At 44.5% G+C, this 144,179-nt stretch overlaps 1 protein-coding gene across 2 annotated transcripts; it reads right to left on the minus strand.

Moving 5' to 3' along the window:
- Positions 1–460: 460 nt before the first annotated feature.
- FAM177B (family with sequence similarity 177 member B) lies at positions 461–102,740 on the minus strand. Of its 2 annotated transcripts, none has more exons than XM_069233847.1 (5): positions 102,527–102,740; positions 61,547–61,687; positions 14,025–14,091; positions 1,841–1,938; positions 461–1,265 (listed from the first exon to the last, which is right to left on the minus strand). In XM_069233847.1, the coding sequence occupies exons 1-5, from the start codon at positions 102,551–102,553 to the stop codon at positions 1,050–1,052; spliced, it is 549 nt and encodes a 182-aa protein (XP_069089948.1). In that variant the 5' UTR covers positions 102,554–102,740; the 3' UTR covers positions 461–1,049. The 2 variants fall into 2 exon arrangements, with proteins under 2 accessions (XP_069089948.1, XP_069089947.1); XM_069233846.1 differs by having other exon boundaries at positions 61,547–61,690; positions 102,527–102,737.
- Between the last annotated feature and the right edge of the window lie 41,439 nt (positions 102,741–144,179).

The following is a 144,179-nucleotide window of genomic DNA, read 5'->3' on the forward strand; positions in this document are numbered from 1 at the left end:
AAGACCTAGAATATGATTTATAAGATACTGGGGTATTTTCTGGGGGGGAGGGGGTAGCAGAATGAAAAAGCTGAGTATGGCAGGATTCTTATTTCTAGGGATATGAAAAAAGATTTGATTTCCTTAATGGTAAGATAATTCATAAGGCTATTCAGCGAGTGCTATTCATTATTTGTTAATGTAAAGTAACAATGGCAACACTGGCAGATCATAAATGAAGTGGAATGCACTCAGGCTTTCTGATTTATCCAGATGCCTCTCTCTGGATAGGAAACTGGAGGGAGAACCTAATCCACCAGCTGCTGCATGCAGATTCAAAACACCGTGAGGAGGCTACATCAGGAGTCCTCACTTTGGGGAAATACATGGACTGAATGTAATGCTACTTAATTTAGCAAGCTTTGAAGGATGGAAGGTTGAGTTTGCCTTGCTACCACTGTAATGAAGGCAGAGAGAGGTCTCATGCAAGCAGACATTTATTGAGGACGTTTGTACATAAAACGGGCTCATTCCCATTCTGAGATTTGCCCTCAAAGATGCCAACAATGCTGCTGAAATGTTAATAGATCACGTTCTGACAATAACCTTGCAGTGCACCAGTAACAGTTGCTCCTATTATCAAAATAAACAGTGCTCATTTTGTCAACTTCAGAAGAACCAGAGGCTGAGTTTAGCAGCTTGGAATGAACTCCGAAACCTTCAGGTTACTCTCCAGTGAATGCAGAAATCCACTGAATTATTTTACTAGCTGTGAGCCAAGTTTTCAAATTCACACTTAAAGTTTTCCAAAGAACATTCCTTTACAAAAGGTGGTTGACTATGACCTGTACATGTACTTCACCTGTTTAGACACTGAGAAAGTCTTCCTCAGATAAGAATTTCAAAAAACATCCTCATTGTGCTTTAAATGTTTGCCAGACCACAGACCTCAATGTTAATTGAAAAGATATCAGGCTTTTAAAGTCAAGGAATGGGATGCGTAAACTCAAGTTTTCGCTGGCCAGACTTTTTCCAAACCTGAATCATGAACAAACAGAAATGCATTTTTTTCAATTTGCATCGATGCCTGAGATGTTTTGATATCCGAAACCTTCTCGCTTGGTTTCATCAATGTTCAACACAGTGCTTGCGAGAGGCACCGCCGCTCTGTCTGTCAGAGGAATTGCCCCGTACTCCATGCCATGTGCCTCGAGGCGCTGCTGCTCTGCCAGACTTTGTGACACTTGGGACTGTGCAGTGACTTGGCCGTCTTCATCGTCGCTGTCCTGGGGAAAGAAAATTGTACAAAAGAAAACAAATTTTAAAAAATCAAGACTTTTCCCTTCTTTATCTTTTATTTGTTGTATTGGCCTCACCTGTTAGGCGTGGAGACACACAAGCAGCATTTACCAACAACCGATTCGTGCCACGCGATGGGTCAAATACCCTTTGTGTACAGAACAGTGGCATGAAAATGAACTCTTCGGTGTCTTTGAATGAATGATCTGGAAAAGTGTGTCCCGTACTCTTAGATATGAGTTTTAAGAGCAGTACAGTTTCTAATCATATGTTTTTTAAGTACTCAGGGAATTCCAGCCTCTGCAGCAGACTGTTAGAGTTACAAGCCTCAAAAAGCTTTCAGCCAATGGCAGAGGAGAGCAGGAGAGGAGGCGTGGTCAGGGAAGGGACCAGGCTGATTTGACCATAGCTAACAAAAGTGGTGCAATAGGCTTTTGTTTTACGTGCAGCAAAGTAATGGGCCCACCACTTGAGCGGCTGTCACAGTTACACCAGTGCGTGGATATCTTTAAATGCTAGAGAGATAAATTCCATTTAGAAAGTCTTTGATAACCCACTGTACCTCGGCTTGTCTCCTGCTGTATTCATCCACTGCATACTGATATTTGGGCACATTCAGTCCAAAGAGCGTGGCCAGCTTCCCTCCAAGGAATTCACAGGCTAATTTCAAAATATAGGACACAAAAGAACATGCAATGATTACAAAGAGTGTGACTTCACTACTGTATTTTCTATCAGCAAGTTAAGCATTCACAAGAAATTTATATTTCAGTTATTAACGGAGTAAGAGAAAGAGCTTGATAGCAGACTTCTGCAAAGCACCTCCATTCATCAACTACAAAATCTCTGTAAATAAACAAGTGTTACATGTGTTTGCAAAACACTTCAAGTGGCTCTGTTTCAGCACTGAAAGGGGTAATTGTTGGGCATATTTAAGAGCCTCTAGCACAACCTTAGTGCCGCAATCTTTTTGTACACTAAGGTGCGCTAAAGTGTCTTTCTCCACGCGCCATATTTACAAAGTGCACCAGGCATAATGTATGAAAGAGGGGCGTTCCGGCGCTAGAAGACCTGCAAAAATTGCACATTAAAATTTAACAGATTTCACTACGCCATTTTTGGAGTCATTTTTAATGTCTGCTCAGACCAGGCGTTAAAATGACGCTCCCATAGAAACCTATGGGCCTCCTTGCACTTTGCAACATTAGCGTAAAAATGTATGAGGCTAGTGAAGCAAAGCACCAAAATAGTGTAAAAAATGTTGACGTCCTTTTGTTCTAATGACTACCATGGTTGCGCTGTATTATAAATACTGCCCAACCATGGTGTCTTTAGGTTCCAGTAGGGGAGGGGTGCTGAAAAAGTGCTGCATCAAATCAGAAGCACCACTTTTTCTTAAATGTGGGCCTCAGCTTCCATTCCTGGATTATGTAAAATGAGCTGGGGGTTGGGTGGGGGGAGCGAGGGTCTCTCAGCTCAATATATGTTGAGCGAGTGTTCACTTACTGAAGCAATATTGGCATAATGTCCCATACTGATTCCCACTCAACAGTTTTGCATCCTCCAGTCTACACAGAAACAGCTAATGAAACAAATTTATTAATTTACATATTAATAAATGTATATATAGTTTGTTTTGCGCTAGTAAGACCCAATGGGTGGCAAAACACTTTGCAGATGAACGATTTCATACAATCCAATGTAAAAAATATAATTAAACATCTAGTATAAGGAATAGTAATATAATACAACAGAATATAAATTGAAGAGACTATATAGGTTGGGTATCATGAAAAGAGAACAAAAGCAACACCAAAAATACAGTAACTGTTCAGAGAAATTGTTTCACAGATACATGCTTTAATTGATGGACTGTTTCTGCAAAAGCAGAATTTTCATCTCTTAGTGATTGGGATTGAAGGGCTTGTTCTGGTGTCAAGTGGGTGAGATAAAGTACCACACGCTGGTGCACTTCCCAAAAATAATTGTTTCAGAGTTTTGTCTAATTAAATCCTGGGGTCTCAAGGAAGAGGGTGACCCTGCTCTGATGGATTTGCTAGGTTTGTGGGCAAGGAAATAGGGTGCTTCCAAAAATATGGCTTTATGTGTGATGCTGGCAAATTTAAATACTATTAGGGGGTGCCAGTTCAGACAGACATGTACTAGTGAGATGTCAAGGCTTCTTGAGCCTGAGACCAGCCTATTCTCTGCATCAGGGGCTGCCCCCACAATGGATAAGATGTATTTTGGAGATTAGTAAAAAAATAAAAAGTTAACATGGAACAGCCTGGTCAATACAAGGGATTGTATAGCTAGCTTACTATCTAGATTCAGAAAAGAGGGTGTCAATTCCACAGAGGAGTCAGATTCGTAGTTACACCCTTTTCCCCTTGTACTGGTTTGTGCTCCAAGGTTAAAGTATTTGTAAAAGTAACAAGCATTTACAATGCAACGGGTCTCGCGTTTGCTCATGTTAGAGCTGATCGCGTTGTAAACTCCTAACCCGACTTTTCACCTATTGGGTAAAAGTGCATTTATGTACATAACCCGAAAAAGTTAAATTAACTATGTAAAGCGCTCAACTTCTGCCAAGCGAGATCGCGCTCGTAAATTAGAGAAAAAGAAGTCCACGAGCCCGATGGAAAACAGCGAGCCTCGCATGTTTTCTGTACTTGGTCGCTGCGCTCGGGGAGGGCTAGCTACCGGAAAAGGCATGACGTATGCGTGCCTTCGACTAATGAAAGCAAGCAGATTTTATTAGGCAAGCCCACGAACCAATAAAAAACACTGACGTGAAGTTGACAGGGCTCCGAGCCCTTTTCTAAATACTAAAGCGTCTCGCTGTGATACGCATGCGCGAGCACATGCAACGCAGGCTCGACCCTAAAAAACCGAGTGATTAGGAAGGTTTCATGATTTAGGATTTACAGTTTAACACCACAAGTGAGTTAAGCCATGTCTGTATTTACAGGGAGCATTGCAGTGCAGATAACCAGATAAACTATTTTATGTGGGTTAGACTTTAGATGGCGTTACGCTCTCCAGCTCGCAGATCCTCAAGACTTTGGCCAGGAGTTCAACATTTCTAGGAGAGGAAATATTTCAGACAGAGATGAGTTATCTGTATAGATGTGGCATGAGATGTGAGAACAGCTGAGTGCGGAGGCTAGAGCTTCTATCTAAAGGTTAAAATGGGAAGGTCAAAGGATAGACCCTTCTAAGGCCCTTGCTGAATTGTGGAATTATTACAAAGGAAGTTGCCTGTGTTTATATACTGAATCTGGTTTTCTGAGTATGAAGGGAACCAGCTGAGGACTCTCCCATTGAGTATTTTCAGGAGAGGGGCATTGTTCACAGTGCCAAAGATAGCTAATTGATGAAGGAGGGCAATGAGTCAGAAGTCACCTTTATCATGGATGGCGGGGGGTGTTGTCAACTATTTTCAGAATTGCAGTCTCCGTGGTGCATCTTGACATGAAAACTAACTAAGGCTGAGAGAGCAAATGTTTGAGCTAGTCCTTCACTCAACTCTCTAGGAAGCTGGATAGGAACGGAAGATTAGGCACCGCTCAAAGATTATTGAGATCTGCATCTTTATCTGTTCCTTCTGACAAAGAAGAGTTGCTCATGTTGATCAACTAAGATGTCACCAACGAGCTTATTTCCTTTACAAGTGCAGCAGGACAGATTCAGTGAAGTGGCAAGAGTGTTTAGTTTGCCCACTGTCTTCAGCAGTGCTATCAGGGTGACCAGTCTGAAGGGGGATTAAGTGACTTTGACAGCTTGCGGGATGCCATTGTAGGCTTCAGTTTTCATAGGTCGAGTAAGAGAGAATTCTATCTTCTTTGCCATCTCTATAAAGAATGTTGAGAACTCAGCACTCAAACCAGAGGTTAACAATGACTATCAATCTTTGGTTAGCTCATTGGTAACCTCTGGTTTGAGGAGAGTGAACTCCTTCACATATTGAAGAGCTTTTTAGGCCATTTTGGGCTTGGTCTATCTCTCTTCTTATGATGGTAGATTCAGCTTTGAAGGCAAGATTTTATATGCATTCAATTCAAAGTTGTGCCGGATCCTCCACTGGGGTTTTGAGAGTATCTTTGGATGTTCTGAGGGGTTTCCTATTATAATTCAGCACTTTATAAAAACAAGTGCTCTAATCTCTTTGCCTTATAAGTATGCTGGGCAAACATGACTATAATCCCTATCATGTTTTCATGATGGCAGCTTTTCCCAAGGGCACAAAGGAAGCCCAAAACACAAAGGAGCACACACCTGCGTGCAGCATTACCCAGATCTCTTGAGTCTCTCCACTTATTCTTTGTTCAAGACTCCACGTTCAACTGATGAGACAATCTAGCACAGTTTTCCAAAATGACTACTTAACATTACACATCTATGACATTAATACATAAAAAAAGTTATGAACCATCATGTTGGTACTTTTGTAGGTAGTGTTCAGAAGGTACAATTAGAATCAGATAGATTAGTTAGTTTACCCAGTAAAAACACGGAAACACAGTGCACCGGCAGTCAGGGAAACAAAGAGATAATAGATATCTATTTGCAAGAAGCTGTGTGCACAAGCACAGAAAAGAGCTGAAAATCAGCACTGAAATCTAGCAGGCTATGCCTGGTATTTAACCTATTATGAACTCAGATAACTTATTCTGAGAGGAAGGCAGCACAGGCTGAGAAAACAAATGTTTTTTCTTAAACAGAGTAAAAGCAAGCAGAGAGTTTTATAGTCAACATATGTAGAATAACAGACATAGAATGTCAACAGGGAAATAAAGATGTTCCCACCCCTTTTGACTTTAGAGAAGAAGAAGGAAGGTGCATAGATTGCAAAACTTTTTGCATAATAGTCAGAACTGGAAGACAGGTTTTGAGAAAGTACAGCTAGGGCATAGGAGGTTGTTAAAGGAACGAATGCTAGTTTTTAGATAATCAAGCCTGTTTTTGACAGTAAATTGAGATTCACATTTGGATGTGGGCCAAAGCACTGTAGTGCAGCTGAGCTGCTCTTCAAGGATGAGCACCTCCCACTCTGTGGTCCTCTCATATCTAATGCAAAACAGAAGTCTTGGGATTGCTTTCTTATGAGATTTTCTCTATATGTATTCCTATAGCGAGTACTTAGAGGATGTGCTTCATATAAACACTTGCTACAAACTCTATTTGGGTGGCTTCTTGCTAGGTTCAAATAGATGCCTTGGTTGATGGGACAATAGTTGCTGATACCTAACTTGCACGGACCAGATAATAGTCATACCCGTACTGATTTGCAATCTCATGGCAAGTGGGTAGTAGTGGTTCATTACATTGGGAATCCTGCCTGGCACTTTACGTGCCATTTATCCCAGATATTAATCTTTCTAGACTAGATTCCGATCATCCAATTTTCTACATATCTTGTGGGTCAAGTTACCTTCTTTTGAATTTGTCTGCTATTTATTTTGATCAGGGTGGTGTTATTTCTGAACACAACTGTAAACTACTATATTATTTATTTTATTCCATCATCTTAAACCCATTGATTTATACATATATTTTTACAGCATCCCTTTGTATGTGTGAACATTGTTCTAATAATCTTTACTGTCTCTACAACTAATCCCATATGTGGATGTGGGATTAGAGCACAACCATTTGACTGCTCCGTGCTCATCCATCAATGGCTTCAGCTTTCTGCACATTAGTTTTTCATCTTAAAATGGCGATTGAAGTTGGTCTCCTTTGCCTAGCCTTGGTTTTTCACACTTTCTCAATGGATATCTTTGTGAGAGGATAAAGCAGTCTGCTATTCTATGCCTGATCTGTGAGACATGTGAACAATCCTCTATCTATTACAAATAGAACTTCCAATGAAGGTTTAAAATATTTTCAGGGGAACTTGCATTGTCATGTCTCATGTTCTACCAGATCCAACGAGAGGGAAATTTACTTTCTAGCAATAATAGCTTAATTAAGCTTCTAACAGAGTTGCCAATCCATAGGTTTCTGTACATGAAGAAGGCTTTTCATCCAATTAGCATCAGGTTTGGCACAGCATGATTGTGGCACTCAGTCTTTGAGGCATATTGAATAATTGGCCAATCATCTGAACCCAAATAAGGAACTCAGGAGCTACGCAATAAAGGAAGTGAAGTCTTTTGATAAAATATTTTATTGACATTTAATTAAGGTAACATCAACTCACATCAAATGAAGTGCAACAGTTACATTTCTAATCAAGGCAAAGCTGTAATTATTAAACAGTTTTTACAAGTACTTAGGCAGTGATGCTATCTTATAAATAAGTATAACCTATTCATATCAAGTCCCAGATCAACCTGGAAGTCGAAGCACAAGTAGCCCCAGATCTTTTGATTTTGTTTGTCTGAGGCAGTCCCTACCCCAACATGTGGCTTGTAACCAAGGAACCCTTTCTGCACTGCAACTCCTGTGTGGGTGGGGGGTATGAGGATAAAGGCTACAATATAGCTATGTCGCACTTTGCAAGGAGGAAACCCAAGCCTATAAAGGGAACGTGCCCTATGCACATAACCATCATCCTTCATAATGCAATGAAGTAATAGCTAGAGTGAGACCCGACCAACACCTAAGTATGCTGACAATTTGTGGACTTTCTCTTGTCAGTACCCATATACAGACAGTCATCTCCATCCCACATATATGAAACCCCCATTTCGTGACAAGCACCTCCCACATAATGTGGCTGTGGACCTGCCAGTCCTCTAAAGACAGGACTGGAGAATAGACTGGAGAATAGTATACCCCAGGCAGATACTTTACCAGGTTCAAATGTAGCCTTATTGAAAAAGCCAGCTCCCAAAGAGCAATTTTCGCCTTAATCCTACTCAGCATGAAGTAAATCAACATAATTTTCTCAGCTAGGTTTAGGGGTGGCAGACCTGTTTGTGAGTTTCATGACTAGCATATGGTAAACATGTGAGATTTTGTTATTTCTGAGCCAATCAACAGCCAGCTTGGCTACAATGGAGGTAAACAGTGTCAGCTCTGATTTAGAGGCCTCTAACACATGCCACATTTGGAAGTATTTATAAAATTGCAAATTATGTATCTGGAATTCTTCACTAATACGATTAAATGATTTGGTATGGTCATGGGACCAAATGTCCCCGAGTTCAGAAAGTCCAAGTAGATTTCATTGATCAAAGTTTTCAGGATTCAGAGTCTGCTTGAGCCGTGCACCCACCTATAGAGGAGTTTCCCGAGTTAATTTGTGATTGCAGCCTGTCGATTTTAGCTGTAGTGATGGGGCTAAAAGAAGATGACAGCCAGGCCTCATACCACAGTATCTACAATCCCACTTTCATAAAGAATTGAATTCCATGTTAATCGTTGGGTCATCCAGTTGTCCTAAGATCTATTCATTAATTAGTCTGAGCTGGGTCACCCAATAGCACAGTTTGATGTCTGCCATAGAGAGGCCACTCTCATATACAGACTGGATACATTTCTCACATTTCAGCAGCACATTTAGAGGGATTAGATTCAACTGACATCCGCGATCTTTTACTGTCATAGATGAACCAGTTGATGACTTCAATGTATTTAGTTAGGTTGTCACAAAAAACACAATTGTCTTACTCACTGATGATTTTAGACTAGTCAGTCTGGGGTTTGGCACAAAATTTAAGAAACTCTTCACCTAGAAGTCGAAGTTCCACAGATGGTGGTGTATGTTGAGGAAACAGTCACCTACCATAGTATCGCTCTGAAGGGACTCCAGCAACAAGTACTGGTGTACCTAACATCTGGCCAGTAGTAGTTCCACCTCTTCAGGCTTGAGAGTTAAACTTCGAAGTTAACAATAACATAGAGCACCATATAGCCTAAAACCTCATTTGAAAGTGTCTGACATGCACTTATGTAGGGTGGCAGGTTTCTTGTGAAGGAACATTTGTTACAATCATCTCAACTAATTAACCCATGCCAAGGAAATGAATGGTAATGAGTCCATTCAAATGTATTCTAGGAGCAACGTTGACTTTAAATTGTTTTGTTTGAATTATGTTTTTCAAGAGGGAAGATTAAAGAGATAACCCACAGTGCGATTTTCCAAAATGTGGATGATATTAAGTGGAAGGTTATCATATAGGACTTAAATTGTGATTGACTGTGAGATGCGTGGTAACTCCAATTTATGCGCACTTCACAATTCCAATTTGTCTGATAAGCACCACACCTTCAGGTAAAACCTAATAACATGTACTGGGGGGAAGGGGGATTATCCAGTACATGATAGGGCTTGAGGGGCATGTTAGGCCATAATTCTCAGGCAATAATCATAATTGGTTGCTGTCATCATCACAAAGTTACCCTGTTAAACTGATTTTTGGGCCTTGGAAAGTGTTAGGCGTTTTCACGACAGAAATCCAAAATCAAGATGATCAGAGTAAAATAGGGATGGAGACTTGCAGTTAGCTGAAATAATTGTAATATTTCAACCAGATGAACCACTAGAATTGTGCTCATCATAATGTCCAATCTCACTCATAAATATAAAAAAAAAGTGATAGCAACGGCACTAGCTATGCCCCTTATCGGAGTGACTGGGCCTGTGGTGCGTCTGCATCAGTGTCGTTTAATGGGAAGCAAATAAGAAAAATTACCCTGGGACCAAAATTACAAATCTCCATAGGTTTAAAAGGTGCAAAAACTTCTTATGCAATAAACAAATATGCAAAAATATATCATTTAATATATATTAACACATAGGTAATATTATAAACATTTGTAAAAAACATATCATAACATATAAATTAACTCCAAAACAATCCATCAATTAAAAAATATATAAAACCTAATTTAGTTAACATCCTCTATTACACGTTATAGGATATTGAATCTATCTATATATCTAAAACTTTCTGGATTCCATAGTGGCTAGAAGTATGCCTCTCGCAATTGTAAAAATGTAGTTTTATGCCTAAGTGACCTACTAGGCATAATATCAGGTGTCTTCATAAGGCTTTAGCCTTGAATAACCTCATAAGCGTCCTCTGGCTCTGCTGATGGCAGACTTTCAGAAAGTTTTGAATCAGTAGTATGGGATTACTTGTTTGCCGTCCTAGAAATAAATTTAACATCTGACACATCTTTCTAGGCTATGCACGCTTACCGTATACCAATTGGATGAGTCTAGAGATGGGAAACAGTGCCACAAATATTCACAATACTTACGGGCACTGAGCTGGGTTGTCCGCTATTGCCACTGCTCTTTTCCTTTGCAACTGAACCACTGTGAGGTGGATAAGAATAGATAGATGCCTTATTGAAGAAATATGAGTAGTCACCTAGGCTAGCTGGCAGAGTATCTCTGTATTTTTATAATCTTCTCGTTTACTTGCAGGAACCTAGGTGATCCTGGCCCAGAGTTCTACAGATACATATCTTTGTATTCTCGCCTAAAGGTAAATCTTTATAAATCAGTGGCATAGCTGACTGGGGCACTAGAATTTGACCTACAATGGGCCTCAGACCTGATGTCATCCAAAGAGGGATTCTGATATCTTGACATATATGTCACAAAGGATGAAATGCTTTCATGGGTGCAAAATATATGATCTCAGATAGATAGATTGCAAACTGCCCAGACTTTCTGATCTACCCTCTCCTGTCTCTAGGCAGAGCAACGATTTTAAAATGGTGTCCTCTGGATTATGCAACCTCATGTGGGACCACATGCGAGCTGCCAACTCACACCCTTCGAGTGATGGCTCCTCACCCGGGATACAGATCAAAGTATCTTTTCTGACATTTACACATTCCTCAACAAACCACTACATAAGGCTGCCTCCTCGGCGCAGAAGCACTGTGAGCTAGAGTGGGGCCGTCCCTTTACCCCAAGAGCATGGGCCGACTTGTACACTGGGCACGTAGATCGGCCTGTAGTGCTGGTGGCAAAGAAATGTTATTGAGGGTGGTGCATTATTGGAACTATACACCTGCTAGGCTGATTAAGTGGAAGCCAGTTTGCTTCTGTGACTGAACATAAACTGCCCCAATTTGACAAGATGGGGACCGTGTGTACATTTCCTTTCCGGGGAATTTCAAGAGCTTTCCTATCCCAGATATTTGCAAATTCTACTTCTCACACAGGCAGCTCCTTCTCATGCTGGGGGACCTACTACCGCTCCCTGATAACCACACTCTGCCTGCAACAGGTTCTGTATTGTAATCTAAGTATTAAGTGATAACAAACTTCTTCCTCATATGATAACCATTTCTCTACCGCGCTCCTCTCCCCCTTTCCCTACCCTCCCACCCATTTTCCACAGACACCCGCTTCCTTTGCTCCACCGGCCTGTGGATGTAGGTGAGGACATATTTTTAAGGTTTGTTCCTTTTAAAAACCTAATAAAATAGATTTAAACCATAAAATGGTGTCCCTTCCTTGCCTTTTGTACCAGTTCTAAAACCACTCTATGTAATCGCAAAGCACTTCTTTTCAGTGGTAAGAGAAAGTTTATGGGGAGGGAAAACAATCAAAGGATTGCTAAGAAAAAAATGCTTTCAATCTCCTTACAATGGAGAGTAGGAGCAGCAGACATTGTATCATCCTCCAAATAGTTGAATGGCTCAACAACATACAAGCTGAACCCAGGTTTGAAACTGAGAAGCTATGGGGCAGATGCAGATATTACACTTTCTCTATGGAGGGAACCTCACTCCCTGATTTGACCCCCACCCACAAAAACCATGGTGGGTAAACTGTGGAAAAGAAGCCTCCCTAGTACAGGATGGCACAACAAGCTGAGCAAAATAAGCATACCCTGGCTGGGAAACATTCTAGAACAGGTACATAACCTCCAGGGCTTTCACAGGAAGGATGCTATCAGCATATCCAATTTTGGTAACAATATGATGCAACAATATGTACATTTGGGTTTCACCAAACAGATTATTGCATGCACAAACACCAATTCTTTAAGTATTTACAGCTAAGTGAAGCCCTAAACATGTATATTGAACAACTGACCTACATTCTTGATTTCAATCCCTCAGAAGCAAAGTTGTTGATGGGAGATGCGAGGCAGTGCAACAACTCTACACTATGTACCTATCATTAGCAATAAACACCACTGACACTTTGATATTCTATGGGAGGTGTGGGAATGGGACTTTGGTCAGTGCTTAATTTGTGCTTGTTGTTTCTGGTGCTGAGCACCAGCACTTATTATTGCGGGCCGGGGCTTATTCTTCTGCCTCAAGCATTTGCTGCAAGAAAAAGACACATGGGAAAGACGGAGGAAGGGGAAAACGAAAAAGCGTCACAGTGGGAGAAAGCAGAAAGCTGCTAGAATGAGCTGAAGGGGCGGGCATTGGCTTTAAATGGATGGAAACAGCCCGAGATGGCTTCAGGATTACACTGCAGTAGTATTCTGTGTTCCCACATTTAATTGCAGCAGCCGCGGGATTTAAGAGGAGGGCTTTGGGCACTGGCATGATTCTATTTACAAATTAAGCACTGATTTTGGTACACTTACATCTGATTCTGAAGATTTGTTAGTGTGACAGTTTTGTGAGTAGTTCTTAATAGTTTCAGATGTTTTGGATATGCTACAAAGACTCACCCTTAGCATGACGTACATACTGCTTCTCGTTACAATATTTTCCTTTTGTAGTTACTCTATATCAATTGTACAATTTCAAGTATTCCCCTGTGACATGACCACGTGTTATATTATTACTTATGCTGTTACTGTTGAATTTGGCTCCGAGTTCACTTTTCTTTCCATTCAGCATCTATATTCTTTTGTGCTCAGAAAAATTCTCCCTGGTCCTGATAACGCCTCACTCATTTGCATCAGAGTCAAAAAGTTGTTAACAGCCATCTAGCACCAAAGGACATTAATGATTCATACTTCCATTTATTGTATTATTATAGTGTTTCTTGCCTATGAAATTATTAACAGTATGTTTTGCCATCTCTTGAATATTTTGTATGTGATCACATTTTCCGCACCCCTACTCACTTTGTAGCACTGTGTGTTCATTATGTACATTGACAACATGTGTAAAGCTGAAGATGGATGTATTTTATTGACCTCACTAATATTTTTGTTAACCTTACATTTCATGCAAATATTAACCTTAAAAACTTCTTAGTAGGTTTTGAATGGTTCATGTTTCTTATTTTCTATTGTTCCCTGCGTCTGCTGTGCATGCACTACATTGCCATGGGTACTGACTAAGTAACTATTTTTCTTATTGATACCAACTTGACACTGTTGTCCATTTCTACTAACAACCCTGGCCATTTGGGTCTGCAGGTTGCTTCTGTAGCATACATAGAACTGAGTACTATGTCACAATTGTAAACCCCATGGAAGGTCTTGGTAGTGGGTGCTATAAGGCGTGGTTAGCCTTATGAGTTTGGGAATATCCAAAAGCATGCCAATTTGTGAGTATCTACAAAATTCTCTCTGACCCTTTCCTACTCTAGAAATGTTCAGAGATTTACTTTAGTCAGTGGCTAGAGTAACTCTCATTCCAACATGACGAGGGCAAACAAACAACCCCTAACATATGTAGGGATTGGGTAAAAGTTTCAGAAACGTCCAGAAAACACACAATGTTAAAAAAAAAATCCAGAGGTGAAATGTGTGGTTCCCAGTAACATAGAGAAAGTGGAAAGTCCACTGTCGGTATGGTGCAGCAGCTGATGAATTGGCAAGTCCTTTTAGAACAAACCTCATTTCTGTACTTACTGAAAAAGGAGGCGGTTGCAATTCTCAGAGCCCAGAATTGAAGATATGGTCCCCAGGACATACTGGACTGTCAAATGAGAAGAAAAAGTGAAGAAAAAATGTAATTCTGGCAAAATAATGTAACAGTCTGACATGGCAGAAATGTGTTCATAGCTTTAAATATCAGGGTCAATTCTCAAGAAGGATATAAGCAGAAGCTTGCAAACCCTCAGTTAAATAAGTCTTCATTAGAACCAAACTTGTCAACAAGTCCCATGGCATGAAGGAGACGATCAGCCAGTCCTGTGGGAATTCTAGGTCCATACTTACAATGGGAAGAGTGAAATCACAAGCCACAGCACGGTCAGTGATACCAGATGCAACAACAGGACTAGCTTACAACTTCTCGTTTGACTTAGGGACAGTAAACAGCCAAGGATGACTTCTCAAATTGAATAAAACCAGTTATATAACATACAGAAGGGTCTTTACTTGTCCTCTATACACAAGCCGGATAGCAGTGTTACCTTTGTAGTGGGATCACTGACAGAATATCAGAAACAATATTATTGTGTGGACAGAATATCCTGTCAAAATATCGAGGACCTAAATATTGATAGGGTGAGTGCAAATTGGTAAGTATAGATTTACTATCCGTAATTCCACATCAACGCACCATGAAGATATATATCTTCAAGGTACAAATATTTGGAATTATACATAGTAAAATGTTGCTTACCCATAGAAACTTACCTTCGTGATATTTTTGTCCTCGATATTCTTAACACAATTTTTGTCCCATGATGCATCGGTTTCCGATATTCTGTCTAAACACCTTTGTGACCATGGTTATCTCATGCTTTAATTAATAACTTTGCCCACATTTGACGAATCCGTATGAAACTAGTCAACCAAATAAGTCACTTTTGATGAATCATTTTCTTCTATAGATATGTTTTATTGAGCTTTGTAGGGTACATTGCCATGCAACGAGGAAAGTAAACTGTAAACATTGAAAAAGAAAAACCAAGGCACAAAACTGATAGTCCTTCCCTTCAACAGTTTCACCCTTCCCACGTCAACATATGCAGCAAAACTTAGAGTAAGCCTTGTCCCCCGCAACCTCCAAGCCTTACTCTGTGTATTTGCAAATACACTTTTGCTCAATGATTTTAAGTTATGTGCAAATTGTTCAGGCTGAGGTTTGGCTTGGGGTGGAGTTTTAATGGTAGTTTTCTAAAACACATGACTTTTAAATTTTTATTTCCATAGAGAAAAGTATTTGTTATAGCGAAAGGGAAAGGGCAACATTCCAAGCTCTAATTAAGAATTCTGAACTACCAATATCCACAGGATCTATAGAATCTAGGCACTTTCTCACTCGCATACCTTTACATTGATTTACCATCCTTTTTTACCACCTGCCTCGGTAACCACTAAACTGACAGTAACTTAGTAGTGAGCTACACAAATTACTAAATGGAGGACATGATAATTGGATATTAGGGATAAAAATAATCTTAATTTTTATAACAACGATTCGCTTTCATTCACTCTGGGCTTTATAGGTAGCACAATCCTACTAAAAGTAGCAAGCAAGCCCAAAAAAATAAACTACACTGCAGATGTAAAGTTTCAAAATTACTACATGAACAACTAAAAGACACATTTATGGTCACATAATTATACAAACCAATAAGCAAACACAAAACAAATACAATAAATTAAAAGAAAGAAATCACATTACATCTGATTGCCATTCTGTAGTGATAGATAGTTTTCCCAGAGATAGGAATTTCTTGGATATTAGCTCCCTAATAACATTTGACCTACTTGACTAATCACCACAAAACTTTCCAGACTTATAGGATTTTCTACATTTTGAGATGATGTATATTTTTGTGGTGATTCCTCAAGGAAGTGGAAAAGTAAAAGGGGGTCCCAAAATGCATTTTTCCACCAATGCATTTTCCATAGACTATTGTCTTTGATATAGCACGAAAATGACTGAATGGATTTCCATGAACGTTGGCAGGATCACACATAATGGTGTAGAGACGATGCTTTTTGGGTCACTTCATTCTATGCTATTCAATCGGACCCCTCTCCAATGTATCCCACTCCACTGTATGCTACTATACTCTACCCCACGCCACTGTACGTCACTCCAGTCTACACCACTTAATTATAAACCATTCCACTGTACACTACTCCACTGTGCACTATTACACTCTATGCCATTCCACTGTACATCACTCCGCTCTATGCTACATAACTCTATGCTATTACACTGTACACAACTCCACTCTACATCAGTCCACTCTACACTATGACACTGTATGCAACTCCACTCTACCCCTCTTCAGTTTAAGCCACTCCACTGTATGCCACTCCGCTGTATGCTACTCCAGTATATGGTATTCTAACCTACCCATTTCACCTTATGCAGCTCTACGGTGTGATTTTTCACTGTATGCCACTCCACTGTATGCTACTCCAGTCCACACCACTCCAGTGTATGCCATCTACTCTACCCACTCCATTCTATGCTATTCCACTGGACACCACTCCAGTGTACACCACTCCACTGTATGCTTTTACACTCTACCCCTTTCCAGTGTACGCCACGCTAGTCTACACCACTTCACTATGGGCCACTGCACTGTACACTATTTCACTATACGCTATTCTAGTCTACATCACTCTACTATACACCACTCAATTCTACTGTATTCCACAATATGCCGCTCCACTATACGCTACTTCACCACACCACTCCATGTCACTCCATTCTGTGCTAGTCCATTGGATGCTACTCCACTCTACACAATCCCACAATATGCAACTTCACTCTACCCAACTCCACTGTACATTACTGTAGTCTACACCACTTCACTGTAAGCCACTCCTCTCTATTCTATTCCACGCTAAGCATTTCTACTCTATGCCACTCCTCTGTTCTCCACTCTGTGCTATTCCATTGTATGCCACTCCATTGTAAGTCATTACACTGTACGCAACTTCAATCTTTGAACACTGTATGACACAGCACTCCACTCTACTGCATGAGACGCCATTCCAATTTATAACAATTCATCGAGTCTACGCTATGCCACTATGGTGTATGCCACCCCAATCCATGCTAATTTACTCTACCCTACGTGACTCTACGCCACTCCACTGTACACCACTCTACTGTATGCTATTCTATTCCATGCCACAACACTCTTCTACACTCCACTGTACAGTATTCCACTGCACGCTATTGCACTGTATGCTGCTCCACTTTACAGTAATCAACTGTGTGCCACTACAGTGTACGCCATTCCACTCTACGCAGCTTCATTGTTTGACACTCACCTCCACTCTATATAACTCCACTGTATAAAAGTCTACCACACTTCATGGCACTCTACAACATTCTACTCCACTCGATTCCCATACACTTCAAAGTACAACACTCTATTCCATTATACAACACTGTTCTTCATGAAATACCACTCCACTCTACTGTACCAGACCCCACTCAAACAGTTACTACATATACTACGCCAGTACACTCCATGCCACTCTACTCAATGACAGAGAATACAGTTTATTGTACTTTACTCCACACTATGTTACACAACTCCACTTGACTCTACTCCACTGTACAAGACTTTACCTCACTCTATGCTACCATACAACAGTCCACTCTGCGCAGCTCCACTGTTTCACACACTACTGTACTCTATGCAACTCCGCTCTGCAACACTCTACTACACTGTATGACACTCTCTAACAAGTTACTCCTGTCTATACCTCTTCACTCCACTGTATAACATTGTACTATACTGTATGCCACTGTTCAACACTACTCCATTCTAAGATACTCTAGTCCACTGTACAACACTTTACGCAACTCTTTGTATGCCACTGCATCCCACTTTACTCCCCTCTACCCCGACAAAATACTCCACTCTATTTCATTACTCCACTGTACGGCGCTCAATGCCATTGTACTCTAAAACACTGTATGCCAATCCACTGTATCAAACTCTACAACACTGTACTGTACGCCACTCCATTCTACAAAAAACAACAAGGATGTATGCCACTCTGCTCTTATGTAGTCAACATCACTTTCCAATAATTCTGTACAACACCCCACTACACTCTACTGTACAACACAGTATTCCAATGTATGACACTTGACTCGAATGTATGCCAAGCCACCCCATCCACTGCACTCCATGCCACTATATAGACTACAAAACGCCACTCCACTCTGACACATTACTCCACTCTACACTACCCCACGCCAGTGTATTCCACTAACCTCCACTTTACTGTACTTTATCCCACTCTACCTCACTGTACTATACTCTGCTCTATGCTGCTCCACTGTCCGAAGCTCTACTCCATTGTATGCAACCCCACTCTACAACACTGTACTACACTCTATGCGACTGTACTTCACTGTATGACGCTAAACGGCACGCCACCCAACTACTCTCTACAATACGCCACTCCACTATATGACAGAGCACGCCACTCTATGATACTCTCTTCCACTGTACTCTATGACACTCCACTTGATGATACTCCACTCTACTCTAATCTATGACAGTCTGCAACACCCTACTCTACTGTTCGACATGCCATTCCACTGTACAACTAGCTGCTCCAGTCCACTATACTTGACTCCACTAAAGGAGACACCATGACACTATACTATATACCACTATATATCTATTATATAACACTTTAAAAAAAATATTGGTATGTTCAGCAATAACAATCAGAATCACTGTAAAGATACACAAGTGAGTGAGGCACAGGATCAATAATGGATATACAGAATGTTCGAAAGAATCACCAGTGTAACGCTCATCTATCGATTGTAGGCCTGTGCCAATTGTAGCAGAATCCCGAAAGTAATGCGCAAACACCCCCAACATATGCTAACTCCCTCTCACCACCCACACCTCCCCCCAAAGGCTTCACAAAAAACGAGTAAGAAGTAATGCAAAGGGACCATAGGTGTAAATTACTAAACTGTACGGGGCAGGACCTACGTAGCGAAGTTTATTACAACAGGACAAACAAAACAGGGAACTAATCGAGGGGGGCCTCAAAAGATGAATCTCTCCATGTGGGGCCTGCCTAGTTATCTGACATTGTCGTGAGGGTACTATATAACACCTTACTATACTGTACAATACACTACTACACTCTACTCCACCTGATTCCAATCTACAATACTCCAGCCTATGACATTAGATTTTACAATACTCTATTCCACTGTACTGTATGAAACTCCACATAAAAACTTTTGACACTGGACTATATGTTTTGAAACACATTTTTATTAAAAAATTAAAAAAACTTTGACATTCAATTTAAAAAACAAAGGTTAAAGGTTAGTTATAGTTCGGAAAACGTATTTTCTCTATAAAAAACAAGTTTAATCTATGCAAAACTAAAAATTCTAAAGTCATATTTATAACTTTCATTTACAGTGTATCCATCACCTTCAAATTATAATAAGAGATTACACTCTCTCTTCAGCTCGCTAACAGACAACACTAACTATAAGTCTCCACTCTACCATGCACTTCGTTGTAACAAATAATGTTATTTGAGAAGGTATAAATGTTATTATGAATGCTATGGCTTCACATGTTATAAGTTATGTAGTATGCAAGGGTATGAACAGTGCGTGGAAAAAGCATGAGTTATAGTTATCGTAGTGAGGTGATAAGTCTGTGTTCGGTGGTGCACGATTTACAGTAATTTGAAGGTGGTGCATAAATTATACATTTAAATCATAATTACAACTTTACAATTTTTAATATTTGTGTATTTTAAGTTGGGTTTGTATTGAAGAATACATAAGGTATTTCTAAACATAAATTATTCTCAACCTTGTTTTTTTAATTGCATGTTAATGTTTTTTAAAATAAAAATGTGTTTGAAATTGAAGTGTGGAGTGTCATCGATTGGAATCTTGTAAAGTGGAATGTAGTACAGTACAGTGGAAGGAGATTGTTGTAGAGCCTAGTGTTGTAGATTATTGTAGAGTGAAGTCAAGTAGAGTGGAGTGACGTAGGGTACAGTGGAGTTAAGTGTTATAAAGTGGAGTGGCATGGTGTTTCATATTGTGCAGTGGAGTATTGAAGAGTGAAGCGGCGTGTTGTACAATGTATTGGCGTGTAAACTAGACCTGAGTGTTGAGCAGTGTGAAGTGTCATGAAATGGGAGTGTCACTGAGTAGAGTGGCATAGAGCGTTTTAGAGTGTGGTCGCATATGGTGGAATTCAGTGGAGTAGAGTGTTGTATAGTCAAGTGTTGTTGAGTGTAGTGTCATGCAGTACACTGGAAGAGCATCTCTTACAGTGAATAGTTGTACAGTGGTGTCATTATTTGTGAGAACACAGTCCATGGCAGATTGGTGAGTTATACAATGGAGCGACGTAGAGTGGAGTGGCATACATTGAAAGGGTGTAGAGTGGATTATCCTAAAGTGGAGTAGCATACATTGGAATAGCGTACAGTGGAATACTTTAAAGTGGAGCTTAGAAGAGTGCAATGGCATAGAGTGGAACAGCATAGAGTGGAGTGGTGTACAGTGGAGTGGCGTATAGTAGAGTAGGGTATAGCTGATTAGTATGCAGTGGTGTGGCATACACTGAAGTGGAATAGTGTAGAGTCGAGGAAACTTATAAATTGAAGTGGAGTCTCATAAAGTAGAGTGGAGTGCTGTGTCGTAAAGTTTTGGAAGTTGTCATAGAGTGGAGTAGAGTGTTGTACAATAGAGTGTACGGACATAGAGTTGAATGCAAATTCGGGGATAGAGTGGAGTGGAGTAGAGTTTTGTAGAGTGGGGTTATATAGAGTGGAGGACAGTACCCTGGAATGGCATATATTGGATTAGCGTACATTGGAGTGGCATAAAGTGAATAGCGTAGAGTGGAGTAGAGTAGAATAGACTGGTGTACAGTGGAGTGGCGCAGAGTGTAATAGCATATAGTGTAGTAGCGCACAGTGGAGTCGCTTACAGTGAAGTGGCTCAGACTGGAATGGTGTATTTTGTGGTGGGGTAGAATGGCAAAGATTGAAATTGCGTAGAGTGTAATAGCGCAGAATGGAGTGGCATACACTGAAATAGCATAGAGTGGAATACAGAGGAGTGGCGTAGAGTAGAATAGCATAGAGTGGGACAGCGTAGAGTAGAATAGTCTAGCGTGGAGTGGCATACAGTTGAGTGGTGTAGATTGGAGTAGTGTACGGTGAAGTGGGGTATAGTATATTAGCATATAGTGGAGTGGCATAGAGTGGAGTGGTGTAGAGTGGTGTCCAATGGACCAGCATAGAATGGAGTGGCGTAAAATGGAGTGATGTACACTTGAGTGGCATATTTGGAGTAGCATACAGTGGGATAGCATAGAGTGGGGTAATGAACAGCGGAATGGAGTACACTGGAAGTGCTAATGCTGGAGTAGCATACCATGAAATGGTGAACACTGGAGTGGCGTACATTGGAATGAGTAGAGTGTAATAGCATACAGTGGAGTGGCGCACAGTTGACTGGTGTCCAATGGAATATAAATGGAATGGATGGATAGAATCGAGTGGCACACACTGGAGTGGGGTAGACTGTAGTGTAGTAGGGCATTCAGTGGAGTGACATACTGTGGAATTGGGTGGAGTGGAATAGCATATACTGGAGTACTGTATAGCAGAGTGGCGTAGCGTACACTGAAGAGGCATAGAGTGGAGCTATACAGTGTAATAGTAGAGAGTGGACTGGCGTACAGTGGAGTTGTTTACAGTGCAATAGCGTAGAGTGGAATGGCGTAAAGTGGAGTGTTGTACAGTGGAGTGGCATACAGTGTAATAGTGCATAGTAGAGTAGCGTACAGAGGAGTGGCATATAATGGAAGGATGTAGACTGGAGGGGCATACAGTGGTGTGGGGTAGACTGTAATAATAAAGTGGAGTGGCGTCCATTGTTATGTTGTCCAATCGAATAGTGTAGAATGAAGTGGTATAGAGTGAATATTGTAGTGGAATAGAGTGGAGTAGCATACAGTGGAATAGCACAGAGTAGTATGGCAGACAGCGGAATGGCATAGAGGTGAACAGCACATAGTGCATTAGCATATAGCAGAATGGAATACAGTGGAATGGCGTACATTGAAGAGGCATAGAGTGGAGTTACATACAGTGTACTAAATTAAAAAGAAATAAAAGCACAAAACAATACTTACCCCACTTAACTACAGTACCCAAAAAGAATTGTTACCTGCACCATAATATATATTCCTTCCAAATTTCATGTAAATCCATTCAGCTATCTTCGTGCTTCATCAAACACAATAGTCTATGGAAAATGTATTGGTGGGAAAATGCACTTTGGGACCTCTTTTATCTTTGCACTCCCTCAGAGATTCACCACAAAAAATTACATCATCTCTAAGTGTAGAACATGCCATAAGTCTGGAACGTTTTGTGGTGATTTGTCAAATGGGTAGAAGTTATTAAGGAGCTACTATCCAATGAATTCCTATCTTTGGGAATACTAATTCTAACTACAATCACATTTAATGTTATCTCTTTCTTTTTGTCCATTGTATTTATTTATTTGCTTACTGATTTGCATAATTATGTGACCATAAATGTGTCTTTTAGTTGTTCATGTAGTAATTCTGAAACCTTACATATGGATTCTAGTTTATCTTTTGGACTTCTAGTTTGTGTAGCTCACTGCTAGGTCACTTTATCATTTTGTTGCACAGGAGTAAATAAGGAAGATGTTTTTTTGTTTGGCTTGTTGGGCAAAGTTTTATTTTGTGAGCCAGAGAGCATGTAGAGTAAGGTGTATTTTATTTGTTATGTGTTTGCTTATGAATTTCCATTAGCATGTAACCATAAATGGGTCTTTCAGTTGTTCCTGTAGTAAATCTGAAACTTTAAATATGTAGTCTAGTTTATTTTTGGGTCTTCCTTGGAACTTTTAGTTGGATTGTGCTACATACGGAGCTCAAAGTGGATGAAAGCTAATCATTGTTGTTGTAAAAAATAAGAGTATTATTTTCTTCCTAGTGACCAATTATCATGTCCTCCAAACAGTAGTTTGTGTGACTTCCTGTTAAGGCAAATTTTAATTTTGTTGCAAAGGGGAGCATAAGAAAGATGGTTGTTGTTTGGCTTGTTGAGCCACTTTTATTTTATGAGCTAGAGAACATGCACAGAAAACTTAACTAGATTAAGATATATTCTATTCCTTAATCCACATATCTTTTCTTTGCATGCAGTACATAACATATATAGCTATAAGTCCATACTGCATAAACAGAAGCTACTAGGTGAAGATGCAACCAGTAGTAAAATCAAAGCAGAAAAAAGAGCCTTATTTGTTTTTATTGCAAGAGCCTTGTACATCTGTGGATGTAGCTTTGGTAATCATTGCAGCCCATAAGAGCATCAGCTTGGGTTGAGTTGTATGAACATCTACTCCTGGTAGAACGGTAAGAGTTGTGCACTTTCTCCAGCTCTAAATAATCTTTGACACTGTGGAATGCTGGAATTCATACTGTTTGGAAAAAACATTATAAGCCTTCCCACAATGACAAGCATACTTCCCAGTATAATGAGCATCAATGCTTCTTTCTTTAAGGCCTTTATAAATATCCTTTGGCTTAGGCATGCTGTGTTACCAGAAGCCTGAAGGCTCTAGACTAACCACTCAAAGGTTCCAGATTGTATATACAAGTGGTAGCATTTTCTGATGATCAATTAAACATGTTGGTTTGCTTAGCTGCCCCTCATTCTTGTCACCTTTTTCAGTGGGATGGAAAGAGTATGGCTGCACTTACAGGTGACATACGGTAAATAAGCAACTGTTAATTATGCTTTGTTATGTAAAGGCAATATATGAGTGCTACACAAGAGCACACAATTAACAATGCATTACATTAATACATGGGAGGTCAAAGTAACTTAAGTTATGTAAACCTTAATTTACACCATCTAAGTGGGCACCCCTATACAGATAGACTTAACATGTTGACAAAAGAACATTGTACAATCCTTAATTGGCAATATTACAATTTCATTAGCACAACATTGTCTACAAATATTATGTAAACAGGTGTGAGGAATAAGAGCAAAGAGTGAGCTAAGCACAGCAAGGACAGACTATTAAAAAATGCTTATGAGAAGGCAAGATTTGAGATTTTGATATTTACAATCACAGGTTGCATGGCTGCAGCACTTACTACTGCTGCTACCCACATGCCCCTTGCAAGATGGAGTGTAGCACAAACTTATATTGAGTTGTAAAAGTCAATTCTGCTTTAATTGCAAATCACCAAACTCATTAAAGGACCGAGCAGTGAAATTTATTGACATATTCATTTATTTATTAATACATCACTCATTAAGCCCAAAAGCATCATGGTGCTAGAACAAGTAACAAAGAAACATACAGGAGGACAAAAGGAAGGAACAGAACTATCATGAACAGAAAAGTCAAATTTTAGTTTTCTGCAAAACGAAGGGATGTTGCATGCCTATTGCAATTCAGTGGGGTGTTTGTTCACAGGACATGGAAAGCTCTTTCTCAGCTACTTTCATTCACATGGCTATGGATAGTAATTAGCCAGTAACAGTCACATCTAAGCTGATCCAGCAGTAACCCACACAGTCACAAGTTGAGAGAGATTTGTGGGCCCTTCTAGTAGAAAGTGCAGAGAAAAAACCCCACAAAGTCTTGATATGAACGCTTTGCATGGCTGGAAGCCAATGTAATGGGAATGTGGTCAAATTTGTTTAGACCTGTAACAAGCCAGACTGCCATGTCTTGAATACTCTATATCCCTTCCAACTCAATAAACCCACACTGGTTAGATCAAAACAGTTCTGAAATAATTTCTGCTCAACTCCTGGTAGAAACCGCAGGCGATTCACATAACACTGTGTGCTAAGTTCAAGCAGGACCAACATATTTTGTAGTAAGGAGGACAATACAATTTTCATGCCAATATAGAAAAATATCAGAAAATGTAATGAGCAAAAAGATGGCAAAATCATACAAATAGGTGAAGGGGTGGCACAGTTAAGATTTTTCTTTAAGTTTTCATGTACAAAGCACCCAGAAAAAGTTAAGCACTAAGAAAGTTTGCTGAGCACCTGCCGTGGCAGTTTGGGCTGGACTGTTGCCATCGGAGCAGGGTCACGACTGATTTGCATATGACTGGATCCAAACTGGGATGGCATGGTGTGCAAAATAACGATGGACTGGGATGTGGCCTAGAGGCTTAAGTTAATTCAAGCATTCCATCCATCACTTTTTAGTATACATTATTGTGATACCCTAATTGGGAAGGACATACCTAGATGTAGGTACCAACCACATTGTGCCACTGGACACAGCTATACCTGGCTGATGAGTCTTAATAAGAGTGAAACAGGTCCTTGGCTGCTTGTGTTGCAGTTTAGGGAGGATCTGGCCTGACTGTTTGGGCTGGATGGTTACCAATGGAGCAGGTGTAAAACTGATTTGCATATGGCTGGATCCAAAATGAGATGGCATGATGTGCAATATTCGATGGACTGGGGTACAGCCCTGCGTAATTACCAGAGGATGAGTTTAATTCAAGCATTCAATCCATCACTTTTTTGCATCGTTCAATGGAATGTTCCCTTGGCATAATTTAAGGCAGACTGCAAAGGAGTGGATGTCACATACACCCGTAGGTTGTCCTTGTCAAAGTTGTGACATTCAGATTTATTCTCTAACTGCTGGGAAAGCCTTTTCTGGTCACTCCTACAGACCCCAAGTCCTCACGCTTCTGGGCACCAGGGGCCAGATGTACGAAGGTTTTTGTAGTCGCAAACGGTCCAAGTCGCAGATTTGGGCCGTTTGCGACTGCAAAAAACATTTTGGGATGTACAAATGCTATTTTGTGATTTGGTAATCTCATACCGAATCCCAAAATAGGATTGTGTTTTGGTATTAAGAAGGGGCATGTCAAGGGCGTCCCTTCCTACTAGTAACTCACAGGGGGATGTATGAATGTTTTGCAACTGGATTGCAGTCGTAAAACAATCGCAGTTTACCACCAACTTCAAGTTGGTGGCAACCCATTTGTAAATGGGTACGGGGTCCCTAAGGGACCCCTTGCCCGTTGTGAATGTGTGTGCAAACATTTTTTAAGAGCTGGCAGTGGTCCCACGGACCTTTATGAAAACAGGCTGTATTTTCAAAAAAATGCTTTATTTAAAAAGCAGTCAGACATGGTGGTCTGCTGACCCTAGCAGGGCACCATCACTGCGATTTTGGCCGTTCTCAATGGGTTGCACATTGCAACCTGCCTCATGAATATTAATGAGGCAGGTCAATTTGCGAACCACTGGGAATTGCAAACAGTGTCAAACACACTGTAGTACATCATTGCTTGCTATTTCCTAAAAGCGAATTGCAAAACTTCGCTATTAGGATATTGCTAACCCGCGATATTATACATCTGGTCCCAGGTCTCTTGCCAGCCATGTCTCCTGTGTGGTCTCATCCTCTCTGGCTATCTGGCACCTTCTTGGAGTCAGAAGTCCACCTGCTTTTTGTGTCCCTGAAGCAGGTGAACAGGAAGCTAACCGCATGGCCCTTGGAGAGCAGTTACATTCCCCCGTAGACAGCAGAATTCAGAGGTCCTTGAGTCCTTGTGTAACTCCTCTTCTTCCAGCAGGAACCAGAAGTCAGGAACCCAAAATCAGGATTTTTCTGCCCACAGGGACTTCCTCTTCAGATAGTTTTCAAAGGTGCAGGGATGTTCTGGAGAGGTGATGGTGGAGATAGCAGGTTTATCCTGTGCAGCAGGCAGTGATAGCATGAATTCTACCACCCAAACTTAAAAAGGTTTCAGTTTACCCACCTACATTTGCAGCACTTCCTCTTTGCTATTAAACTTTGACCAGTTAGAAGCTATCTAGCCTTGAAGGGCAATATGGTAATCCTTAAAATGAGGGATCTCAATGCCCAGACTCAAGCTTCAGGAGCAGCTGGGTTTTTAACAGCACTACTGTAAACTGTAAGTTCCCACACTTGAAGTGTAATGTTAACGATAACATTTTGAATAAAGAAGGAACAAGCTAAGTCTCTTAAGTCCAATTCAGTGCACTTTAATCAGTAAGATGGTGATATGTTCCCATATTTAGGTGTGAGAGTTCAGCATAGAGTCAGCTTACAAATTGGCGCACTTAAATTTGAGGAAAAAGTAATATAATCCAAGGAGAAAGTTACAAGTTCAAAGGAAGTTGCTGCCAAGGTTCAGTAGAGTATCAGCCAACACGTGTTTCACCACACATTGCAAATGCGCCAGGGCTTTCTCAAGGCTGTAAAAAAGATTTGATGATTTGAGACTCAAAGAAGAACTCTAAGGCAAGTAAGATTGACACCCAGTAAGTGAATACCCTAAGTGCATAAAAAAGAAACATGCACTAAATTTGTTGTGCTCCTATTTACGAAGAAAAAGTGGAAGAACAAAATGGAAGAAAAAAGAGAACTACAGTTTTATGTGTCCCCTCTATGAGAATCATCAGGAGAAAATATAAACACCCTTGTGTTTGTAAATGTAGAGAACATGCATTGTCTTAGCTATGCCCTCTATAAGAGAACGAGAAGGTAGGAAGAACAAAAGTGAAAATCCCCCCAGTTGGGGTCACTGAGAGGAGAAATTAACATCCTCAAAGCGCACAATATAGACAGACAACCATCTCACTGGTGGTTAAAGAAGAAATAGATAAAAGAAGGACTATATCAAATATATGCTGGCACTCAGCAGTGAGGAGTAAGTAATCTATTATTATATCAAAAAGGTAATAGGTTAAAAGAGAAAAGAGAATAGCAATGCATCATTTGTAGCTTGACCAAAAGTCAGTTACATACCATGATGAAATAAGAGCAGAATTTCTTCAGGCACAAATGCCACAGTGAGTATAACAGTGCTGTACGTGAAAATACATATCATGTGCTAAGTAACAAATCCAAAAAACATAGTACTATCCAAATGACAATAAATAAATAAATGCCTATTGCAGTAATCAATAAATTCCCCATTCAGTTATGTATGACAAGAGAACAGTCCCCGTCTGATGGGCAATATAATGAATGAAAAGAATCAATATCTTAATCATGTGCGAGTTTGCCCCCGGTTATTTAAGTGAAACAAAAAGTGAAATGTATCAGTTAATGAGAAATACTAACGGACGGTATCTGGTAATACTAAGAAGTGAAAACTCTGAAGGACCCCCTTGGGATATAAACGGAAAATGTTCAAGGCACAAATTCTAACCTGGTTCTAAGAAACGGGCAAAAATTCAGAGGTCCGACGCGTCCATCGTCTAATGTTCGACGACGCGCCGGTAAGCGCTCCCGTATTTGGTTATTAACAGCATAGGCAAGTCGCAAACCAAAACGCACTGATCTGCTCCACTAACTTGTGGACATAAATTCTGAATAGGATAGGGAGAGGGCAAGGCTCTGTGGGACACTGATATGATAGTAATTTATTTGGAAAGGAATTAGATAGTGAAAGCAGTAGAGACTGTGAGAAAAGATCAAAACCACTTCAGTATGCAGCCGGTCAGGCCAAGGTTCACTAAATGTTGCAGGAGAACGTCATGGTCTATGGTATAGCATATTACGGACAAGTACAAGACCAGAAAGCCAACCGTCCTGCTTTGGTCTCTCATGATCCAGAGGTTATCTTAGGCAGCAACTAGTACTGCCTCAGTACTGTACCCTGGCCAGAAACCCTGTGACCAATCAAGTGACTCTGTGGTTTTAAGTGTGGCAGCTCACCACTTAGGTAGATATCACTATATAATTTTAGCCAATCCTCAGAAAGGAGTAATGGGTCTATAGAAAGACAGGCCAGTTGGGTCCAAATCCACGTTTTTAAAAGGGGTTGCCCACTGGTATCTGCTACAAGGTGCTAAAGTATGGGTGCAAGAAATTTCAAGATGGCCACCAGCCATGGATCCAGTGGCCAGCATCACTAGAGGCAGCAAAGTGAATCAGTCACCTCATCTGGAGAGACTGCTGCTAAACTAGAAATCTACCCATGTCATAATTCATTAAAGATGTCCTGAATCTCACAATCAAGCAAGCTGAGCAGAAAAGCACATTTTCAGAGTAGTGCCTCGATTTAAATAAGAGAGGGTCACAAATCAAAGTAGTCAGAAAAAAGTCCGAAACAGTCACACTGTGGTCAGGCTAAAACATCAAGCAGTATTATCAACAGATGTGCCTTTAGAATATGAGAGTGATGTTGCTCTTTTCTACATCTCCCTTTGCAGTCTGGAATTCACTTGTGCATTTAGCGACTGGCTATCTAGAAGAGTGCAGAACGTACAACTAACCTCCCTTCAGCATATTTTATCTCTTTACTTGCCCTTCCTGTCTTTGACAACCCCATCCATCACTCCCTATTATACTTTTTTCCCCAACACTCTTTCTCTTTCGCTAGGTAGTTTAGAATTTAAATGCAGACAAATAAACTTGTTTAACAGCCTCAAATGTGTCACCTTCAATTGTGACATTCCTCAGGAAAACCCACAGATTTTACAGGGAAGAGGACTGCACCCGCAGGGGGCTAGAGTGTCAGAGGAGAAACCCCACTGAGGCTTGAGAAAAGAGCGCACCTGGGAGTAAAAAGCGCACAAAGCCAACAATGAGCCCAGGAAATGGCACACCCGGCCGAGAGGAAAGCAGGGGGGCAAGAAGCACCAAATGGGGACGAAAGGGCTTGAAACACCAGCGGCCAATGGAAGGCCTGGTGTACATTTGAAATTCTCCCTGAGGAGGTTTTCAAAGGTGTAAAAAGGCCTGCCATGCCCAGGGACCCCCACATCCAAAAGGGGGGCCAGCAGAATGGAACTCAAGGGTGATGGGGAGGCCACACCTGACACGGCGAGGTGGCAAGACTGCTTACCTTGGGATGCCTTATGGCAGGGTAAGACACTCAGGGCCTCATTCTGACCCTGGCGGACGGCGGAGGCCGTCCGCCAGGGTACCGCCGCTGAATGACCGCACTGCGGTCAAAAGACCGCGGCGGCACTTCAGACATTTCCTCTGGGCCGGCGGGCGCTCTCCAAAAGAGCGCCCGCCGGCCCAGAGGAAATGCCCCTGCAACGAGGACGCCGGCTCAGAATTGAACCGGCGTAGTTGCAGGGGTGCGACGGGTGCAGTTGCACCCGTCGCGTATTTCAGTGTCTGCTTAGCAGACACTGAAATACTTTTCGGGGCCCTCTTACGGGGGCCCCGCGGCACCCCCTACCGCCATCCTGTTCCTGGCGGGCGAACCGCCAGGAACAGGATGGCGGTAGGGGGTGTCAGAATCCCCCATGGCGGCGCAGCAAGCTGCGCCGCCATGGGGGATTCTAAGGGCAGCGTTTGCCTCTTCTGACCGCGGCCGAACCGCCGCGGTCAGAATGCCCTGCGAGGCACCGCCGGCCTGTCGGCGGTGCTCCCGCCGACCCTGGCCCCGGCGGTCTTAGACCGCCGGGGTCAGAATGACCCCCTCAATAGCGGGAGTACACAAAACACAGCGATCGCAGCCCAGGTCAGGTCCGCAGGAGTGCAGGTCGCAACTAACCATCAAAGGTAGCGAGTTAAGCCTACAAGTGTTGAAAGGAGTACTTTCCACAAACAAAAGGCATCTCACGCAAAAGAAGAAAGCCAGACCAAAGACTATAGTTCTTCACAAAATGTTAGGTTAATTTTGGCAAGTTGATTTATGATTGACAGATGCTGACAAGGCAATGATGATTTATGGTTTTTCTAATTCAGTGCTTCATAAAAATGGTAAATTCATTTATGAAAGGCAGTCACAAATAATTTATGACCCCTGATGGGTCATAAAAATGTCAAAATGTTTTAAAATAAGCCTGTCAAGAATGATTTATGACCACTAATAAAATATTGGGAAGATGCACATGCTGTAAATCAATGTTAAATAAACTGCGGCCAATATTTCCCACCTACCAATAAGATCTATGTGTATTATTGTTTGGGAGTAGGCACATGCAGGGGTTAATGAGTTGTAGAACAGTCTTGCAATTTATGTGCTCTGGGCACCATGAGATTGTGGCATGCAGGTTTCATGTACTGGCAATGATCTACTCTTCATGGCTGGAGCTGAGCCTCAGGGATATTAGTCGGGGGTCCCACAATGCTCCTGTTTCTTCAACTAGAGCTCTATTTGGAGAGCTACTGCCTGGTACCAACACCGGTTGGCCTCCCAAAGGGAGGCAGGAAGGGGGCTGCAAGACAGGAGGCACAGAAACTGCTGCTGTCAGGGAGGCGGGCACCTGCACATGCTGACCATGGGATGCAGTCAGTGGGTTGGTCCTGGAATGGAGGAGACCCCACCCCCACGGGCTTTGCCTGCACGATGACAGTGGTTGTGGCACTGCTCATCAGTACCAAAGCACAACTGCAGCGCAGTCTCTCCGGCACTAGCCGAAGTTGTGTTGTAGATCAGGGGCCCATGACACATGCCCCGCCCTTCCACCCTCCCTTTACTCAACACACTTATTGCGGTCAGGATTCCAGAGGGCCAGGACTCAACTTTTAAACAGCACAGAAAAAATGGAGAGGACATGGTGGCTGTAGACTTAGGTTGCCCAGACAAAAATAGAAGGCGGGCGGGCCCCTGTAGGCCCCACTGTGTCAAAGGCCAGGGGGATATGCATGCACAGTGCACTCCTACACGCAGACCAAGCCAGTGAGCTTGAGCGAAAGGCATTCAGCCACCCCAAAGATTCAAATGATTGTTCAAATGGTCTGGGTTTGGATTTGTTCCCCATCACAGGACTATGCAGTCCGAAGAAATCACTGCCCTTGGCCCTCCACTTTTGGGAGTGTAATGGTCGGAATGGTTTCAGTCTTTAGGTGTCTTTGTTAAATTGTTTCTGCTTGCTGTACCAATTGTGAAGATTCCACAACTACATCAGATTTGTTTTTCCAGAGACCTCAAAACTATAATAAACAGCCGAATATGTTGCAAGAATTTGAACAAAAAGTACAAGTGAAAAAAATACAAAAATACAAATTCACCTCTGATACTGCTGTCGTTTGTACAAATGACAGACAAATGTGCACATTTCGGACTCTGTAAGTAGAAAATGGAAAGGGAGAAGTGGATAACGGAGAGCAATATTACACAAAAAATGAAAAGAGTGAAAAAAAGGAGGGATATTTAGAATATAGTACACTACTATAATACCATACAAATTAAGCAGCTGAAAACGGGAAAACGAAACAAACTGATAGATCGGATTCCATGAACCTGGCTAATTGGAAAGTAAGACAAGGAAGATAAAAATACTTTTCCCTCTTCGTCACCCAAATTTCAACATTTTTAATTCTAACTGAAAACATTAGTATTTTTATATCAATTCGTACAGTAATTTTTACACTGATCCTCACTATATTCTTCTGATTTTTGCCTGCCATTATTTACTAAAAGTAGATTTATGTTTTGGGATGGGGTTTCTAGACAGTGTGGGAGACAGTGTTTTTTCTGAAACTGGTGAAGCCTGGTTCAGCCGTCAAGTCTTCAGGCTGAAAAGTAGGAGAGACTTAGCGCCTTTGGTGGGTCTTTGAACTCTGGGACTGCAAGGGCCATGTTGGTTAAAAACTTGAGGTCTTCAACCAACGTGTCTTTAGGTCTTCATCTGTTTTTGTAGACGACTTATTAAGTTTCTCTCAAATAACTTCTGCACTTTTTTCACTAGTCCTAATGCAATGCTGGCTGCGACGGGACCGAGTGGAATTACTTCTGGGTTTGGTGTTGTGAGAGTCTCCCCGCTTGCTTTCAGTCCTAGATAGCTGTACTGTTCAGGATCTCTGCAGGAGACTCTGCTCTGCTCCTCCAGGATGTTCTGTAGTCTTCAGTTAGTTGCTAGTTATTACTTTATCATTCTTTAGTATTTGTTCCACTTCCAGGCCTCCTGATAGCATCTGATTGCTTATTCTGTGTAGTTGTTATTGTCAGAGACCGGGTCTTTAAAGAGTCCCTCTTCCGAAGGAGCGTCCTTTCTTCTTCAGGCTGCCCATCAGCTTCTTGGGCATGTTTGCGCTCTGCCTCGCCACCAGTACCATCTTCTTCGGTTTTATGGAATGCAGCAGCTGTAACAACATATGCATGATACATTTAGGCTGACATGCATTGCTCTCTGCACAGACTCACAAAATATACATGATACTGTATATTATCTGAGTACCTAATCATGACGTCCCTCCTATACTGATGCAGTATCTCCCGGCTATATAGCGCCTATTGGGTGTAGCTTTTCAGGGTCTCCTGCAGTGGGACGTTAGCTTTAGGTACCTTCCAGAGATTAATATTTTACAACTTTACTTATTTTTTTTGGATCAGCCCAGAGGTTTGTTCCTGATTCACCAGCATCTAGCTCATTTCATTAGTGCGGGAAATGTGCGCGTTTGCCTATGGAAACTTTACAAAGCAAAGCATCAACTATGCAAACTTCCTCTTCTGCTGTTGCTCCCCTCACCTCCTCGGTCGAGATAAGACCCTAGTGAAGCAAGCATGACTGGTGCGGGCCAGTACCACTCTTCCTGACCACCGAGCAGGAGTCTTTGCACTTCTGAAGAGTACAGAAGAACAAAACACTGGTGTCAAGGTATAGCATCAATGGCTGCGCTTCAACATTCAAGCAACCACAAGGAGCAGTGTGTGTAATGGACTGCCCTGAACTGCATTTATCATGATGCCCTGGGGAGGACTCGGACAGACCTGTGACCAGTGATTGACTCCACTCCTTAGCAATGTCTTTACAGCCCCTTCCCTCTGGGGGAGCTGGGTATTGGTTTCCGGAGCCAGGAGTCAGCACCTATAAGCTGTTTGGCACTTAATCACAGACACTAACCTGTGGTCATGTTTCCCAAAGGATTCCTTGAACTCCTGAAGAGTTCAGAAGAGTAAAACACTGGTGTCAAGAGCACCACCTGCCGTTCAGCATTCAAGTAACCACAAGAAACGTTCTGGGCTGATTTCAACAGTGTTTACCACGATGCACTGGGGAGGACTTGAAAAAGACCTACGACCAGCGCTCAACTCCAACCCTAAGCAGACAAATTTTGCTGCATGAGGAAAGTTATGCTTCTGGTGTCCATCAATGGGAGGGTGTGACTGACATGCGTTCAACTTTGGGACCTGCATCCCACAAGATTACCTTTTCTTCCCTTCACCCTGCCAATCTTCTTTCAGTGAACGGTGGTAAGGATCTGTTCTGTATCCTCTGTATGCAATACATCAGGCTAACTTTGTAAAGGATATTGATGTGCCTCAATATTCATTAAGGAATATCAAAACGCAGGTTCAGTGGGGAAACAACAGGAGGAAGGGGAGGGCTTGGAATTTGATAATTAATTAAACAGGGATGTCACTTATCTGTTTTGTAAATTCATACTATAATATAGAAGTTCTGATAGGAAGTGTGTTGTTGCTGCTTACATTAAATCTGTGGGAGCCTAATTAGTTTCACCGTATTGGCGTAAACTGTTAATTCATTTATTTGAATTAGTAAATCACTTTTATCCGAAGTGCTAATACAAAAATACATCAGTATAAATATTACTAGAACAAATTAACTACATGATTCCAAGTTAAACAATGCAAATAAAAGAGTAGCAGTAAAAATATAAACATTTGCTTAAAAATGGAATGTCAGTGCAAGAAAGTGATTTTTAAGACTTTATTTTAAACAATAGAGGTGTAGGTGATAGACCGATATTAGCAGGTTCCTCATTCAAAGCCAAGGAACAAGTGAGGCACAAGGCCTAAATGGAGAAGGCGCACGGAGCAGACGGAGGAACGAAAAAGGCATTGATCAGAGACATAAGGAGCTGATCCATGGGGAGTTTTTGAGTCAGATTAAGGGTCTGATGTACAAACCAATTTTGAGGTTGCAAAGTCTGCAATTTGCAAAATCACAGAGTGTATGAACGAAAAATGCAGGTTGCCAATTTCCAAAGTGGGTTTAGAAACCCTAATGAAACACTATGTGGAAGGGACATGTTTTAGACATCCCTTCCAAATTGTGTTTCGTTAAGGGTTGTATCAATGTTTTGCGACTGCAATCTGGTAGCACAACAATGAAATGTGACCCATTCTTAAGTTGGGCTGGTAACACATTCGTAAATGTAAAAAAAAAGGTTTGTTGGGGAGTAGATAGTGGTCCAGGGGATAACTGCCAACAATCCAACAAAGCATAAAAAATAATAAAATGTTCTTTCTAAATGCCGTTCATTTTCCTTCAAGGAAAGAGGCTGCATTAAAAAAAATCTTTATGAAAATGCTATCACAGTCATGGCAGTCTGCTGACCTCAGCAGGCCACCATTTCTGCAATGGCGTCTAATCATAGTGAGTCACAATTCACAATCTACCTCATGAATGATGATGAGATAGGTCAAATTGCGTCCCACTGTGATTCCGTATTTTGTCAACTGACCTAATTGTACATAGATCGGTTTGCACTATTCTATTTGCATAAAGTCACTGCACAATTTGCAACACTTTTTTGTGAATGGATATTATGTACATCAGGCCAATAGTTTAGTGCAAGAGACTTTCACCTAAAAAATGGATAGATAATGGATTTTTCGAATGGAAACTGGTAGCCTGGGTAAACGAGAAAGAAAGGAATGATTAAGACCAACTACAGCTGAAGTAGTGAGTACTGTGGTTAATATTTGATGTTGCTTGTTTTGTTATGGGTAAACTATATAAAGGAAATTAAGAGCAGCAACTTTGGAAGATTTACAAATCAGAAATGCTACCTTTTTTTTTACAACCAACTTTGTTACTTTAACTGAAAACTCACGAGGTGGTACAAAGCACATTAATCATGTTGAGCAAATTGCAAAAGTCCCAAACAGACACATATTTACATACGTTGTGATACATTTTGTGGACGGCCAAGAGCCCATTACAGTCCCAATTAACCATACTTTTACACATGATAGAAACAGTACAGTAGTGTTTCCCGTCTCCCAGATTCATGCAGTCCCCAACCACTGAGACCACATTTTATCCAATTTCCTAGCACAGCTCCTGGCCAGGTAGACTGGTCGTTTCATTTTGGTGCACCAATCCAGTCCCCGCCTCCACTGTGTTAGGGAGGAGGAGTGCTCAGTGCCCATCGTGTAGCAATGTCTCTTTTAGCTACAGACAGCACTATGCCCCCAACATTTTTTTGTGCACGTGTGCCATCAACTCCTTCTATCACCCCTAGAAGAACCGTCAACAGTGAGGGCTCAAGGGTGAGCTCCAGCACCGCCGAGAGCTCCCCTAGGATTTGCGACCAGTAATGTCTGATTACAGGGCAGGAGCAGGCCATATGAAAGAAATTGGCAGGTGAATGGGTGCATCTATTGCTTTCCGAGTTAGCCCGCAGCCCTTCTCGGTGGAGCCTGTTAGGGGTAAGGTATGCACTGTGTAGATAATATGTTTGTATTAAGCGAAGCCTAGCAGTTATGGTGAGAGTATGTGGTGCCATTAAAGTGTCTCTCCAGTCATCGTCTTCCACTGGCCCAATCCATGTCTCCCATCGAGAGCGCAAAGGCTGAAGAAATGCAGAGGGATTCAACACTAGGGATTGATAGATTTGCGACCCCCCTTCCCCCCCAGGGCCCCCATCATTACCTTGGCTTCCATAGGGTTGAATTCAGGTACAGAAGTGTCCCTGGGAATATGGACCGCCAGTCCATGTTTGACTTGTAGAAATTTGTGAAATTGTGTCTTAACCAGAGCATAGGTTTGTTGGAGTTTCTGAAAGGACATCATGTGATTGCAGTCCTAGACATCGCCAACTACAGTAAGGCCGATATTATCCCATCTGGAGAATCCTTCTAGGGCTACCATTTCCTGCAGCAGTGCCCCTTGCCACTACAGTGTGCACTGGGTGATTCGGTTCCACAATCCTGTGTGTTTTTGGGCAGAGTGCCACCCATTAAAGACCTGGAGCGCTATCTAAGTGATGGGGTTCCCATACATCATACCCATGATTACACAAAACCGGATCATAGAGATTTCTATGTGGTAGGCCGGGTCATCCCACCCCCCAATAAGCCATTCATTAATAATCAGCGTTTGCATGGCTAAGTGGTACAAATACAGTTTTGTCATGCCTAAGCCACCCTCATATGTATCACACTGACATACATCCCAAGAGATGCATCGCCTGCCATAGTGCCAAATAAATGTGCGGGTGACCGCACCCATCTCACAGAAACACTGTCAGGGGAGGTGAATGGGGAGATTCTGGAGGATGTACAAGAAGCGCAGTCAAACTAGCATCCTGTATAAGGCTATGTGCCCCATTATATTCAGATGCAATACTTACCATCACCCGCGATCGGCTTTCACTCTTTTGGCAATGGGGGTGACGTTTAGGGACCACGTCATGAATGGCTCTAGAGTGACTTTGATTCCCAGGTAAGTGAAGCTAAGGCGTTGTATCGGAATGTGGGATTGCCAGTCTATGGTGTCAGGGGAGCTCGTAAGTGGGATCAAGTTGGATTTCTGATGGTGTACTCGGAGACCGGAGGCCCCTTCAAAAACCTGCAGCAAGTACAGGCATCTGGGACAAGTCACTGTCAGGTGCGATAAATATAAAAGTACATCATCAGCATAAAGAGCGATGCGGTTCCCCCCCCCCCCCCAACCCCCAGTCCATCTCCAACCAGGAAGAAAGGCACCCTGGCGAATAAGATGTGCTAGGGGTTTTATGGCGAGGGCAAAGATGAGGAGGGACAGCGGACAACCCTGTTGCATCCCTCTACCCACTGGGAAGGATTCTGCCAACACTCCATTAACAAGAACCCGGGCAGTTGGCTTCTGGTAGAGAAATTGCACCATACAACGGAAGGGGCTTCCCAGGCCCATTTTCCAGAGAACTGAGACTAGGTATCCCCAGTCTACAGAATCAAACGCCTTTTTGAAATCTATTAATAGCAAGGCCAGGGGAGAAGAAATTATCTACCGGTGTACCAAAGCAACATGTAGCCTCCGTAGACAGTGTCGAGACCCCCGGATGGGTATGAAGCCACATTGATCGGGATTAACCAACTGATGCAAGACTGTCTTGAGGCGGGTAGCTAAGATAGTAGCATATATTTTTATCTCTCCATTTATTAAGGAAATGGGCTGATATCCAGTGCACGACATGGGAGGGGTTGGGAGTTTGGCAGTACTACTATTGTGGCCTGATCTAGTTCCCTGGGTAGAGAGCCCCTACGCAGTGCCTCATTATAGAGGTCGTGGAGGTGGGATATCAATATATCTCAAAATTTAGAGTAATATTCAGTGGGGTAGCCATCTGGGCCAGGGGTCTTACCGGGTTTCAGAGTTGTGATAACCTCGCTGATGTCCTCAGGTGATATAGGCTCACCCAAAGCTCGACTGATCACTGTTGGGAGGCAGGGCAGGGAGATATCATGTAAGAATGGGTCATCCCCTTCAATGGTCAGTCTGGATACGGATGTATATGGGAGGGCGTAATTGTGCGCAAAAGTGGAGGCAAAACCATTGGGAGTGTTATAAATCTGTCCCAGCTGCATCCCTTACTTCAGGGAACACTCACCCCCGCCAACGGTCCATGGACCAGCTGGTACAATAGTTTGCCATTTTTATCCCCCCAGCCATGTATGCGTGTCTGGGAGGCACGCCAAAGCAGCCTCGCCTCTTTGAGAGAGTGGGTCTTGAGTTCCTCCCACTAGCTCTAGGGCCCGCTCTCAGTCCTCCCCACCTCCCCAGTCCAGCTCTTGTTCCAAAAGCAGCGCCCGGGCGTCAAGCCCTGTTATGTGTGCTTGCTTCTCTTTTTCTATCCGGCGCAGGAGAACTTTAGTATAACCCTCGGATAGCCGCCTTGCCCGCCGCCTATAATGTTATAGTGGACTGGACACTGCCTGCATTTTCCCGGAAGTAGTGTTCTATTTCCACACAGAGAACGGCGGAGTAGGCTGCATCCTGCAGAACCCAGGCGCTGAGGTGCCTAATTGTCCTCTGAGTGGAATCTGGGGAGCCAGTAGTTAGGAGCAGTGGTGCATGGTCACAAATGCCACGCTCAAGTATCTGTGCTTGGATGAGCAAAGGGAGATCAGTGGCTGGCATAAGGAATATATCTATGCGGTCATGTGTGTGATGGGCCGCCGAGGTAGGAGTATATTGCCGGGAATGAGGGTGTCAAGTGCGCCACACGTCACACAAACCCATACTCAGTAGTCAGTTGTTAAGAAGAGTAGACTGCCTGTGCCAGGTTTGCGAGGGAGAGTCTGTGATATCTAGAGCTAAATCAAGGACAGCATTCATGTTGCTCCCTATGATGGCGGGGCCCAGATGCATCTGGAGGATTATATCTGTTAGTGTAGTGAGGAATGCTTTGAATGCTGTAGGAGGGGCATCTACATACTAAGAAGGTTGATGAGGTGCCACTCTATCATGCCTGCCAGGGCAATAAACCTCCCATGACGGTGAGGTCACCCTCGGTGCACCACCATGGGGCAACTGCGGTGCTTGAGTATCGTGACTCCCCTAGCTCCACGTGTGAAGCCCGCATGGAAACACCCAATTCTAGCCATATCGGGCCAGAAACGGGCAAGCAGTTCCCATTAGATGTGTTTCTTGAAGGAACACGATAGAAGGACAAAAATGTTGTGTGTCGCAGGACAGCAGCCCTTTTGATTTTATTGAGGAGCCCATTCACATTCCATGATATTATGGTGCATGGGGCCATGGGACTTGGGAAAACAAGAGTACGTCCCAAGAGAACCCCTGGATGAAGGGTCCCCAAAGCCCAGTGAAGGAACCTAGGATGTGGGTATGAGCTTGCACATGGGTCCTGTTTGTGTATAAGTGTTTGGTACCACGTGACAGCAACATAATGAACAAAGGATAATAACAATACTTAAATAATGACAAGATTAAGTATACATCACCCAAAAGCCCTCCTCCCCCATACTTCCCTCCCAAACTGGAGAAGCATCTGCACCCTTTAATAAAGTTTAAAGTAACTCAGAAGAAAATCAAAGACCTAGATGGTATGGAGTGGTGGACCCCTCCAGAAAATAGGATCTTTATGGCTGTTTTGCCTGACGACTCAAGCAGCCACTACCCCGTGGCCCCAAGGCGTTCAGATTAATGGTGAATGACTCAGTCTCTCCCCCTCGGGCGGGGGGTCCGAGCTGGCTGGATCGAACTGGGAGATGCGCCGGCCTGATGCAGCGTCACCAGGACTGGACAATCTTGACAATTGTGGAGTTTTACGCCTCCCACAGCGGGATCAGGTGCAGGAGCATTTGGAACAGACAACTTCTCTCTTGATCGCCCTAGGACCACGGGCCAAGGGATGGCTGGAAGAACTCGACGCCCGGGGACATGACTGGAGCAGCCGCTCCTCAGTTGCCCATTCCCATACTGATTCAGGCGTGTCAAAGAAGTGGGCCTTCCTGGCATGCAAGACCTTAAGGCAGCCAGGAAGAAGGAGCATGTATTGCAGGTGTAAGGCTTTCAATTTCTGCTTCACTTGGTCATAGGAGCGCCTCTTGGTCTGGACTACACGGGAGTAGTCCAGAAAAATTAGGATCTTTGAATTACTGACTTATATGTCCCCCAGCCTGCCTCCTCCAGCTGCGGGATCCGGCCGGCCAGCATCTCCGGTCGATCGCCAGCACCTCACTCGTCTGTGTCCCGGCCCGCGTCCTCCACCATGCGGGATCGCGTCCCAAAAGCAGAGCCACCCACCGGAGCCAGTGCAGCCTCAGGGCAGTGGGAGAGGCCCCTCCACCGTCGGTGCAGTCGAGACGGCTGTCCACTGCGAGGCACCGGTGCAGAACACACCTTGGCCCTCGCCAGGCTCCGCAGGACCCGCTCCCACTGCTCCTAACATCCGAGGGACCACCCCCGAGCCTCTTGCATCCCCAAGAAGGGAGTGGGGGGCGGCAGCCGATGTGTCCTTACTGGCTTATATGTTCCCCAGCCTGCCTCCTCCAGCGGTGTGATCCGGCAGCCCAGCGACTTGGGTCGATTGCTGACACCTCACTGGTCTGTGTCCCAGCCCATGTCCACCACCATGCGGGACTGCGCCCCAAAGGCAGAGCTGCCCACCGGAGTCAGTGCGACCTCAAGGCAGTGGGAGAGGCCCCTCCACCCCCAGTGTAGGGCCTGCTTCCACTGCTCCTAACCTCAGGAGAATCATGAACAGTCACAGAGGCCTGGGGAGGCCTCAGAGCCTTCACCCCCAGGGACTGCTGGCGAACAAGAGAGCGAGGGGCAGCCTGCAGACAGTCTGCTCAGCAGGCCGCAAACCACATCAACTTGGTTGCATCCTCTCCATTGCCCCTGCGGGACCCCCAACCCCTCCAGATGCAGCAAGGTGGGGGTCACAGCAGAAGAGGGACTCCGTCTTCGGGGCCCGGCTAGCAATCAAAATAGCATGGTACGTGGCAGATGACAGAGGGGTCCAGAGCACTCTTAGAGTGCGACCACCATCTTGACGCCCCAAGCCGCGCCCCAAATGCTACCTTTTTAATACTTAAGGTTAGATTACTTGTTTGACATTTTTACACGCCATTTATCATCTGCAGGAGGCAGACTGAAGGATTTAGATTTATGGGTAGCATCATTTTCAAATACAAGAATGTAGACTTTTATTTTCACCATCAAAGTAAGAGCATTACATTGGTGTTTAAAAAGCTGTACGAAACTGGGTTATTAGTTGTGCAGGATGTGAGGCCTTCAAAGGTAACAAGTCCATAATTGTCCCCTTACTGGGAACCAAGGGCCAGATGTAGGAAACGTTTAGCGACTCACAAACGGCAAAAATTGCCGTTTGCGAGTCGCTAAACGCGTTTCCCAATGCAGAAATGCCTATTGTGAGTCGGTACTCGCAATATGCATTTCGGAATCGCAAATAGGAAGGGGTGTTCCCTTCCTATTTGCGAGTCTGAGTGGTGTGCAATACCATGTGCGACCGCGTACGCGGTCGCAATTGGTGTAGCAGTTACCATCCACTTCAAGTGGATGGTAACCCACTTGCAAATTGGAAGGGGTCCCCATGGGACCCCTTCCACTCTGTGAATGGACCCAAAAATATTTTTTCAGGGCAGGGAGTGGTCCCAGGGACCACTCCCTGCCCTGAAAAAATACCGAAACTAAAGGTTTCGTTTTTTTTTTTTTAAGTGCAGCTCGTTTTCCTTAAAAAAAAAAAAAAAACCTGCTTTATTGAAAGCAGTCACGAACATGGAGGTCTGCTGACGGCAGCAGGCCTCCATGTTTGCGAGTGCCTATACTCGCTATGGGGCCGCAATTTGCGACCCACCTCATGAATATTCATGAGGTGGGTCATTGCGACCCCATAGCGAGTTGCAGTCGGTGTCTGAGACACCGTACTGCATACCAATTTGCGAGGTGCAAATTGCGAGTCGCATGGACTCACACTTTGCACCTCGCAAATTTTTAAGTTGCTACATCTGGCCCCAAGTTCCCCATTGTAGCACTTGACTTTCTCACGGTACCAAAGCACAACTACAAAACACGGTACTAGAGCATGCCTACTCAGGGGAGGTGGTGGTGGCGAGCAATCTCCATTTGCTGACAATAACAACACTCAAGAAATGATTGACTAGTCAGTGCATTAAAATATAAGGAAAGCCTACTGGCTTTGTCACGAGGATCATCACAGCAATATATAAAACAAGCATATTGACTTTAGCAAAGGGACACCACCAATACCAATGGATTGTGTAATTACATTTAAAAATATGCATTGTCAAGAAGCACTGCACAGTTCATCAACAAAATTGTCAAGAAAGCATTTGTATTAAACCCAGCATTAAACATGTTAGAGTCTTTCTTTCACCACTTCAGGATGCATAATGAGTCACAGTACTAAGCACTAGCAGTCCCTGCACTCCTGAGTCTTTATCCAAACTTATCGACTTCAAGAAGGCTTGAATAGTATAAAAAAGTCGACTTGTTGTGCATTCTAAGACCTAGGAGATATAGGGATTGTTTAGCAATAGTTGTTCCCCTGTCCCTTCCTGAGCACCACAAGAAAGTATTATATATAATTATATATAATGACACTATAGGGCACTCCTCACCTTGAGCATGAATATTCAGTGATCGGCTTCGCTCAGCTATTTTTCTCTCTGTTGCCTCAGCGCCATGTTTTTTCCCTGTTGGTTTTTCCTTTTTAGATGGGAGGAAACTGGCACGCTTCTCTCCCAGCCCACAGGCTTTCACTGGTGCTGGCCTCCCAGCTCCTCTTAGTCACTGGCACAGGGAGCGAGAGGCAGCACCTCCTCATGTTGGCCCCAGATGATGGGGTACAAGGGAAAACATGGAATAAGCTGGGAACGGGGAATGGGGTTGCTGGACAGAGAATGAATCTGGGGAAGAGGCCGTGCGACCACCCCCTCAAGAGGAAAATGAAATAATTAAACCTGTACTGACCCCTGGACAATGGCCCACCACAAGTGTACCTTTAGAAATTGCAGGCAGAGCCCCACTTCCTATAATTCTCAAGCAGGGGCATCAAGGATCAAATTCTTTAGCAGTGAATATCTCAGTCATGTTGGCCTATTTCTTGATATTGGGCTCATTTTATCCCCAGTGGAGAGAAGTTTTGGCAGGCTTTCGGGTCTCAAAAGAGGCACACCTTGCGTGGAGCTGGTTTCACTGCTCCTCTGAGGTAGTCTTCTCCTCTGCTTTGCCTTCTACAACACCCATGGCTTCCTCGCCATCTTGAAGGGTGTTAGACTTGACAGGCTTAGGGTGGTCTTCCCTCCAACATTTTGCCTGTCTACCTCCATTTTCTGACCTCGTTTTTGCCGGCTTTAGACCTCTGTGCACCATACCACTGCTAACCAGTGCAAAGGTGCCTGTGCGCTCTCCCCTAAATCATATATCATTGGCCTAACTCCCATTTGGCATATTTATTTTACTGATAAATCCCTAGTAATGTGCACTACACATACCCAGGGCCTGTAAATTAAATGCTACTAGTGGGCCTGCAGCACTGATTGTGCAACCCACCTAAGTAGCTCCATAACCATGGCTCAGTTCTGCCAGTGCAGAGCCTGTAGGTGCAGTTTTTGACTGCCTGGCAAGGTACACCTCCTGCTAGGCCTAAACCTTCCCATTTTATACATATATATCACCACTAATGTAGGCTCTATATCACTCACGGGGCAGGGTGCCATGTATGTATAAGGTAGGGCATGTACCTTTAAGTTTTAAATGTCCTGGCAGTGAAAAAACCCCAAATTCGTTTTGCAATACTGCAAGGTCGATCTCGCCCATAGGATAATATTGAGATTAACTAATAACACCTTATAAATGTACTCCCCAATCTGGAAGAGATAAGTTTGTCAAGTGTGGTGTCTCTGAACTCACAATTTAAAATCACAGCTTACGGGGAAGTCAAATTTTAAATTGCAGTTATGAAAATGCCACTTTAAGAATGTTGGCATTTTCTTACTTTAGTCATTTGGTGCAGAGTGCCGGTCTCCAATACATGTATGGGGTGTGGTGATAGCTGGGCTTGCTTATGCATTCACTCTAGACAGCCACACATAAAGGGAGCGTAGGTGTGACTGATAGGCCATCCTGGGCAGGACTGGAGGGAGGGGGTGACACACCTGAAAGTGCAGTGACCTGCCAGACACAAAGGGCTGCATACCCCCCTGTTTTGCCGGAGCCAGGGCAGGAAGGGAAGGCCCCTGTGCACTTCAAAGACCCTTCTTTGAAGTCTCCCCCTCTTTAAAGGCACAACTGGGAGTAAGTACTGGACCTCTGACACCACCAACTCAGCACACTTCTGGACCTATGTATACTATACCAGGAAGAAGGACTGCTGTTCTGCTACAAAGGACTGCTACTCGGCTGAGCTGCTATACTACTGGACTCCTGCTTTGCTGAGCTGACATGCTGCTTGCTGCCCTCTTGCTTTGGAGGGAGAAGGACTGGACCTGCATCTGTCCATCCCAGAACCAAAGTGACTCCAAGGGCTTGCTGGCTTGCCTTCTGTTTTCTGAAGTCTCAGGGACACAAAAGGCTTCGAACACTCCTGCTCCTGACCTCCAAGAGTTGCTCCTCCACTCCTAGGACCCTAAAAAGTGGTTTTGTGGCTCCTGAAATCCAGCTTTTGGGCTCTTTGGGACCCCAAACAGGTCTGCTTGCACCGCAACCGCGTCCCTTGTATGAAGAATTAGCGAGACCCCCCACAAGTTTGTCTCTTCGCACAGTAAGCATCGCTGCTCACAACTGCTAAGCTCCAGACTACCTGTCCGCGACGCCAAACTCTTCGCACCCACAGACCATCACCAGCGATGCTCTCCTTGCTCCCAACAAATTTCTTCCCCGCAATTGGCGAACGTCTTCCCCGCAATTGGCGAACGTCTTCCCCGCAATTGACTCTTGGCTCTATTCTGAGAAGGTAAAACTTCAGCGGGCCTTACCTGGGACTGTATCTGACCCGTGCTCCCTCTGGGTTGGCCTGAATATTTGGATTTATCCTGGTCTAGTGTGACTAGATATCCCTGGTTGGCTCTTTTAAAGGACTATATTGCATTTTAATCCTTAAAAATTCATATCCTGCCTTCTACTTATTGGATTTTTGTCATCTTGGTCTTATAAAATTAAGCTCTATTTTTCTAACCATGAGTGGTGTCTTTTTTGTGTGGTGTTTTCACAGTTTAATTGTTTGAAGTGTTGCAAAAATAATGTACACATTGCCTCCTAATTTATACCCGACTGCTCTATGCCAAAACTACCAGAGGGGTAGTACAGGTTACCCTGCTTAGGATTGTGGTTCCTGCTTGGACAGGTTGCACAACCTCTGCCAACCAGAAACCCAATTTCTAACAAAGGGCATCCAAGGGCAATGGAGTCCATGTCTCCTCCAACTGGTACTCAGGGGCATAAGGGGGGTAGGCCACTGGGTTTAGTCCTGGGAGTCAGCTACAGGAAACGTCCTCCATCCATCAGGGGAATCAAGTGGTTTCTTCATCCTGTTGTCCATGATTCTTCCATAGTCAGCTTCTAAGCCAAGGATCTTGCTCCCTTTCGCAGACATCTTTATGCATAGGTGGAAGGTTGTAGGTACAAGGCACTTCTGCCCAATCATGGGCTGCCAATATCCAAACCCTTCTGCACAGCACTCTGGGACAAACCAAGATGTCAGAACCCTTCTCCCCTATCGAGAGCTCCTGTGCCAACCCAGAGGTGTGGCAAAGATAATGGTTAGCTTTTACTCTGTGATCAGTCTAAATCAGTTGTGGGTTGGCTATCCCTTCCCACTGGGTTTGGGACCAAGCTGGCTTGCAGTAGAATAGTGAGGTCAGGCCCAGATGTCAGCTACATCTGTCCATGCCTGGAAAGTCCTCTTTGAAGCTAATCAAGCTACTGGGCACAGCCCCACACCATTCTGTCAAGGAGAGAAATCCCTCCCCACACCCAGGGTGCTTTGTTCACTGTCTGGGCTCAGTATACATCTCACTAAAGAGGAGCCATCAACCGCAATGAAACCCTGAACAGTGGCAGAAAGGCCTTTTAGGAAAATTACAACTTTCAAAGTGTAATTTCCAAAATAGTACATTAAAATCCGACTTGACCATTAATTCGGACTTTAAATTATTAATTTAATGAGTCTTGAATTATTTCCGCAGCTGCTTTCAATCAGAATCTAGCATTTAATAAATGTAACAATTAAGCCCAATGTTTCCGAGATCGAAGCCACCAGCCTTGCTACACTGAAAATAACTTTTGAGGACATTTCCAACATTAATTTCTACATGTACTACTTTTAAATATCATGCACTCTGTCTTTATGCGCAATAAGGCGCATTTAGGGGCAACTTAGTAATACTTCAAAGGAAAGTTTAGGTCTGTCAAAAGGAGTTATTTTGGCAGGGCGAATTTGCAGTTACAAACTGTCAAAGACAGCTTAGCTGTGTGCAGCTGATAGGCTGCTCACGGCAGTAGTCTCTCAAACACAGCCTGCACACATAAGCACGTGTGTGCCTATACATATCCGCTTGTAACAGGCCCAGTGACCCTTCTCCTAAAAGGCAGACACTAGCAGTAATGGAATACAGTTGCCATGAAATTACATTGAGTGAGAATCAGGTACTGAGATTCACCCACAGCAAAGGTCCAAAACCTGGTTGATCACAACAAAACATCCTGGCAGACTAAATTGGCAGAACACAGAAATCAATTCATCAAACAGAAACAGCAGAAATTATATCACTCACCCTTTAACCCGCAATAATGTTGTAGCTTGCACAAGAAGCACATTTTGCACACAAACAAAATGTGCAAGCCTACTAAAAATGTGTGCATTTTTTAGACTCCATGGCTTTTTATGTTTAAGACTTCCACCATGGAATATGCTACCCCTTTCATATATGGGGCAGATAGCAATAATAACAAGCATTTGCAATGCAATGGGTCTTGAGTTTACTTGAGTTGGAGCTATTAGCGTTGTAAATTCCTAAAAGGACTTTTCTTGCCACATAAATTTAAAATGAAAAGTAAAACAGTTGACATAAGTGAGCCGATTCAAAAGGCTACAGCCGTCATGAGCATAAGTGTGAAGGAGAGACACAAAAGGAAAAAGAAGTTCGCTCGCAGTCAACTGTATAAGCAAAAGTGCAATTGTCTATATAACAGGGTCGGTGTCTAAGGTGGTAACAAAACCACCCCAAGGAGGGGCAAACGTAAAGCATTTACCAAAGATAACAAAGGATTTTTGAAAGGTAAGCCCATGAATGAGTGATAGTGATGGGTGTGTGGTGGGCGTAGTTAAAAGCCCACAAATAGATTACAACAGGTCAAAGCGCTTGGGTGCTCGACCTAAAATGATAGTCCTATCTACATGTTTATAATCTATGACTAATTGGGCAGATATCACGTATATACTTCAAACACTGTGACCAGATACTAAGTGAAATGGTCTGGAATGAGGTGATCCAAGAGTGAAGCTGGAAACACTAACGTTTCCATATGACGGGGAAAGTCTGGCCCTCCTGGATCTTAAAAACTATTATATCACCACCCGTTGCAACATTTTGGCAGAATGTCATGCATATAAAGAATTGATTTATTCACGTTAAAGCAAAATCCATACATGGAGCAAACATACTTGGCCAGGCACATACAGGACACACGGAAACAGACTGTGACATGAGTACTTGGGGTAACCCTCTTCCACAGAGCCAGAAGCATATGGTCTTACCCAGAACTAGAAACTCTAGAGAAATAACCTGATTGTGCAGCAAGCCACAGCAAGGTGCACTACATTGGCTGGCCTATACACAGACAAACAAACAAAACATTTGATGAAGTAAGAGAACTAATCCAAATATAGACAGGGCATTTCCTACTCTACAAATAGCACAACTTGCATGTGGTGAGGTGAGAATGCTGTGTCCTCTATTCCTAGGCAGGCCCCCAGAAACTCAAACAATGACAGCACTGCTGGAACTATCAGAAGGTGGCAAGCCTGTCTCCGCCCAGCCAGAGACATAAGGAATAACTGCCAGGCCCACTAACAGACAAAAAATGAGAGCATTAAAATACCATAAAGTGACATTTAGTTGTTCGAGACTCAAGTAACTTCAATGGAAATACTGACTTAGAAAATGTTAAACTCCAAAAAACCTAAACAAAGTATACCCAGTTAAGACAGACACACGTTTCAAATGCAGTACCCTCACGGCAAACCTAATGCACATGACATATAAATGCCATAAAATAGGTAAATTATGGGAAATGATAGTCAGGAACAGTAGGAACCATAATACAACAAAACCCGGAGCACTGACTTCTAGGGCTCGATGCAAGTTCCCACAAGAATAAATGCGTACCTTGGACAAGTTTCAATGAAAAGGAGGACAGCAATCCATTGGACACAAAAAGAAAACCCAGCAAAAAATAAGTTAAGTGGAAAAACTGATATTAACAAATGGGTGCCAGCAGAAGGGAAAGACTCTGGTTTAACCAGACCATAAACTCACAAAAGATGTTGTCACATGGTCATAACAGTTGGAGATGCTCTTGGAAGAAGTTAAAAACAGAACTCACAGATATGAGGACGTGTAGAGATACTTTTAAAGGAAACTATCATAAATTCTGGTAAAAAGAGACAAGATGGCAAGAACTCTTGTTTATCGAACATATCAAACAACAAAATGTGTTAACATGATTGTGTTTATTTATGCTTCTGCATGAACCACATGAAACAATATAAGTCACAAAATGCAATATAACAATGAAACAATAAAAAAAGTTAATAAAACACTTCAACAATACGTTCAATCTCAAGTGTTTTCCTTGGACACTGTATTTTGCCACTTGGCCAAATTCATCTAGTATCTACAAGCAACGCATTGCAGCCTTTCCCTCCAATCGAGACACAACAAAATGCTGTTAGAATCATCTGCAAATTCCTTCCGTTATCACCTACCAAGAAATGTTCAGTCTTTATCATCAATATGATACCAAATCTGATATCTTATTTTTCTCCTTGAATAAAGTTGTTGCTTCTTTTCTAAATTAAGAAAGGGTTACTTCGGACCAGATGTAAAAAACTTTTTTTGGGTCGCAAACAGTCTGTGAGGGTCATTACGACCTTGGCGGACGGCGGAGAAGCGGCGGTAAGACCGCCAACAGGCTGGCGGTCTTTTTTTTGGAATTATCACCATGGCGGTTATCGCCATGGTCATCCGCTGCTTCTCCGTTCAGCCTGCCAGGGCGGAGACGACCGCTGGGCTGGAGACCTAGGTCTCCAGCCCAGCGGTCATCACTATACCGCCGGCGGTATTTTGACCCGGCTTACCGCCATAGATTTCATGCGGTTGGAACTGCCATGAAATCCATGGCGGTAAGCACTATCAGTGCCAGGGAATTCCTTCCCTGGCACTGATAGGGGTCTCCCCCACTCCCTACCCCCACCCCGACTCCCTCCCCTACACCCCCCACCACCCCTGCCAACCCCCAAAGGTGACAGGACCCCCCTCCCCACCCCGAACCCCCAACATCACATCACTCATGCACACACGACACGCATGCAGGCACCACCAACACACATACACGCACATACACTGACATACATGCCAACATCCACACACACAGTCAGACACGCACACCCACATTCATACATACACGCACACAACCATGCAGACATACCTACAGACATACACGCACTCATTCCCATACTCACAACACCCTCGCAAGCATACAAGCACTCGCACATCCCCACTACATACACACACGCACACCCCCATGCACGCACACAACACACAACACCCCCCCACCTCCCTCCCCTCACGGATGATCGACTTACCTGATCCGACGATCCTCCAGGAGGGGACGGGTGCCATGGGGGCTGCTCTGCCGACACCACACCGTCAACAGAACACCGCCACGCCGAATCACAGGACGTGATTCAGTGGGCGGTGTTCTGTTGAAGTGGCGGTGGAGCAACCTCCACTTTCCCCACCGCCCGCCAGTATGGCTGTTGGCGGCTCTCCGTCCGAAAAAGGACGGAGAGCTGCCAAGAGTCATAATACGGCGAGCGAAAAACCGCCACTACTGGCGGTCTTCTGCACGGCGGTCCCTCGCGGTCTTGACAAAAGACCGCAGAGGTCAAAAGTCTCAGAATTAGGCCGTTTGAGACCGAAAAAAATCATTTTGGAATGACGAAGGCCCAGTAACCAATTACTGAACTGCAAATAGGGTTTGCAATTTCGGTATCAGGAAGGGGCGTGTTTAGGGCATCCTTTCCTAATAACGAAAAGCACTGGTGTGTGTGAGTGTTTCGCGACTGAAATGCTGTCGTGAAACATTCACATTTGACCACCTACTTCAAGTAGGTGGTAACCCACTTGCAAATGGGAAGGAGTCCCTAAGGGACCCATTCCCCCTTCAAAATGGATGTAAAAACATTTTTCAGAGCAGGCAGTGGCCCCACGGACCACTGCCTACTCTTAAAAAATGAAAAGAAAATTTAAAATTTTCTTTTTAAAATGCAGCCTGTTTTCCTTTAAGAAAAAAGTGCTGAATTTCAAAGACAAAGAGATTGCTTTATTGAAAAGCAATCACAGACATCGTGGTTTGCTGATCCCAGCAGGCCATCAACCCTGTGATTTTTTCCATTCCTAATTGGTCGCAAATTGCAGCCTACCTCAATAATAATCGTGAAGTAGATCTATTTGCAACCCACTGGGAATTGCAAAAGAATTACAATGGAGTGACATACATTTGGAATTGCGATTTCCTAATTGCAATTCATGAGGTAGGTCTATTTGCAACCCACTGTTAATCACAAAGAATCTTAATAGAGTCACATACATTTGGAATTGTGATTTTCTTATTGCAATTCATTAGGTAGGTCTATTTGCAACCCTCTTGGAATTGCAAAGGGCCCGATGTACGACCGAGTTGCGAATCGCAATCAGCCGCAATCCGCTTTGCAAATGCAAAAACAGCCGTATGCGATGTACGGCAAGCATTTGCAAAGTCGAAATTGTGATGCAAGTGAATTGCGAGTCACAAAATATAGCAACCGGGTTTTGTGACTTACAATTAGAGTATCCCAAATTGTGAGTCGCAATTAGCGAGTAGTCGCAAAATGGTCCACTTGCACATGCAATTTATCACCAATTCAAAATAGGTGTTAACTGGAGCCTACTTATAAAAACAGGCCTAGGATGCATCAGGGACTTTCCACAATGACTGCCCTGTACCTGATGGCAAGGAGGAGGTGGATGCTGGCTGTCCACCTGAGGAGGCTGCCCCTGTTTGAAAAGACAGAGGAGGAGATGTTTGAGTGGTTAAGCATACGTAGCACTGTGATCCTGGAGCTAATAGCCACCTTAAGGCCATACCTGGAGACCACTACAGAGTGCAGTAATTCAATCCCCACCCATGTCTAGGTCTTGTGTTCCCTCCACCTATTGGTCGGTGGTAACCAACATGTCATTGCAGTGGCTGGAGGGGTGTCGCAGAGAGCATATCGTGTTTCCTGAACACATTTCTAGACACCATGCTCCAACACATACATCAGCACATCTACCTGTCCAGGGACGATTTAGAAATACAGACTATACAAAACACAATTTTACTGGATAACCAGATTCCCACAGGTCATCGGCTGCATAAACGGAACCCATGTACCAATATGTCCCTCATCCCGACTGGACCGGGTATGTTGCATGCTTGTGGCCAGCAGGGTTTTGCGACCAAGTATTAGGAATATTGCACTTACCAGTGGTTGGTGGGTGTGCAGACGCTGCTTCCGTCTGTAATGTGGTTTCCACCGTCACATCCACAGATGAGGGGGAGCGCATTGGATGGTCCACCTCCAGGTCCTTTCCTTGGCATGGGGGCGCACGTTGTACCACTTTTTCTTTAGCTCTTCAATGGACCTATCTGCCACACCCATGGCATTTATTCTTAGCTGCATGTCCCTCCAGATTCTACATTTGTCAGACTCTGTGACAATCTGAGACAGACGACTGAACAGCTCGTCGTGGTGGTTGCAGCATTCTTTGGTTGGAATGTCCTATTCCCTCTCAGAGAACTTGAGTTTACGCCTGCACTCCCCTGCTGCCTTCTCCCTCTGTTGGCTGCTATTGCAGTGTGTTAATTCATGCTAGGCAACAGTGTGTGCTTGTGCCGCAGGACCCAAACATGTGCTGTGACTTCTGGGCCACCCCTTCCTGTTTAAGGGTCCTGACAGTTTTTCAGGGAGTGTTTGAGCATTTTTTAAAGCTGCAGTCGCAATTAGCAAGCTGTTCCGGACTCGCAAAATGGCCGAAGTCCCTTGTTTGAGAGTCGCAATTTGGAGGTAGACATTGTGCGTACATTAGAAATAGCGATTTTCAGTTTGTGAGTTGCTATTTCAAGCAGTTGTATATTGGGCCCAAAAGTGTTAAACACACTTCAGTACATATGTGTTTGCAATTAGCCAAATAGTGAATGGCAAACATACGCTATTTGGTCATCGCAAAGACCAACTATTGTACATCTGGTCCTTCTTTCCTAAAACCTTGCAAATCAAACAATATTAATACTTAATAAGGTCAATCACGTACTTTCAAGGTTACAGTTCTTCATTTAAGCAAACCATTATTTTTCCACGGAAATTTAACGCACTGCGTTTTAAAGGTCGTCTCCTATTTTACCTGGAGCTAAATAAAAATAATTCTTTGATGTTAGGATATCATTAAAGTATTAGACCAAGGATACCTTCTACTGATGTAGCATGGCAACTCCATTTTCATAGACAAATCAGCAAAACTGTGGTCTAGACGACAAGAGAAAGACCGTTCCTCAAAGTAAGTGTACTTGAACAGAGTTTTTAGACTCAAGTGCAAAATGTATTGCAGACACCTCCTCACAGCCAGGTTCACAAAGGTGAAATCATGCGTGGCACTAATTCCGATTTATAACACCTCTCATTGTGCAAACATGCCAAAACAACATCCATACAACATGGTACACAGGGAATAGTCACATTAAAAGCAGTAGCGGCTGCCATGCATTTAGAATAGTGGGGTGGGCAAAATATGGGTGGAATTAATATAATTAAAAAAAGGCACTTTCCTTAATGACTTGCCATGACGTCCTCCTCGCTTCGATGTCTTCTCTCCTCTAAGCTCCAGACCCAGGAAACTGCACTACCCAAACCTGGAGCTGCTCTCATGCTGGTGAACAGCATGAGAGAAGCATCAGGATTGGTGGGAGCAGCCTCTCTCAGTGCTCTTAAGAGTACTGGTGACCTGTCCTATCTCTAACCCAGCTGTCTTAAGACAGCTGGGTTGGAGAAGTTTAAAGTGCACATGTCAGGCTGGTCATCGCAAGACGGCCGGCCAAAGGGACATGCACATTTTAAATATAGTGCACATCTCCCTGCTGCCACTCAGCAGCAATTGCCCGGACCCATACTGACACTCGGTTCAGAACAGGTAGCTGAAACATAAAATGGTAATAAATAAACTTTATTATCATTTTATTTTTCAGCTGCTCTGAGGCATTTTTCCAGCGGGGCGACACTCCTCTGCTCTCATGGAAGAGTCCCACTGATTAAAAGGAGAGACCGTGAGCCAACACTGAGCTCAGACATACTAATCATGTGCAACTCACCCTTGATGTAACACTCATATCAAATACCAAGAAGTAAAATGTATGAGCACACTAACATCTACTGAACATTAGGAAAAGACTGCAAGCAGAAAAGCAGATCTGAGCACAGCAGGCACAGGGAAATACAAAGCATTAACTGAGGTATGGACTGTACATAACTACCCAAAGGAGTTCAGAAGGAATGTCACACACAGACACACTGTAAAACAAAAATGACAATGCCTGACATACCGTTAAGTCTATGTTCACAAAATGGTTGGACTGGCGTATAAGGCAATCTGGCAGTATTAGAAGGGCTGGTCTGCTAGGTCAGTGTGAGAGACTTTTGTTTTTTGCAGTTTGTGGCATGGTTTATGGTCTGGTCGGCCGTTGCTTAATGTTGATTTCCATAATATTACCACAAACATTTCCTGCAGTAGGCACAAATGCATGGTGTAGGAAGCTCTGTTATCACCTTATACCAGGTATCCCCTATTAGTGAGGTGTAGACAGTGTCTAGGAAGCCAGGGCTCTCTAGAGGTAGCTGTGGATGAGCAGCCGACTTATATAGGAGACATGCAAAGCTTATGAGATACCACCAGGGGCAGCTCCTCCATAAGGGCGGAGTAGCATCCCCCCCCACCACCACCAGCTCCAAGCCTTTTCCCAAAAAACTGTGTTTATGATTGTTTTGGGGGAAAAAGGGGCCACGGGGTGACGTGCACTGAGGGGGAGTGCTCTCACTCCGCAAGTATGTTTGGCCAGCCAAACACATATGCGCACATGGCTCTCTCCAGCCCAGCAACACAGTCTGCTTGGGAGCGTCCTGCCAGCCAGCCAATCCTGATGCTGCTTTGAGCAGCGTCAGAACTGGCCGCAAGGCAGGCTGGGAGCCTCTGCCTGCAGTCGATGAGGGAGAGAGGAGCAGCGGAGGAGGTGTTTGTTTTTTTGTTTTTTTAAATAATTTTTTATTTAATGTAATTCAATCCCCTCCCCCCGAGTGTGCCGCCCCACCCATGCTGCTTAGTGCGAGCCTCGACTGGATATCACTAAAGTCACACAGCACTTATACACATGAAAGAACCACACAGTGTTACAAAAATAAATGCACTTTTTATGGAAACACAAATACTAAAATGCAATATAGGCAATACTCCAATAGGAGGTAAGTAATCACGCTATTATATACACACTAGTAGTCCGAGATTAGCATAGGAAGTAATAGAAAACAGTGAAAATAACAAACCATATACTAAGTAAGTGGAATGCGAGAAGCAGACTCCCACCCAAGGAAGTGGAATCCGTAGAGGGTAGCTGTAGAAACTAAGAACCCCAAAAGGTAAGTACCAGAGTGCCTCCCAGCGACCAGGAGAGAGGAGGTAAGTACCTGGTTTTTCCAAAACCCAGAAAAGAACTTTGGATGAAGACTGTGCAAGACCCAGATAAGACTGCAAGGAACAAAAGGTGGATCCTGACAGAAGAAGACCAGTCCAAGATGGAGTGTCTGGTTGGGGCAGGAGCCACCACCCACTCTTCTGGTAATGCAGGACCAGGTCGATGGTGGAGACAAGAAGTCAGCTGTGCAGCACTGGAGCAGGAGAGGAGTCCCAGAAGTGATGCAGGCAATGTCCCACGATGGAAGAAGAGTTGCAGTCAGTAGTGGCATCAGACAACCACCAACAAGCCGTGGCAAAGGCAGAAGTCACAGATGAAGATTTGCAGAGCTGTCGGGGACCAGCAAGGTCCAGGGGTACTCAACCCAAGGAGGGAAGTTCCAGGTGACCCTCAGCAGTGAGGAGAGTTGGAAGACGAGGATGCAGCCCCCACAGGCAACTGACAGGCAGCAGGCACAGGAGTCGCAGTGAGGCCCACTCAACACACCTGGAAAGGAGTCTCATGTCGCTGGAGCAGCAGACAGGAGACCGTGCTTGGCAGGGAAGAGTGCTGGAGGCCGAGGCTACACAGAGTTTGAAGATCCCTTGGAAGAAGAGCCAGCAAGCCTTAGTAGCTGCAAGACTTGCGGTGCACGGTGGGACTGTCCTGCAAGAAGAGGCAAGGGCTTACCATCGCCAAAGTTGCAAAGCTAGTAGAGAGGACCAAGGGGACCACTTCAGACCACCATGTGTGATGCAGGAGCCACTAAATTCCGGAGGAGAGGGGATCCACGCGGCGTGTCATCGTTGCAGTTGGTGCCTGCGGATGCAGGTGAGTGACTCCTTCACCCAAGGGGGATTACTTCTTGCTTCTTGTGCAGGCTGAAGCCACGCCGCCCTCAGAGGATGCACAGCCAGGAACATTTTGCGTTTCTGGAAGAATCCGGAGAAACAATGTTGCAAAGCGGAGTTGTCGCTGGAGTTGCAGATTGTCAGTTCCTGGAGGGTCCAGTTGCACTCCCAGTGGCCAGAAGATGAAGTAAATGATGCAGAAGAGTCCTGCTGGAATCTTGCATGTCGAATCTGAGGACCCACCTGAGAGGGAGACCCTAAATAGCCCAGGAAGGGGGATTGGTCACCTAGTAGGGTGACCACTTATCAGGAGGGGGCTGTGACGTCACATGCCTGACCTCGCCACTCATATGCTTCTAGGGGCCTCTACCCACCTTGGATTCAAGATAGCAGAATCAAGTGGCCACCCGGAGAAGGTCCCCTGACATTGAGAAAGAAGCAAACAAGTTAATCAGAAATATCCAGATATAAATAAAATTCTTCAACGTGAGGTTTTCACTAAGCTGGTACAAGCCACAATGATTGAAATTAAGTTTAAGGTTTGTTTTTAAACGTTTAATGTAGTTTCAAATTGCTCATCTTTACACAACATCCATGGCCACATGTATGACGCATTTTACCAGTCGGGCCGTTTGTGACCAGAAAATACATTTTCCCACGTACCAACCCTATTTTGCAAGTCGGTGACCTATTAGCAACTCACAAAATAGGCTTTGCAAGTCGCAATTAGGAAAGAACGTTTAAAGGGTATCCCTTCCTAAATGCGAGTCGCACTGGTATGTAGGAATGTTTTGCAACCGGGAATGTAGTCGCAAAACATGTGCAGATTACCACCAACTTCAAATTGAAAGTAAGTCATTTGCAAACAGGAAAGGGTCCCAGAGGGACCCCATTCCCTTTAGTGAATGGGGGCACCAACATTTTTCAGAGCAGGCAGTGGTCCCATGGACCACTGCCCACTCTAAAAAAATGAAAAGAAAACATTACATTTTTATTGTTGAAATGCATCCCGTTTTCCTTTAAGGAAAGTGGGCTGCATTTTTTTTTTTTAACTGTTTTATTTCAAAAGCAGTCACAGGCATCAATCTGCTGACCCCACCAGGTAACCATCCCTATGAATGTGGGCCATTCCCAATGGGTCACAAATTGTGACCTGTCTCATGAATATTAATGAGGCAGGTCCCTTGCGACCCATTTGGGAATCACAAACAGCGTCTCAGACACTGTTGTACATTAGACATTGTGAATCGCAATTTGCGAATTGCTCAAATTTGCAAATTGCTAGTCACAATCCCGGATGGTCGTACATCTGGCCCTTAGTCTTGTAACTTAAGGGTCCTTGTCATATTAAAACTTTGTCAGTCTGGCACAAATGTGAAGGGAAATTAAGTTCTCAAAGGAAAAGAATATCTGTGACGCACATTGCCCTCAGCCATGCACAGAAAAACAACAGTGGATTGTACACTTACTATCACTATCTCAGTATCTGGTTCTCATAGGAGTGGCTGCCGCATGGTTCAGGGAAGCAACTGTCGCCAAGTCTAGCAACAGAAATGACCTCTGTGTGAATGGTGGAAAGGTGGCACTGATGCTCCATTTTGTAAGGTTGTTGTGCTCACTGTAGCATTAAGGCAATCTTGCATTCATAAGCAAAACAATGAAAATCATAGTTTTGCCTGGTGTAAGTCTAGAGGCTTTGGGTAAACATCCTGAGTTGAGGAAAGAGTTAAGAAATACAAAGATTTGACACAAGTTTTCAGTGCCATCAAATGTAACTGACAGATGTTCTTTTTTAACTGCATATAGGATTTTGTTAATTTTTTCTGTTGGTTCTTGTAGATCCTCAAAGCACCCTCTGAAGTTAGATAACAAAATGTATGACATTCACATACTTTCTTGGATTCAAGAAATCTTCAGGCATAGCAAACATTCCACATACTTAGGCGAAACTCCTGCATGCTAAGCTGGCCTTAGGAATCAGTGTCAACTTTGATTGGAGAATTTTATTCTCCTATATTAAGCTTGACAAACACGGGGAAACATATTGTGAATCAGGCCCGATGGAATTGTCTCTATATTCTTTTCAATATATGGTTAGCCAGTATCATTTTGAGGGCTTCCGGTGGCCCAATCCAAAGTTGGTCTCACTTTTCAAGGATCTGCCACCAACACATTCACAAAAGTATTAGAGAGTTTTATGATTAAGGCTGGTGCTACATCGATGTTGTTTTATTAAGATGTTATGTTCAATAAACCTGGACACGTAACCAAGATTTAAACCATATTAAATTTTTCAATTATCAACACTCTTACAAAGTTATTACTTTCATCAGTCTGGCCCACCCTCAAAATACAGCTTTCTTATTTTAGAAAAACTAGGGATTGTTTTTTTTCAATAAATCAACATGGCTCCTACCTACTGAAGAACAGTGGCCAATATGTGCCAGTGGGCCTCCCCAACACTTCTTTAAGGGGACAAAGACTCTTTGTGTCTCTCTCCCACAGGTGCTGGTTTGGAAGGCCCACTGAAAAACTGACTGCACTTATGCTTGTCCTTGCTGTCCCCTCCTCATGAAGGAGCCCAACCATTTGTTATGACACGCCAAGGTTGAGGCCATGTGCAGTATGCTCACGTGCTGCACGTCATAGTGGAGGCTGGGGCCCATTCAATGTCAGCTAGCCTCGCCAGAGGCTGCCCTCCGTGCAAATTGTAGACCCTGGAATTTTTTTAATTTAAACTGTTCTGCGAGCCCCTTTCGATCATTCCGATTGAGAAAAGGAGCAGTCAAGACTGTCAAAATAAAATACTAGTGGACTCATTGTAATTATTAAAGATATATTTAATCAGTGAAAAGGACTTTTAATCAAATTCCTGGTACACACTTTTTGAAGATTGTTTGCACAGAAACACCGGTGCTCCCTGTCCCTTTGGGGGGTTTATCTTGAAGTTACAGTTCTCCACACCTTATGTGTCACTCAGGTTTGGTACTTCACAGTGATTTACGGTGCAGTGTCATGCTGCCGAGACATTGATTACTTCTGAAGCAAGACTGGTAAGAAACTGCAGATAGAAGGCCTGGGGGATTGAGAATCTGAAAACCACTCTCTCCTATCACTACTAACGTGAATGGAAAAAGGACTGAAAATTATTAGCAGTCGGCTCTGTCTACAAATTGCATAAATTGCCTGTGTTGTGGTGCTAGAGGTGCCATGACTATTTTTGGGAAGTGTTGAAATCACATAATCCAACTGCATGCTGCACTTGTGTGAAAAACACCGATACACAAATTTAGCTGCCCATGGGTGCTTCATCTTCCCTAGTCTCATTCAGAATGTTACTCTGCTATAAGGCAAGCATCGAGGCAATTTGGTTTTGCTTTTCGTTTATGAGTGTGTGTCTGACAGGAATAATAAAAAATGCAATTCAGTAGCACTCAGTACCACTTTTTGCAGTCTATATCTACTGCACATAGCAGGTGTTACTATATTAATTTAATTTAGCATTAGGACTCTCTTCTGTTATGGCTAGAGGCAGAACGCCTGCTTTCCGCTAGTGTGATGGTTTGCTTATACTGCACATGCTAAGGTTTGTATCTGTAGGCTCATGCATTTAGTAGAAAGGTGAAAGGAAGAGAGCCTTGGGTTAAAGCCATGTGCAGCTCTTGATAACTGAGGTCTAGCTTAATATCCATCCTTCAATCCTTGACCTTCTTGCTGAGTCTGGCCACAGGGGTGCAAAGTTTGGTATCCCTTTTGAGCCCCAAACCCACAGCGCCTTTCTTCAAAGGCTCCTTCTAGATGCTAATACAAATCTAGATGTTAGTAATCGCTACCAATTTCATATCTCAATTTAATTATTGACATCAAGAAACTACCCTCTGGCGTGGTATAGTGTAGTGCTGCCGCTCCCTTAGGCAATGGTCCACAAGGTATACACTCCACGCAATTCCACAGGTACTTCACAGTCCACTGGTTCTTCCCTTTACCTCTGGGAAATGATTTACCAAGTCCATTGGCTTAACCTCAGTGACTACAGCTGTGGAAGGGCGGCAATCTTGCCATCAACATAATAGTACTTTTAGGGTCATTGCACCATTATCTGTGAAGGGCCCAGTAGCCTCAGGCTGCCACTTCAGTATTTGTTCTTTCAGTCGGGGCTTGCTACAGACTGTTTCACTTGGGGTGTTCTGGTCTCCGAATGCTGCAAGACTGCAGGATTTGAACAAAGGTCTCGGCAACAGAAGGAAGGGTCTGTCTAGCTGAAACACAGGGTCATCTGTTCAATAAAGAAGTTCTAGAGAATTGCCTACATGGTCACCTGGTCTGGATACAAGGTTTGAATGCCAATTGTTAGTTAAAATGAAAAAGCAAAAAAGACCGGGGCTCAAGATGGAGTGGATTGTAGTCATGTGCGCTAATTCAGTATGTAGTGTTAGGTGGTGTTGTCTTGCCCTCTCTGCAAACCAGATCATGAAAGTGGGAGAGTACCTCATGAGTGTCCTTTCACAGCCTATACCTTTTCAGTCAATGAAAGGGACAATTGTGCCGTAAAACCCAATATTTGATCCAATGTTTAAAAAGTCTTCTCAGGGAGGAACCTCTTGACATCACCTTGAGTAATGCATGCTTACTCAGTTTGCTTGCTCACTGTAATCCAGTCATGGGAGGTGCCCATGCAGGCAGTGGTGGAAGGAGAAAAAGCCAGAGGAAGAGGTGGCTGGTGACGGTGGTGTAATTGGGCAGTGAAAATGGAGGAATTGGGGAATTGGGCGGTGACAGTGGTGTAAATAGGTAGTGTAGTGAAAACATTTCAACACCTGGGCTTTATCTATTTATTTACCAATTAACCACTGGTGATGAAGATCCAAAAGGCTCATATATATTATATATATATATATATATATATATATATATATATATATATATATATATATATATATATATATATCTCTCTCTCTCTCTCTCTCTCTCTCTCTCTCTCTCTCTCTCTCTCACACATCCCTAAAGAAGCTAATGGAGGGCAGTGGATTTAGGCATGAGGCTGCTGTTTGGCAAGTCATGGTAGTTGATTTTAATACAACATTCCTAAAATAAGAACACAATATCATTTGTTACCGTGTCAGCTTTGCGGAACTCTACTGGTGCATCATCTTCTTCCTCCTCTGTGCTGTACTCTTCCATGGTTTCCCCACTCGAAAAGTGAATAATCTTCCGCGGAGACTTGGGTGATTCCAGGTCTTCATTCTCCAGCTTTTCCTGCTGAGAGTGCCAACAATTCTATTAAAAGCTATTTTTCCAAATGTAAGGTTCAATTGAATATATTTTCCAACTAAAACTAATACTAAAAGGATGAGCCCTCCAACAGTTACAACACGCTAAGAGTTATGTTTTGTTTTGTCGCTTTCAAAAGGTGACCATGGAATTTTCAGTGGTTTGTTCTGTAATATTACCAAATATCAATACTAAAAATCATATTACAAAATATATGCTTCTTACAGTTACTGGAGGGAACAAGAAGGTAAAGAGCAATTGTTTTATGTCACGTATGCTCTGGTGTCACTAATACGTTTAGCCTTACAACGACTAACACATCTTTGCAGTTTATGTAAACGGGATGTCCAATTGACTCATAATAGTTAGTGTTAATGGCCTTATTTTATGGCGATGTTGTTTATAAACTACAAAATAAAGTACATTGTTCCGATGGTGTGGACTCCACACAACCAATTAGGTGGGGAGTCACTAGGTCAACACACATTAGTTCATAAAGAACAATTGCCCTCACTCACCCATAGGTGACATGTTTCATCACTGGGCATTGCTCATCAGGCTGGAAATGCAATACCTGACTGACCCCATGAGAGGGCTCTCTGCTGGAGATCTTTTGATCGTTACTGCCGGAAAGGATGAAGTAAAATGGGAGAACTGGATAATGTGGAGTTAAAATTGACTATAGGTACCAGAAAAGAGAATCTTTAATCACAGTATTGGTAAGAACCTATCTCACGGTTAAAAACAGAAGGAGGGGGAAATATCAGTTATAATGGCCTATTCCCCCTGAAAACGTAAAAGTATCCTCTACTCACAATACAGATGTGGAGGAACAAACTATTGCTGTGTGTGACTAAATAGCTACACTACAGGATTTGGCAACATGTTTCTCGCCCTAACAGTACCTACGGATCAAACAGCGATTCATCGGGACCTAAAGATACCCAGTCCTCACTAAGAAGGTATGTACATTCCTCTTATAAGTGACCTAACAGTATTTATTTCATGTAAATGGAGAAACTATCCCACTGTAAATGGTGACCCTCCTAGACGGACGCGTGGATGATGGGTAGGTCACAAAGACTGCTACTCTGCAAAGATGCATAATATGACGCTGGGAGAAGTAGCATTCATGTGCTTCCAAGGGGCCTTTTTCAGTATCTAGAAGGGTACAAAATATGTGCTAAGATCTGAGATGAACGTTTCATTGCCTCCTTATGGGGGTCATTCTGACCCTGGCGGTAAAATCCGCCAGGGCCAACGACCGCGGGAGCACCGCCAACAGGCTGGCGGTGCTCCCATGGGCATTCTGACCGCGGCGGTACAGCCGCGGTCAGAAACGGAAAACCGGCGGTGTACCGCCGGTTTCCCGCTGCCCTGGGGAATCCTCCATGGAGGCGCAGCTTGCTGCGCCGCCATGGGGATTCCGACCCCCATACCGCCATCCTGTTCCTGGCGGTTTTGGCCGCCAGGAACAGAATGGCGGTATGGGGTGTCGTGGGGCCCCTGGGGGCCCCTGCAGTGCCCATGCCAATGGCATGGGCACTGCAGGGGCCCCCGTAACAGGGCCCCACAAAGATTTTCAGTGTCTGCCATGCAGACACTGAAAATCGCGACGGGTGCAACTGCACCCGTCGCACCCCTTCCACTCCGCCGGCTCCATTCGGTGCCGGCATCCTCATGGAAGAGTGTTTCCCGCTGGGCTGGCGAGCGGCCTTCTGGCGGTCGCCCGCCAGCCCAGCGGGAAACCCAGAATACCCGCGGCGGTCTTTTGACCGCGCAGCGGTATTCTGGCGGTCCCAGCCAGGCCGGCGGCTTCCACCGCCGGCCGGGGTCAGAATGACCCCCTATATGTTTATTCAGCTCTCAAAGCACTAGGATTCATTGATTCACCAGGTGCCATACTGCCTCTAGAGGTTTGTCATGTTTACAAATGAATATAGTGACAAGGCACTACAATTGTGATTGTGTTATATTTTCTCATAGACATTAAAGCAGGTAGTGCGGTATGCCAGATCCATGTATTTAGTGTAACTAACTCTTGGTTGGTTTAGAGTTGTGATGCTTTGAAAATAAATACTGAATTTAATGGATCTTTGCTTAAATTGGATAGAAGAGAGATACTTTGATGCCAATTGAATGCAATGGAATACCTCACTCTCCATGCCCAACCACTGCCCTGTTTGGAATGATCACTGGCAGGTAACAATACAGTGCTAGAACCATGTTTGGCTGCTTTGCTTATTCATTCATACGTAGAAAGAAAAGTAGTACTTTCATATCTTTATCACCACCATATGACACACTTTTCCAGATTTTTCCCTTTTCCAGAAAATACCACAGGCCTGATTCTCAAATCTATTTGCATGTGTCAAGTTCAATAACACACGCAAATAGACCTTCTTTTTTTATGATTGGCGCCACTTTTGGGATTCAGGAAAAAGGTTTTGCACACATGAAATATTTTCTGAAAATGTTTGAAGAAATCCAATTGCAGGAACAAGAGTGGATTTTTCATGGATGGAATGCACTATGAATGCGTTTGCATCCCCAAACATACGTTTGTCAGTTGTCACTAACCCCTGTCGGACTCCTAACAATGAGGAGGAGAATGGTGGCTGGGTAAGTTCGGCACACTAACACTTAGTAGCAAAATGACACTCACCTTAAATATTATCAATTAATTCACTGGGTGCGCAAGTGAAGAAGAAAAGCCACCAAACTTTCTTCAAAAGGACAATGTCCAATAACATAAACAACAATCTTGAGCACTCAAATATGGCCAGAATCCACTCTGTAAGTTGTCTTCTCGTGTTTATTTTATTCAGAAATCAAGAACAGCATCAGCAGGTTTTGCTAGCCAACACCTGTTTTGTCTCCCAAAGGACTTCATCAGGGCAGAGAGGGCATTATTCATACCTTAAATCTCAAGGGTAAGTTTATTCCATAATGTAACTGTGAGAAAGGGCCTCTTTTTGACATGGTTAGCCCCCACTTTTTGCCTGGTATTTGATTAGGTTTCAAATTTGTAGTGCCCAGACCCCCTGCTAACCAGGTTCCCTGGGCCTGATCTGTTTCCCAAAACTGTTGTGATGCATTGGCCCAATGGGCAACCCCTTTGGCTGTCATTATGAGCCCCTAGTAAATAGTACTTAAGTACCCAGAGCATCGGGTACTAAGGGTAGGCCCCTGACGGTAGCAGCACAAACTGTGCCACCCTCAGGGGCCATGCATCCAAGTGCACCCAGCACTGCCATTGCAGGCTGAGTGTCCTGGTGCAATCCCAAAATGCAAAACTGACATGGCACACAGCCTGTGGGCCCTGTCCACCATACACTGCATGCAATATAGGTAAGCCACCCCTCTGGCAGGCCTTCCACCGCTAATGCAGGGTGCACTATAATGAATGTGTGGGCATAGATGAATGAGCAATATGCCCCTACTGTGTCCTTGCCAAACCTGGGACATAATAAGTGAATAGTGCAGGCATTTTAAATGCATGTACTAGACACTGGTCAGTACGAGTTTCACAGCTACATGATGGCCACTCTGAACCCTGGGTTGTTTGGTATCAATCAGAATAATAAATCAAAACTGGTGCCAGTATTGGATTTATTGCAAAATGTACCCATGGACCATCTTTGAGGTGTGCACTGCAAAAGCTAACTAACCCTGGCATGGTTGCTGGCCAGTCACAACCACCCTGCCGCCACCAGACAAGATTCTGGACCCCTGGGTGGAGAGCCCCTGCACTCTGGGTTCAGAAAACAAAGGCCCTTTTGGGCAGAGGTGTTACACCTCCTCCCCCATGAATGTGCACTGCCCTGCCAGCAGGCTTTAAAGGGCTTACCACCGTTGAAACATGACCCCCAGCCTTTTTTCTAGCAGCAGATGGCCACCTCCATTGCAAACCCCCACTTTTTGCAGGAGCAATGGCAGGAAAATGCACAAAGAACAGGAGGAGTGGCCACCCCCAGTTTGCACCACCCCTCAGGTGTTGCATGCAAGGTGACCTCTCCATTTCATTTTCCTACATCTTGCATGGTAGGAAAATAGCCTATCAGGGGTAGGGTAGTGACTGCTGCCCACAGAAAGCGGTCACATAGTGGGTGTAGCCACCCTAAGGTAGATGATCCATTGGTCACTACAATGTACTCCTCTAAACACCCACTAAACGCAGTATTTAGTGGACACCCCTAGACCTGCAGATCAGATTCCAAGGGCACAAGAAGGCCTGCAACAAAGAAGACCCAAGACTTGAGAACCGCATTCCTGCTGCGCAAAGAAAAAGGCTCCAAACCCTGCTTGCTGCACCCAGGACTCAACAAATCGCTGCTGAGGGGTTGCAAGGGCATTAGATGGGCTCTACAAAACCCCAGAGGACCTCCACCCTTCTGAAAATCACCAAAGATCTCCCTCCAGAGGGAAGGCATCACTCCCTGCAACAAAGAAGCAAAAGATCAATGTCAGAATTGAGTTTCTGGTTGGTTAGGGTATGCACCTAAGTTGTACCTAAGCCAGGCAGAACCTACCCACTCTTGTCAGGGCAAGGGAGTTACCCGTCCAAGATAACCCCTGCTCGCCCCCTTGATAGCTTGGCACGAGCAGTCAGGCCTAACCCAGAGGCAATGCATAAAGCGTTTACACAACACACACGACACGTCATGCAATAAATTCACCATGAAGGGAAAACAACACAAAGTTGTTTAAAAATAATCTGTATTGTACACAACGTCATTAGACCAAACATAACATGTCAGTAATACACTGCTTCCCAAGCAGTTGTCAGAATCTTACATAATACGGTTTGCTCCAAAAAACAGGCTCCTATAACCTTTGGAAACTCCCCCGGGCCACGGCCGGCCCTCCCAAAGCGGGGAGGCAGAGCCAACAGCAGTACTGGAGGTCAAGCAGTGCCGGGGGCCTCCGATGAGGCTTCCTCCCTGCCCGCAACCTCTTAGGACAAATGGGGGACGCAATGGAGGGGGGAGGCCTCTGATGAGTCCTCCACCCCGCCAGTCCGGTCCTGGACTTGTCCGCACACGACCTGGTACGTGAGTCTCCTGCAGCCCACCCAGGCTGCAGCAGTGATTGCTTCCAAGTGAGGGCCTCCTGGTGCCCTGGGGGCGCTCCTCGGAGCATACTTTGCCCCGGGCGCACCGATCGGAGCACTTTGCTCTGATCTCCCTTTCTTCGTGCCCCGGGGGCACACACCAGTGCAACTCACTCGCACGATGAGGAAACAGCCCACTCGGCATGAGGCGGTGACATCGGCACGCGGCACGCTTCCAAGTGCCAAACAAGATAAAACCAGAAGCGCTCTTAGGGCGCTTTAAGATATTCAAACAGAGCGCTCTCCTGGTACTATATAACTAAGGTGAAGCGCTCCTCTTGTGCTCTGGCAGATGATGGCAGGGGCCACAGCACCCAGCCCCTGGGAGACACAACAAGATGGAGCACAGGGTGGCAGGGACCAGCAGCAGGCCAGCACAAGATAGATGCAGGCAGTTTGCAGTTCCTCCTAGTGACCCAGCAGGTCACAGGTCAGCACAGCACAGCAGCAGCAGTCAAAGGGGCAGTTCCTGGTGAGTCCCTCCAGCAGCATTCTGTGTCCAGTTTTCAGAAAGTTAAGTCCAGAGTGTCTCCAAATTGTGGGGGGAAATCCCCTGTACTTATACTCAGTTTTGCAGTGGGTTAACAAAGAAGGGGAGAGGAGGTTCCAACCAGTTACAACTTGTTCTGGGAGTGCCCCCTCTGTCCTCCAGCACAGGCTCCAAACATCAGTTGGGGGTAAACAACCCATTTGTGTGAGGCCAGGGCACAGCCTTTATAGATGCATGTGTGCCTCGCCTCCACCGTCTCTCAGCCCAGGAAGACCATTCAAAATGCAGATGCACCTCTGACACATCCACCCTCCTTGTGTACAGGCTGTCTGAAAAGTATGCACAGAGCCCAACTGTCAATCTGCTCAGATGTGGATTGGAGTCAGGCTGCAAAACACCAAAGTCATAAGCACAGAGAAATGCTCACTTTATAGAAGTGGCATTTCTATAATGGTAATAACACATCCACCCACACCAGTAAGCAGCATTTCTCACTACCATTACAACCATACCAAACATGCCTATGCTACCCCTCATAAATTAGACAATACCCCCTAGACATAATGCAGGGCATTTCCAATGCAATCCTGTGAGAAGGCAGCACTCACAGCAGTGAGAAACCAAATAGGCTGTTTGTCACTATTGGGACAGGCCACGCTACTAAGCACATGTCCTACCTTCTACATACATAGCTCCCTGCCCATAGGGCTAGCTTAGGGTGACTTGCATGTAGTAAAAGAGGAGTTCTGGTACTGGCAAGTAGATTTAGATGCCAGGTCCCTGTAGCAGCAAACTGCGCATGCAGGTCCTATGCTAGCGGGCCTGAGACAGGTTTAAAGGGCTACTTCAGTAGGTGGTGCAAGCAGCGCTGCAGGCCCACTATTAGCAATTAATTTACAGCCCTGGGTATAGGGATACCACTGTACACTGTGTCCTTATCCAAAAGGGGTTCTGAATTTCTAAAAAGATTCCAACTTTAGGAGCATAAAACATGTCAGAATCAGAGAACCAGAGCCAGGAGCTAGACCTGGCCCCTTACTTGGTCTATAACTATGCCTAGTTAAGGAAACTCAGCAAGCTGTACAGAATCCGTATTGGAAAATTAGACCAACTTAGATATCTAGTGGCCCAGTATGAGGAAGCCCACTCCACAGATGATCTAGATGGTGAAACTTCTGGTGGAGAGGAAAGTGCTGTGGACAATGGGGATGAGGGTAGCTCTTCTCCCCCCTAGCATTAGAGCACCCACAGAAGTAAACCTGGCTTTGGCCAGGTTGACCAAAAGACTAAACCTGGAAATTCAGCTTTTGGAAACTGAAACAAAGAGAAAGGAGTTGGGCCTAGGACCCATCTCTGATGGAAACAGTCAGGTATTGAGAGAGAAACCGTTCAATCTCAAACTCCCAAACGGAGTTGTCCCTCCCTTCCCAGAAGGGGATGATATAGTAAAATGGTTTTCTGCCTTTGAAAGAGCCTGCATTGGGTGGAAAATTGAAAAGAAACATTGGGACACACTGGTGTGGGAGCTATTATCAGGAAAGTGCAGGGTTAGGCTCCTGACACTGAAGGAGGAAGATTCTAAATCCTATGACTTTATGAAGGATACCCTGATTGAGGGCTTTGGATTTACAACTGAAGAGTACCGCATAAAGTTCAGGGAGGCTAAAAAAACCAGAGCCAAACTTGGGTACAGTTTGTGGACTATTCAGTACAAATGCTGAGTGGGTGGCTAGCTGCTAGCAAGGTACGTGATTATGATGGGCTGTATAAGCTATTCATGAAAGAGCATCTGCTAATTAATAGTTCCAATGAGAACCTACATCAATACCTGGTAGACCTAAATTAATTTTCTTCTCTAGAGTTGGGGAAGAAGGGAGGCAATTGGGTCAAGACAATGGTAACCAAAACTACCACAGGTGGGGGGGCAAAAGAAAGAGGCCAAAAAGCCCACCAAGGGAAAGATGGGAGCCAAAATAAAAAATAAGGAGTCTTCTCAATGCCCCCAACAACTACACAGGAGGGTGGGCCCAGAGACTCCTCATAGTCTAGCGGGAGGTACAAAGAAAATAACTTCAATCCCAACAAGGCTTGGTGCTGATTGCAAAAATTGAGGTCACCAAACTGGAAACTCTAGCTGTAAATACAAGAAAAATGCCTCTAGCCAACCTGCAGTAAATGCAATTGCTAATTTCCAGATGGGATCACAGTTGTGGCCTGACCATGTCAGTGAACCCAAAGAGACAACGCTAGTCATGGAGGGAGGGGTACAATTATCCTGTGCTGCCTGGCCTAGCAATATGCAAAAGCACAGGCATTTGATATATGGGTAAAACATTGAAGCCCTGAGGAAAACAGGAGTTAGTGTCACCGTGGGGACCTAGCAGTTGGTCCATTCGAATCAGCTCTTGGTAGGGAATTCTTATCCTGTTGGCAATACAGACAATGAGACAAAGTTCCATCCTGTGGCTATGGTAACATTTGATTGGGGGGAGCAGTAGGTCAGAAAGAAGTGGCTGTGTCCCCATCCAACCCATTAGATTGTCCGCTTGGAAATGACCAGGAGCATTCCCCCTGGGCTAAAGTAGAACTAAAGACCCATGCATCCATGCTTGTGATCCCAGAATGGGCCTGTGTTAAGACTGGGACAAACTTCATACAGAAAAAGGAGAGTTAGATCCCCAAACATTGGACCAACCTCCCAAGAGAAAAGGCAGGAAGACTGGGGAGTCAGCTTCCAAACAGATCTTAAGTCAGAACCCCTCTTCTCGGGAAGAGGACTTGCTATTCCCAGACGGAACTGAGCCTGCAGAGCTTGGGCCTTATCACCCAGAGCTCTTTGGCCCGGGGAAACATCTAGGGAGGATCTGTGCCAGGGACAAAGAACCTGTCCCACTATTGAAGGCCTGAGGTAGCAAGCTGCACAGGAGGAAAAAGGTCCACAGGGTTTATTGGGGGATGGACTCCTGTTCACGGAGGCCAGAGACCTCATGCCTGGGTTAACTAGGAGGGTGGTAGTGCCTCAGCAGTACAGAGAGTTTCTCCTCACTCTAGCCCATGACATGTCCCTAGCTGGGCATTTGCGCCAAAATAAAATGTGGAGCAGGCTAGTGAATCATTTTTACTGGCCTGGAATGTCCTAGAAGGTGAAAGACTTTTGCCAGTCCTATGTCACCTGCCAAGCCAATGGCAAAGCAGATGGCTACCTAAAGCCCCCCTTAATTCCACTACCTGTGGTTGGGGTAGATTTTGAGAGGGTAGGGGTTGATACTGTTGCCCCTCTTGACCTTCAGACAGTATCAGGAAATAGATATATCTTAGTGATAGTGGATCATGCCACTAGATATCGTGAGGCTATACTCCTTAGGACCTTCACTGTTCCTGCAATAGCAAAAGTCCTCCTGCGTATTTTTTACCAGAGTTGGGTTCCCTAAGGAGGTAGTATCAGACAGAAGTTCTAACTTCATATCTGCATACCTAAAACACATGTGGAAGGAATGTGGTGTACCTTATACGTTCACTACCCCATACCATCCATGAACAAATGGGTTGATTGAAAGATTTATTCCGACCCTAAAAGGCATGATTGGAGGACTCCCTGAAAAACTCAGGAGATGGGATGTCTTACTTCCATGTCTGCTTTTTACCTACAGGAAAGTGCCACAAAACAAAGTAGGATTCTCTCCATTTGAACTTTTGTTTGGGCATCCTGTTGGGGACCACTGAGTCTTGTAAGGGAAGGCTGGCAGAAGCCTCTCAAAGAACCTGAGCAAGACATAGTGGATTATGTACTTGGCTTACGTTCAAGGATAGCAGAGTACATGGAAAGAGCAAGCCAAAACTTTCAGGCCAGCCAGGAGCTGCGAAAGCCTTGGTATGACCAAAAAGCTGCTATGGTGGAATTCCAACCAGGGCAGAAAGTTTGAGTGCTTGAGCATGTGGCTCACAGGGCTTACCAAGACAAGTGGTCTGGGTTCTATCCCATACTTGAAAAGAAAGGGGAGTCCACTTATCTAGTTGACCCAGACAGTTGCAAAAAAACAAAAAGAATAATCCATGTCAACCGCCTAAAACTCCTACTATGACATAGCTGATGTAACCATGCTCATGGTTACAGATGAGGGACAGGAAGAAGAGAGTGAACCTTTCCCTGATCTCCTCCCCAGCAACCCACAAGATGGTTCTGTGGATGGAGTGGTCTTATCAGACACCCTCATAGAACAACAGCAGGCTGGTTGCAGGCAAGTCCTCAACCAGTAAGCTGGGTTATTCCCAGTGACCCCTGGTAAAACTGATTGGTGTACCCATGATGTGGACACTGGTGACAGCTTGCCTGTCAAGAACAACATTTACAGACAGTCACACCATGTCAGGAAGGGCATCCAGACAGAAGTCAAGAAAATGTTGGATTTGGGTGTCATTAAACCCTCAGAGAGCCCCTGGCTGGGCTAGCCCAGTAGTTTTAGTCTCTAACCTCACTTTAAAGGGAAAAGAAATAAATGAGGTCCTGTGTGGCTTACAGGGGCCTCAACTCAGTAACTAAGGCAGATGCACACCCAATTCCAAGAGACGATGAGCTCATAGATAGATAAGGAGCAGCCACATATCTGAGTACTTTTGATTTGACATCTGGGTTCTGGCAGATTGCCTTTTGGATTGAAGAATGCCCCTGCCACCTTCCAAAGGTTAGTGAATCAGGTCCTTGCTGGGCTTGAATCCTTTAGTGCAGCTTATGTTGATGACATAGCTGTCTACGGTTACACCTGGCTGGATCACCTGATCCACCTAGGAAAGGTCCTTGAAGCCTATGCATCAAGGAGACACCAAAAAGAAGAGCACATGCCACACATATTCATCTTAGTTGATTGAGCAAAAAATAAAGGTTTATGATGTCATAATTCCCTGTTCTTAGATTCAAACTAAGAGCCTGATTTAGATGTTGCTGGTAAATGTCCTGCTGTTGACTTTTTGACTGAAAAACTATCCGCTGCTGCAACAATCCACCAGCCTTATTTAGATGTTAGTGGTCCCATTGAAGAAAGTCCACAAAACCCACATTTGAACCTCTGTCTCCGCCAACAAACACTGCCAGCATCAACGGTGCAACAGGGAAGAGTGGCTGACAGCGGGACCCTGGACACCCTTACCACCATGCAGATTTGGATGTGCCACACCACCAAGAAAAAAGTGGTGGTCTGACCTTCATGTCTGAGTTGGCAGATTGAGGGGGAAAACTCACCTTATTTCCCCATTCCACCCCAGTTTTCGACTGGACGCAACTGGACAACACCTTCTATCACTGCTTCCACTGATCCATGGAGAAAACACAACTCCCCCAAACTCCCACCCCCTCTCCCAGACTCGAAGGTAGGGACACCGCATTGCAAAAGCATGTTGGGTGGGCACTACATTGGAGGTTGGGCCTCTGCAGACATATACATGTCACAGTAATTTTCTTAGATTACTGTGACATGCATATGTGGGGTACACAATGGTGTCACACATGGCTGGGGGGACACGGGCACAAAACGCACATAGCACATACACACAACTGTCATTGTGGTGTCATTCATTGCAAAATGAATGCTGGCACCACAATGATGGTACACTCACACTGGCAACAGTGTCTGTGTGTACGCACTGCAAGGGGACCTATGCAGATAGGTTTGTGCTATCTATTGTGTATGTGAGTCAGCACGTATGTGTGTGTGCGTGGTTTAACTGTTTGAGTGTTAGGAAGCAGGAGTGGGTGATGGGGCTGGGTCTGTATGTATGTCACTTGCATGTGCGATCGATGTTGTTGTGTTGCCATGTGGCACATTCAGGTGATTGTTGTGAGGTGGTCGCTGCCATGTGTGTAGTTGTGGTTGTGTGTGAGTGTGTTTGTGTAGCTGAGCATGTAGTTGTTTGTTGTGGTTGTGTCATGTGTGGGTGCAGCGTCAATGGTGTGTGTATGCTGTGTCATGGAAGTATGTGAATGTGTGTTTTCGGCATGTACGGGTTGTGTTGTGTTAGAACTGTAATGGATGATGATGTATAGGTGGTGTGTTGTGAAGTGTGTAGAGCAGGGGTACACATATGGCTAAGGGACAGTGTGTGTGTGTCCCTTACCTCTATTTCATAACCCCTGCCATTGTACAAAGTCCATTGGGTTCATCCAGCATCTCCCACCATCAGAAATCCGTTGCCATTCAATCCGCTTGCAGAACTGTAACATCTAAATACAGCAGGCGGAGCACAGTTGGCTTGATGGTCTTTTCGTGTCCGTAGCTTGGTGGTGCGACTGCCAAGATCTAATTCAGGCCCTAAATGTTTTGCCATTTACCAACAAGATAGAAAATGATAGCAGTGTCCCTGTTAAGCTGGGGTCAACAGCCTCTTTTACTTGCTGCCAACTATATGCATGCAATAAATTGTATTGTGAGAAGGAAGTGTAACACACAAAATCCCACTCTGAAAACCTGGTCATGCTTGCTGCCAGCAGACACTAGTATGTATCAAGCTGATATCATAACAAATACTCACCACAAAGTGTTCTCTGTATAAATAACACTTTACTTCAGCCAATGGATCACCAAAGGAAATAGCAAAAAATTGTATTAGTACATAAGAAAGGTAAACTTAATTCCTGAACCATGTCACTTGCATCTCTCTTTCTCTCTCTCAACTTGTCGCAAAGCAAACCCACTTACTAACTCTTTTGTGCCTACCCCATTCTTGACGTTATATGCAATAATACACTATTTTTTCAAACCTACAAAATCATGCTTATATTGGGAACAGCTTAGCTGTTCCATAAAGAAATCTTGAGATTCTTATACAATATTATGAATTATTGAATACATATGATTTGTCAATGATAGCTGAGCTATGGCAGCATTAACGCAGAAGGGAGCGAGAACAGGCTTCCAGGGGACGGCCATATTATATATTTAGCACACTTTTGCTGTTTGCGCCACATGAGGTGCGAAAGGGGAAAGTTAGCCATATCATGCAGAATGTGCTGTCCTGAGGGCAGCTGCAAATGTGTGCTGAACAGAGGGCAGCCCATTTAAGGCCGCTCTGAGTTTCAAAGAGCAGGCAGCATGCCGCCTCCACTTTCAAGAGGGAAGAAAGATCCCTTTGCAGTGGGGCACAGAGAGCAACCTTTTTCTACCCCGCTCCCCTAGAGGGCCACCTCTAGGATGCACACTGCAAGTGTTCAACTTTTGTGGCACACTGTCCGTGTGACTCGTAAAGGCAAGTTTGCCTCTGCGCCCACATCAGTAATACGGCGTGGGTGTACAGGCAAAGTGATTCCCTCATTTGCCTGAGGCCTCAGCAAATGAGGGAACACTCTCTCAGGATAGCGCTGGTGCTACATGAAGGGGATGCACAAGTGTCTGCTGCCCCTTCTGTAATACCATTGTGCCCTTTGGTGCACAAAGCGGGCGCAAATGCCCTGTTGTGCCCCCAGGGCACAATGTATTATAACACAGCCCCAGGTGGTCTTTCATGACACAAGATTTTTATTCATAACTTCAAGTGAGGACTAACCTATATCCATGCAGAAAAGACCTAAAATGAACAGGAGAAGTGTTAGACAGAGGTACTGGTCACAGGAATTTACAACTGAGAAATACAATAATGCCTGTTTGGTAGGTTAGATGACATTAGGCAATCATACACTGTGACTAGACCCTTCCACTATCAGAAGGTCACGAATGAGGGTGTGGACCTGTGCATGGTAGAACACAAAGTCAAAAGAAAAAAAATGGTGGAGGGCATTGTGGTTTCCAGTCCCATTACCTGCAACCAAAGCATTATTTAAGCAGTTACTGTGCCTAGTGAAAAAGTCCAGCCTTTGTTCTACCTCAGCATTCACACGCACCTCAAATTGTAGGTATCCCTAGCATATGCCCTACTCAAGCAAGAAATGATCTTCATAGCTACACACACACACACATAATCACCATGGATTTTACCAATGTCACTACAACATGGTAGTGCAGACCTTATGTTGGCACGGATTTAAGCTGACCACCTGCTAGATGTAAGGTTTTAGTTCCAGGCTACTGCTAGTAAAACAACAAAATGGAAGAGTTCCAGAAAGGTTTCTAATCAGCCAGTCATTTCCATTGGAGGAGTTACTTGTCAATCATTAGGTGTCCATTCATTCGACAGGCACCTGGTAAATAGTAGTATTTATTGTTAGTTATTTTATTTATTTATTTTTTTTATTTTTTATTTTGAGAGTTTTACAAAGTGCAAACCTGGTCCAAGGGTATCATAACGCTGTACAGACAAAAGCCATAACCCGTTCCATAAACATATGTTATCAAGTAACACCAAAAACAAAGATATAGTTGAAACGTCTTGATCCTGTAATCAGTTTTTTCTGCGGCATCTAGGGTCACCTTGAGTGGTGTTGTTCATGATTTTGGTAATCTCATTAGGGTTGCACTGCAACAGTCAAGTCTGCATATGACTAGAGACTGAACTGCTGTTCTGAAGTCTGGGTGGGATGAATGGTTTTACCTTCTTAAGAAAGCGGAGTAACAGAACTAAACTGAGGATGGTTCAGCTGTGTTATTGCATGATAAGGTTTTTGTCCAAGGTTATCTCCAGACATTTTGCTGATTTGATGATGACAGGTATGTAGTTTAAAGCATCTAGGTGTCAATTCATTCCAGTATATAAGGGAGCTCTAGGGTTGGGAGATAAGTAGGATTTTTTTTTCTTCAGAGAGCTCAGTTTAACGTAATTTTGTGATGACCAGGTTGGGGTTTTCACTAAAGTGTCACTGAGTCAGATGATATCGTCCAGGGACAAGACCTTTAAATAAATCTGTATGTTATCTGCATGCATGTACTATCCAACGTTCACCTGATTGAGGATCTCTGCTAGTGGTTCAATGTAGAGGTTAAAGGGAGTGGGGGAGATGGTGGATCCTTGAAGGACACCCCATTTCACTGGGGAAGGCTAAGATAATGAGCTGACCCATGAATGATTTTGCAGAAAACAAATGAACCATTTTAGTATGTTTCCTGACAGCCTCTTCCTGCGTTCAAGCATGTCTAAGAGACTAGGATTGATTGTGTTGAACACTGCTGATAGTTTGAGGAGGATGAGTAGGCAGTATTCATTTTAGTCAAAGATTTTGAGTGCATCGTCCACGATGTGAACTATAGCTGTTTCAGTGCTGTGTCCTGGTCTGAATCCAGGTTCAAACTTGTCAAGCAAACTGAACTTTCAATGAGTAGGCAGAGCTGGTTGTATACACATTTTTCCAAACATTTTGCAAGGAAGGTACTGATTGACACCAGTTGAAAATTACTTAGGTCCATCGGGTCTGCACCTGTTTCTTAAGGAAGGTGATCGTGGACCCAGTGTATTTATTTGACTCTGTTTGTTGTTTAACAAAAAATCGTTTCCTTTGGACATTTTTTGGCATTATTTACCTGGGATTAGAAGAATGAATCCTTGGCATGCCATATTTCCTTCTTGTAGTTGTTTCTTAGTTCTTGTAGCTGTTTTAGATGTCTTGTGGAGGGTTTGTGCCTCCATAGTCTCTCAGCAAGTCTTAATCTCCTCCTTTGTTCATTAAGGAAATGGTTGTACCAGGGGTGGGATACTGTGGCTTTGAGTCTTTTAAGCTTAGTGGGCAACTACCTTTGTTATGTTTGTCACAGTTTGGCTAGAGTTAGTTCATGAACATCCCACATTTCTATCTGGGGTAGAAGGTTCCTCTGGCAAAGAGAGGGAAACTTGTCTCTGTTCATGTTTCTAGTGTCGCTCATCCGGTGTTTGGGTTTTATCACTCGTCCTTTTGGTTTCTGCACAGTTGGTGATGTAAAATATGAAAAGGTGATGGTCTGACCAGTCTATTGGTTTTATAGAGTCAATTTCAGAACTCCTTTATTGGAAAAAATTAGATCGACTGTAGCTCCCTTGGTGAGTGTTTGGCTTGAGGAGGCTTTCACAAGGTTCTGATAGCTCCAGGGTGTTGTTCTCCTCATTCCAATGAAGGTTGAAATCTCCCAGAAAGATGGCTTTCAAGTGTAGGAGGGAGCATATTGTGACTGTTTCCATTATGTGTTCCAGGAACAGCTGGTTGTCCCTTCGAGGGTGGTATATAAGGTGCAATTTGACTAGTGATCTAACTGCTATGAGAAATTTTATTCCTATGTATTCAAAGGAGGACAGTGTATCTACTGGGAACAGCTTAATGAGCAGGGAGTCCCTGTGGATGACTGCATTCCCACCTTCCTGCCCTTGCAGATGCTCAAACGTTTCATCTGTGTACTTATTTCTTTTCCAAAAAAGATATTTTGTCAGTACTGCTTTCAAATTTTTGCCTGTGTTGATCAACAATGTATATAAAAACAGAGTTTGACTGTAACATTTGCTGTGTAGGTGAACCAGCAAAGTATTTAAACATTTTATGCCTGAGATTTGTTGAGAAGGTGGAGTGGCATATTCTTTTCACCCTTTCTATGCCACAGACTTTCTAAGCAGTTGATGTATAAGACTGAATTTCAGCATTTCAAAGACAGAGTCCTACCATAAAGGCAATATAATACACATAATTTTCAGCATATCAAATATCAGAGCCTTACTGAGCAGGCAATAAGCCTTTGTTAGGATTTCAGAGCTTGTGCACTACTGTGGAGTCTATACAGCAGAATCAGTTTCAAGACTTTAAAGACACAGCCTGGCTGATCAGGAGATATTACACTTTATTTCTCAGCTCTTTCTAGGTATATTATCACTGAGCATTCTCTGCAGAGGGCTTCTTCAGGATTTCAAATGTGATGGCACGGCTGAAACAAGCGTATTGATATAAATATCATAATTAGGATTATTTTATAGCACTGAATCACATCACTTGACAACTGCTTCAGCAAGCTCAGTCGTATTTACTACAGAGAATTCATACCAGATCCAGAAGTACAGGGGGTAGGTGTTTCTGACAACCCTCAGGCTGTTAATAAAGAAATTAACTTCTCAGGAGCTTATGTAAATAAACTTGGCATCGGGGAACAAGATATAACCTGCTTCCTCCAGTCCTTTCCCTCTTCCTGTTGCTGGTATAATTGAGGAATCTTTCGGAGGTGAGTATAATTTTATAGCCTAAGTTGAATCTCACTTTGTTAATTTGGGGGTGGGGCGCAGACACAGTACGAACAATCTCTCCAACAATTATGTTATGGAGCCTAAACAGTATGTTGTTGAAAGTGTGTCTACTCCTAGTTGTATCAAAAAAACGCATTTTGAATTTTCCCTCTAAATCAACATCCAATTTTTCGCCTTGCCACCCCATTTTATTTTCTCAGTAAATTTTGTATTTTTACACCTGCTGTAGCTGCAGGCATGGTAAGTCATTGCTCCTACACAATTATATGCAATTTTACTTTGAGCTCTAGCATTCTCCCTAAACAGAACACAGTTCACTATGGCCCTCATTGTGTCCCTGGCAGTCTTCTGAGTAATGGGTAATGTGGCGGTATTACCACCAACAGGCTGGCGGTACATACCGCCACATTATGAGACTGGCAGGTTGGCTGCAGCCAACCCACTGAGCCAGAGAAGTCCATCTCCAGCCCAGCGGCCGACAGAGTACCGCTCCTGGCATTATGAGCCAGCCTACCGCCATGATTTCCATGGCGTTAGCAATGCCACGAAAACCATGGTGGTAGGCTCTACCGGTAACACGGAATTCCTTCCTGGTAGGTGGCTCACCCCCCCCAAACACTCACCTGACATCCTCAACCCCCCTCCATCCAAACTCACCACCCCACCCACCCTCCCATGCACACACTAACCCCTCACCCCCCTGACATTCAAACTCACTCCCACACCCCCTCCGATACACACACGACACACAAACACCCCCACCCCCTCCGGTCCACTCACTCACCCCCCATACATGCACACACCTGCAGACACGCACACACCACACAACTGGCTCCATCCCCCACAGCCTCACATCACCCCCCTATCCCTCCACCCCCACTACAGTCACAGCGCCCCTCACCCCCGCATACATGCACAGACACCCACATGAACCATGCATACACCCATTCACTAACACTGCCACACACGCATTCACACACTGACATACACGCATTCAAACACGCATACTTCCAGACATACTCACACATTCTTTCACACATTCACACTGACATGCAGACACGCACTCACTTCACCATTCTTACACGCATTCACTCACATGCATACAACCACGCAAACAACACAACAAACATAGACGCATTCACACGCGCACTAACACACAACACCCCCCACCCTCTCCCCTGTTGGACGCCCGACTTACCTTGTCTGGCGAGGAAGTCATCTGGCAGAGAACGGGAAGGGGTGCTGTTACCACCAGCAGAACACCGCAAGGCCGTATTACTGGTTCTACTGGCGGGGCAGTGCAGGGGGTAGCAGCTCCACCTTACCACCGTTCACCAGCATGATCACTGCTGGATTTCCACCCTTATTGTGGCGGAAGTCATGCAGTGCTCATAATATGGAGGACAGATGGTAGCCGCGGTGGCAGTATGTTGGCGGCCATCACCGTAGTGGTAGACGGTATTTACCGCCAAAGTTAAAATGAGGGACTATATGTGTTATGTTATTATTATTTGTAGAGTACGCTACCCAAGGGATTCTTGGCGTTGCAGGAGATAATAATAACCTGGGTGATATAAAATACAGACAAAGGGACACTAAACTGTTGACTAAAAAGAAGCATTTTCAGTTTCTTCCAGAGTGTTGGAAGATTGGGATTGGTGTAAAGTTCTGTGGGCAGTTTATTCGCTACTGAGAAGGCTATATCCTCAAAAGTAACCAATTTACTTTTGGCTACTTTTGGGATATATTAATACATAATTTGACATGTCCGTCAAGAAGAATTCTAGTGAACCAGATGCAACTGAACAGTTCTTGTGCAGAGTGGTTTTAAGGCATGGGCCAAGTGAGCTCTAGCCCACGGCCTGAGCCTTTCAGGGGGGCCCTGATAGAGCCAGCTCTGTTCTGCAGAGAGTTTTGCCCTGAAACACATTTTGAATTTGGACGAGTGTGCCTATGCACTGTCAGTGACCTGGCTAAAGGGAGCACGAAACTGATGAAACTGGATTACAAATTCAAAGTTGTTACGAACAGGGCCCCCAAAATACGTTTGACCCACAGCCCCTAAAATCCTTAAAATGATGACAAATTAACGTGCAGATGTTCTGGGTTCCTTGCAACTGGTAAAAAAAAAAAAAAAAAAAGAGTACTAGAATTTGAGAAGTCCTGTAGATTTAACACTTTTTGTTCAAGGTGGCAATACTGCCAGTATTTGGGGAAATCTTTGGACTTAGCTGAAAAACGTCCTCCAGAGGGAAACCCGAAATGCCTCCATGAAACATATATGACATCAATAATTCAGCTTTCCATTTTACCCACCTTTGAGCTTTTGCCCTACTTTCTGTGATGTGGTCTTCATGAGATTGGCCAGGAGTAAAATCAGTTGGAACTGGGGTTGCTACAGTGGTAACAGTGTCAGCTTTTCTGGCTGGTGTTCTCACCGCATCAGTTTGACACACCTGTCAGCAAACTCATTTTTTCCCTCCTATTCAATTAGACTTTAAAAAAAACACATATAGGATTAATTATTTAAATGTTAAAGCACCTTCAATCTGTGAGCTAAAAAGTGTTATCATTAGCAACCAGTGTGAGCCAACACAGTTGGAGGATGCATAACTTTTGGTGGGGAAGAATCAGAACAGATGAGATACGCCATTGGTAGTGGGTTCCTTGGTTGAAAATTACCTTTAATTCCGGTACGGGGCTGCCCAGATTACCAGGGATGCTGTGCCAGTGGAGGCCAGCCAGTACATGGAGGCAGCAGAAGTGGGTATGGCAGAAAGGGAGATTTAAGAGCATATAAGTGGGGAATGTCATCAAAGGACAATGGTCAAGAAGACCAATGGCCCAGGGAGGAGATTTGCAAGATGAGGGTGGTAGAGCTCTGTAGCTGGCACTTATCCAACCTACCTATAGCAAGCAATGGGAAGTAGACTGCTGAACTGAGAGATGAAAATGTAACACCTGCTGCAAATGCAATCACTTTTTCAAGAGCGAGGCCCACCATGAGCCTTTTACAATAAAACAAGGTACCATGACCAGTGAATGAACAGGTGTTTGGTATTGTGTAACGTGGGATGCTGGCTAAACTTTTAAATATTAAGCAGCTGAGATCTAGCTGCAGCGGGTGCAGAAGGGACAGGATTCTCACCTCCATTAATTGAACAGTAACTCAAAGTTTCTAGTTGTAAAAGGAGTTAGAATATCGGGATAGGAATAAAGATGGTAAGGGTGAGCCGGATCAGAAGAGGGTGAAGATAGACTATTTCAGTCGTTAGCAGGCTAGGGATTAGAACCTAAGGGTTTCCAGAGGTCAATGATTTCCTACATTTTGGAACTTTGGATTGGAGTAAATCAGAAGACAATCTGTCACAGATTCAACAAGCTATGTCTAATGTAGAGAATATAACGCGGGGGATAGTGTAAACCTGGAAGAGTGCTCAGGATAGTGCTTTAGAGCATGCCAACAGAAACAGAGCTGAGATGAGCACATTGATAATGAAGGGTCCGGAGACAGGATTGGTAAAAACCATTTAAAATGGGATGTTGAAAGGAAGCTAACAGGGTGGGTGGACATGCAAAGCTGTAAGACACTGCAGCTCTAGAGGAGTAACACACCAGAAACCTGACAATGCAGCCAGAATTAGTGTTGCCTGTCTGGGACAGTCCAAGACAGGAAAAGAGTGAAAGATGAGCTCTCTTCCACTGACATGATGGGAAGAGTAATTAAGCCCTCTGTGAGAAACTGGGGCTGATTGCAGAGGCCCCATAACTTTTTGCCCCCATTTTCCACTTTATGCTGGTGTTTTCCTGACTCTGATGGTGCCCTGGGTACTGCTAACCAGTCCCAGGGCCTGTGCTCTGTGTAAAATGGATATGCAAATGAGGCTAATTATAATTGGCTAAGTTAACCTACCTATAAGTCCCTAGTATATGGTAGGGCATGTAGGTTTAGGGACCACAGCATAGGTGGTGCACACCTAGGTGCATTGCTGAGGGGCCCAGTGTCATTTTAAAAGCAAGCCTGCCTTGCTGGCTGCTTTTAAATTAAAGTTATATGCAAATTCGACTTTGGAATTAAAGGTACTTCCAAAGTCTTAAACTACCTTATTTTTACATATAAGTCACCCCTTAGGTGTGCCCTATGTGCCCCTAGGGCTGGGTGCCATGTAACTATAAGCAGGGACTTTATAAAAATAGATTTATAAGCCCTGGTGAGGTAAAAACAGCCAAATTCGTTTTTCCCTCATTGAAGTAAATGGCCTTCATAGGCTAGAATGGGCAGACTTTATTTTAAATTTTAAAGTCTCCTTAAATGTTACATACCAAGAATTTGGTATCAAATTGATTGTTGTAATAAATCCCACAACTTCCAGTTGTTGGATTTAATATAACTTGTCCAGGTAAAAAGTTTAGACTTTACCTAAAAAGTTGCCAATTTCAGCTCTGCATTGTTTTTGCTGCTGTGCTCTGATTGGCCAGCCTGCAGCAGCTTCTGCCAGGCTACTTTAATGAGGTGTGAAGTGGCCTGGCTTCACACAAAGGAATGTGCTTGGGGGAGAGAATCTCCCCTCAGCAGATGGTGAGGCAGGAAGGGGGAGGGCTGCCAAACTGGTCTTCAAAGGCAGAGAAGGACATCTGGAGCACCCAGCAACACCCCCACATCCTGCAACCCCAGACAGCTAGGTGCCCCCTTGATTAGATTAGGAGAGGGCAGGAGAGGGGTGTGTTTATGATTTTTAGCCACACCAGTGGGTGGGCTCAGCCAGATCTCTCCTCCAAAAATCAGATTCATCCATTTTGGATTTTTAGAGACTGTTGCCTTCTGGGATGGATTTTTGCCACACTTCCCAGGAAGTGGTCATCACAGGGGGACGACCCTGTCCCTGATTGGAGAACCAGGGCCCCCCTGCTTTTCACCCAGGAGCAAGGATAAAACTGGCAGACCTGCACCCACGCCTCAGATCCCCACCAAATTTCAAGAAGAAGGAACTACAAGGAGAAGAAGGACTGCCCTGCTGGACCCCTGGCCTGCACCTGGACCCTGCACTCAGAAAGACTGCACCAGCTGCACACTTGGGCTTCACCACAAGAAGGACTTTGCCTGGCTTCAACTGGTTCAAGGAGGGACTCCCTGTTTGCTACAGGTGAAAAATTGCTATCCAGAGTCCCCTGCACCAACTCCTGAAAAAGTGACCAGCTGACCACTGTCCAGTGGCCAAAAAGGAGTTTGCGCCAGGTGCATTCTGGGAGTTGAAGTCCGCACTTCCCAAGGACCATCACAGAACTTCTGGACCCTTGGGGTGAGCTGTGGACCCCAAAAGAACCTTAAAAGAACATCTGGGTGAAGCCCCAGAAGTTTGGAAAAGATTGGAGAATTTTTGAAAAAAAGCTCCATAAAGTGACCGACCCGACGCGGAAATTCTAGCCGGCTTGCCTCAACCGCGACCCGGCCTGACTTCGTGGTTCGTCCCGGTAAAGAAAAACATCCAAAAAAGAGACTAAGTCCGAAGGTAAAAAGTTGACCGGGACCTCCCAGCCATCGTATCCGAGAAGGGCTCCACGGACGTCGGATCAAGATCCAGGTTTACCCCGGTCGAAGGATTTTCATCTCGAAAAAAACGACTAAGTCCGAAGGTAAAAATCACCACCGAGGAAACCGACTTCGCGTATCCGGACAAGGGCTCCAGGAGGTCGGATTCAACTGGCAGGTTCGTCCCGGGGAAGAAAAACATCAAAAAAGAGACTAAGTCAGAAGGTAACTTTTTAACCGAGGCCTCCCGCGACTTGTAGCCGAGCAGGGCTCCATCGCGGTCGGCCTGAAAGTTTGACTTTGCCCCGGTCCTGGTGCAACCAGATGACCCGATTGGCGCTTTTTGTTTCTAAGCGCTAGAAAATAATAATACTTTAAAAATTCATATCTCCGGTTCCCCTGAACCGATTTTAATCGTTTTTGTGTCATTTTAAAGATAAAAATATAAGCTATTTTTATAAATTGGTTTTGGATTTTTAAACTGTTTCCTGTGTTTTATTTAATTACTGTTTTGTGATATTTGAATGCTTTACACTTTGTCTCCTAAATTAAGCCTTGACGCTCGATGCCAAGCTACCAAGGGTAGAGCTGGGATTAATTTACTGAGACCTAACTGTACCTATGTGGAGGTTTGTGGCTTGTTGCTAGGTGTAGGTACCTACCTGCCCTACCAATAACCCATTTTCCAACATAATTGGAAGCAGCGACGGGATCCTGTACTTGTGTTCAATATCACGTTACAGTTTTGAGTAAAACAAATTAAAAATCCTTTAAATTGTCCTAGTGCAAAAATTGTTTTTAATTTTTAATTTGGATTCATTTCAATTATTGAATTTTTGTAATTTTTCTAAATTCTTGTTTCCAATTTTTGCAAAAAGTTTTTGTTGACACAAAACAAGGGAACCATGGAGCTTGATCTGGCTAGCCTACCCACACTGACAGTAGTCCAGCTTAGGGGGTTGTGTATTGAGAGAGGGTTGCCTGCAACCACTGATCTCAGGAAGCAAATCCTGATTAAATCCCTGACAGCATGGGCTGAGGCCCAAGAGGTAGAGACAGAGGAAGCTCCAGAGGAGGAAGAAAAAGGGGAAGATGCTAACTCTAACCACTCAGGGGAGGGAAGGCGTCCGAGCCTAAGTGAGGAAGAGGAAGAACGGTCCTCAGTAAACACAGTCACTAGGGGCAGACCCAAAGCTAGTGGTGGGAAGGGGGTCCTTTCAGGAGGAGAGAACCCATCCATCAGAGAAAGAGAGCTGGAGGCCCAGCTAGCATACATAGCTTTGGAAGCAGAGAAGCTGGCCCTAGAAAAGAAAAAGTGGGCATACAAAGAGAAAAGAGATGGAAGCAGCGATAAAGAAGCTGAGGTGTCCATGGGTGGGGGAGTTTGCCCCAGATTACCCAAGGGGGTGGTTCCTGCTTATGTAGAGGGGGATGACATAGATAAGTGGCTGGGGGCCTTTGAGAGGGCCCTCCAGATGAGGAGAGTCAAGCCTCAGTACTGGGGTTCACTTCTTTGGGAGTTAGTTCCCAACTCAGGGAGGGATAGGCTTCTGACCTTAAGGGGGGAGGAGGCAGATTCATACCCTAGTATGAAGAGGTGCTTAGCCAAGAAGTTTGGTCTGACCCCAGAGCAATATAGAATGAAGTTCAGGGACACCCAGAAGGTCAGTACCCAGTCTTGGGTTGACTTTGTGGACACCTCACTAAAGGCACTAGAGGGCTGGATTATTGGCAACAAAGTAAATACTTATGAGGGGTTATACAATCTGATCATGAGAGAGCACATCTTGACCAATTGTATCCAAGAAAGGTTACGCCAGCATCTAGTGGACTCTAAGCTGACCAACCCTAGAGAGCTAGGGGAGGCAGCTGATGAGTGGTTGAGAACCAGGGTGGTTGTCAAGTCCCAGGGGGGAGACTCCAAGAAGGGGGGGATAGGTCCCCAAAAACCTAAGGAGGGAGGTGGTAAGCCCACCACAGAGACTCCCTCTGTACCCCAGAACCCTAAGAAGGAGGAGAGTAAATCCCACTCCCACTCTGACAAGCAGAGACAGGGAGACCCAGGGTTAAAAAAACTCTTGGACAGTAGGGCTTGCTTTGACTGTCAGCAGACAGGTCACTTCAGAGGAGATGCAGCCTGTCCAAGGAAGGTGGTTAGCACTGGGCTGTCCAGTGTAGCCATAGAGGAGGATTCCTCAGATGATGAAGTCCTCCTAGCATTGTGCTGGGAGACAGGACCAGATGGTAAGCTGGTGATCCCGGAGGGTGGGAGTAAACACTTCCACCACATTCAAGTGAATGGGATCCATACCACTGGCCTGAGAGACACTTGTGCCAGTCACACTATAGTGAGTGACCGGTTAGTGACCCCAGACATGTATGTCCCAGGAAAGACAAAGAAAGTCAGGATAGCCACAGGGGAGGTCACCTCCAAACCTGTAGCCATTGTGCCCCTAGAGAGGGGGGGTATCCTTGACTGGATTAGGGTGGTAGTCAGTGCTGACCTTCCCCTAGATTGTATCCTGGGCAATGACCTCCCAGAGGTGAGTCTGGTCACAGATGGGGTGGTCGCCCAGGGCGCCCCCCCAACCCAAAGTCCTGGGGAGTCAGTCCCTACAGTTAGGAGACAGGGGTCCCCAAGAAAAGGAAAGAAGAAAAGGAAGGGTAGGCCACTCTTAAAGAGAGTTCCAGGGAGCCAAAGGCCTTCTGCCCCAGTAGGGGGGGAGCCCAGAGTTGGCACTGGTGAGGCCTCACCTGACCCCAAGGAAGTCCTGAGTAGTCAGGCAGCTGTCCAGATGCAGGGTGTTGCCCCTGCACTGACAGAAGGGAGAGTGGAAAGAGGGTGTCTGCCACAGGAGGTGGTAGCCCCCCACTCTAGACAGCAAGAGGGGTGCCAGGACCCCAAAGATGCCCCTAAAGCAGCTCAGCCACCTGTCAGTGGAGAGCTTAGGGTGTGGTTCTGGGTACTGACAGCTGTCAGTAGCCTCTGCTGGGTGCTAGCCTTCCTGGCAGCAATGTACTTGGCCTGGGAGGCAGACCCCAAGGCCAATAGCAAAGTAGGCCCCCTGACCCTATTGGTCATGGTGGGGTTGCTCAAGTGTTGGGTGACCTCTTTGGGTAAGCTAGGTGTTGCCCTAGCAAAGTTAGGAGTAGGGGAGGTGGGCACCTCACTACCCAAGTTGGCAGAGAGAGAGGAGGAAGACCCCCCTAGAGGGAAGTTTCAGTTTAAGTTGGGTCCTTTTACTGTTGGGATGGCTTCACTACCCAGAGGGAGTGACCCTGACAGGAGGATATAAGGCAGAGTAGGCCCTGCAAAGGGACAGCCAGTTTTCTTCACTGTCTTCCTCGCCTAACAAGCCAGGAAGACTCTCCCAGGGTTGGGCTGAGTCTCCTGGGCGTGTGGGCTGGGGGGGGGTTGTGTGAGAAACTGGGGCTGATTGCAGAGGCCCCATAACTTTTTGCCCCCATTTTCCACTTTATGCTGGTGTTTTCCTGACTCTGATGGTGCCCTGGGTACTGCTAACCAGTCCCAGGGCCTGTGCTCTGTGTAAAATGGATATTCAAATTAGGCTAATTATAATTGGCTAAGTTAACCTACCTATAAGTCCCTAGTATATGGTAGGGCATGTAGGTTTAGGGACCACAGCATAGGTGGTGCACACCTAGGTGCATTGCTGAGGTGCCCAGTGTCATTTTAAAAGCAAGCCTGCCTTGCTGGCTGCTTTTAAATTAAAGTTATATGCAAATTCGACTTTGGAATTAAAGGTACTTCCAAAGTCTTAAACTACCTTATTTTTACATATAAGTCACCCCTAAGGTGTGCCCTATGTGCCCCTAGGGCTGGGTGCCATGTAACTATAAGCAGGGACTTTATAAAAATAGATTTATAAGCCCTGGTGAGGTAAAAACAGCCAAATTCGTTTTTCCCTCATTGACGTAAATGGCCTTCATAGGCTAGAATGGGCAGACTTTATTTTAAATTTTAAAGTCTCCTTAAATGTTACATACCAAAAATTTGGTATCAAATTGATTGTTGTAATAAATCCCACAACTTCCAGTTGTTGGATTTAATATAACTTGTCCAGGTAAAAAGTTTAGACTTTACCTAAAAAGTTGCCAATTTCAGCTCTGCATTGTTTTTGCTGCTGTGCTCTGATTGGCCAGCCTGCAGCAGCTTCTGCCAGGCTACTTTAATGAGGTGTGAAGTGGCCTGGCTTCACACAAAGGAATGTGCTTGGGGGAGAGAATCTCCCCTCAGCAGATGGTGAGGCAGGAAGGGGGAGGGCTGCCAAACTGGTCTTCAAAGGCAGAGAAGGACATCTGGAGCACCCAGCAACACCCCCACATCCTGCAACCCCAGACAGCTAGGTGCCCCCTTGATTAGATTAGGAGAGGGCAGGAGAGGGGTGTGTTTATGATTTTTAGCCACACCAGTGGGTGGGCTCAGCCAGATCTCTCCTCCAAAAATCAGATTCATCCATTTTGGATTTTTAGAGACTGTTGCCTTCTGGGATGGATTTTTGCCACACTTCCCAGGAAGTGGTCATCACAGGGGGACGACCCTGTCCCTGATTGGAGAACCAGGGCCCCCCTGCTTTTCACCCAGGAGCAAGGATAAAACTGGCAGACCTGCACCCACGCCTCAGATCCCCACCAAATTTCAAGAAGAAGGAACTACAAGGAGAAGAAGGACTGCCCTGCTGGACCCCTGGCCTGCACCTGGACCCTGCACTCAGAAAGACTGCACCAGCTGCACACTTGGGCTTCACCACAAGAAGGACTTTGCCTGGCTTCAACTGGTTCAAGGAGGGACTCCCTGTTTGCTACAGGTGAAAAATTGCTATCCAGAGTCCCCTGCACCAACTCCTGAAAAAGTGACCAGCTGACCACTGTCCAGTGGCCAAAAAGGAGTTTGCGCCAGGTGCATTCTGGGAGTTGAAGTCCGCACTTCCCAAGGACCATCACAGAACTTCTGGACCCTTGGGGTGAGCTGTGGACCCCAAAAGAACCTTAAAAGAACATCTGGGTGAAGCCCCAGAAGTTTGGAAAAGATTGGAGAATTTTTGAAAAAAAGCTCCATAAAGTGACCGACCCGACGCGGAAATTCTAGTCGGCTTGCCTCAACCGCGACCCGGCCTGACTTCGTGGTTCGTCCCGGTAAAGAAAAACATCCAAAAAAGAGACTAAGTCCGAAGGTAAAAAGTTGACCGGGACCTCCCAGCCATCGTATCCGAGAAGGGCTCCACGGACGTCGGATCAAGATCCAGGTTTACCCCGGTCGAAGGATTTTCATCTCGAAAAAACGACTAAGTCCGAAGGTAAAAATCACCACCGAGGAAACCGACTTCGCGTATCCGGACAAGGGCTCCAGGAGGTCGGATTCAACTGGCAGGTTCGTCCCGGGGAAGAAAAACATCAAAAAAGAGACTAAGTCAGAAGGTAACTTTTTAACCGAGGCCTCCCGCGACTTGTAGCCGAGCAGGGCTCCATCGCGGTCGGCCTGAAAGTTTGACTTTGCCCCGGTCCTGGTGCAACCAGATGACCCGATTGGCGCTTTTTGTTTCTAAGCGCTAGAAAATAATAATACTTTAAAAATTCATATCTCCGGTTCCCCTGAACCGATTTTAATCGTTTTTGTGTCATTTTAAAGATAAAAATATAAGCTATTTTTATAAATTGGTTTTGGATTTTTAAACTGTTTCCTGTGTTTTATTTAATTACTGTTTTGTGATATTTGAATGCTTTACACTTTGTCTCCTAAGTTAAGCCTTGACGCTCGATGCCAAGCTACCAAGGGTAGAGCTGGGATTAATTTACTGAGACCTAACTGTACCTATGTGGAGGTTTGTGGCTTGTTGCTAGGTGTAGGTACCTACCTGCCCTACCAATAACCCATTTTCCAACACCCTCCATTTTATTTTTCAATCGTTTAGTACAAGACTGGCGCCTGCCTCCATGTCAAAAACTCCCTCCTCACTGAGGCCAATCAGGGTGAAGTGATAGTGATGAAGAATATTGTTGTAATCTTAAAAATGTATGGATTGAATGCATGTGTTACCCAAAAAATGGGGTTAAAGGGCATTGGGGGCGAATTAGGGCCAGCCAATATATTTTGATGTTTGCCACCACCAAGCGCCCCAGTGGACCAAAGAAGAAACAGATTCTGTAGAAAACTGGGGGCCCAATTCACAAAGGGAAATTTGCCTAAATGTTCACACACATGCCCACCAGGTAGCATTGACAATATAAAGCACACAAATACAACCAAATGCCACAGCCCTGCCTTCTCGATATTTTGCCACACAACTGAGTGAAGCCACTACACTCATGGAGCTGCAGATCATCCCACTGAAGAGGAAAACATAATGTCACTGGCCACTATGGAGAACTATGTTGTATGCCTTCCCACCCCAAAAGCTGCATGGCCTGCCTGTTCTTAAAATCACTATTGTTAGGTCAGGCAAGATGCTCATATGTGTACATGCAGCAACTTTTGACAGACTCTGCAAACATCAATATGTCAACGTCTAGCACTTATATCCTTTGGAACCACAGCTTACAGTGCCCTTCATACAACACAATCAACACACTGATTCCAAAGAATCAACACTTGCATATAAAGCCACACCTCCAAAAAGATATTCCAATTTAAATGTAACCAATCATCTCCATTCCTCTCCCGGTGATGCACCTTGTGACAGACCAACAGCAAGGGTGTGGTAAGGGCACCACCAGGACTGAATCCACAGTTCAAACCTCTCACACAGGTGTCTAAACAGTGTTTGTCCTGCTCATACATTAATAGGCCTGGGCATTATTACCTGCATACAACTACTATCATTGCTAGGTCTTCAAGCCACCCATGTCTTGCTGTGCATCTGATCGGCTTTCTTAATATTGCAAACCTTACACAAAAGAGTTACACCACATAACAAATAAAGTCTCTTTTTGTCACTGCTGCAGAACCTGTGCTGCCAGCCTCTCAGCGGACAACACCTCGACTGCTGGGGCCCTTCTTTCATTATCACCTGGATTGACTGACTGATCAGATGAAAGAGTCTGGTAATTGTTCTTCAACATGTATAAAAAAATATGCATTAACTATTTGTTATTGCACGTGGTCAATGTACACCTATTTGTTTGTTGCTAACAAACTAGGACATGCATGTCTTATAACTATGCCGTTGGTGTACTCACAAACATCACGTCTACATTGTCAACTCATAACACTTACCCTTGACATGACCACCACTGGTGACATCAACCCAATGGCCTGTGAGCACATGTAATACTGTGCCGTGCCACATCCATCAAAACTAAAAAAAACAGAATCATTGTGCCAGTACCAGTCAGGCAGGATAGCACATAGTAAACACAAAAGGATTGCTCCCTGTACATATTCCTCCTCTATCTTCAAAATGTACAATTTACTATTCACATGTCACTGTATGTGTCTGCTCCCTTCTTCAGGCACTGAATGCTTCCTGATCACTTTTCTGGGACCTACCAGCTTAGTTGTATGAAGCGCCCACTGCAAGCAGAACATCAGACTTCTGTCATCCGTCAGTCAGGTGTTCTTTAGACCCAGGGATCAACAGCACTGTGTGACCTCATTCAGTACAATGTGCCTTATTACCAAGTAGCACACATATGCCACAGGTATGGGTTAGTCAGAAATTAGGTGCTATCATCCATGTTTGAGGACCCATGTCTTCACATGAATTAAAAAAATGTAATCACTATTTCCTAAGCTCAACTGGAATTCTTGCTCCCAAGCCACCACCCACCTCCAAAACTCCTTGACTGTCTTACAAAAGGCACAGAGTTGGTTTTGGTGGAAGCGTAGACATGAGGACACAGAAGTGTCAGGGACAAAACATTGCCTTTGAGCCTCTTCTTCTGCTGGCAGGCACACTACTTTACTGCACAGTCAGCTGGAAGATGGGTCTTTGTGCAACACCAACTGGAACTCCACAGTATGTCTAGAGCTTCAATCCTGGGCCACTGGCAGAAGTCCTCCCGGTGCTTTCTTATATTCTGACCCTTTCGCGTGGCAACCCCCTCTTCAGAACACTTCCTAGCAATCTTCTGCCACATTGCAGGTGTGCCTTGTTGCTCAGCCCAATCGCAAGTCCCCCAGAGAGCTGAAACATCATCTTGTTACATAATATTCACTCATCTTGTGACTCATTTGAGAAAACTGCAAGATCTCTTCAATAGCAGAATGGAGTCAGATACAGTTCTTGTGGCTTGCATTATTCAGAGAAAGACCATCTACTGCTTCTACGTTGTTCTCAACAGTGTACACGTGGTGATTTAATATTAAACATCACACAGCATTAATATAGGCTGCAGAGATCTGAACATAGCAAAACCATGTAACAAAAAATGCTGAAGTGCACAACATTCAGACAGGCGTTGACAAACCACTGTACATGGGGTTCAGAGATAAACGTGGTTCAGAATCACAACTAGTGTGTACAGGCACTTTCACATTCAACAGAGCGCAAATGGGTGAAAGAGGATATATCATACACAAATCACAATGTGCATAACAGTTCTGATTCTTGACATATTGTGGGGATCAGTTGCATGAGAAGTGCAGGGCAGAACCTGTACTTTCCGTGGCAGTAATAGAATATACTTGGGAACCCAACATGCATTTGTAAAAATTGAAAAGTTTGGATTTGAGGAAAAAAAAACTGGTATTTTCAATAATATATGGTCTTGGTTTGAGGAATTACATTTACTTTCCCAAATTAAAAGACAGCATTTGATAGGACATGTGTTCTCACGAGCTAGCCAACTGATGTTTTTGGGCAAAATGACTGTATTAAGATATATTTTTATGTTAATATTTCAGTGGTAATCATTGGTACTAGCAGTGTTAGTTTGTTTAGATCAATGGAAACACATGAAGACCAGAACAATCAGAATGCATTATTTTGGTCAAATAAGATAATACCTTATTTGACCAAATGCTGATCCCTCCCACATACTGGGTGGGGTCACCCAGGCTCAATCCTAGCCCCCATTCTGTTCAAGATGGCTGCTGATCTCCTTGGCAAATTTCTTAAGGGTCTTGGGATTGCATTCCACCAAAAAGAAGCTGACAGCAGCTAACACCTATGTTTATCTTAAAATTGACCTATGTGATTCTATCTCCAAAATAACATCTTTACTTCCGGGTATCTACAAACGGATGAAGCAAAACACCCCAAATGCAATATGCGAAAAACTGCATTTTTCCTCCTCACATCCAATCCCTGAATGCCAGATATCACTTCCATATTGCATGCTTCTGCCAAATTTTTGAGTTTCCTACTTGATTCCAAATGCAACCACAAAAGTTACATCCAAGCTACGGCTAAATCGGCCACGTCAACAAAGTCAAGAAACTAAGACATATTAACTTACTTGAAAGGGCTTCCAATCAAGGCGCTACGAGAACAATCTGTTTCACTATCAACTATAGGAGGGTTTGGGGGTTTTAAGCTCCACCACAGCATTTTGAAAAAGTAAGGCATTTCCCAACACAAATTACCTAAACAATGTGTAACAAGCTATAGGTTGAAAAAGCGGTTACTAAAGTGGCATTTCAACAAGGCTATCAATTCTCACTGTATCTTTCTCCCATTATAAAATTTACTTCCTGTTTTGTAACCAGCCTCTGAAAATTTCTTCAGAAAAAGCAGGTCATCACATATCTCACATTCCAATGCCATACAGAGCAGACCTTATACAGCGTTGCTAATGCTCATGGTAGGGAGATTTCAAAGGGTTGAACAGCAGGCAGGTTAACCCTGTGTTACAGTCTAGGGTCTCATACCGGCCATTTAGGGTTGAAAGCCAAGCACTAAATACAGTGCTTGTGATGATATAGACTCAAGTACGTGCCCTTTGGAAGGATTGAGCTTGCAGGATACACCATGAAAGTATTGGAATACTTCATGGATGCCCCTTTCGAATGCCTGACTATTAAATGTCTGCAAAAAAACACACTATTGCAACATTTTTAGGGTTGAACCTGCAATAACATGGCCTAGAGCATGAGTATCGGTAGCGGGATGCTTTTGCAGTTAGAAAAGGGCTTTGAGGTTGAATGTTGCTTATCATTTGTTGGATTGCGTGGCACTCTTCTTTACAGCCTTGCAGTTGGTCATGGCTGGAATATCATCACGTCCGTATCTGTCTGTGGAGAAAGCACCAAGCACAATTCAATTTAATCAGTGTTGTCTGCTGCTCCTGACGTGACTGAGGTACTATTTTGTTCTTTTAAACTTCTAGTGCCATGCACACAGAACGCACGTGACTGGCAAAAATTTGCCCAGTAGGACAAACAAATTGCAAAGTTATATTTTCTATAGTTAAGGTTTTGTTTTATTTGCCAAATCTTCTTTTCTTACTTTGCACTCATGTTTTGTTTTGTTTTTGATCGTGGGTTGTTTTCAAAAGATGACTATTGTCTTGTTATAAATATTGCAAAGCAACATTGTTTCTTTCTAGTTTGTAATTTTCAAAATTATGCTTTCACACATAATTGTACAATATGCCCCAGTCCACCCCACTCTAATCCAATCCGCTCCACTCCAGTACAGTACAAAACACTTACCCAAATCCACTCCAATTCACTGCACCCAAAATCCTCCCAACCCACCCCACTCCAATCTGTCCCACTCCAGTACAAAACTATCTGCCCAATTCCAACCTGCCCCACTCCAGTCCAAACAATCTGCCCCACTCCGGTCCAAAACTATCTACCCCACTCAAATCCAAAACTCTCTTACCCACTCCAACCTGTCCCAATTCACTCCCAATCAGCTCCACTCCAACCTGCCCCACTCAAATCCAAAACAATCTGCCTCACTCCAATCCAAAACAATCTGCCCCACTCCAATCCAAAACAATCTGCCCATCTCCAGTCAGCCCCACTCCAGTCCAATTCACCACACTCTAATCTGCCCCAGATGAAACCAAAACAATATGCACCACTCCAGTACCGCAATCCTAAACAATCTGCCCCACTCTAATCCAAAACAATCTGCCCAACTCCATTCCAAAACAGTCTGCCCACCGCATTCCAAAACATCCTTCCCACTCCAATGCAAAACAATGTGCTCCACTCCAACCTGCTGCACTCCAGTCACAAACAATCTGCCCCACTCCAATCCAAAATAACAAACCAATCTACTCCACTCCAATATGCCCCACTCCAATTCAAAACAATTTGCCCCACTCCAACCTGCTCTAATCCAAAACAATCTGCCCCACTTCAATCTACAACAATCTGCCTCACTCCAATCCACCCCACTCAAATTCAGTCCACCTCACCCCGATCCACCCCACTCCGCCCAACCCCAATCTGCTCAAGTCGAATATGCCATACTTCGTCGATCTGCCCCACTCCGATCTTGCACGCTCCAGTCCAAAACAATCTGCCCCACTACAATCCAAAACAATCTGCCCCACTGCAACTTGCCCCACTCCAATCCAAAATAATCTGCTCCACTCCAATCTATCCCATTCCATTCCAAAACAATCTGCCCCACACCAGTCCAATCCACCACACCCCAATCCAATCCACCTCAATCCATCCCAATCCACACATTCCAATCCTCTCAACCTCCCACACTCCAATCTGCCACATATCAAACCAAAACAATCTGCCCCACTCCAATACAGCAATCCAAAACAATCTGCCCCACTGTAGGAAAGTACCATCTTGCCTGGCATGTTACCCCCATTTTTCACTGTATATATGTTGTTTTAGTTGTATGTGTCACTGGGACCCTGTTCACCAGGGCCCCAGTGCTCATAAGTGTGCCTGAATGTGTTACCTGTGTAGTGACTAACTGTCTCACTGAGGCTCTGCTAATCAGAACCTCGGTGGTTATGCTCTCTCATTTCTTTTAAATTGTCACTGACAGGCTAGTGACCAATTTTACCAATTTACATTGGCTTACTGGAACACCCTTATAATTCCCTAGTATATGGTACTGAGGTACCCAGGGTATTGGGGTTCCAGGAGATCCCTATGGGCTGCAGCATTTCTTTTGCCACCCATAGGGAGCTCTGACAAATCTTACACAGGCCTGCCACTGCAGCCTGGGTGAAATAACGTCCACGTTGTTTCACAGCCATTTTACACTGCACTTAAGTAACTTATAAGTCACCTATATGTCTAACCTTTACCTGGTAAAGGTTGGGTGCAAAGTTACTTAGTGTGAGGGCACCCTGGCACTAGCCAAGGTGCCCCCACATTGTTCAGGGCCAATTCCCCGGACTTTGTGAGTGCGGGGACACCATTACACGCGTGCACTACATATAGGTCACTACCTGTATGTAGCTTCACAATGGTAACTCCGAATATGGCCATGTAATATGTCTATGATCATGGAATTGCCCCCTCTATACCATCCTGGCATAGTTGGCACAATCCCATGATCCCAGTGGTCTGTAGCACAGACCCTGGTACTGCCAAACTGCTTTTCCCGGGGTTTCACTGCAGCTGCTGCTGCTGCCAACCCCTCAGACAGGCAGCTGCCCTCCTGGGGTCCAGTCAGGCCTGGCCCAGGATGGCAGAACAAAGGACTTCCTCTGAGAGAGGGTGTGACACCCTCTCCCTTTGGAAAATGGTGTGAAGGCAGGGGAGGAGTAGCCTCCCCCAGCCTCTGGAAATGCTTTCTTGGGCACAGATGTGCCCAATTCTGCATAAGCCAGTCTACACCGGTTCAGGGACCCCTTAGCCCTGCTCTGGCGCGAAACTGGACAAAGGAAAGGGGAGTGACCACTCCCCTGACCTGTACCTCCCCTGGGAGGTGCCCAGAGCTCCTCCAGTGTGCTCCAGACCTCTGCCATCTTGGAAACAGAGGTGCTGCTGGCACACTGGACTGCTCTGAGTGGCCAGTGCCACCAGGTGACGTCAGAGACTCCTTGTGATAGGCTCCTTCAGGTGTTGCTAGCCTATCCTCTCTCCTAGGTAGCCAAACCCTATTTTCTGGCTATTTAGGGTCTCTGTCTCTTGGGATTCCTTAGATAACGAATGCAAGAGCTCATCCGAGTTCCTCTGCATCTCTCTCTTCACCTTCTGCCAAGGAATCGACTGCTGACCGCGCTGGAAGCCTGCAAACCTGCAACATAGTAGCAAAGACGACTACTGCAACTCTGTAACGCTGATCCTGCCGCCTTCTCGACTGTTTTCCTGGTGGTGCATGCTGTGGGGGTAGTCTGCCTCCTCTCTGCACTAGAAGCTCCGAAGAAATCTCCCGTGGGTCGACGGAATCGTCCCCCTGCAACCGCAGGCACCAAAAAGCTGCATTACCGGTCCCTTGGGTCTCCTCTCAGCACAACGAGCGAGGTCCCTCGAATCCAGCAACTCTGTCCAAGTGACTCCCACAGTCCAGTGACTCTTCAGTCCAAGTTTGGTGGAGGTAAGTCCTTGCCTCACCTCGCTAGACTGCATTGCTGGGAACCGCGACTTTTGCGGCTACTCCGGCCCCTGTGCACTTCCGGCGGAAATCCTTCGTGCACAGCCAAGCCTGGGTCCACGGCACTCTAACCTGCATTGCACGACTTTCTAAGTTGGTCTCCGGCGACGTGGGACTCCTTTGTGTAACTTCGGGTGAGCACCGTTTCACGCATCCTCGTAGTGCCTGTTTCTGGCACTTCTCTGGGTGCTACCTGCTGCTAACAGGGCTCCTTGTCTTGCTCGACGTCCCCTCTACCTCCTGGTCCAATTTGCGACCTACTGGTCCCTCCTGGGCCGCAGCAGCATCCAAAAACGCTAACCGCACGATTTGCAGCTAGCAAGGCTTGATGGCGTTCTTTCGGCGGGAAAACACTTCTGCACGACTCTACAAGGCGAGAGGGATCCGTCCTCCAAAGGAGAAGTCTCTAGCTTTTTGCGTTCCTGCAGAAACCGCAGCTTCTTCAGTCCAGTCGAAGCTTCTTTGCACCCGCAGCTGGCATTTCCTGGGCATCTGCCGATCTCCGACTTGCTTGTGACTTTTGGACTTGGTCCCCTTGTTCCACAGGTACCCCAGATTGGAAATCCAGCGTTGTTGCATTGTTGGTTTGTGTCTTTCCTGCCTTATTCCCCTATCACGACTTCTTTGTCCTTTGGGGAACTCTAGTGCACTTTGCACTCACTTTTCAGGGTCTTAGGGTGGGCTATTTTTCTAACCCTCACTATTTTCTAGTAGTCCCAGCGACCCTCTACCAGGTCACATAGGTTTGGGGTCCATTCGTGGTTTGCATTCCACTTTTGGAGTATATGGTTTGTGTTGCCCCTATCCCTATGTGTCCCCATTGCATCCTATTGTAACTATACATTGTTTGCACTGTTTTCTAAGACTATACTGCATATTTCTGGTATTGTGTATATATATCTTGTGTATATTTCCTATCCTCCCACTGAGGGTACACTCTGAGATACTTTGGCATATTGTCATAAAAATAAAGTACCTTTATTTTTAGTATAACTGTATATTGTGTTTTCTTATGATATTGTGCATATGACACTAAGTGGTACTGTAGTAGCTTCACACGTCTCCTAGTTCAGCCTAAGTTGCTCTGCTAAACTACCATTATCTATCAGCCTAAGCTGCTAGACACCCTATACACTAATAAGGGATAACTGGGCCTGGTGCAAGGTGCAAGTACCCCTTGGTACTCACTACAAGCCAGTCCAGCCTCCTACACCCACTCCAATCCAAAACAATCTTACTCACTCCAATCCAAAACAATCTGCCCCACCGCAATCCAAAACAATATGCCCCATTCCAACCTGCTCCACTCCAATCCAAAACAATCCGCCCCACTCCAGTCTGCTCCAATTCAAAACAATCTGCCCCACTCCAATCTAAAACAAACCACACCACTCCAGTCTAAAACAGTCTGCCCCACTCCAATCCAAAACAATCTGCCCCACTACAATCTAATACAATCTGCCCACTACAATCTGTCCCAGTACAATCCAAAACAATCGGCCCCCAGATCAGCCCCACTCCAATCCAAAACAATCTGCCTACTCCAGTCGGCCCCACAATCCAAACACTTTGCCCCACTGCAGTCTACCAGTCAAAAACATTCGGCCCTATTCCGATCCAAAACAATCTACCCCAATCCAATCTGCCCCACTGCTAACCAAAACAATCTGCCCCACTCCAACCCGTCCCACTGCAATCCAAAACAATCTGCCCCACTCCAATCCAAAACAATCTGCCTCACTTTATAATAAAAAAATCTGCCCCACTGCAAACGAAAATAATGGGTCCTACTTGAATGTTCCCCACTCCAATCCAAAATAATCTGCCCCACTCCATCCAATCTACCCCATTCAAATCCACCACAATCCAACCCACTCCAGTCCAACCCACCCCATTACAGTCCAGCCCCTCCACTCTAGTTCACCAACCCAAGCCCACTCCAATCCAACCCATCCCAAACCAAACCAAAACATTCAAATCCAACCCACCACAATACAACCCAACCCACCCCACTCCAATCCAACCCACCCCAATCCACATTAATCCTCCACAACTTCACTTTAATCCACCCCACTCTAATCCAATCCACCCCACACCACTTTAATCCACCCCACAACAATCCAATCCACCAGGATGTACTCCAATCTAGTCCACCCCACTCCAATTCATCCCACTTCACTACAATCCACCCCACTACAATCCAATTCACACGACGCCAGTCCAATCCACCCCACCCCAACCCACCTCAATCCAATCTGTCCACACCATTCCAATCCAATTCACCCCACTCAATCTAGCTCACCCCACTGCAATCCACCACACCTCAATGCATTCCACTTCACTCCATTCCACCCTTCCACACCCCAATCCAACCCCACCCCAATATAATCCACCCCACTCATTTCAATCTACCCCATCCACTTCACACCAGTCCACCTCACCCCACTCTACTCCAATCCACCCCACTCTAATCCAGTCCTACCCACTGTAATCCAATCCACCCACTCTACTCCCATTCACCCAACTCCAGTCCACCCCATTCCACTCTACTCCAATCCACCCCACTCTATCCCAATCCAGCCCAATCCAATCCACACCACTCCAGTTCAGTCCACCCCACTCCAGTCCAATCGACTCCACTCCACCTTAACCCACCCCACTCCAGTCCAATACAGTCTACCTTCATCCACAGTACTCCGGTCCACTCGACCCCAACATACCCAACTCCAAACCACTGTAATCCAACCGAATCCACCCACAACAATCCAAACCACCCCACTCCAAGCCAACCCACTCTACTCAATCCAGTCCACCCCACCCAATCCACCTCACTCCATTCCAATCCACCCCAATTCAATCCAATTCACTCCATTCCAATCCACCCCACTTCAATCCAATCCACTCCATTCCAATCCAGTCCACCCCAATCCAACCTACTGAAGTCCAGTCCCCTCAACCCATTACAAAAATCCATTCCACTCTAATTCACCCCACCCCACTGCAATCCACCACCCCACTCCTATCCTATCCACCCGACCCTACTCCAATCCACCTCACCCCAATCCAAGCCACCCCATTCCAATCCAATCCAATCAACTCAATTCCATTTGTTCCAGTTCACTCAGGCCCACTCCAGTCCAATTTAACCCCACTTAAGTCCAGTCCACCCCAATCCAATCCATCTCACACCATCCACCCCACCCCAATTCAATACAGTAAACTCCATTCCAATCCACCACACTCCAAACCACCCACTCCACTCCACCCCACCCCAGTTCAAGCCACCCCACTCCAATTCATCCAGCACCCCAATCCACCCCAATCCATCCACTCAAATCGGCCCCATTCCAGTCCACTCCAATGCACCCCACTATAGTCCACTCTAATCCAGTCTAATTCACCCCACCCAAATCCAATCCATCCCACTGAATCCCAATCCCAATCCTATCCAATCACTTCACTCCAATCCACCTAACCCCATTTTGGTCGCCAACCATCCAATCCACCCGACTCCATTCTATCCATCCCCCTCTACTCCAATCCACCCCACTACCGCAATTCACTCCAATACACTTACCCTACTCCACTCCACGCCACAACACTCTCTGCGACTGAACCACTGAACTTTACACTCCTCCCTCATCTCTACGACAAGCTCTACCCCCACTCCGCTCTACAACAATCCTCTACTCCACTCTACGATACTCCACGCCACTAACGTTCAGCCATGTTGAACAGCAGCCACACTAATGTACAACATGGCAAAAATACGTTGACAAAGCCAACACGTCTTGTATAGGCGAGACCTATTGGCTTTTCCAGTGCTTGTTAGAAAATTGTTTGGCCACTTTTGCGATGAATACTTATAACACAGATAATCAGACAACACAATAACGCTTTGCATGCTTTAAGATCATAATATTATGTAACATATTTCCTAATGTTTTCTGGGAGAGATCACTGACTATTCACTTCTGAGTTTGGGTCTGCCTGGGGTCGAGCTCAGATCTGCAAGGGGTACTTCTTATTTAGATGATATTCGTAACACGTGGCATATACAGAGCTGAAACGGGGCATGATTCTGACAAAAAAAAATCACCCTGTCAAAACGTAATATTTTTGTGAAACGGTAAAGAAAAATGATACATGGGCGATTGGTACATAAAATACAAATAATGTTTTGACGGGAATAAATAAATCCACCGCTGCTGATAACCGTTTGCACTAGCATTTACTTGCACTGATCGGTGCAAAAACAAACATTTTACTGAGTGATAGGTTTCAAAGCACGGCATTCACTGACAAGTGTGATCGGTTGTGCAAACAAATGTCTGCAAAACTGCACCGATCCCAGGGCAACAATAAAATAAGAACTAGTACAATGTAATCCGATGCAATCTGGAAATGTCAGAGAAACCCGGCTCTCGGTATGCGTATTCAACAGTGGAAAGGCGAACAGAACAGCCCGCGCAGCCCCGCTCCCCTTCCTCCCAGTTCACCATGTATCCAGTGGAACCAGTTGTGGCACTTACATTCCAGAACACCTGCTAGCCACCTAGGTTAGATACACGCAAAAAAACAACAAACTGCGTTCTGCTAATAAAACTTTGTTCTAAGTAGATCTGGGTACCGGTTTTGTTATTTCGCAGGGTTTCTGATAAAAAGGAGTTTCCACGGACCAAGTCAATGACGCTTCTTTCTGTGAAGTAGAATGATGAAAGGATGAGACACCCTCGACAGCATTTATTTGTAGATTGGATAAAGGGGTGCGTGCCTCATTCAATTACTTTAGGCTTGATTCTTAAAGGGAGAGATCCGCAACGTGGAGCTGCGAGCACCAGTTAAACAAAGCTTTCAGCGCAGCAGCTAAGTCCTTAACTCACTCAGCTATCCCACAGCCACTGCGCGCCTAAGACAGCATCTGCGACAACAGTCTGTGACCCCAGAACAGTTTCAATGGGCAGCTCTAACCACCGTAATACCCCCACGGACCCCTCCCCAGGAGAAAGGAAAGAGCAAGGGACCGAGGACAGAGGGGTAAAAACAGCGCTTCCCGACACGCGGTGCTGCTGCGAATCTGTTCGGGTCTCACCTGCACGATTCGCTCGGTGTCCCCCATGGCTCGCGAGCCGGTGTCTGCGAGGCGCTGCACACGCACTCCGCTCCCCACACCTGTAGGTGCAGCGCCAGCCACAGGGACGTGAGCCAGTCGGGCGGAGCCGACGAGTCATGGGCGGGCCGTGGTTTCTGACCGGTGATGCTGCGGTGTACTTTGTTGGCCAGGGGTTGCTGCGTATTGTTTGAGTTCAGGGCAGAGCCCTGCGACATCGGCCTCCGCCGATAGGAAGGAACCAGGCGAAAAGGCACCGAGCCCGTGACCGCAGACATTCATTGGCATCTGTGAACTAAGCTCCTCGTTTGTTGCGCCATAAGTGTATATGTGTCAAAGTTTGTTGTGGTCGCGTGGTGATGTCACAGGTACGGATTGTGGCGTCACTGCCCATGTGTCAGCGAGGTGGGAGGGATGGGAATCTACTCGGTCCTATTTAGGAGGCGTTTTAGGCTATTGAAAGTATCGAAAAAATGCAGTTATTTAAGGTTGCTGGACCAGACATCTAGGTAATAAAAACATGACCTAGGGGATGAAAAAGAAACAGGAAAATAGTTTAAAACACGTAATGTCATATCACTGGCAGTAATTAGTAGAAATTATGCAATTCCACCCCGATTTTCTGGCAATTATTCTTTTGTTATGACATGATTTTTGCAAAACCTTATAGTTTGGGAATATGCGGGGCCACGTCAATGTGAGAGAGAAAAACATTTGCCAAAGTACAAAAGTTTTTTCGGTCTCAAAAACCACACCTTACCATAGTACTCTCTGGTCTGGCACTGAGGGGAACTACTTTGTGTGTGGATGTATTCCTTGCGAAAAGGCAGCAGGCCATAACTTGAAGTGAAATCAGACAATGTCTGAGGTAGGCTGATACACTGCCCCTTAATGAATGCTGGAATGGGTGGAAGAAAAATGTGAATGGCACCAGCCATACAGTAATGAATGAAGTATGGTTGAAACCCCTCTAAGTAACTATGTTATAGGCATAATTTTAGTAACACCAAGAAGTCCTGCCTAACATAGATCTAAAATAAAAGGCAAACAGTCTGCCATAGGCTGCACAACACTTGCCTTCAGGAAGAAAGTAATAAAGAATGAAAGAGAGAAAGAAAGGGAAAAGAGCGAAAGAGAAAAGGAAATAAAGAGAAAGAAAGAAGACATGAGGAAATAGGAAAGGAATGACAGAAAGAAAGACGGAAAGAAAAGGACAAGGAACGAGAAGGAAAGAAACAGAAAGAAAGAAGAAAGAAGAAGGAAAGAAAAAAGCAAGGAGAAGGAATGACAGAAAAGAAGGAAAGAAAAGAAAAGAAAATGAAAGAAGAGAAAGAAAGTGGGGAAAGAAGGAAAGTGAAGAAATTAGGAAGGAAAAAGAGAAAGGAGGAAGGAAATAAGAAAAAAGATCAGAACAAATGCTAGAAAGAAGGATAGAAAAAGAAAGGAGGAAAGAAAGCAAAAGAGAAAGGAAAGAGAAAAAAGAAAGGGAAAAGAGAAAGAAAGGGGGAAAGAAGGATAGAAAGGGAGAGGGACAGAGAGAAAGAAAGAAGAAAGAAGTCAACAGAAAGAAAGAGAAGGAAGGAAAGAAAGAAGGAAAAAGGAAGGAAAGAGAAGAAAAGAAAGAAGGCATGAGAAGGAAACAAAGAGAGAAAAACAAGGAAAGAAAGAAGAAAGGAACAAGAATGAAAGAAATGAAGAAGGAAAGGAAGGATAGAAACAAAGAAAAGGAAAGAAAGAAGGAAGGCAGAAAAGAAACAAAGAACTCAAGGCAAGAAAACAATGCTAGAAAGAATGATAGAGAAATAAAGAAAGAAAGAAAGAAAGAAAGAAAGAAAGGAAGAAGGAGAGAAAGAAGGAAGTCAAGAGAAAGAATGAAAAGGAAAGAGAAAGAAGGGAAATGAGAGAAAGAAAAAGAGAAAGAAGGAAGGAAAGAGCAAAAGGAGAACAGAGAAAGAAAGGAAACAAGAGAAGGAAAGAAGAAAGAAAGAGGAGGAAAGAAAGAGAAGGAAAGAGAGCCTTAAAAAGAAATAAGAAAGGGAAGGAAAGTAGAAAGAATGAAAGAAATAGAAGGAAAAAAGAAAAGGGAAGGAAGAAGGAATTAAATAAGAAAAAGAAAGAAAGAGTAGGAAAGAAATAGAGAAGGAAAGAGGGTGAAGAAAAGGAAAGAGAGAAAGAAGGGAGGAAGAAAAGAAAAATTAAATACATTGGAGGAAAGGGTGAGGGAAAGAAGAAGAAAAGAAAGAGCAAGACAGGAGAGAAGGAAATAAAGAAAAAAGAAAGAGTGGGAAAGAAGACAAAAGAAACCAAGAGCAGGGAATTGAAAGCGGGCAGCAATGAAAAGAGGCAAGAGGAAGAAAGAAGAAAAGAGAAAGAAAGGGAAGAGAGTAAGAGAAAGAAAGAACAAGAGATAAATAAAGGAACGGAAGAAGGAAGGAAAGAAACAAAGAAAAGGAAAGAGAGAAAGACCGAAGGAAAAAGAATGAAAGAAGGCTAGAACGAAAGGGAAGAAAGAACAAATCAAAGAGAAAGAATTAAAGATGAAAAGAAAGAAGGAAAAAAGTATGAAGCAGATAAAATAGGAAAGAAGGAAAGAAAGAAGGAGAGAAAGAAAAAAAATGGAGGATAACTATACAGAACAGTTTCAAATAGACACAATATGGTGTGCAAACCATTCCAAAAGGAATTTACAGCATCATTGGCAGGAGATGGGATCTGATAAAGATGGAATATGCATGAGAAGCGTCCTGCTATCACATCATGCTCTAAACACAAATGCCACACTAAAGTAATTATAAAGGGAAAGCAAAAACACTGACACTAAAGGGAACTAGTTTGTGTGTGGATGAGCTCCTTATTAGAGAGCAAAATGCACTCACTTAAAGTGAAGCTTCTAGTGGCTGATGTAGACTTAGATAACTCCCCCATGATATATACTGTAGTGGGAGGAAGGAAACTGTGAAGGACACAAGAACAGACCAATGGATGAAGAGAGGTGGCTTCAAGCCCCTATGTGTAAGTGTATTATACATATTTTAGTGAAATCAAATTATCTTGGCTAATGCCAGACCTTAATAAGCATTGGCATAGCCAATAGGTCTCACTTTTGGGACCTCATGAGTATTTAGCCATGCAACACATTAGCCTGGGTGCTACAACATCTACTGTTAATTCTTGTGCCACTGGTTCTTGTCTGCAATCAACTTAAGTAAATCCCATTCTTTAAATTTGAGAGGCAAAAATATGGCAAACAAGGAAGCGGACGCCTCCAAATAAGGGACTTCTGAAGTCGGGAAGAGCAGAGTCCAGGAGAGTGAATTCTGACTCTACATATCTTGGGTACCACTCCCTAACCAATTCTGTGAGACAATATGAAACGTGATGATGTTTGTTTCAAACTTGTCTTTAAGAAGTACACATTGAAGTAATCTGAAATGCTGGAAAATACCCTTGGAACAATCCATTCTGGTACTTTTTTGCTTTAATGGACGACTACAGAAGTGGAATGCTTCCCAGAGCAACGCATGTGGTTATGTTTAATTCAAACATTTCAACCATCACATTTTTATTTCGCTATGTGAGCTACTCTTAGGGGACACCTAGGAAATACAGCTATTTCAGAAGGGGGGCATAACTCTATCTACAATAGGGATTTGAGGAGCGCTACATCGATTGGTCCAAATAATGCTGAAACTGGTCAGAAGCTGCTTCTGTTCTCGTTTGGCTCGCCTCTTCTGTGGTGGGATCTAGAATGACCTGCATGTGACCAGTAACGCTCCACTATCAGACTCTGAGCATACATGGTGAGGGCCATACAATCTTGATCCATGCTAGTGGGTAAGAACAATTCAAGCATTCCATCCACCAGATGCTTTATTTGTCTCTCCACTCCTAGCCTGGATATTTCCAAACCATTGTACTCTGTAATCCATTTGGTTGAATGGACGAAAACCTATGTTAAAAGTCTCAGTATGCATTGGTTGCTAAGTGAAAACCAAGGACCTTCAATTAGAACAACCTAGTTACAAATAATCTTTACCGAGATCCCAAGCGTCTGTTTGTAGGAAGTGGGGTTTCAGGTGTTAAGGCATGGTGTGTCAGGTTGAACAAACATTGGTAGAGCCAATAGGTCTGGTGTTGATGTCCTAATCTATGCAATCTGCATTTTTGCATGTCTGTAATTCCATGCGTTACCACATTACGACAGACCTGGTGGTTTTGCCATTACCTGTTTTGTTTTAAGCAGCTTGGTACTTTGCCCTTAACTGTATGTGTGTTCTAGAATATGTGTGGGTAATTGAATGACTGTCTTGATTGTAAATTGCCTCTCGTCAAACTTCTTACTCTGAGTCCTGACAAGTTATAGACTCGTTTTCAGTAATATTTTCTCACTATCCCTTACTAATTTCCCTTGTTCTTGATTCCTCTAGAATACCCCTTAATCCAGTGGTTCCCAAACTTTTTCGATCCCCGGCTCCTTTGACCTATTGGCCGTGTTGGCCACGGCTCCCCATTATGTTACTTTTTTTTGGCGGGTGGGGGAACGTAATCCCAGCCTGTACCTGTACCTACACTATTTACAGTTTGACTTCTTAATTCTCTCGTTCAGGTTCCTGAAAACCATTTATTTAAAATTATTTCTTTTCTTTTGTCATAGGGATATTATTAATGGTACTCTGCCGCCCTCCGCTGGTCACAATAATTAATGCAGGGGGTTTTGTTTCCAAAACCACGGTGAAAAGCTACCGATTAAAAGCACCTCCGAGTGGTTTCCAGACTGTGTGCGGCGCCCCTGGCTAATTTTGACGGCGCACCAAGGAGCCGCGGCGCACAGTTTGGGAACCACTGCCTTAATCGATGAATGGTAGCGCCACAGAAAAGAAAACCCAGGTATCTTCACAGAAATTTGAGTTAAGTGCAAAACATTTATTTTAAGTTCATCAAAGCCACATGTGTGTCTTGCACAGGGGTGCCTTACAGTTACTGCTTGCAATGGCACAGCTATCAAATTAAAAAATAGACAAGGACTTTTTTCTTTTTTGTTTTCTATGTAGCGCAAAGTCGAAGCGAAAGAATTGGATCGCTTTATATGAGCAAAAATTGAATTACAGGACAATTTTACCTTTTGTTTATAGGCATGGGGAAAGTAAGTGAATTGCCTAGAATCACAGGATGTTGAGGTGATGCTGAGATTTGAGCCAAGTCCATCAGTTCTAAAGTCAGCAGCTCTGTCGATTACACTACATTGTTTCCTTGCAACCAAGAACACCATTCTTCTTGGGAAACTTGCTTGTGAAGAAAATGAGCCGAGACTGTAAAGAGAAGCCACATCTCTGACGGTTTTTATTTATATTGCGCCCTTCAAAAGTGTGAAAGGGAAAAAACATTCTGTCTGCGCAAATGTGTTTCTGACATCTGCACATTGCCTTTCCTGTAAATACGGTAATTTAGAAGCTGGGAAGCAAGGTGAGGGAGGAGTTTGGCGTTTGGGAAACAATGGACAATTGGGGTACAAAGAAAAGCGAACAGAAGTGAAAGGGGTTATCTCCTAACCGAACGAACGGAGATGGTCTGGAACACAAGGCCCAGTTATTTTAACTAAAAACTGAGTAAAGTCCAGAAGTCACTTTTTTGCTTACGTTCATAAAAGTCACATATGTGTCTTGCACAAGAGTGCCTTGCAGTTACTGCTTGAATGAATTGGCACAGATATCAAATTATTAAAACAGACAAGGATTATTATTTTCTTTTTTGCAGTTTTATCTAGCGCGAAGACAAACCAAAGGCATTGGAGCGCTTTACATGAGCAACAATGAAATTACACGAGGACATGGGGAAATTAAGTGACTTACCGAGAATGAAAGGATTTTGAGACGACTGCACAGACTCGAACCAGTCGCCCAGTGCCAAAGTCCGCAGCTCTGCCCATTATGCCACATTGTCTAATCTCAAGAGAAACTGCCATTCCTCCTGGGTAAATTGTTTGTGAAGAAGATGAGTGTGGAGTGTAAAGCGAAGCCACATCTCTGATGGTTTTCATTTTGTGTGGTTAGTTTCCACAATCTTACATTTGTGTTTGAAACTGAGAGAAAAATATATTAGGTAACAATACTGCCTGGAAGTGAGACCATCAGCGTTCATTAAACAAGCGCTAGTAAAAAAAAAGAGAGATCCAAGAACAACGCGCCATAGGCGTGCTCGAAGTGCCTAATAAGAGGCAATGCCAGGTGTAATAACACAGGCTGTCAAAAGAAATGAAAGACGGAGTCAAAGCAGCCCACTCTGATACATTGTGACCAAACACAGTAATTGTACGCAAGTGGCACGCTAACCCTAGGGAATGGGATGTGGCCTAAAGGCCTGAGCTGCCGACTTTGGAGCTGGGGAACCAAAACTTGAGTCTTGGCATCAGCTCAATATCCTGTGATTCTGGGCAAATCACTTAATCTCCCTGTGCCTACCAAAAATGAATGTCTCCTTCCTTTTCGTAACCAGTGCTCATGTAAAGCGCTCCAATACCTTCAATCAACAGGTGAAGACACCACAAGGAAACATCGACAACAAACAGGCACATGCTGGAAACACCATACCTCCAGGGCAAAGAAAAAAGCTCACCAATACCTTAAAGTCGACAGACAGAGACACTGCAAAGAAACAGCGACAATGGCACGCCCAAAAAACATACCGCCACAGAATGCAAAGCAAAAGAAAAAAGCAGTGCATGACTGTAAGGTATATGGCCGATTGTGCAATAATCCATGTAACAGGGTCAGTCTCTAAAGCATTAACAAAACAGCCTCAAGGTGGGACAAATGCAAAGCATTTACAAAACAAAGGAATTTTGAAAGGCAAGCCAAGGAACCCATGAAAGTGATGGGCATGGTGAAAGCCCGCAGAAATAGATCACAGCATGTTGAGAGACAGTGGATGCGCACTGCCTAGGCTCGAACTAAAAAGGAGGGAACAATAAGTCTTTTTCTTGCATGGATATGATGGAGCCAAACAATGCTACCCTTTAAGTTCTCCACACATGCAAAACCAAGCAAGGCAATGCCATTCTTTCAATTCTGGTTATCAAGTAAGCGAGAAGCCCGAAGAGTGTCTAACTTGAATTAAAGGGTATAGTTTTTTCTCAGATCTTGCAGATAGGACATTAAAAAACTCACCCTCATTTGAAATGTGTTACCTTCTTTGGAATCCTATGCACCCTTCTAAGGAGGGAAATGCCTCTTTAAACTTGAATTGGGTCACCCTCTTTGCAAATCTATATCATAATTCTATAATTGTTTATCCTCCACTCGTTTTGATAGGATCACCCACCTAGAATCTGACTTCAACCTCATTGGGGTCTTCAGATTGAGAGCAATGAAGTACATGGCTCAGTCCTGGGCTGTCTTATTGGAAATGGGCAAACGCATTCAAGATCGCCCACTTAGATGTTTCTCCAACCAAAATTCCTATCCCTTGATCTTGGCAGTCACAAACCTAGATAGATATTGCTGCCTGTGCAGTGTTAGCCATTTGTATGATGCTGGTTGGCTGAAAATTGCTGCCAAATACTGACGTGGGCCATTTTGTGAGGGACCAAAGAGAGGTTCATCATACTGCCATGCAATAAACATCACTCATCATCCCGCACTGCACTTTCAGAAAAACAGCCTTTAAACTATTGTTCTTTTGCTGGGAAAACTCAAGAGACCTGTATCTGCATCCACTCATCTTTGATTGAAACAATATCCTGATAAGGCGATAGAATGTGTTCTAAAACCCTTGTATTAATGAATGCCTTCCTGGGAAGTACTAAAATATCAAGTAAAGTGGTGAAACAGTTTCCACTACCAGACTTGACTTACAACATGCTTTCCTGGATATTTATGACAACCTGTGATGTAATTTGCACCGTTAACCAAGAAACACTGTGACAGGACAACAAGGCAATAGGACAGCAAACCAACAGGAGAATAAGCCAATGATACTTCCAGAAGGGATGTTGGGTAGCACTTCTGACCGAAGGTATCACAAAAGGTGCGCAGTAAAAACAAGTCACTGTCTGATCTAAAGACATACACAGCAGCAGTTGTCATCATATTTGGTGTTGACAGCATGTGAAAGCATGTGTGTTGATTTTATAGAGTGGTTGGCAATCACTTGGCACCTGCCTTTCACTGGTACTCATTTCATGTAGTATCCCCATCAGTTTTAGGTGTAGCCTTTAGCCTACAGGGAGTGCAGAATTATTAGGCAAGTTGTATTTTTGAGGATTAATTTTATTATTGAACAACAACCATGTTCTCAATGAACCCAAAAAACTCATTAATATCAAAGCTGAATATTTTTGGAAGTAGTTTTTAGTTTGTTTTTAGTTTTAGCTATGTTAGGGGGATATCTGTGTGTGCAGGTGACTATTACTGTGCATAATTATTAGGCAACTTAACAAAAAACAAATATATACCCATTTCAATTATTTATTATTACCAGTGAAACCAATATAACATCTCAACATTCACAAATATACATTTCTGACATTCAAAAACAAAACAAAAACAAATCAGTGACCAATATAGCCACCTTTCTTTGCAAGGACACTCAAAAGCCTGCCATCCATGGATTCTGTCAGTGTTTTGATCTGTTCACCATCAACATTGCGTGCAGCAGCAACCACAGCCTCCCAGACACTGTTCAGAGCGGTGTACTGTTTTCCCTCCTTGTAAATCTCACATTTGATGATGGACCACAGGTTCTCAATGGGGTTCAGATCAGGTGAACAAGGAGGCCATGTCATTAGATTTCCTTCTTTTATACCCTTTCTTGCCAGCCACGCTGTGGAGTACTTGGACGCGTGTGATGGAGCATTGTCCTGCATGAAAATCATGTTTTTCTTGAAGGATGCAGACTTCTTCCTGTACCACTGCTTGAAGAAGGTGTCTACCAGGAACTGGCAGTAGGACTGGGAGTTGAGCTTGACTCCATCCTCAACCCGAAAAGGCCCCACAAGCTCATCTTTGATGATACCAGCCCAAACCAGTACTCCACCTCCACCTTGCTGGCGTCTGAGTCGGACTGGAGCTCTCTGCCCTTTACCAATCCAGCCACGGGCCCATCCATCTGGCCCATCAAGACTCACTCTCATTTCATCAGTCCATAAAACCTTAGAAAATCAGTCTTGAGATATTTCTTGGCCCAGTCTTGACGTTTCAGCTTGTGTGTCTTGTTCAGTGGTGGTCGTCTTTCAGCCTTTCTTACCTTGGCCATGTCTCTGAGTATTGCACACCTTGTGCTTTTGGGCACTCCAGTGATGTTGCAGCTCTGAAATATGGCCAAACTGGTGGCAAGTGGCATCGTGGCAGCTGCACGCTTGACTTTTCTCAGTTCATGGGCAGTTATTTTGCGCCTTGGTTTTTCCACACGCTTCTTGCTACCCTGTTGACTATTTTGAATGAAACGCTTGATTGTTCGATGATCACGCTTCAGAAGCTTTGCAATTTTAAGAGTGCTGCATCCCTCTGCAAGATATCTCACTATTTTTGACTTTTCTGAGCCTGTCAAGTCCTTCTTTTGACCCATTTTGCCAAAGGAAAGGAAGTTGCCTAATAATTATGCACACCTGATATAGGGTGTTGATGTCATTAGACCACACCCCTTCTCATTACAGAGATGTACATCACCTAATATGCTTAATTGGTAGTAGGCTTTCGAGCCTATACAGCTTGGAGTAAGACAACATGCATAAAGAGGATGATGTGGTCCAAATACTCATTTGCCTAATAATTCTGCACCCCCTGTAGATATGGTAGATTTAACATAATGGAACGAAATATCAAAAGTCATACTAAAATAGAACAGTTTGCCTAGAGTACATGGACAAAATGTGTTCAACCACAGTCCTCAAGGCCAATGAAGGAGAGAATGAGACTTCCTCTGACAGTTTATGGTGGTCCTTGTGAAGCACTGGCAGTGTTTCCTTGTTACACTATAACACGTTACAGGTCTTTAGTCCCTTTTGCTGTAAAGGCTGAAAAGGGACTATTACGTACTGCATTACGCCTTCTTGTAGTGGCACCACTAATCGGTGATTGATAGACCTACATTAAAAAAGAAAGAAATCTCCGAGCAGTCCCGGGGGGGCTTCACTTGTCCCATTTTTACAATCTTCTGTTAGACTTTGCTACCTTAGGGTTTACTGAAGCACGTCAACATCATCAATAGCCTAAGTGCATTCAAAACCTCACGCTCTTTCGAACTGAGTAGTGGAACATGACAAAAGTAACTGAGAAGTAACCTGGAGTTGCCGATTGTAGCCCTGAGGCAGAGCCCAGGGTTTCACTGAGTGGAAAGTTAGGTGATGGTTTGTTGTGGAATAGACTTGATGAGGCTGGGCGGCCCACAACATGGCCACCATTACCCGGATGGCCCCACCAACACCCATGTTTGAAAATGTATATGAGCAATATCAACAGTTTGACAAAATTGGAGCTGCAATTGGAGCTCCATGTAAATATGTGGGAATATGTTTCGCACAGACTTCTTGTGCTACACAGAAAAACGCATTACACATATTTTTTTAAAAGGCATTGCTTAAATGTGCATTGTTGTCTCCTTGTGAAGGACATAATATGCCGTAAATGTATAGATGATATCTCATATAATACAATGGATATCTGAGCTCATTATATTTAAGACTGGTATACTTTATGTTTGCCACGCCATGTTTGAAAGTGACCTGAACGATGCTGCTTAACAATTGTTTGCAATAAATGGTAAACTTCGTGATTTGCTTTTCCATAGCACGGAGAACGCACTCCTTCTACATATCACCATATTGCACTTTTGCATCAGGGACAGCAAAATATCAAGTTCTAGGGTCACAGAGCTTCACAGTGACTTGCAATGTCCTTATAAAGTTACTCCAGAGGCCACTTTACTCCATATACTTGACTGCACAGCAGCCAGTTTGTTACACTGAAGGAGTTATGTCATGCATTAACAATAAGATGCTTGCTAGGTTTAACTATGCAAACCAACTCAATCTAAAAAAAAAAAAAAAACTCGTTTTAAAATATTGTTTTTCAGTCTACACACATTTATGTTTAGCAATGTTGCGTTGCTAGATTTGGCCCACCTTTTTCTTTGCTGCAATATGGATTCACACAATGCTTTTAACTTAATTTAATAACCACTGGCAACAAGTTATTTTAGGCTAGGTTAACTCAAGGAAAAGTTATGAGATGTCGACGTTCCTGATGTTCAACCTGATTGCAAGCAATGGAGCAGCAAAACATAGTTCCTTTTAAAAAATGCAGCAAAGCAGTGAATGTCCCAATGCCAATAGGAACATTACTCATAACTGTAAATGTTTAGAAGCAGTACTAAAATAAGAAACCAGGTGCTAGTGACTAACACGAAAATTATGGGAAATGTAAGCAATGTACGGTACTGACCAGCCTAGATTTGTAAAACTAGACACCCCCTCTCCCCCTTGGGGCTAAGAGCAGGAGGGTTTAAGGCTAGGGTGAGAGACGAAGTAGTGATATGGGGTGCATAGCTGAGCCTCGATACTCAGATAGGAATGGTAATCCTACTTCTACCAGCTGATGCGCCTCAAAAATTCCTACCATTCTTATCATCAGAGAACCCCTTCTTGGTAGCAGGTGCCCTTGTTAACTTTCTTCTGACTATGACAAAGGTATCTACGTCTTCCTGCCAGTTTACGAACTAAAAGGCTATGAAAATACAGAACGTTGCAGCAAGTCGGACAAATATCCCAATCTTTCTCTCGTCAACACGGGAGCCAAATACGTTTCCTTTAAAATACTGTGCCTCACCTGCAATGCCTGCAAGACTTGACCCTCCAGAGCACGTGGCCAGGTACACAAGGGGGCAGGTGTGTCTTTAGAGAGCTCTGATGAGCAATTCTTTTTTTTTATTATAAACTATATTTATTAGTTATCTTTTTTTCAAAACCGTAAAATAACAATAAACTTGCACAGAACCAGACCCCAAAGCCCCCTCACACTTCCACCCATCCATCCGCATCTACCCCATTATCATCTCGAGGTGTAGGTTCCCCAACCAACGCCATCATATCATTATCCATCAAACCTCGTTTCTGGGGGCAGCCTCTGCTTTTATACACCACCCGCTCCGCCTCCATACATCTAGTCATCCCCGCTCTCCATTCCTCCCTCGTGGAGACCCGTTCTCGACCCCATGCCCTGGCCACATTTCTCTCTTTGCCACTACGCACCCCAACACTCAAAACAGCAACTGCTTCCGAGGGAGACCCACTTCGTTTGGTATACTTAAAAGCATGAAGTAGGGCATTTTTGGGAGATCAACCAACAGCATCAACTCCAACTCGTTAAGGTCCTCATCCCAATATGAGCTCACCCCAGGCCAGGCACACACTTTATGCATAAAGGTACCAACCGCAAAAGCACACCACTGGCACATTGGGCTTTCCACCCTCCCCATCCTATGGAGACAGGGATGATTTTAATAGACCTTATGGAGGATATTGAATTGGATTAGCCTCAGTCTAATGGGGATGGTAAACACTCAAGGGTGCATCAGTGCCGCCTCCCAGTCTATGGGTCTTATTTGGAGTTTCACAGAGAGGAGTTACTCCATCACAAATGTGATGGATATCCCATCTGCCGTAATACAATTCCATTATAGCCTATGGAACGTGTAATATGGCAGACAGAATATTTGTAACATTTGTGACAGGGTAACTCCTCTGCCAAACTCAAAATCAGGCCCTATATCTCATAGACTAACAATTCAAACAGAAGCCCTCCCCTTCTATCCCTCCACCCACCCCACATTTCCCTCACATAGGTATTGAACTACCCACTTCCCCAACATGGGACAGGTCTGTCGCCAACCCCAAACTGAACTGGGGAAGCAGTGAAGGGGAGAAAGACAAAAGTCAGTTAATGCCAAAGGGCCTCCTTCAGCCCAGGATTCCAAGTCGGCCTCTGATCCAAACAATAAACAGTAACAGAAAATCGCTTAGGATTCTCCCCACAGGAGGACTCCATCCTCCCCACAACAAAAAATAAGAGAAGCATTGTGGCAGAACAGGGTTTGTGTTCTCCTGGGGGCCCATTGCACCCCAAGACCCAGCTGCTCCTTGGTCTTCACCGACTGCCTCATGCTCCATCTCAGACGCCAAATAGGTCCCTCTCTCACGGGCCAAAGCTCGGGTCTTCTGCGATTTTGTTTGAATGGGCCCCTATGGGGGTAGCCCCAGATGCTGCAGTCTCTGACTGTTTTGCCCGTCCTCATTGAGTAAGATAAACCCACTCCGTGGCCTACTCCCATGGCTGTTCAGGCGTGTGAAAGAAATGAGCCATTGAGTTGAAAGTACCTTTAGCTTGGCTGGAAACAGCAGCATGTAAACAAGATTAAGGGCCCGGAACTTCTGCTTGATATTGTGAAAGGAATGCAGTCTCTGCTGCACTGCTCTCGTATAATCCAGGAAGATCATAATATGAGTGTTCTAAAAACCAGGTTGCATGGAGGATGGCGCCGCTATTCCAGTAATTAAACAGGCGAGCAATCAATGGATGCACTGGGGCCCCCGGAGAGGGTTTTTGGGTTAGTGACCTGTTGGCTCTCTCTACCACAAACGAAGGACAGATCTCAGTATCTCGGCTCCAAGATCGCAACCATTTCTCCAGAAATGGTTTGGCATCGGATGCCTCCACCCACTCTGCAACCTTCACAAAGCAGAGATTGTTCCTGTGCAATCTGTTCTCTGTGTCTTCCCGCCGGGCCTCCAGAACTAGCGCAGAGGATAGCAATTTAGATACCCGTTTCTTCAGCGTTGCCACCTCGTCTTCCACCGATGAGACATGGATCCCCGCCTCCATGACAAGATGAGCCATATTCCGAATGTCCTAGAGTAGGAGAGGAACATCAATCCAGACCTCACCCACCTTAGCCGTCCCCGCCTCTCTGGAGTCCCGAATCTCCCAAAGGATAGTTGTGAGGTAGGGAGGGTCCTGCACCTCCTGTCAAACGTGGGAGTCAGGGCAGAGGCCGCACCCACTGGAGCCGAGGAGGTAAATCTGTCCATATTGGTCTGCATTTGTGCAGGTGGTGGTGGCTTATCTTGTCCCATGTTCAAAAGGAGCCATCCCCTACCCAGCTCAGGCACCATAAGACACAAGGAGACTCCAGCACACAGCATAAATAGTCAAGGACGGAGTTCACAGTGAACCAGCACACAAAACTCTCTATCTCATCCGCCAGGGAAAGACTACACAATGGGGAGAGGGTGGAAAAAAGTGGGGAGGCATTCTGACAGAACCAAAGCTAGCTCCATTGGTCTCCAATCAGTGGCAAAGCTTCAGCAGATCCCAGACCCGCTCACCACTGCGGGGGCAATAGGAGCAGCCCACACCTTAGGGTCTGTCCTGACCACCCAGACATTTTCACCAGAGCTCCTTGGTTTGTCTTCCCTAGGGGAGGGTGGGCAAACCCATTGCCGCCTTCAGAGCCAGTCCTTTCTACAGGTCTCCCACTCGGACCAACCCGTTCGCTCTCACAAGGAGCATGAGCAGCCAGGGCCAAGGATCATCAGTTTCACCAGCTGAAGTCTACCCCCAAGCCTTCAAACCAATTGATGGCCAAAAGTTTGTTGGGGAAGCCACCAAGAAAGGCTTGTCTCCCACCTCCGGTCATGGGGCCCTAAGGCCAAGGGACCACAGCTCCCCCAGAATGTAGGAAGAGGGAAGGCAAGTTTCACTTGGCCCTGGCAGGCCCCCCTCGCAGCCAGTTCCTTCAAGGTAAAGTCCTTGTAGAGAACTGGGGCCACACCATTGGTCCCGCTAGTACACTCTGAGGCTGTCGCAGGAAAAAGAAAGGCAGGGGCCTGCTCCTGGGCTGCCCGATCTGGCAGACAGCCGGCCTCCTGCTCCCCACAGGGCCTGCTCACCGTCCGATCCTCCACGTGGTGTCGCAGTCATCCAATGCCATCCAGGGCAGGAGCACCCGCTCAGGAGTCATTGCGGTCCCTTCAGACTGCACAACACCACCAAGAGGTCCTCTTTCTCCTTGCTGACACTCCCTGCCGCCACCAGGTTCCAGCAGAGTGATAGCCCCTGGACCCCCAGGCCCAGCCGCACCTGCCCGCATGGGGGCGCCACCCAATCATCCCAGGCTCAGACTGCCATTTTCAGAAGACTTTCCTCATCCTCACATTGCTCTACAGCACCCACGGAGGCAGTCAGGTGACCAATACTTGGGCCACTGGGCCCTGACCACAAAACCAGGCAACTACCCAGTCGGCCGGGGAGCCCAAGTGTAGTTACTGTCTGAGGATGTTGAATGATATTGAAGGAGGCTGAGCATGGTGTTAAACTGCGACCGCCATCCTGGCCGCCTGGCTACACTCCCTTCTGAGCATTTCTTAGACATCCTTACTGACCCAGCGGAGGACCAGGTGATATCTTGGTTCACCCCTGCCACTTAAATGATAGAGGTGGTACAGGTACTTTGTTGCCAATGAGGAGGAGTTGTGAAAGTCCATGCGGCATGATCCAGAAGACCTGGCTTTACAGATGGATTATAATGCCCAACAGGCTGCCCGGATAAGAATTCAAGAGGGCAAAACATTGGGCCCAGATGAGGAGGCATCCTGCTGCAATGCATGGAGCGGGCTGGCCCATTTGAGTGAGTTGGACTGCTACTGGGGCCCTGCAGCAGCCAGGTGCCGACAGCTGACTTTGCTGATGTGATCGGACCCATGCAGATGCAGTAGCCTGGGACATATCCCTCCCCTCTAGGAGCACATAGCCAGTCAGTACTGGTCTTCCTGAACCCAAAAAGTACTGCAGAGTAAGGCTGTGGCCTTTTGAGGTGCTGGGCCCTGGTGGCCATGACAGTTGGGCTTTAGGGGAAGTAGTGACGGAAGTGGGACTCCCTCAGCAGGATGGCAGGAAGATGGTGGCACATGTTACAGAAGCAGAGGCTAGAATCTCTACACTGGAAGATCTGGTACAGACTCTCTGGTCTGAAGTTACACGGCAGAAAGAAATAGTGGGACATCTAAAAAAAAAGAGCAGAAGATGCTGAAGGCAGGTCTCGCAAGAACAATCTTTGCTTTGTTGGGGTGGTGGAGGGCATGGAAGGACAAACTCAGACACTTACTAATTAATTGCAGACCTGGATGCTACCTGGTGACCTATCCTCTTGCATTGTGATCAAGAGGGAACATACAGCTCTGACAGCAGAGTCCCCCGGTGCCACACCACACTGAAGCCAATGATAACCCACTTGCTAAATTATGCTGACTGCGATGTAATTCTTAGACCATCTTATCGCAGCCATGACTTACTATGGACTAGTCATATTCCTTTACTGTACGGCATGTGCAACAACAATGGAAAACCTTCACAGCAGTTAAACAGACAGAAAATAATGCAGCTCACTTATATGCTTCTACACATTGCTAAAGCGAAAGTAAACTACAATGGTAAACCACATTTCTTTGAAAAACCACAGGAAGTCTGGGACTAGTTAAAGATCTGGAAGCCTGAAAGACGTGGCCTTGCAGATGCTAAGACAGCAAGTCCGCTTGACCCCTCTGACTATCCTTGCCTCCCCGTGAAAGGAGAAATCAAGAGAATCAACAACGCTGACCCAGCTCCACGGCCAATGGGGTAGAACCCTGTGGACAGGAGGTAGCCACAACAGATGGAGAAGACAGCTGCAATGGCAGACCCACTGCACTTGAATGCCTCCTGTAAGTGCATGGATGAGGGAGCTGGAAAATGGGCCATTGTTAATAACCAGGGGCGGCTCTTCCACTATGGCGGAGGAGCGTCGTTCCCCTCCCCCTTTTCCCCCCACCTGCAGCTGCAAAACCTTTACAGTAAAAACATAAACTATGTGTAACGGTGCCCCGTTACACGGCGGACACTGGCGGCGAGGGTTGCCGTAGCAACCACAACATACGACTCTGGGAAGTGCCCCGGGGGCACTTCCCAACACAAGGACCCGGTCTGCAGCAGTGATGACTTCCGGGTGAAGGGGGCGGCGACCGCAAACAACTGGGATATAATCCGCGACGAATGCAGAGAGAGAGAGAGAGAAGAGGAGACAAGGAGCAATGTGGAAAGACAGAGCAGCAATGAGGAAGAAGGACGGAGACCAGAAAAGCCGGAAAAGGACAGGATGGGCCCGACGATGGGAAGAAAAGACACGGAGGAGCCGGTCCTGGGGAGTAGAGACAACGCAGTGAAGGAGGAGGACGGTGGTGACAGAGACCAGGGAGAGCGGGAAGGAACGGAGGATCGGAGAGGGGAGCCCAACACCAGACAGCCTAGCCACGTCACTGGAGGGGCGTGGCTGTACAAGGTACAGTCTTATTTTTATCAAGTACCGTGAATGGGATAAGGGGTGAGGTCTGAGCCCCCTGCACGAGCACATGAGTGTCCGATAGGAGTGACACCGGGGTAATCCCTCCCCACGTCCACGCACACCTCCCTCCCCTGGTAAACCGGGTGGTTGAGAAAAGGAATAAGAAAACACACTTACCTGAAACCTGGTCTTTCTTTCTTTTTCCCTCCATCCTGAGGCAACCCCAATCCCAGTAGGAAGTCAATCCAGAAGACGTTCCTAGAACGGAGGAAAACAAAAGAAGAATTGAAAATACTTTAAGTGACTGTAACGACCAACTTATACCAAAGCTATATCTATAAAAGAATAAATTGGATACCCAGTTAACCCAATCCTACCGGAGTTATTTATCTATCTACTACGTAACACCCGTATTGTGCTTAAACTATGTTTATTATATTTTTACTGCAAAAGGTGCGGGGCCAAGGGCGTGACAGGGACAGAGGGGAGTGCATGGCACTCCCCCTCAATGCACATGTATGTTTGGCTGGCCGGCCAAACATGCATGCACAGTAGGCTCTGTCCAACCTGGCAATGAAGTGCCGGATTAGAGAGAGCAGGCAGAGGCTCCCACTCTTCCTAGGAGCGCCCAGCCAGGGTGCTCCGTCCAATCCTATTGCTTTCTGTACAGGAATATATATATATATATATATATATATATATATATATATATATATATATATATATATAATCTAATCAGACTCAAAACCCTACACAACCCACATGACACCTCTGCATGACACATATACTATAATTATCAGGAACATTAACAGCTTCAAAAATAAGATGACGAGCGGGCTGTGTTTGAATACACCAAGAGATATTCCCCACAAATGTATTCCTGCAGGACCCACCTGCTGGCTAATAAATGTGGGTTTCTGGCCCACCAGGGCTACTTAAGTGTTTATCACCCTGATCATAGTAGAGGCCCCCAGACAGTAGGGGTTCTCCTCCTTAAGCACTTCTAATGTAAGTGTCAAAGGTGCACAATGATGGTTTAGGGAGACTCATAGTGGGCGAGGGAATACAGGGAGATCTGGGGTGGACACTAGCTAGTGCATATGCTCCACCTACCCATTTGGACAGCATACTAAAGACATTGGTAGAGCACCATTGTGGTGTAGCCAGTGCATTACCAGCACCCACATATATATGGTGTTATCTCTACTGAAGAAGAAAAATATCCTGAAACTTGTGTCTACAGCACCCAAATGCTGTCTGCACCAACAATGGTGAACACAAAAGACATTCAAATAAAGTGAGTGTTATCATGCATTGCATATACCACAATGCATCTAAGCAAACTATGTGCTGGTATGTCAGGCAGTGTGCTCCCTCTTTCTTCTGTTCTACATCTAGTTTCTCATAGTTATTATCACCAGCATAATTTCTGACATAATGGCAGCTCTGACACACATAACAATTTTATGCGTTTTGTGGACATCCATTTTTTTATAGAGCCAATTCCTGACATTATGGTACAACTTACATCGTTTTGTGGCTATCCTTGACATTATTGCAACCACCACCAGTATACAAGTGGAAATCTTTGGTGTATGATGGTTTGGTGAGTTGATATGTGAGCATATAAAACAGACTATGCCCATGTGCATTAGTAGTATATTAAACTTCTTAATGGACACGATAAACTGATGTCTTTATACCAAACTTGTATTAATTGTATTTCAGTCCAAATTTTGCATTTTGGGGAAGAATCAACCCCAAGCACTCAGAGTGTGTTTGAAAGGAAAATGTGTGATTTCAGAGACTAACAAGCTGATGCGTGTGGAGACAATTTTAGCATTTTCAAATTAAATTCCAACCTGCTCTATGAGTGATTATTCGTACTGAGGCTGGAAGACATATTGTGGACATTGGTTCTTTGTCGTCAGTGGTCACTTGCTGCTAAAGCTGTTGTGTCATTGCCACTTGCATCAATTTCTTTTGTTTTTGACTCTTGTTGAAACATTTCATCAAGTAAATCAATGGAGTTTATTATTAAGTTACTAGTACTATTGTCTGCAGCATGAGTTTATAAGACTGATTAAACCCTCTCAACCTGTATGGTCTCTGTCACATACCTTTGTGTCTTGCTCCACAGCCTATGGCCTGAAGCTTGTGAGGTCTGTAAGCCCTTTGCTTTATAACCCTGCCCATTTTAAGTAACATGAGAAAAACTATTTGGAATCTACTTTCTTGACTTCCCATTAATTGGTCCAATTGTTCTGAAAAGCCACATGTGTGCCACAAAATTTTGAAGCTTTTCTTTGAAAGTAAACTCTCAGCACACTCTTGTAGTGGAGAATCTTGCCTGACACACCATGAAAGTGTTAGAATATTTCATGCGTGCCCCTTCAAAACCTAAATGTTATGAATCATTCATGTAAAATTGTGTTGCTAAATGTCCTAATTAGCTTCAGTTTCAACGTTTTCCTGAGGACAGAGTATGTCTTATCCCAAGAACATCACGAAAGATGCCAGGCTCCCCTATGTAGTGCAGATTTGGTTTAATATTTATGCCTCATAACATTCAAACAGCTCAACATGTTTTGCATTAGCAAAAAAAGGGAGGAGTTGCAGAAAATATTGATTTTCCTATTAATTTACGAAGGAAAGTCTTAATTTTATTAAAGACACTGAGGTGGGCATTATGCTTCTATAATCTTGCATTTATTTGTATAGCAGCAGTCAAGAGAACTGAAACCTACGAGCCCCCACGAGGCTATGAGACAGTTAGCCCATGAGATGTAAAACATTGCACAAGTAAGAGCTAATGGGGCAACAGTAGAACCTAGAAACCTTATCTTGACTGTAAAAAGTCCTCTGTTCTTGAGCGAGTAGTTAAAGGTAATTAGAAAAATAACAGTAAAAGTAGAAAACACAATAGAAATTGCCAACATAAACAGTTCTTGAAAAAAGTTTGTAAACTTGTATCCCATCTGGAAAGGTGTAGACTTAGTAGGATTGGAAGCACCTGGAAGATTTGTAGTTGGAGGCTTCAGGTTTAAAGTATGTAGGTCTGCAGGTAGGTCCTTAAGTAGACGAGGACAGTGGAGCAGAAGCAACTGTTAGGGTGTGGAAACATGAAGTTAGAAAAAGTTGAGGTGGGATAATACTTGCCTCCATCTCTTTAATAAAACGACGACTTTCCTTCAGAAATTACTAGGAAACTCTACATTTTATTGCAAGACCAGAGGCTCCTATTATGCTTTTATAAAGCGTGTTAATAACCGCAGTAGATGCAGCGTGCATAGGTTTACAATAAAATGTATGAAACACATTATCGTTAGACCAGTCACCTGATCTCAGAATGTCCCCAAGTTGGGTGCCCACAAAAATGCTTTCAACGCCATAGCTCCCCTGGAAGAGTGAGCGTCAAAAATTGATGTTTCTATCCCCGCAAGTGACATGACCCACTTGACCCAACAAGAGAGAGTAGGAAAAGAAACAGGTTTGTGTTTTTTTTTAAAAGAAATGAGTAGTTGAGTATGTGAGGACCTTCTGAGATTTATTGTGTTTTGTTCATAAGCTTTAAGGCATTTTCTGACACAAAGTTTGGAATAATCAGGGAAATAAGGATAAAATACAGTAGTTAGATTTGTTTTTGTGAGTTTGCTTATAGAAAAAAGTATGCCTGTGGGAGTAAAGTGACAAGAAGAGATATCTAATGCTTTAAAAGTGGGCATACGTTTTATCAAATTCAAATATAACAGCATGGTAAGTTTTGCAGATAACATTTTAAGTGAAAGATCATCATTGTCGGGCCAGGAAATAAACAATTTCAAAACAAAATTTACATCCCATAATTGACCATATTTAGGAATAGGAGGATTGCAGAATTGTACTCCCTTTAAGAGATGACAGACAAGTGGGTATCCTCCTCCAAGTTTTTCATTGATGTAAGAATGGTTGATGGATATAGCTGACCTGTCAAGGTTTATAGTCCAGTAGGTTTTTCCTCCATTGGCTTCATCTGTAAGGAAGTTGACAATGAAAGTTATATCTGCTGAAAAGGGATTGGTAGATTTTCCCAAACACCAGCTTGTCCAAAGAGACCAGAACGATTTGTAAGCTTTGTCCATACCTGGAGCCCAAAATTTATTGATGTACTCTGTAGCTTCTGGTGAAATGAAAAGGAGAGACTGGGAATTCCAGCTACATTCCAAGCAGAAAGGAAGAGGGAATTGTCTAGCATTAGGCTGTGAGGGAGTCCTTGTGGGTCCAGGAGGAGATTGGGGAAGGAAGGGAGTAGAATTGGGAAATCAATTGCTAGTTCCAGGAGAGGAGGGATTTAAACTTGTGATTGCCAGAATGGAACTACGATAACCAAGGATGCTTGTTGACGTCTGACCTGAGCCAAGACCCTGTTGCTCATAAGGAAAAGAAAGGCGTAATTGATTGATTGAGACCAGTGTTGCAGGAAAGGCATCTGAGGCCAGAGCTAGGGGATCTGGACATCAGCTGAAGAAACAGGGAAGGTGAGTTTTGATTCTGGTCACAAAGAGATCTATGAGAAAATGTCCCCATTTGTGATATAAACACCTGAACACTGTAGGATGAATCGCCAATCACTCAGCCGCCAGGAACAGGATGGCGGTAGGGATTGTCAGAATCCCCTCGGCGGCGCAGCGAGCTGCGCCGCCTTGGAGGATTCTGAGGGGCAGTGGAAAACCGGCGGGAGACCGCCGGTTTTCCCTTTATGACCGCGGCCAAAGCGCCGCGGTCAGAATGCCCCGCGGGGCACCGCCAGGCTGTCGGCGGTGCTCCCGCCTACAGCGGCCCTGGCGGTGTTACACCGCCAGGGTCGTAATGAGGGCCTCTGTGTCTAGACTCATGGAGTTAGAGTAATCGAAGCTTCTGTGCAGGTGTTGAATCTTTAGCCTTTGGAGAGCTCGAAAGTTGAGGGTACCTGGAAATGTGGCTTGAACTGAGGAGGAAAGAAGACCTACTATTCTTGCTAGAGGTTTGAGAGAGATGGTATAACTCTAAAGGGTGTGAAGAGTTTCTGATTTGATTGCTTTGACCCTGGACATGGGTAGATGGAGCAAAATGGTGGAAAAATTTACAGTGGAATTCTAAGAATTCTATCTGAGTGGAAGGAAATAGAATGACTTTTTCAGAATGTAGCAGAAAATCCTGATGAACAAGTAATCTGAATCTGTGAGAGAAGGGCATGTAGGTTTTGGCACATTAAACGAATATCATTTAGATAAATGATAAGTCTAAAACCTGAGCCCTGAGGTGACTTACAACTGGTTTTATTAGTTTTGTGAAGCACCATAGTGCAGAGGAAAGAACAAAGGGAAGGGAAGAAAAGTGGCATATTTTTCCTTGTCATTGGAACTGAAGGAATGTTTTATGACTGTGTTGTATAGGAACTGTAAGGTATGCGTCCGGTAAATCCACATGCACCATCTAGTTGTGTTAGAGTAACAAGTCCCTGACCTGGATAATTGTCTTAAATTAGAAATTTTCATAAATTACAAATTGTTTGTAGTGTGTGAGGTTGATTACAAATGGTAGGCTATAAATCACTCAATATAACTGCCGGTCCTTGGTAAAACATCACACCAATATCTTAGATCTAATTCAGGATTATTCCCCAGACATTCTGCTCCTAACCGAAACTTGGCTATACCAGGATACGGTATCTGAGCCAACATTAGCTCTGCCTCCAGGTTACCACTTAAAGAGCATCAATAGGGCAAGTGGTAGAGGTGGTGGCCTCGCTGTGGTCTATCAAAATAAATATGACTACAATTTGTACCATGGCTTTATAGAAGACAGTGAAAGCGTCCTTTTTAAAGTCTGTCTGAATGAAAATATTCATCTAAAAAACAAAAGCTGATTATTTTGAAGAGTCGATCAAAAATAGTTCTAACCCCACTAAAGAAATATTTAAGCTAATAAATGGCTTATTAAAACCAACACTTGCAGCAGACCCTATTGTCACTTCCAATGCCAAATGTAAGAAGCTAGCAGAATATTTTGTACACAAAATCATAATATCTACACTTAATTCTCCTTAGACTGGGCGTGACTTGACAACATGGCCAACAGGATGTGAGCCCTTGAGCTCTCTCCCAGTGCAGAGCTTTTACTCAGTAAACCCTGCAAAATCCTGCCTTCACAGCAATAATCTTTTAAAGGCACATGAGTAGTGAGTGCCGGAGAATATATATGTGCCTGAAGCGAGCTGAAGAAAGTGGACGCGACCAACGGATTGACTGCTGTGGCCAGGGGGTGCGAGGTGCCTTGTATCCGTCCCTCAGAGGCGGGGCAAAGGGAAGACGGGCCTGGGCGCCAGGTAACACGACTGGAACCTTCCTGGTGGTCTCTGATGGCGGTGACCTTCGACCAGGGCTGACAGGCTGAAGGAAGCCAGCAGCCTGAACCCCGCGAGGATGGTGGCCAGGGCCTGCTGGTGGTGAGGCACTGGCATGGTGGGCCCTGAGAACGAGGGCCGAGGAGACGATGGTGACGGTGCAGGGAACACCCCAGTGAGTTGGGGATCAGAGCGGCGGAGATTCGTGTCTGGCTGTCGGGCCGGGGAAAGCAGAGTGGAGCCTACGGGGGACAGCGGAGAAATTGGCAGCGCCCAACGGCCCTGATGCGTGTACTCCCTAGCAGGGAGGGAGCCCAGCTTTCCTACAGGAGGGGCGCGGGAAGCCCTTCATAGTGCATAGTGCTGCGGGAGGTGGATAATTGGAGAGGGCTTGGGCTGCCTGGTATGAAAATCAATTCCTGGAGGTGGAGGACCGGAGAGGTAGGAGCAGCCCACGCAAGATTTCCTGGTGCGTGGTGATCCAGCCCCAGAGGGGGTGGCTGTTGGGGCCTCCGGGCAGGGAGCAGAGAGGATGATGGTGATGGTGCCGGGGAGGCCCGGTAAGTTAGGGACCGAAACTAGAGAGGCAGAGATTCGCGCCTGGCATTCGGACCAGGGAAGGCTGCCTGGAGTGATCTTGTCGGCCCGGCCATGCCGGGAGAACTCCCTCATTGGGGGGGTCCCAGTCATCCTACAGGATGGGCAGGGGAGGCCCTGCATGGTGCACAGATGTGCTGGAGGTGGACGACCGAAGAGGGCTTGCGATGCCTGATCTGCAAACCAACATCAGACAAAAGGCTCGGGACACTCAGAACAATGAATATGGGGAAGGACAGAGCAGCTCGGACAATGGGGTCGCACTCTATAACACAATATACCACTCTGAGACAGCCCACCCAATGGCTTACGAGGCATTCCGGTGAGGTTGAAGGGTAAGACCCCGGGGAGGGAACAGTGGAACCAACAAGGGGGGATCTGATGGCAGCTATCCAGGGACTAAGATCAGCATTGGAAAGCCAAATAGACTGTCAATCTATGTGGACTTACTAAGGGCAGACTTACACAAAGTCTCTGGCAAAGTCTCCACAGCGGAGAGCAACACAGGGACCCTGCAGGGGGAAATAGCGACAGATTAATACAGTCAGCGCTGAGGCTGCAGAACTAGGCAGGAGGGTGAGGATGTTGAAGGCTGCTCTCGCTGCAGCAATATTCGGGTGCTGGGGTTCCCAGAAAAGGCAGAGGGAACGTCAGCAGAGCAATTCCTGGAGAACTCGATTAAAATGACCCTGAAACCCCATGGTCTCTCCTCTATATTTGCGATTGAAAGGGCACACATTGCCATAGTCCCACTGCCATGCCCGGGCACCCTTCTGAGGGCACTTATTGCCAAGGTCCTTAACTATAGGGACAGGGACTGCATATTGAGAGGGGCCCAGGAACAAGAAGTGCCACAATATGAGAACTGTAATATTGCTATTTTCCCAGACTATACTAAACAGGTCCAAGAACAATGCAAATCTTTCCTGGCCGCAAAACACAAGCTGAGGGCTATGAGACTAAAACATATGCTACTGTACCCCACTAAATTGAAAGTCATACTCAATAGCAAATTGCATTTCTTTGATAGGCCGGAGGAGGTCTGGGAATGACTCGAACTCGGGCTCCCAGAGGTTGTGGAACAGAGCAGGACCAACCAACGTTCGAGGAGAGGGAGGGAAGCTAGAGCACTTCAAGTAAATGCGGATGTCAGCAGAGACAGTCCGCATCAAACTTCCTCGGCTCCCGATAGAATACGCATAGGGGAGGATGGAGCCATGCACTTGACACAGTCGGTGTCGCTGGAAAGAACAGACAAATCCCTGGGGCAGACACCCCTGACAGACATCGTATCACGCCCTCTGAGCACTACATCAGAGATGATTCCTGATACAGCACTTATTGAAAGTGGGCACAAAGAGGGTTGAGAAACATAGCTGAAGATTTGTTATGACCCACTGTGTCTTACCTCCTTAGGGTGTTGTCATTGCTCAAGCGCAGGGGGTGGATATAGCTTGTCTCCAGGAAACCCACTTGACCAATACTGAAGCTCAGACACTGGCTAGAAAAAGGAGGGGACAAACCTACTATGCTACCTTTTCCTTGTTTGCCAGAGGGGTGCTGATCTGGATAGCCCGGGGATGCCATTTGCCCTGCAATATATGGAGGCAGATATTGCGGTTAAACGTATTATGATCAGGTGTACAATGGATAACCAGGAACTGGAAGTACTGAATTCCTATGCCCCAAACACAGATGACAAATCATTTTACCCCATGCTAGCTAGCGTAATGTCCACGACCATGGGGACTGACACGTTCCGGGTGGGGGACTTTAATTGTGTTATAGACAGAGAATTGGATATATGCCCCCCTAGACAGAGCACAAAACCAAAAATGACCACAAGTCTGAGATACCTAATGTCACAGTTGGGGTTTGGAGATGTGTGGAGGTACACACATCCGAGGCACCGGGAATACACCTGCAACTTGACAACACATTCAGCAAACTCGATTGCATACTGCTCACGCAACATACAGCTCCCAGGATACAAGAAATAATCGACCTCACACAATACTTATCAAACCACGCCCCAGTTGCATGAATATTTCGGGGCAGCTGTGTGGGACTTACACGTGGAGTGCAGCGAACATTGCAGGTAGAACTGCACCAAAAGGAAAACAGTTTAGCGGCATGGCAGAAACGTCCAGTGGGTGAGGGACACAGACAAGGGGATAAAACAAAGCTTGTCAGACAATTGACGGATACTAGAGACAGATTAGAGCTTTACATTCTGAAAACTCCTACATCGTGAGGGGGACAGATTGGGAAAGCTTCTGGCGTGGCTTCTCCGGAGGGAGATCCCTCGCACCCTGATGCTCCACCTCACAAAGCCCCCGGAGGGGAGAGGTGCGAACACAGAGAGATATACTGGCAGTGTTCAGGGACCATCTTGAGACGGTCTATGCCAACCCAGGAGACCCCAAGTGCAACTAATTATCGGAGTACTTGGAGGGAGTGCCAATGCCACAACTGGGAGGGTTTGCGGCACAGGCCCTGGATTCTGACCTTACTTTGGAGGAGGTTGGGGTGGCCATTAAATCCCTCCTATCTGGTAAAAGCCCTGGTAGTAATGGCTTTAAAGCCAAGTTTTACTAGGCTTTTGTGTTGGAGCTGGCCTCTCACCTTCTTAAGGGGTATAAAGAAGCATTCACTGCCAACGTACTCCCGTTGTCGATGCGTGAAGGGATCATTGCTATGATCCCTGAGCCAGGTGCGGCTTCCTCTGATCCAGAATCCTATTGCCCTATTACAATTATTAACCTTGACGTGAAGATCCTGAGATCCTTGCAACCCGGCTGGGCCCGGAGATGAGCCGGCTGGTTCATCCTGACCAATGTGGGTTTATACCTGGAAGGAATACGACCCTGAATATTCACAGACTGATGCATCTTCTCTATGAAGTGGAGGACAGGGACAAGGAATTGGCACTGGTCTCTGTAGATATTGCTGAGGCGTTTGACACCATGAACTGGAATTACCACCTAGCGGCCCTGACAGCCATGGGGCTTGGGCAGCAATTCCGAAAATGGGTCGGAACTACACAGCATCCACAGCCAGAGTCAGAATGGGTGGACTATGCTCTGAAGTGCTGCAGATAAAGAGGGGGACAAGCCAGGGTGTCCCTTACTGCCACAGCTCTTTGCAATGGCCCTAGAGCCATTCACGCAGTGACTCCGCCAGGACATGGAGGGGTGGAGCATTTGAGTGGGGGGAATGACTCACCCAATATCCCTATATGCAGATGACATGCTTTCCTACCTGACAGATCCAAAGTCCTCCCTTCCCCTATTTGATGAGAGAGCTGGAAACCTTTGGGCACTTGTCTATCCTATGCATTAATGTAAATAAATCGCTAATATTTCCACTGGGACGCTGTAGTGTCTGCAGAGAATGGTTGTCACCGTCACCGTTCTCGAATGCCTCGTGCTTGTAATGCCGCACACCCCTGTCGCATTCGAGAACGGCGGGTGGAGAAACGGTTATTGAAGCGGACGGAGCAACTGCACGTCTCCCTTGTACAACTTATGCTTAGAAGGAAATAAAGTACATTTCTCCAATTCATACCGTGTCGGCGAATTCCTACAATTGGCAACAAGCGGCGAATCAATTCACCTACCCTTTGCGTCAAGAGCGCAACGAGTGTGCCTTTCATTCAGGAACCGCCGTTCTGGTGAGTCAGGGGCTGCAAGGCATCTGCGCTGCAGCCGTAGGAAGGATCTTCTGGGAGCGGGGCAGCGGCAGCACTGGGTGGTGTGTGCGCTGCATACCTACTGGTACGGAATAGCGGCTAGCGGCCGATAACCTCAATTTCCTCTGCACGACGTGGACGTGCTAACACGTCATTCCAACGCGGCAGCCATTTTAATTTGGGTCAGTTTCCTCCACATGACGTGGAACCGGAAACACATCACCCTGACTTGTATCTGGCAGCCATTTTAGTTTGGCAATCGGCATACTGCAGAGATTTGGTTGTGGACTAAGCCAGGCAGTCATTTTGAACTGTCCAACAGGAGATAAAACATGTAATTCGATTTATATGTTCCAAGCAGCAAATTTTATTTAGAAATTGACTTATTAGTGATTTAAACACATCATTTAACTCATCTCTAACCAATATTTGATCATAATAAAGTGTTACTTTTACATAAGTGGAAAATTTTAAGTAGGGAGACAGTGCAGACACATGGCTTCGAACAACCCTTGGAACTTGTCACCTCCTCAACCATTCATTCCTGTTTCTGGTTCACCTATATTAAAATGGGAGGAATGGAGTGAATATTTCAAAAATTATATCTCTGCCATTGAGGAAGAAGAGGAACTTTCTGCTGAGAAAAAGTATAGGATCCTTCTACATTGTTTAGGACCAGGAGGTTTGAAAATTTTCAAAAATATTAATAAGAAACCCAGGCAAGCGGGTGATGGCAACCTGTATAAGAATGCGCTTGAAGACTTAGATAACTATTACAGACCTAGAGTTTGCATAGCTGTGGATCGCTACAAGTTCTTTAATCGGAAACAAGGGAAGGAGGAACCAGTAGAGGATTATGTGTCTGCCTTAAAGAATTTAGCAATTAATTGCAGATTTGGTGAATTACATGACGAGCTCATTCGTGACCAGATCGTTATGCAATCGTCTAACTCGAACATCCAAGACAATCTGTGGGCCAGAGGAGAAAGCTCTTTGCAAGAAGTCATTGATATTGTGAAAAGGAAAGAATTGACTGGAAGGTGTGCGAAGGAAGTTTTAAATGAAAATAAAAGTGAGGAGACCATAATCGCAAGAGTGAAAGGAAAAAAACACACTAGAGAACTTAAAAAGAGAGGCACTGGGAGAACAGGAATTGAACAGAAAAATTATAAGTCAGACGATAAAAGGAAGTGTTACAGATGTGGCAGTTATGACCACTTGGCGAATGATAAATTGTGTCCGGCAAGGAAACAGAAGTGTTCAAAATGTGGAATTGTAGGTCATTTTCAAAAAGTGTGTCAGAGGAAAAGTGGGAGTTGTAGCAAAGTCTTGGATCTAGAAGACACTAACTCTTCAGATGAAGACGATTTAAACATGTGTATTTTGTGTGTAAATTCTTCTGACGAAGACACTATTCTATGCATGAAACAAGAGGAGAAAAATAGAATGAAAAAACCAAGTTGTGAGATCGTATTGGGAGGAGTGACTATGCGCGTTGTAGTAGATTCGGGGTCTCCATATACTATTATTAATCAAAATGTGTGGGAAAGGAATCTCAAACATATTGTGGGTGAGGAGTTACGCTCGCCAGATATAACAATCAAGACATTTACTGGTGAAATCATTGAATTGTTAGGTTTCAAGGAATTGAAATTCCAGTATAAGGACAGACAAATGACAGGAAAATTGTATATTGCAGTTACTGGTCCTTCCGTTTTGGGATGGATCGATCAGAGAAAATTGGGCATAATATTGGATCCTAACAATCCTGAACCAGTATTGTCTGTACAAACAGGGTTAGAAATTGGTCAACTAGTGCTGCAGAGATTTTCCAATGTATTTACGGGAAAGATTGGAAAAATGAAAGGCTTTATGCACCTGGAAAGAATTTATGGAAGTCACGGTGGTGGCCCTCTGAATGTGGTAACTGCCCTGTGCCCACTACTGTTACTAGAAACCTAGGCATCTTGTTCGACGAGCATCTGTATTTTAAAAAACAGATTAATCATGTGGTAAACATCAGTTTATGGTCAATTAAAATGCTCAGAAAAATCTTCCCCTATCTGTTACATGAATTGAGAGTATCTGCTATCCTGGCATTGGTAATGTCCAAGATAGACTACTGTAATGCACTGTTCCTTAATCTGGATAAGGGGCTGATAAAAAGACTCCAATTAGTTCAGAATTCCGCTGTCAGAGCGGTTCTTAATCTCCCACGATGTATATCAGTTAGAGAGCGTCTCAGGAAATTACATTGGTTACCAGTGGCGCAGCGTATCCAGTTTAAGTCGCTCTGTCTTACTTTTAAGGCAGTTCATGGAATAGGACCACGGTACCTGACTTCCAGACGCCTCCTGCCTGTACCCAAAAGAAGCTTGAGGTCTTCCCAAGCTCACTTGATTCAGGTCCCTCGCACACATAAAGCCAAATGGGGAGACAAAGCTTTTACAGTAGCTGCAGCCAGAGGATGGAACTCTCTCCCACAGAATATTAGGATAGAATCAGGTTATATGAAATTTAGGAAAATGGTGAAAACTTGGCTCTTTCCTTGTTAATTTCTTGGTACATCAAGATCAGGGCCTTTGATTCAGTTTGTTTTAGTTTCTTCTATTGGATGTCTTTCTATCTTCATTATTTCTGTTATTTTTCTTATCCTCTGTCTATTTTTTACTATGTGCTTTCTTCCCAGTGCTTCGATGCTCTTTGAGTAGGAAAGCGCTTTATAAATCTCAAATTACATTACATTACATTACCTTATTCATTTAAAAAAGGATGCTGTGCCACAGGTGCATAAAGGAAGAAACATTCCCATTCCTTTAAAGGATGATGTCAAATTGCAATTGGATAAACTGCAGGAGGAGAAAATTATAGAACCCATTGAATCATCCGAGTGGGTGGCCCCATTAGTCGTGGTGAAGAAAGTCAATGGGAATTTACGATTATGCATCGACTTGAGAGAACTTAACAAGAACATACTAGTTGATCAATTCCCCTTACCACATATTAGTGAAATGTTATCACGCAGTAGGGGAATTAAATGGTTTTCCTCCATTGATTTAAAAGCGGCCTATCATCAGGTACGGTTACAACCTAGTAGTAGGGACTTGACTGCTTTCGTTACACCCTTTGGGTGTTACAGATTTCAGAGAGTACCATTTGATTTGGCATCAGCGGCAGCCATGTTCCAACGATTAATGAGCTCAATCCTTGCAGGAATAGATAATACAATGGTCTTCCAAGATGATATCCTTGTAATGGGGAGGTCAAGGGATGATCATGATCAGACCTTGTTAAAAGTATTGAATGTGTTGGATGAAAAGGGCTTGACGGCAGAATTTAGTAAATGCAAATTTGCATGTGACCACGTCAACTACTTGGGGCATGTTGTATCTGCTCAGGGAATTAAACCAAAGGAGGATTTATTGTCTGCAATAAGCAAGGCACCTAATCCTCACAACAAGGATGAGGTCCGTGCTTTTCTAGGTTTGGTAGAATTCTACTCCAAATTTTCTACAAAAACATACGATTTAAGGCAATTGCTTAAAGCAAGAAACAAGTTTCTGTGGACAGATGCATGTCAAAATGCTTTTGACATGTTGAAAAATGATATCTGCAAAGCACCACCATTGCAAGGTTTCGATTCTAGTCTTAAATGTGTTATTACAACTGATGCCAGTTGCAAGGGAATTGGAGCAGTTCTTACCCAAATTAATAAGAAAGGTTATGAAGATATGATTGCCTTTGCCTCACGTTCATTAACTCCAACTGAAGAGAAGTATTCAGTTATTGAGCGTGAGGCACTTGCATGTGTATGGGCACTGGAACACTTTAGACAGTATGTGTGGGGTACTACAGTCATCTTAAGATGTGACCACAAACCACTTGTGAAGGTTCTAACCACGAAGGGGTTGTATAAGGCCTCTCCTAGGCTAGCGAGAATGTCTGTACGCTTATTTGACTACAACTATGTGGTGCAATACTTGCCTGGAGTAAAGAACACAGTTGCAGACTTCTTAAGCCGCATGCCCTTGCCATCCAAGAATACTGATGAAGATGGAAAAGAAGACATGTGGGTGGCTATTGTGGATGAAGGTATATGCAGGGGTATTACGCGAGATGAATGGAATACAGAGCAGAACTTGGATGAGGCGATGAAAGAATTGAGTGTCATGATTACTAAAGGGTGGCCGTTAAAGAAAATGGTTAATAAGAATTTGTTACCCTTTTGGGAAGTAAGGGATGAATTATCCATGGAAGAAGGTCTATTTCTTAAGAACGGGAAGGTAATACCTCCTATCACCTTAAGGGAGAAAATTCTTGAGATTTGCCATGAAGGCCATCTAGGCATTGGTAAGACTAAGAATAGAGTGAAGCATTGGTACTGGTGGCCGGGGTCAGATAAGGAGGTAGAAAGAATGGTGAGAGATTGCCATGTTTGGGATAATGCTGATAAGACGCAAGTGATGTTAAGACCGCCTTTACATCCTATTCCTTCCCCCAACATGTCTTGGGAAAGAGTAGGTATTGATGTCATGGGGCCCATAGGTGAAGGTGATGAGCAGACCTTCCTACTAGTACTCGTGGATCACTTTTCTAAGTGGCCAGAGGTAGGTATTGTAAGGAAAGCTGATGTAAGCAGTATCATCAAATTTATGGATACAATGTTTGTAAGAGAGGGTTTACCAATATGTATTGTGTCTGACAATGGGACACAATTCACGTCCTCTGCTTTCCAAGATTACATGAGAAGGAATGGAGTAAAACATCATACCACTTCAATTTACCATCCTGCGGGTAATGGTTCTGTCGAAAGGTTTAACTGCGTACTCAAAGGAATGATTCAATTGTCTAATTGCAATCATTTGGTTTGGAAAACAGAATTATGGAAAATCTTGTGGGCTTTTAGGATTACCGCATGTAATAGTACAAATGCAAATCCATTTGAACTCATGAGGGGTAGAACTCCCATGTCAAAAGATAATGTTGGTTGGCTCAAAGCTGCCAAAAGGGTAGAATGGTGTCCTGAGGAGGTGAGGACAAATATTGAGAAAGCTCAGGGTAAATATAAGAAGTATTATGATGACATCCACAAGTGTAAGGGGTTTAAGTTATGCGTTGGTGATGCTGTGAGAGTCAAGAGCAATAAACACACAATTAAAGGCCAAAGTAAATTTTCTTCTCCCTTGTGAGTAATTGCAGTGTACAATAATTCAGCGAGACTCAGTGATGGTAAAGTGTGGCACGTATCCGCATTGTCAATGTGCAAGGGTACCAGAGTTGACTTGGGAAAGGAGATTAGTATTCCGAAGAGTTATAAGTGGAAAGAATGGTTAGAAGGGAAGGACGCGAGGAGAGAAGAACATGATTATCAATGTCAACATAGAGATGATTCGGGGAGCACTGGTGATCGTTACCTTCCATCAGGTGATCTATGGTCATCTAATAGTTCCAGCGACTCTAGGAGTTTTTGAGGGAATCCTCAGTAGGAGTGGTAGGTGGAGTAGATCTGGCAGGAGAATTGTGAAACCAAAGAAGTTTGATGACTATTATTCATAGAAACATTCTTAGAGACAGTTTATTTGGAATGTGTTCAACTGTTTTGTTTATAGGAATATCTTATGTTTATGTTATTTATTTTCATATTGTTTTCCATTGTAAAGAGAGAAGGTATGTAGTGTCTGCAGAGAATGGTTGTCACCGTCACCGTTCTTGAATGCCTCGTGCTTGTAATGCCGCACGCCCCTGTAAGTTTACACAGAGGCATTCGAGAACGGCGGGTGGAGAAACGGTTATTGAAGCAGACGGAGCAACTGCACGTCTCCCTTGTACAACTTATGCTTAGAAGGAAATAAAGTACATTTCTCCAATTCATAATGTGTCGGCGAATTCCTACAGACGCCTGGCTTCGATCCCGCCTGATGCGCTTCAGGATTTGCACTTACAATGGGAAACCAACCATTCCTGATATCTCAGAATAGTGGTGGCACACACGGTTAGGCAACAAAACCAACACAATATAGAGCGGGTGATGTTGGGCCTGGAAAGGTCTGTGCAATTTTGGAATTTTGGAATGGGGCGTGTAGCGGTGGCAAAGATGGTGTTCCTGCCAAGATGTCTGTATATCCTGCAGCACTTCCTTGACACACTCCCCAGGTCAGTTTTTAAGCGTTTGCATTCATTACTAATAACCCTGGTATGGGCATAGGGGCCACAGTAGGGTGGCCCGTGAGACCCTCCATCTACCCTTGGTGGAGGGAGGATTGGCATTACCCAACCTAGAATTTTATTATCTAGCCTCACAGTTGCAGCACGCAGCACTTTGGTTAATGGAGGGTGACAGCTGGGAGAAGACTCTCCTCAGAGACAATTCTCGTTATGACACGTTATCACAGCTACTCCATGCAGAAGAAGGGGGGACCCTACGCTAGCATACATAATAAAACACACAGCAACACTTTGGGAGAGAGCTGTGAATGTGGTTTTAAAGCGGGTCCCATTTGCACATCCACATATCCTGAGGCCCCGGCCTCATCGGTATTGTTTAGGACACCCCTGGAATATGGGGGTGGCAGACACATATTATCCTACATTTATACTGCCATGCTTACAGACACACCCAGGGCTGACTTTAAGTCACGGGCAGCTTGGGAAGATGAACTGAGCACACCCCTAGAGGAGAAGTGCCCCTAGAGGAGACACAATGGAAGGCGATATGTGCCCTGCTCAGGCAGGGGACATGTAATGCTCGATTCAAATTATTACATTTTAATTATAAACACCGCACATACGTTACCCCAGTATTTCTACATAGAAAAAGAAAGATAGATGCCAAAGGTGCCATGTTTGACCAGCAACCTTCTTTCATCTAGCTTGGAGTTCTCCCTTAGTGCAACATTTTTGGGACTTTGTGGTATGGAGTCTGAGTATAGGGGGTGTGGCTTTGGAGATGACTCCGGTCATGTGCCTCTTAGGCAATATAAAAAAAAAGAAGGGTAAGAAAATGGAATGGAAATTCATGTAACTGGCCTTAGTGCTGGCCAAACGCCGGGTGGCTATTGCTTGGATGAACACACAGGGACCCAGCAAAAAGGGATGGCTTAAGGATGTGAGGGAATATTCCGTGGCAGAAGAAATATGGTTACGCCAAGTTAGGGATGATCAGCTACAGGAAGACATACAGACATGGAAGAGGATTCTGACAATGTTAGAGGAAGTTGAAGAACCTGGGCATGATGCCCCATGGAGATTTAGGGCTAACCATTGACTGATCTAAGTTACAGGGGAGAGTAGTTAAAGTGACAAGTGAAATGCAAAATGTTTATGCCTGATGTATTTGTTCTTTAAGTACTGAATATGCTCTATGTGAATACCCCTGTGGTGGATTGTCTCTGCGGTGGGGGGGATTGAGGGCCAAAGTGTACCAGGTTGTTTATGGTACAATGTTATGGATGTATTGAAAAGTTAATAAAAACAAATTCTAAAAAAAAAAAGAAAAAAATCTCCTTAGACTCTGCTCTGTGCCTGTTAACAGGATTCCTTTTGACCTCCAGAGAGGCCAAATTCTAGACCAGCGCTAAACTCTTTTCCCATCTTGCACCTGGACAAGTTGTTGGCTAACTGTCATCAAGTTAAATCAGATTCACCTGCAGACCCATTGAAACCAGATATGTTCTAAAGGCTTGCAGACTCTCTCATGCCGCTCTGTCTACAAGTATTCAATCTATCTCTGTCATCAGCCCAGGTAACTAGTAAATGGGAGCATGCAAAGGTTATCCTTCTGCTGAAGACGCCCTCTCTTGACGCTTCAAAACCCAATAATTTTTGTCCCATTTCCCTGTTGCCTTTCCTTGTAAAGGTTATTAAGAAGCATGTAAACAACACACTGGTGAAATATCTGTCCGACAATCATATACTAGATACCTCCCAGAATGGCTTCAGGCCAAGGCACAGCAATGTGACAGCACTACTTGCAGTCACAGAGCAGCTTCACTGTGCCTTGGACGAAGGGCACACATCGATGCTGATTCTGCTGGACCTGAGTGCGCTTTTAAAACAGTGTCTCATGTGATTTTGCTACAGTGCTTACAGAGTATCAGCCTTGGCAGGACAGTCTTGTGCTGGATCTCCTCCTTCCTATCTGAACGATCATTTTAGGTCATTGCTCCACCTTTTAACTCTAACACACATTTCCTACATTCTGGCATCCCACACGGGTCATCACTAAGCCCCACTTTATTCAACATTTATTTTCATCACTGGCACAGGGAGTATTGGGATGACATTGATATCCTACTCTAACGATATGCAGTCAGTACTCTCCAATACAGATAATCTTTCACTTGACTGTGCTAATTTTCATAAAGGACTATCGGCCGTGGTGGACTCGATAAACGCCAACTGCCTTTGTCTAAATGGTAATAAAAAAGAAATTCTGCAAAGATACCCATCTATAGGGAGATGATTGATGGCCTATCCAGCTTGGAGCCCCCTGGTGCCGAAATCTTCTGTGAAAAACCTGGGCATCACTTTGGACAATACCTTGACCTTTGAGACTCAGGCGAACTTGGTGGCTGGCTTCTGCTATGGGCTTTTAAGAAGTCTTAAACCAATCCTTGGTTATTTCGATCCCAACACCTGCCAGATCATTGTCCAGGCTGCTAATTTAACACAGTTGGATTACTGTAATGTTCTATATCTGGGCACTAATAAATCAGTGACTAGGAGACTCAAGGTAGTCCGAAATGCTACCGCCAGACTCTTATTTTCACCCGCTAAGTTCTACTTAGTATCTGGCTCACTGGCAAAGCTACACTGGCTCCCCATGAAGAAACGCATACTTTTTAAATCTTTGTGCATGGTTCACAAAATTCTATACTCCCAAGGACCCTCCATCCTTGTAAATTTGGTGCTTCCTTACCACCCAGCTTGGGCGCTGCGCTCTGAGAACCTTATATTTGTTGAAATTCCCCACGTTAGATGAACAAGAGCAGGTGGACGTTCCTTTAGAGCCATGGCCTCTGCTGCCTGAAACTCACTTCCCCTGTATATCATGAATCCCGGGAATCATCTGTAATCTAGGAACTTTTTGAAAACCTGACTCTATTCAACTGAATCTAGAGGTACTATTTCTTTTCCTGAGGTTCCTGCTGCAGTAATGTCTCTGTTGTCTTCCCCAGGCTAGCGCTGGGAAGCTCCACTGTTGGAGCACCCGTGCTCCGTACAAATTCCATAACATCACATAACAAAACCGGTCTTACCTTTTTGTTTTTCTTTTGAACTAAGAAGAGGGAATTGAGGAAACCTGAAGGGTTGGGAGAGGAGAGTTAATTGCATTCTTGAGTAAAAGTGATTATATTTCTAGAGCTATCAGATTGAACATTTTGGAAGCGATCTTTTGGGGGGAGAATACAGTTTGGAAGGGCATCGAGTAGATTTCTATAGCATAACCTTCAATGGTGTTTAAAACTCAGGGATCTGAAGTTATAGATTGTCATTTTGTTAGGAAGAATTGTAGTCGGCCTCCTACTGGAGGATGGCCAGAAAAGGGATTAACCTGTTTGGTTATTGCACCTGTAGCTTTTTTGGCCTCAACCACGGAACTCTGTGTCTCTCTGGAGGTAGAACTGAGGCTTTTAATCCTCGGAGGATGAATTGTAGGATGAGCTGTAGGAGCCTCTGAAACTTTAATTCTGGAAGTTCCGGCCAATAAAGTGGCTCCTGACTCTACCTGGCGAAAATCAGTTGGGAGAAAACATTCGAGTGACTGTTGGGCCTTATCTAGCGAGGCAAAAGTTATATTTGCTGAATTCTTTAATGAATGAGTCACCGAAAAGAAGACCTTCCGCTTTGATACCGGGGTCCAGGGAGGCAATGTTTGGTAATTTTGGATCCAATTTTACCAGAACACCTTTTCTACATTCATGGGTGATGGTGGAGTTTGCATTCCCCAACAAACAGAAGTTCCTCTGAATCCACATTGATAGATCTTTAGGATCGATTTGGGAGTTATCAAGTCTAGCTGATTCGGGTTAGATTGAAAATATGGCTCAGTGGACCTAAGATAATAAGAACTTTGTCCTGGCAGGTAGACCATGCTTTATTCACCCCTTTATGTAGATCTTTGCCACATTTTGCAAAAAATGTAATCATATTAGAGTCAATAGAGGGAGTGAAAGTGATATTGGAAGGCAAGGAAGGTCTAGAGTATTCTGATTTTAATTTAGCCCTGGTTTGTTTGTCCAGGGGTGAACAGAGTCTACAGGCAATATATTCCCCTACATGGTCTGTAGGAAACCATTCCGTAGAATTTGGATGGTGGATTAATTTGGGATCAAACATGGGAATGCCTTCTGTGTCCAGTTTTTATAGAAAAGGGATTGTGAGAAGGTGAAGCTATCTTAGTTTTCTTAGTGGGGTGGGAGGGGCTGAAAAGGGTCTTCGTCATCACCTGTATCTTGGTTACCCATGTCCTCATCAGTGTCTAAAATTTCCCAGATAATTATCTTTGAGACTTTACCATTAGTATTTTTTTATTTTGATTTACATTTTGTAGAGGGCAAAGTATTGTTATTACTACCCTCCTTGGAAGGAGGCCTGGGAGGAGCTACGTCCTGAGTCGTGTGTGAGGAAAACTCACTGGTCACCAGGGCAATTGTAGGTTTTGAAACTGTAGGGTGAATATTTTTAGTCAAAGTAGGGTTTACCACAGCTTTGCACCTTCAGCTTTCCCCCGCAGAATAGGCCAGAACTGTCTTAGACATGAGATTGATGACAGAATTCTCGATATTTTTGTGACTTTATTCATAGAGGCTACAGCAGCTTGCTCCACAAAGGATTGGATACATCCATTTAAGTTATTTTTAAAATATTACCCATCTTCATTATTATCATTATCAATAAAGATAGGAGCACTAATTATTTCCATGTTAATGCTAATCAAAGAAAATGAATTATGAGGTGAAAAGTAAATAATTGGTTAACAACTGGTAACTAAAGGGTTAAATTGAGAAAAGGATAGAGAGGGACACTGTCTCCACTCAGTGGGCATGTACACGCTTTACAGGTTATGAGGAAAAAGTAGGAAATGGGTGGGAAATTAGGCCACGCCTCTATGAGACCGAGCTTTGTCTCGGCAGACACCAGGGGATGTCGACTGGAGCTTCAGGAGCTGGTTGAAATGAGTCCAGATTTGCAAGGGCCCATGACCGAAGCCAGGTAGAAGTAACATCCTGCAAGCTGTGGTACCACAAAATGGCTAAAGCGGCCAGGAACGTGCAATGCAGTGCACGAGGCACGGAGTGCTCGAGGACAGCAGTGGCTAATTAGTAACAAATGCAAGTAAATCAAGATAACCAATTGTAAGGAACGATAGTTATCTTGATTGCGAGCAGCAAGAAAAGAGGACTGTCCGCAGTCACAATAAGGTTTATAGGTTCTACTATTGCCCTATTGGTTTTTACTTGTACTATGTTTTGCATCCCATTAGCTAGCTGTATCATAGCCTCATGGGACTTGTAGATTTCAGTTCTCTTGAATGCTGCTATACAAATAAAGGATATAGATTAGAGAAGCATAATAGAAACCTCCTGTCTTGCAATAAAATGTCACTGCATTTGGCTCCAAAGTAACCTATGCTAGTCGTTATTCAGTTTTTCACACTGTTTAACAGTCAAACCACTTTTTACACATGCCACAGGCTCCCGGCTTCAAGCAGTTTTGCATTGTCAATGTTTCTCTCTATATAGTAGATCTTACCACAGATATGTATACTGTCTGCAACAGCATCACTCAAATGATCGCAAATGATCAGCAATCTAGAACACTTAAATTACAGATTCTTTTGGGCTTTTGGTTTGCCGCCTGGGATATGTAAGTGGAAATAACCATTGCACTTGTGTGCCTCTACCTGTTCCAGGTGAGGCTGAAAGGGAAGCAGTTCCTGACTAAAAACAACTGCCTCAGTGTTTAAATCTGTCCAACGTATGGAAGTTAGAGACTGATTGGAAAGGTCTATTTCATCATAATAAGCTCCAATAACATGAAAGCCTTACACCCTATTGAACTGTGAAATCAGCGTTGCCCCTGTGCACATGAAACTAAAATCCATAGATCGACTGATCGAATCCTCATGTGGACCAACCCATCTGGTCAATGTTTGCAAAAGTTGCATTGAAAGTTATGCAATGAAATTAAAAACTAACAAAACCATAAAATTAGTGTTGTCCCTGAACATGTTGAACATAACTATGCTGGTTAATAATGCAAATGCTAAGGATAACTTGGTTTAGTGTAGGTCACTTATATGCATTGAAGCAATAGTCTATCCTGGTGGGTCATCAGGGTACAAGAAAATATTTGTTTTAGAGTACTGGAATAGAAAGAAATGTTTTCAAATGGTAAGTTCATAGTGGCTAAGCTCTTAGCAGAATATTATACTAGTACATTTAACCAACCCTAAAGAGAACGGTTTCTCTGACCCAATGAACACAAATGAATGCGTCAGACAAAACCAGGATGTTATTTTCTAAACATAAGGTATTGGAAAGTAACCTATGAAGATACAACAAGCAGGAACATATTAATATCAATAGGGTGTGCACTGTTCTTTCCAAAGCTGAGCTGTATGTTTTGTAAACATTTAATCATTGCTATGTAATCTACCAATTACATGGTTGTCTAGGACAGATACCCCTTGTAGGAAGCTGGCCTGGTGTGTGGTGGGTACTTATGGTTCTTACATCTTATACCAGGTATCCCCCAGTGAAGTATAGGCAGTGTCTAGAAGCCAGGCTCTCTAGAGGTAGCTGTAGATGAGCAGCCAAGGCTTAGCTAGGAGACAAGCAAAGCTCATGCAATACCACTGTAGTCACACAGCACTTACACACATGAATGAAAATACTCAGTTGTACAAAAATAAAGGCACTTTATTTTTGGAACAAATCACAACAAAATACTAGACAGGTAACCCACCCTTAGGAGGTAAGTAATACACTAAATATATACACTAGTAATCAGAAACAGGCTTAGAAAAGGTTAGAAAACAGTGCAAATAGCAATAATTAATAGTGACCCTAGCAGGAGCACAAACCATATACTAAAAAATGAAATGCGAACAAGGTACCCCACCTAGTTAAGTAAATTGTGTAGAGGGGAGCTGGGAGTACTAGAAAACCACAGAGGTAAGTAACACCCCAGCAACCAGGAATGCAGGAGTAAAACACTGGATTTTTACACAGCCGGTCGTCGTTTGTTGTAGGTGCCCTCGGTTGCAGGGGAGTGACTCCTTCACTCGAAGGGAGATTCCTTCTTCTTGAGCAAGCTGAAGAGTTGCAGTCTTCTCAGGATGCACGTCCAGGGAAATGTTGCAAAGCTGGCAGGAGACATGGAAACAAAGTTGCAGAAGAGTGTTCTTCGTTGTAGCAGCATTTGTCGGTTCCTGGAGAGTCCAGTCGTGGTTCCAGTGGCCAGAAGTCAAAGCAGAGGTTGCAGAGGAGTCCTGCTGGAATCTTGCAAGCCGAATCTGAGGACCCACCCAAGATAGAGACTTTAAATATCCCAGAAAGGGGGGTTGGTCACTTAACCAGGTAAGCACCTATCAGGAGAGGGCTTTGATGTCACCT

This window comes from Pleurodeles waltl, chromosome 5 (assembly GCF_031143425.1).
Source record: "Pleurodeles waltl isolate 20211129_DDA chromosome 5, aPleWal1.hap1.20221129, whole genome shotgun sequence".
Classification (NCBI taxonomy): domain Eukaryota; kingdom Metazoa; phylum Chordata; class Amphibia; order Caudata; family Salamandridae; genus Pleurodeles; species Pleurodeles waltl.

What these genes read in the sequence shown, in the direction of transcription:
- FAM177B (XM_069233846.1), bottom strand. Translation starts at nt 102,553, where the DNA reads ATGGGGGACACCGAGCGAATCGTGCAG. An exon ending in TGCAACCGCCTCCTTTTTCA is followed by an intron (nt 1,939 to 14,024) that starts GTAAGTACAGAA and finishes TTTTGAAATTAG; the next exon opens with CCTGTGAATTCCTTGGAGGG. An exon ending in ACAGCAGGAGACAAGCCGAG is followed by an intron (nt 1,266 to 1,840) that starts GTACAGTGGGTT and finishes TTCTTTCCCCAG; the next exon opens with GACAGCGACGATGAAGACGG.